The 144179-nt window shown below is 37.8% G+C and overlaps 1 protein-coding gene across 5 annotated transcripts; it reads right to left on the bottom strand.

The window, feature by feature from the left end:
• Positions 1-33887: 33887 nt before the first annotated feature.
• Positions 33888-142945, bottom strand: LOC111147230 (septin 7). 5 transcript variants are annotated; one of them, XM_022503138.1, is made up of 14 exons: positions 142192-142266; positions 109267-109271; positions 107834-107936; positions 78704-78810; positions 66872-66972; positions 65797-65931; positions 60649-60766; positions 58742-58834; positions 57528-57624; positions 55609-55660; positions 50568-50693; positions 40583-40718; positions 36747-36886; positions 33888-34988 (listed from the first exon to the last, which is right to left on the bottom strand). In XM_022503138.1, exons 1-14 carry the CDS (start codon positions 142250-142252, stop codon positions 34949-34951), a joined length of 1314 nt encoding a protein of 437 aa, XP_022358846.1. In that variant the 5' UTR covers positions 142253-142266; the 3' UTR covers positions 33888-34948. The 5 variants fall into 5 exon arrangements, with proteins under 5 accessions (XP_022358846.1, XP_022358850.1, XP_022358847.1 ...); XM_022503142.1 differs by lacking the exons at positions 109267-109271; positions 142192-142266 and adding exons at positions 140681-140682; positions 142921-142945 and having other exon boundaries at positions 34547-34988; XM_022503139.1 differs by lacking the exon at positions 109267-109271 and adding an exon at positions 140681-140682 and having other exon boundaries at positions 34547-34988.
• Between the last annotated feature and the right edge of the window lie 1234 nt (positions 142946-144179).

The raw sequence follows: 144179 nt of genomic DNA, 5'->3' as shown, positions 1-144179 counted from the left end.
GGCCTCACCTCTGAGATCTCTCACTATGGCAAAACTGAACTGCTTTCTCTCCCCAAGGCCCTTTCATGCTGTTCCTGCAGCCTGGAGTTATCCTTCATTGTCTTTGTTTCATTCTTCAAGGCTTAGTTCCAGAGACACTTCCTCCAGAAATCCTTCCCTAGAACCTAGCTGTTAGGTCCCCCATCAGAAATAATTTCCCTGACCATCTCTGGCCCAAATGATCTCATTCCTCCCAACTTCTTCTTTTTTTTTTTTTTTTTAAAGATTTTATTTATTTGAAAGAGCAAGAACATGCATGGGAATGGCAGAGGGAGAGGAAGAAGCAGACTCCCCACTAAGCAGGAAGCCTGAGGCTGGGCTTGACCCAGGACCCTGGGATCATGACTTGAGCCCAAGGCAGACACCTAACTGACTGAGCCACCCAGGCATCCCCCTCCCAACTTCTTAAGATTCCTCCAAACTCCCATAGGACTAGTGTTCTTCATGATAGAATATATAGCGGGGATGATTCAGCATTGATGGCGTGTATCCTTTGAGGGTCAAGACCATATCTTCTCCTTATTCAGCTAGATCTTAGATTACATTGGAGTTTTTCCAGCTTTCTGTTTTATATATATGTCACTTTTAAATCCCTAAAAACCTAACCCAATGGTAGCAAGAAGAGTTATGGAATGTCTCAAATTTTATCTGGGTTAATGGATGGATATCTCTCCAGCTCTGAGCACATGCTCATTTACGTATCTATTTCTAATAAAATAACTAAATCAATCTCTTAGGAGAAGAGAAGAGCACTTTTTCTCACTTCCTTCTGCCCATTCACCATCTCTGAACAGGTTTCAGGAAGTGACTTTATGCAAGATTCAACAAATATTTATTAAACATCAAACAGCATTCCCAGCCCCGGGGACCTGGCTGGTGTTCCAGAAGGGGCACTGGCAGGCGTGGAGCTCTGCTTTGACTCCTGGGTGGGAGACTGAGTACAGTCTCCACAGCAGTCTTGACAGGCCAGCTTCTAGGCTTGGTTGATTGGAAAATCCAAAAAGAACATAAAGAAACATATAGACGGCTGGATGGCCTTTTGACAGCTACCGTTCAAATGTGGTTTGCATTACTCTTTCTCCGCTCATTGGAGCACAATTTTCCCAGGAACAGTCTGAAATGCTCAGCAGCTCAAGTCCAAGAAAGGTTCTTTTCAGGCAGTCAAAGAGGGTAGGCTGCAGTCACCAGGCGAGCTGCTCCTTTGCAGGAAAGCAGACAGAATCCTGTGAGGAAAAAGTCAGGCTTCCCTGTCAAGCCTCCATAAATCTCTTTCAAATTCCAGTTTAGTTCCTTGCGAAAGAAAGCCAAACTTCTGTGCTATTTTGTCTGTTCTGGATGTAAGATGGACAATAACAATGTGTTGACATGAGAGTGCAGTCCTTTTTCACCACAATCATTGTGAGGTTGAGACCCACGATCTGCACGTAGCTCGTAAGATCTGGAGAAAGTGATGTTTCCGTTAAGGGCAGGAGTGCGGTTCAGTGGTTAAGAATGCTGTCTTTAAGTCAGAAGAGGATTTTAGTTCTGCATCTGCCATTTATTAATTGGGTATTACTTGGGTCTTAATAGGCATGCAAGTTGCGGTTTACCCATGACCTTTTCCCATTGGTCAATCAGAAGCAATAAAACTTCCTCTCCAAGTCATGCTTTGGCCGTGTGATGGATTCTACCCCTTTTGAGACTGCTACTCTTTTTGGCATACCCCTCAGATCTGTGTGTGGCTCTCCCTGATATATTCCCCCATCCCAGGAGGAGGTTTTCTGGCTTTTATTCTGGGTTCCTGTCAGGCTCCTTTACCAAACGGGGTAAGTACCTGGTCCCATTCACCTCTGTATGATAGAGATATGTTCCTCCTCTCTTCCCACCCCTAACCGGCTGAAGAGAATTTCTCTTGGCCTATTCATATTTTCCCTACCCTCTAAAAAGAGTTTAGTCTTTACTGGCCAAGTTATAAAATGTTTGTGATGTCACTGGAAACATGGGTAGAGAGAAACGGGCCCTGACCTATAGGAAGAAACTGGGCATCAGGAAGTTCAGACAGAATTTGACAACATCTGCTATCTGCTAGAAAAGAAGGAAAAGGGATTTTGAAAGGGTTTGGATTTGTTCCCCCATTAATATTCCTTAATTCTTTCTGCAGGTAAAAAATTACAATTTGGTTTTAATTAAGTTTAATTATAAACTGTGTGTTTTAAAATATGTGTCAGTACATAAATTGAGACATATAGAGCCCCTAAATGTACTGGGGTCACACCCACATCTTCAGCACCAAGTATAATACCTGACACACACTAGGGTTTTCAGTTAGTGGTTGGAATGACTGCCTGAACACAGGTGGTGGTGGCACGGGGAGAAGAAATGCTTTAATGCATTTCTTGGCTGAGCCAGCCATCCCATCATGTCAGACAGAGTGAGGCCAAAAGGAAGAGGAACTGTTGTAGAAATGTGCAAAAATTTGGAGGGACATGCTCAATTTGATAATAGAGAAGTTTAAGGGTATGTTGTCAGCCCTCAATAATCCCCAGGAGCCGTCCTTCTATTACATGACAGTGACTTCCCTGGCTACAGTTTATTTAAATGAAAATGATCAGATTTTCTCCTTTTGGAGCCTGGGATTGGAACTAATGCTTTGATCTCCACATGAGCTGGTCAGCTCAAACAAAGCAGTGAAATCTGTAGGTAGAGAGAGAAGGAAGGAATGGAGAAATGAAAGAGGGACCAATAAAGAGATCTGTGTATCCACGGCTCTCTGAAATTGCTTTCCAGTAAAAGTCAGCTTTGGGTGAAGTTTGTTTGGCACCATAAGAAAGTGAAAAGACAATCCACAGAATAGGAGAAAATATTTGCAACTTATATATCTGATAGTATTTGCAAATGATATATCTGATAAAGGACTTGTAGCTAGAATATATGAAGAACACTTACAACTCAATAATTAAAAAAAAAACTAAGTGGCTCAATTTAAGAAAAAAATGAGCAAAGGATCTGAATAGACATTTCTCCAAAGAAAATACACAAATAGCCAACAACCACATCATTAGGCATCAAGGAAACAAAAACCAAAACTACAATGAGATACCACTTCACACCCACTAGAGTGGCTAAAATAAAAAGATAATTGTTAGCAAGGACATGGAGAAATGGGGTGTCATACACTGATGGTAAGAATACAGAATGTTGCAACAACTTTGGGAAACAATCCGGCAGTAGGTTAAACATGAAGTGACCAACTGAACCAACTGAAACATATGTCCCCGTAAAAATTTGTCCATGACTGTTCACAGCAGCATTATTCATAATAACCAAAACTAGAAACAACATAGAAGTCCATCAGCTGATAAATAAATAAAATGTTGTGTATCTATACAGAAAAATTTGTTTGGAAAAAGGAACGAAGTACAGATACATGGTGCCACATGGACGAACCTTGGAAATACAGTGTTGAGCTAAAGAAGCCAGACACAAAGCATCATAAATTGTATGGTTCCATTTAAAGAAAATGTCCAGAGCAGGCAAATTCAGGAATAGAGAAGAGATTTGAGGTTGCCTAGAGCTGGGGGTGGGGGAGGGGAGAATGAGGAATGACTTTTTCAAATAAAACATTTATTGAGCATTTAAATATGCCAGGTACTATATTGGATACTTTGCCCACAGAAGCTCCCCTGTTAACATTCCTGCAGGGTCACTACCCCCATCTCACAGAGAAGTGATACCAAGGCCCACAGGAGTAAAGCCTAGGCTGGTGAATGTGAATCTGGGAGCCGACCCCAAGCCTGTCTCCATGTGTCCTGTCAGCCACACTCTGTCAAATGGCAAAAATTACCTCTCCTTTGACAGGGACTTTTGATCATTTTCCTCCTTATCTCCAGCCCACACTGACATAGTTAAAAAACATTCTGCTGGAAAGTTTACTTCTTGGTATTGTTTCAATTGAGCCATTAAAACTGGACTAATGAATCCAAGACATAGAAAACTCAGGAAAAAGCAAAATTATTCTCAAAAGGATATAAAAGATGTGAACAAAGTGAAAGACCAGCTAACTGAATAAAAATGTTGAATATGGTAAGGCTAGCAATTTCCCCCCAATTAATCCATAGCATACACTTAACGTAATTATAATAAATATTTCTGTGGAAGTTCAAAAATGTGTCTAAATCCTAAAATTTATCAGAAAAAAAACATCATTAATAAAGTCAGAATTTTTTTTTAAACTAGGATAACGACGGGATCGTGTTCTATGCAACATTAAATGTATTATAAAGCTACACAAAAGACCTTAGGAAGTAGAGGTGCAGAATTTGGTGTATAACTTCATGGAATGAAATAGATACCAGTGAAAGAAAACTCGAGTTACAGGAGAATTAAATATTTGGCAATCATGGCTTTTAATCAGTGAAGAATGAAAAGTTTGCTTAATAAATTAGGCTGGGATGACTGGCTCATTTCAGGGGGAAAATTGAACTTAGGTCCTCACTAAATAAAACCTCAAAACTTTTATACATTATATTAAATATATATATATATATATATCTATACAAAAAAAATTTAAAGGCAACTTTCAGATTGGGAGAATTTTGCAAAAAATATGACATATAATGGATAGTTTTCATTTATAATGGGCTCTTTAACAGTCAACACAGAGGGGTGCCTGGGTGGCTCACCCGGTAAGCATCTGCCTTTGGCTCAGGTCATGATCCCAGGGTCCTGGGATTGAGCCCTGTGTTGGGCTCCCCGCTCAGCGGGAAGCCTGCTTCTTCCTTTCCCACTCCCCCTGCTTGTGTTCCCTCTCTCGCTGTGTCTCTCTCTATCAAATAAATAAATCAAAATTTTAAAATAAATAAATAAATGAATATTTAAAATCAATCAATCGAAGCGGAAATACTAACATCTCCCAGTGGACAAAGAACATACATATGTAGTCTAAAAAATATTAAATATAAATATCCAATAAGCCTGTAAAAGGAAGCTCAAGCTCTACAGTAACTGAGGAAGTACACATAAAAACAATAAAAAGTATTAACTGTCAAATGATATTTTTCTTTTTTTTTTGTTATAATAGCAAATCTTGACAAAGTTTTAGGAAAATATCTTCATTGCTATTGGGGATATAAATCCATGAAAATATTCTGGAGCCAATTTAAAAATACACATAAGTCTTAAAAATATCTTTTCATTTTGATGGTACTAGGATTCTCTCCTTTAAAAATTGGAGAAAGGGGGTGCCTGGGTGGCTCAGTGGGTCGAAGCCTCTGCCTTCTGCTCAGGTCATGATCCCAGGGTCCTGGGATCGAGCCCCACATGGGGGGGGGGGTCTCTGCTCAGCGGGGAGCCTGCCACCTCCTCTGTCTCCCTGCCTGCCTCTCTGCCTACTTGTCTGTCAAATAAATAAATACTTTTTAAAAAATTGGAGAAAGGACAGAGGAAAAAAAAAAGTGACCCAATATAGGATTAGTAAAACACATCAGGGTACAACCATTCCAAAAACTGTTTTGCAGCCTTTTAAAAAATGATGTAGAACAGAACTGGCAAAATGTTTTAGTTTATAGGCTCTGAAGTAGGCTGCCCAGAGGGCTGTGTTGGGAGGGATTCTGAGGTCTTATCTGGGTTGGAGCACTGTCATAATTGATGGGTTACTTTCCATCCATGTGGTAGAACACATGATGATATGGAAAGATGTTCTATTTTTATCAAAATTAGATGAATATACACATTAACAAAGACATAAAGACCCTTTGATATGATGCAGTAAGTAAGTAAGAAAGAAGGGGACCTCAGTCCTGTGGTATTTTCCCAAATGCAGAGTGCGAATCTAGTCATGCGAAAATCGTGAGACAAACCCAAATTGAGGGACATCCTATAAAATACCTGATCAGGGGGCACCTGGGTGGCTCAGTGGGTTAAAGCCTCTGCCTTCGGCTCAGGTCATGGTCCCAGGGTCCTGGGATCGAGCCCTGCATCAGGCTCTCTGCTCAGCACCAAGCCTGCCTTCCCCTCTCTCTCTGCCGGCCTCTCTGCCTTCTTGTGATCTCTGTCAAATAAATAAAATCATAAAAAAAAAAAGAACATTAAGGGGCAAACTGGTAAAATCCAAATAAGATCTGTGGTTTTAGTTAGCGTCAGTTGGGTAAAGTGCATGTGGGAATTCTATAATATTTTTGCAAGTTTTTTAAAAATCTAAAATTACTACAAAATTAAAAACTTTCTGATGGTGGGAATGCATAAAAAATGAATGAATAGTTAATGGTCAAGTTGTTATGAGGCTATCTGGTCTAATTTTTTCTAATAATCAATAAAGCAGTCAGATTGAACAACAATAACAAAAAAACACTAGATACATCTATAGCAAAATGCCAGTGGATATTACTACAAGGTAGTGGTAGATTTTTTATTTCCAGGATTTCTAAATTTCCTTCTATGAATATGTGTATATACGTGTGTGTATAAATTTTGTTCTTTTTTTTTTTTAAGATTTTATTTGTTTGAGAGAGAGAGAGAGACAGAGCGAGCACAACTGTAGGGAGAGGCAGAGGGAGAGCAAGAAGCAGACTCGCCACTGAGCAGGGACCCCAACGTGGGCTCGATCCTAGGACTCCGGGATCATGACCTAAGTGGAAGGGAGACACTTAATAGACCGAGCCACCCAGGTGCCCCTTTATAAATTTTGTTCTAATTGTTTTAAAAAGTAACCATTATTTTTAAAATCATATGGGAGGGGTACCTGACTGGCTCAGTCGGTAGAACATGTGACTCTTGATCTCAGGGTCATGGGTTTAAGCTCCATACTGGGCCTAGAGAGTACTTAAAAATCAGATGGCATTGGGTAGGGGGGAGGGAAGTGACCTGGGCTCTGGTTTTAGATGGGAGAAAGCCTTGGGGCCAGAAGATACCATCCATTGTAATCCTGCCTGGAGCTGAAAGGAAAGGAGACCAGCCCTGGAGAGAAAGCCCAGAGCTTTCCAGGAAAAGCACGGCATTGGAATGCCAAGTGTGCTCAGGCTCGGACACCACAGGGGGACACAAAGGCCTTCAGAACTTTTGGCAGTAAGTGCACTCCCTGTGTGAGCAAGAAAAGCATCTCGGCTGGGTCAGCCACCTCTCTGCGTCCTCCCTGCAACAGCCAGGAGGCGGGGCAAGTCTTCCAGGCGCCCGTGGCCTGCTGCCAATCACAGAGACAAGACCGGCAGAGCATGCTCAGTGTGAGGCAAATGGAGGGGGGGCAGGTGGCACTGTGCCTGCTGGGGACAAGGGCCCTAGTGAAAGTCCAGGTCCCCTAAGGAAAATTAACACACGGTGCCACAGCGAGTGTAAGAAGCAGGGCAAGGCTCGGTGGGAGTTAAAATCAACCCCCTGCGAAGGGCAGATTTAGTAGGCCAAGTACAGACAGGCCTACTTCCAATGGTCTTGATGAGGTCATAGGACCAAGGGGAAGCTGTACATGACCGGTGGATCTTCTACCTGTCATCAGCCAGAGAACAGAGAGATTCGATTTTCTGGCAGTCCCCCAGAAACTCGCGGCAAGGGGCTTGGGCAAAATGCAACAGTTGAGTCTTGGTGACAGTGAAGTTGAGTCATGGCTTCCTTCATATAACTCCTTCATCCTTAAACCCAGTGTTTATTGGGCACCATTTATGTACCCGATTACATAAATGGGAGCGCCCTCTCAGGCAAGCTAAGAACAGGAGGTAGCAGACTGAAGTGGGGGGTTGGGGGAAGGTCTGGAAGAAACAGAGCTCCGAGGAGCGGGCCAGGACAAAGTGTGTGGAGCTCTCTGTTTGGAGAGGTCCCCAGGCTGACGAGCAGCTTAGTTAATAGGGGATGGCCTCGGTTTTTCCAGATTCATTAGTCTCATCCCTTAAAAGGAAAACTCTAGCAAAACACAAGGTTGTTTCCGAGTCCAAAGGAAAATTCAGATAATAACACTGAAGCTTCAGGAGCCTTCTTTAATTGTAATGGAACATGGCCTGAAGGCAAAGGTCAAATGAATTTTTTTTTTTTTTTCTGTACTGACTATTCAGGACATTTCAAGGAGCACGTCAAAGGAGTTCAGGTGTCAGAGCACCTGTAAGTTATAAGACCTGAAGTAAGCTCTCTTCCTTCCCAAGCCCCAGTTTTCTCTTCCCTGCAATGGGCTGACCATAGTGCCTCCCTCACAGGGTTGAGGAGGAGATTTAGAACAGGCCTTGTCCCGGGAAGCCTGGGTGGCTCAGTGGGCTAAAGCCTCTGCCTTCTGCTCAGGTCATGATCCCAGGGTCCTGGGATCGAGCCCCACGTCGGGCTCTCTGCTCATCAGGGAACCTGCTTCCTCCTCTTTCTCTGCCTGCCTCTCTGCCTACTTGTGATCTCTGTCAAATAAATAAATAAAATATTAGAAAAAAAAAAAGAATAGGCGTCGTTCAGCGCTCACCTGCCACTTATCAGGGCTCCACAAATGTTTGATGCTAATTTCATACTGAAGCACTAGGACATGTTGTGTTAAATTTTGTCGCATAAACTACAACTCATTTCACCAAATGAAAATAGGACCGTATTCCAGGTAGGCCTCAACTCTCACCTCAGTAAAAATATGTAAGTTATTAAACACTTTCTTGAATTTTTAAAAATTCATATTCACTCAGCATTTGCATATTTATCCAAGCTGGCAAGCAGCTCCTGAAAGCGCACAAAAACCTGGAGAAGAAACTGAATCTGAGTCCATTCTATCCACTGATTCATAATTTCCTTGTGACGTGGGACACGGACAACCTTACTTGACCCGGGATGCCTTCGCCGGTGTCCTCTGAAAACACAGCCTGAGAGCCGCTGGACTGGACAGAATATGCATAACCATTTTCTTGTCTTTTAAAGAGAACCAGTTAGGGTTCCTAATGAGGCCACGAAATCCCCCCCCTTCTTCCTGTCAACTCTTCTGAGAATACAGTAAGTCTAAGAATTCCCAGAATTTAAGTAAAACAATGCAGATGTTCAGGCTGCTGTGCTTGGCAGTGGGGCCTGGATTCTGGGGCTCAGAGGCCCCATCATTTATCTTATCAAGGGATGGGACACTCTTGAGGGTGGAAGGAGCCCTATTAATAATCATTCCAGAAGAGCAGATTAACATACAGCTTGTTCTGGGCAAACTAGGACACGTGCCCACCTCTTCCCCAGGCAGCTGAGTGCCCAGAGCTTCGGTCACAGGGACGCCCCCACCTTCTCCAGGTAGCTGTGGGTTGGAGCGGGCTGGGGGAGTCTCCGCACCCCTGAGGGCAGCTCAGAGGTGGGAAATGCCTGCGCAGGTCAGTACCTCCCCAGCCTTTACTTCAACAGAAGAAACAGACCCTTCAGAACTAGCACTGTGTTTCCCAAATGAAACCAGAGTGTGAGGTATCAGAGAAGGCCTCTAAAACCTTCCTTCCCTATGACCAAAATGACTGAATCCAGTCCGTGAGCCAGGCCTTAAATGGTGTTCCCGTGCCAGGTGTGGTGGCCAGGGCTTGGACCCAAAGGAAAATCAGGTGCAGTGTATAGCAGAGACGAAGCTCTCTGCCCCCATGTGCAGGTCAGAGTGACGGTGCCCAGAACAGAAGCAGACTAGCAACAGGACTGGGAGCACTGGGGTAGGGTGGGGAGGGGGGACTCCACCAGGGGAGGCCAAGGACATTTTGCTGAGGAGTCCACCCCCGGGCAGAAACTGAATGGCTGGGCCGGAGAGCACAAGGCAGAGAAAGAGGGAGCACCACTGGCAGAGAAGCGGGGGTGGGGGGGTGGCAGTATACAGAGGGGTGGTTTGGAGAATGTATTCAAGAGAGAAGCTGAGTTCTTGGTTCTCCAAGGTCAGGGGCACACGCCGGCTGCCCCGCCCTTGGCAACTGTGGAACCCGAACATGAACGCAGGTCCCGGGCCCTGACCCGTCCCAACCACGCACTGCCCGTCTCTTACCTCATGAGCTGTGGGTGTAGGGGGCGGCTCAGCCCAGTCTCTCCACCACAGTGGGCTGCACTTGGGGGCAGGACTTGCCGCACCATGCTCCCTGGGGAAGTCGGACCCAGGGCGGAGGTCCCACGAATCTGGAAGTAGACTCAGGGCACTTGGGTGGGTATTTCAGAATCCCAGCAACCAGGTCATGGTCTCAAAAGGAGTGTGCAGACTCTGGGCAAGTAGGTCCTCTCAGCTTTGGCAGCCTCCTGGGGCCAGAGCAATGTCCCCTAAAGCACAGAGCCCGGGGGACGGGCCGCATCTGCCCAAGACCCATTTCTGTTCTACCAGAACTTCACCCCCACCCCCAAATCCTAACTCCCCTCTCACTCACAGGGACTGTGGCCCTACAGGCCTTCTCAGTATCAGGAACACGTTTCACAAACAATCCTGCCCCACCTGAGGTCAGAGCCGCCTTGCCAGCCCTTCAGGAAAACTCCTAATTCTGGTAGCTTCCCTCAAGCGCGTGATAACCCTGAGAGCCTCACCTGGAGTTTCCATCAAGACTGTGGACGGTCACCTGGAAAAAACTCCCATCGATGCCCCTGCCCTGCCCATACCACCACCACAAGATGCTGATTCAATTGGGCCCAAGGAGCCCAAGAGCCTTAAGGAGGAACAGCTTGTCTCACAATTTCCTTAGAAGCAAGAGGCTCTCTGGAGTAACCTGCATTTTGTTTTTAGCTCCATCCTTCAGAGAACCTTCCGAAAGAGGAGTCCTGTGGGTGCTTCTGGGATTCGTTCTGTCACCACCAAGCCTGCGCCTTCTGGAGGCTCCGGGGACTCCTGCAGGCTCTGATCTAGCCCAGATTCACAGGTGTCACCTGTAGAGTCTCCTTCTCTCAGGAGCTTGAGTGTCTGAATGAGTTTTAGGTGATGGAAATGTGTGCTTTGGGGGCTGACAAGGAAAGTCTCCAAAGGACGACCTTCATGCTGGCCAAAGGCAGCACCCTGGGCACTCGGTTCTCAGAGACTGGGGGACAGGGTCACTCTCCTTTGCCACACTCACAGCTTCACTGGCTCTCTTCTGTCCCTGGTAGACACATGCTGCGAAGGAATGTGTTTGGAGACTGAAGTTGCCTGATCACCATGGTGATGAAGATGTGCTACTTGCATAGCACAGGGTGTCCTATATATTTAGCAACAGCAATTAGAAAGGCTGCAGTTGCAGCCTTGGGGGGCACGTTCCTGGCTGCCATGAGCATCTTGAAGAAGACGCAGTCCCTGGAGAAGGGCTGGATGAGAAGGTGGGAGGGCTGAAGGCCTCCCTGTGGCATGACTGGGTCATGCGCAGTCCCGACCGGGGTAGGCAGCATGGCGGAGCAAGCCTGCGTGGATGGAGGATCAGGTGTCCTGACAGGTAGGGCTTGTTAAGGTGAAGCCCAGGTGTTCCCAGGGCGTGCACATCCCCACCAGGTTCTTGTAACAAACCCAAAAGATAGGGATGCTTGTCCCTGTTTCGCAGACGGGAAGTGGGGCTCAGAGACGGTGAGTTGCCTGGTATGTGGCAGAGCTGAGAGGAGAATGGTCTTACGTTACAGTTCTAACTGCCGGGCACCTGGGTGGCTCAGTCAGTTAAGCATCTGCCTTTAGCTCAGGTCATGATCCCGGGGGCCTGCTTTTCCCTTTCCCTCCTACCGGCTTGTGCTCACTCTCTCAAATAAATAAATAAAATCTTAAAAAACAAAGTTCTAACTGCAACTCTCCAGCTCTCTATTTCTTGAATCTGCAAAATGGGTATAACAAAAGGTCTCACCTTTCTTGGTAAATTCAAAGAAAACTTCTGAGGAGACACGCGACAGAAGGTAGAGGGGGCTGGCTGTGGCTGCCGGGCCTGGAGTGGGTGGGAGACAAGAGCAGGGAGTTACTGAGGGCAGACGGCTTGGGCACCCTGGGGGTGGGAAGACCTCGCTGGCCAGAAGAAAGCAAACCTTAGGACCCTCATGAGGCACCTGGCCAGAAGAGACGGAAAGGAGAGTGAGTCTGGAAGCAAACACAGCACAGCTGGGAAACTCGTATATGGCTGCCTTTAAGAGGTGGCACTTCAGGGGCACCTGGGTGGCTCAGTGGATTAAAGCCTCTGCCTTCAGCTCAGGTCATAATCCCAGGGTCCTGGGATCGAGCCCCACATCAGGCTCTCTGCTCAGTAGGGAGCCTGCTTCCCTTCCTCTCTCTGCCTGCCTCTCTGCCTGCTTGTGATCTCTGTCTGTCAAATAAATAAATAAATAAATAATCTTAAAAAAAAAAAAAAAAAAGAGGTGGCACTTCACAGCTGTGGGAAGAAGGTGGCTTCTGCCAGGAGTGACGCTAGAATGAGGACTGGCTCTGAAAAAAGAAAACTAGCAAACCCGAACTGAGGGGTTATGCTGCCCCTACCACCGTGTTCTTTGCTCTACACACATCCGTACGTCATCTCACTGGCTTCTCACTGCACACTTACAAACACATTCTGTGGTTTTTCCCATTTCACAGAAGAGGGAACAAAGACACTGAAAATGCGACTTGCCTGAAGTCATCAGTTTGGATCCACAGTCTGTTGTCCTTAGGTTCCCAGAGCAAGGATCTTGGCCACTGTTACAGGATTAGGCTGGAACCTTATCTCCCTCCTCACAATGACATAAATACCCAAAGGAGAGAGAGTTTTAACGTAGAAAGTTAAACCATCTACATTTCAGAGGAAAACATGGGTGAATATTCTTATAATCTTTGAGTGGGAAAGAACTTGCAAATATAACGTGAAAGCTAGAAACCTAAAGGAAAAGACTGATAAATTTGACTACAAAAGTTTGAAATTCTCTGTCAATAGAAGACCAAAAACAAAGGCAAGGAATTCACCGCAACCTGAGAAAACTTACATCATATGTTACAAGTCCTAATATCCTAAATAAATAAAAAGTTCTTACAAATCAATGAGAAAGAAAATGAACAACCTAAGAGTAAAAAGGACATTAACAAGCATTTCATGGAATAGGAAGGAAACAGAGTCTACATTATGAAAATATGCACAACCTTGCTAAAAGTTCCAATTAAAACAATGACATTATTTTCATCTATAAGAATTGTAAAGAATTTTGGAATGATTAATACCTGATGTTGTTGAAGGTGTGGGTAATTATGTCCATTCACGTACCACTGATGGGCAACTCAGCAATATCCTAAAATGTGTCCATTCTTGGATCTAGAAGACTTGCTTCTAGTAATATATACTACAAAAATTTTCAGACAAGTTCATTGAGATGTGTGTGCAAGGATTTTTTTATGAAAGTGGTGTATAATAGTGAAAGTGGGGCAGTGGGAGAGGATGGGCTGGAAAGGAGACAGATACTGGGCATGCCGGGAATTCAGACATTATACTGTGGGGTGGGATGCTTGTGAGGTATTCTAAATGAGGCAGGTAAAGGAGGAAGGGAACATGATCAGATCTGGATTTTAGAAAGATCAGACCAGCTAAAGTTGGAAGCACAACCCAGAAGTGTACACCAGGAAGGTTAATTATGAGACTACTGCAACTGTCCAAGCAGAAGACGACTTTGTAAATATATGAAACACCTGAATTGGACACTTAAAAGGGCATGTGAATTATATCTGGAGGGGGGTGGGTGACAGTGAGAGAGCCTACACTAAGAGAGTAATAATGAGGATGGAAAGAAGGGTGTAGTTGCCAGAGATATTTAAACAGTGGAATCGTTTTCCAACTTTCAATTCCCAGAGCCATATTAATGAAACTAGAAACTCTCTAAGGGCTACAAATTCTATTCCATGACCCAATTTTCCATTTGTTGTCCTTGCAGCAAGATGAAAATGTTATTATCTTAGCAGTTGTAAAATGGGCAGGCCTCGGGAAAATCCTCTCCATGGGGCCTGGGACCCCTCATACTGCCTGCTACTTAATGCCTTCTTTTCTTGTTTTGAAAACAGTTGAGATTAACAGTCTCTGCTGGCTGGAGAGGGTGACAAGTACCAATAATATTTTAATTGTTTACTATATGCTAGGAACTATAAAATGCTTTACTTTTTCTTAAAGGTGAAATTCACATAGCAGACAATTAACCTTGTAAAAACATACAGTTTAGGGGTGCCTGGGTGGCTCAGTGGGTTAAAGCCTCTGCCTTCGGCTCAGGTCATGATCCCAGGGTCCTGGGATCGAGCCCCGCATCAGGCTCTCTGCTCCGTGGGGAGCCTGCTTCCACCTCTTTCTCTGCTGCTGCTCTGCCTACTTGTGATTTCTCTCTCTGTCAAATAAATAAATAAAATATTTTAAAAAATACAGTTTAGTGGCATTTAGTCCATTCACAGTGGTGTGTGACCACCACCTTTCTCCAGTTTCAAAACCTTTTCATCACCCCAGAAGAACACCCCATACCATTAAGCAGTTCCTGCCCATTGCCCCTCTCTCTGTCCTCTGGTAATTATTAATCTTTCTTGTCTCTATGGATTTGTCTATTCTTGATATATCTTACCAAAGGTAACACACAATATATGGCCTTTTGGGTCTAGCTTCTCCTACTTAGTGTAATGTTTTTGAGGTTATCCAAATTGTAGCAGGTCATCCTTTTCTTTTTTTTTTGAGATGTAAAAGATACATAACATTATAAAAGTTTCAGATGTAGGACATACTCATTCAATACATGTGTATGTTGCAAAATGATCCCTATGATTTCTTGGTAACATCCATTATCACATAGTCACCAAGCTTTTTTCTTGTAATTAGAACTTTTAAGATATACTTAAAAGTTAAGTATATCTTAAAACTTAACAAGTTCCAAACATAAAACATATATATGTGTGTATCAAGTATTATTAACTCTGGTTACCAGACCTACACTCCTTTTTTATGGCTGAATAATATTCCAGTGTGTGGAGGTACCATATTCGCTTATCCATTCATCCACTGATGGCACATATAAGTCATTTAATCTTCTTTACAATCCTGTGAGGACTTTTTTTCCTGTTGTTTTTTTTAACTGAAGTGTGGTTGACACAATGTTACATTAGTTTCAGGTGTACAATATAGCGATTCACTAAGTCTATGCTTTATGCTCTATGAGGACTTTTTTGTTTTTTACAGAACAGGAAATTGAGGCACAGAGACGTGAAATGACTTGTCCAGAGTCCTACATGTAAGGCAAGGTGGAAGAAGGACTGCAACCCGAACAGTTCAGCTCCCTTCAGTGTGGTGCTTCCCCACAGAAAAGTTCTCTGTTTAGGGTCAGAAAGTGAGACTCTAAAGACACATGTAAAAGGCTTAAAGAGAAAAAAGAAAGAAACTGTTATAAATGTTGGTTATTTGTTCACAAGGATGCTCACTGGAGAATTATTTATATTAGTGAAAAAATGAAGACTGCCCTCATATCTACTAATAAATGGCTGATTAAATTATACAGGGAGTTTATACACATAATTCATATTGTAATAATTGCTAAGTTATACTGAGTTCTTTCCATGTGTCACTCATTATTTTAAGGGCTTTATTTTGTATTAACTCATTTAATCCATGTGATGGATTACAGTGTGACCCTTAAAACAAAATTGCATAGGAATGTTTATGACTTGAGAAAATGTTCATGATCTATTGCTGAATAAAAGAAGCATATTACAAAATTATGATTATACAGTGTATGTTTATAGCTGCTTTATGCATAGTTGCTCAAACTTGGAAGCAACCAAGATTCAGGAGGATGAATGGATAGATAAACTGAAACATCAAGATAATGGGTTATATTCAGTGCCAAAAAGTCATGAGCTATCAAGTCATGAAAAGACAGGGAAGAATTTAAATGCATATTAGTAAGTAAAGGAAGCCAGTCTGAAAAGACTACATACTGTGTGATTCCAACTCAATGACCTTCTGGGAAAGGCAAAACTATGAAAACATTAAAAAGAGCAGTGATTGCCAGGGTTTGAGGGGCTGGGGGAGGAAGAAATAGGCAGAGCCCAAAGGATTTTTAGGGCAGTGAAAATATTCTGAATGATCTCATAATGATGGCTACATGTCACTACACATTTGTCCAAACTCACAGAAGGAATACCACCACCAGGGAACTGTAACGGGAGCTATGGACTTTGGGTGGTGATAGATGTGTTAGTTGTAACAAGTGTCCCCTCTTGGGAGGCTGTGAGTGTGTGGGGACGGGGTGGGGTATAGAGGAAATTTGGACTTTTCCTCAGTTTTGCTGTGAACCTCAAATTGCTTTAGAAATGTGGTCTTAATAGAAAAAGCCCGATACAGATGTAAAAAGACCATAATTAGGTCTAGAAAATGGAATTATTGTTTTTATCTTCTTTGTAATTTGACTTTGTAATTTGACTATTCCACAATAATAATCATTGATTTTTTTAAAAAATGGTTTTAGAGGCGCCTGGGTAGCTTAGTTGGTTAAGCGTCTGCCTTCAGCTCAGGTCATAATCTCAGGGTCCTGGGATGGAGCCCTGCATCGGGTTCCCTGCTCATCGGGAAGCCTGCTTCTCCCTCTTCCTCTGCCTGCCACCCACCTGTGCTCTCTCTCTCTCTCAAATAAGTAAATATAATCTTAAAAACAAAAACCTGGGTTTTTTTTACAGCAACACAGGGAGAAACTATTTTCCTTTTTTTTTTTTTTAATTTTCAGCATAACAGTATTCATTGTTTTTGCACCACACCCAGTGCTGCATGCAATCCGTGCTCTCTCTAATACCCACCACCTGGTTCCCCCAACCTCCCACCCCCCGCCCCTTCAAACCCCTCAGATTGTTTTTCAGAGTCCATAGTCTCTCATGGTTCACCTCCCCTTCCAATTTCCCCCAACTCCCTTCTAAAAATAAATACATAGGAGGTGCCTCGGGGGCTCAGTCTGTTACGTGTCTGCCTTCGGCTCAAGTCATGATCCCAAGGTCCTGGGATCCTGCCTGCATCAGGGTCCCCGCTCAGTGGGGAGTCTGCTTCTCCCTCGCCCTCTGCCCCTCCCCCTGCTTGTGCGCTCTCTCTCGTTCTCTCTCTCTAAAATAATTTTTTTAAAAATTAAAAAAAAAGAAGGGGAGGCTGAAGATACTTTAAAAATAAACAAATAAATAAAATAAATGCATACATAGTCAAGGCGTTAGACCCCGTGCGAGGGTCTGATGCCTGGAGCAGCACCAGCCCCCCAGTAGAGGTGGGCTCACTGATTAAACCAATGGGAGAGGAAGCCCAGCTGGCACCACGGCCAGGGAGTCCAGGACCCCTGGGGCTGACCACAGGAACCTTAACGTGAATTCGGATCCATCTGGAATGCAGAAGATCATTTATGCTCTGGAGTACACTTGTGAATTCATCAGCACCCAGGAGAGGCACTGATAGAAACGTCGCCCCATGGCTGGAAGAGCAGTTACGCGTGCTACGTGTGAACATATAAAACGGTCTGGCGAAAACGCATCAGCCAATGAGCCAGGATGGAAGAAGAGATTTGGGGTTGAATTGAAGGAGATAGGAACAATTGTGTTCCTCTCCTAAAATACAAACAAATGAGCAAAATCTACTTGGGTCATGGGGGGTCCCTACAAGTCTCCCCACAGTACAGGTATGCCCTTTGACCCCTGTTATTTGGAACGAAAACTACCCCCAGGAGGAGCCCTGTGTTCCAGACCGGATATGCTGATAAGCCAGGGAACAGTGATTACTTACGGGTTTGAATGGCTTTTCCCCCACCCTTCCGCTCAGGACCATCAAACAAAATGCCCGATCTGCTTCTTCCTTCCAAAGCATTCTCGGGCCATGAATTCGTTGTGTTGGACGCACAAGGCAGCCTCATGCTTCACCTCTTCCCTACATTTCTACACAAATATATTTGGCTCATTGTTTACTTAGACTTGGCAACTTCCAATCGACATCTCAAGGGAGGCATCAGGTGGCCGGGGAGTGGAACGAATGTTCGGGAAACCCTCAGGCCAGGTCCCTCGTCTGATGTCACCTGTCCCCAGGCCTGGGGTCCCAGTCCACTCTCCGTGGCCCTGGCCTCAACTAGGCCCCTGTGGCCACTCAGGGTTGGCAGAGGGAAAATGTGCCCCCAGGGTATGGATCCCACTGGAGGAGCCACACTGAAGAAGTCACTAGAAATAGTTTTATTTATGTACGTCCTAACCCCTGGAAGCCTCTTCCTGGAGGGCGTGGCATTCTTCTTGGAGAGAGCATTTATGACAGAATATATGACTATGCCTTTTTTTGCCTTGTTTCCATACATGGGAGTCGATTAAATTCAAGAATCAACCCCTTTGCACACGTGTGATGAATACAGACAAGTGACTTTAATCTACACATGTAACCCTTGCTTCTTAGAGCAATTCATGCCTTACATATATGGGAATTTTTTTAAGTAAAGACTCTTTAATCAGTCCCTAAGGTTTTTTTCGTAACAACTTTAATGAGATATAATTCACACACCTTACCATTCACTCATTTAAAATGTAAATACAATGGTTCGTATTATCTTCAGAATTGGGCCACCATCATTACAATTAATTTTAGAACATGTTCATCGTTTCAAAAAGAAACCTGTACACTTTAGTTATCATCTCTCCCCACCCATGTGTCACCCCCTTCCCCATTCATCTCCCAGTCCTAGGCAGCCACCCACCAATCTACTTCCTGACTCTACAGATTTGCCTCTTCTAGGCATTTCATAAAAATAGAATCATAAAATACGTGGGCTCTTGTGACTGGATTCATTTAACATGATGTTCTCAAGGTTTATCCATGAGCCAGCACCTTATTAGAACTCCATTTCTTTTTTATTTTGAGTTTTTTTTTTTCATTCCTTTTTTTATAACAAGTGATATTTCATTGCACAGATATAGCACATTTTGCTATCCACCAGTTGGTGGACATTTGGGTTCTTGTCACCTTTGGCTACTACAAATAATGCTGCTATGAACATTCATGGTCAAGTTTTTGTGTGCACACGTGTTTTCAATTCTCTCGGGGATATACCTAGGAGTGGGTTTGCTGGGTCAAATGGTAATCCTATGTTGAACTTTAGGACTATTTTCCAATGAATGCACCATTTTCCATTCCCATAGCAGTGTGTAAGGCTTTCACCTTTTCCATCTCCTCACCAACATTTGTTATTGTCTGATTTTTAATAATAGCCACCCTACTGGCTGTGATTTGGTATCTGGTTGTGGTTTTGATTTGCATCCCCCTGAAGGCTTGTCATGTTGAACATTTTCCCCGTGACACTGTATATCTTCTTTGGACAAGGATTACTAAGATACCTTTCCCATTTATTACATTGGGTTGCCTTTTTATTATTAAGTTGTAAGAGTTCTTTTTCTCTACATATTCTAGGTACAAGTCCCCTTACCAGATACATGATTTGCAATTATTTCCTCCCATTCTACGGGTTGTCTTTTTTCTTTCTGGATAGTGTCCTTTGAGGCAGAAAAGGTTGAAACTTTGACAGTCTAATTTATTTATTTTTTGTTATTGTTCATGCTCTGACATTGTATCTAAGAAATCATTGCCAAATACAAGGGCACGAGGATTTGTCCCTACATTTTCTTCTAAGGGATTTCTTTTAGGTCCTTGATCCATTTTGAGTTACAGGGTTGAGCTCTTGCATGTTTGTCCAGCTGTTCCAGAACCATTGTTGGAGAGGACTGTTCCTACCCCTGTGAACTGTTCGTCACTCCTGAAATTCAAGTGACTGTAAACGTGAGGACTCATTTCCGGATGCTCAGTTCTACCTCCGTGATCTCTCTGGCCATCCTTGTGCCTGTACCACTCCGCCCAAACCACCCTCTTCTTTTGTTACCACCTTCCTTGATTATTTCTGCAGGACACTTGCTATTAGCCACGAGGGAGAATCTCCCGTGGGCTGAATCTCAAGGAGCTTAGAAAGCTGTTTCTCGCACTTGCTCAGTAATGTCATCAGCAACATCTCTTTCCGGTCCCATGTGGCAATGCCTCCATCTTGGAGTTCCGGTTGTGGAGATCAACAGGGGAGACTTTCAGTGCGGACAGGAGCAGAGGACCCCTCCACCTCAGGAAGGCTGCGGGGTCCTGGGCCCCATGCTTCCTGATGCCCTTCACCCCAGGATACAGATGAGGGTCGCAGGGGCTACCTGGTTTTCTTGGGCTTTTTCAAATGTCCAAATATCCCTAAATGTCTAGTTTCCCTGGAACTCTTTAAACTGTAGGCCAGGGTCCTGAGACTATACTTCGGGCATGACTGAGGACCTGGTGTGAGAGGCAAGAAGAAACGGCCCTCATGTGCAGCGTGTCCTGGAACCGCCAGGCCCCTAGTCCCTGAACCCCGACCCTGAGCCCTGACTGTGACCTTGACCCCCCCCACCCCCAGTAGGAATGAGCCAAGGCCTGCGGGGCCAAGCCTTTCCTGCTGGACCGGGAGCCGCTGAACTCCGGGAATTGCGAAGTCTGTGATCCTGGGGCCATCTCTTCTGGCTCATGAGATCTGAGAAGCAGACCAATTACTATAGGATGGAAACCAGCCAAAGAGTAATTTCCAGTATACTCGGGTGTGGCCTGTTTGTGCTTTTGATCCTCTCCCATCAGCTGGTGTTGTGGGGCAGAAGCAATGGTAAGGATTATCGGAACGGTTGTGACATGAACCTTTCCCCAAGTCCATAAGAATGCTTCAAAAGTAGGATTTTTCATGGGTGCAAAATATTACATTGTCTGCCTATATCATAATTGACTTAACCACTTCCTCCAAAAAGACTGGGATCTCTTTGGAGGACAGATCACTAAGCTTCCAATGCATCTCTTTGGATAAAGACACATGTCACCAGCATCAATGACCAGCATGACCGTCACTGCCCATCTCTCCAACAAAGAGAGTCCACAGATAATTCCTGTCACTGAAGGGTCAGCAGCTGGGACATGGCCCCAGGGTGCAGCCTGGCCCCCAGCTGTGGTCCTTCTGGAAAAGCCACAAAGCCTGTTAGTGAAGGAGAATTCTGGCAGCACAGAGAAAGAGAATTTTTCCAGTGGGATGTGCTAGGATCCAACACTTAAAGTAGAACAATTTACTTTCAATGTCATTCTTGAAAGAAATCAGGGAGGAAGCCCCCATCAGACACAAGCCATTTGTGTTTATTGAACCTGAGAAATTGCCAGGGGGGCCCATAGGAACCCACCCAAGAGCCAGGGTCCCAAGGAGGCAACACTGGGCACTCAAAATGAACAGAAGGGCAGACTCAGCCTGGAAAGCTCTCTGTGCATCCAGCAAATTCCCTGGGGCTTCATGCATGGCCTGAAGGTTTGACAGCATCTGGGACAGAGCCTTCCTGGTTCACGCCCAGCATTTTTCCTGGCTCTCACCTCTTTGAGCGGCATCTGCAGAGAACTGCTCGAGTCATCCTTCAGGCCTCAGGACCCAGGCATCCCTGCCAGGCCAGGCGGCCCTCTCCTGACTCTCTTTCCCTGTGGATTAGGTCTGTCCCCACGCCCATCTCCTTCACCAGTATGAGACCACATCCTTGAATGCGTGAGTGTCCTTATAAACATGTTTCATGTGTTCACATGGTACATTTTCATTTATAGGAATGGTATTGGGTTCTTTTTCTTCCTTGCCCCCCAAGCCCTGTGTTGTCGCTGGATGGGTATGGTTTGTTGATCATCAGGCCTCTATCAGTTTGATGTCAAGAGAACAGAAACCGCCAAGTAAAAAAGACACCCGGGGAGTTTTGTCTGGCTCTGGCTTGCTGAGATTCCAAGTGCATGTGACCCACGTTATCTTTGTGCCTCGTTCACACGGAATTATTCACCTTGAGATGCAGATGATGGTAGATGTTTCCCCTCTGATTTATTAGGAACCACCCACTAATTCCGGGAGGTGTTTAACATCAGACATTTTAGGACTCCTCCTTTGGATCCCACATCTCTGGGTGGGAGTGGGGGCCCATCGCCCTGAAAATGTCCTCCAGGTGTCCGGATCACTGTGGCTCCCCCTGCCTGGGCAACGCGGCAGTCTCACCCCACAGCGCACATTCACTGGCCTCCTCCCTCTGTCTGGCAGGGCCCTGCCGAGGAGGACGCCATCACCCTCCCACCTGGGCCTGCCCAGGGCTCTCCACCCAGGATCCCTGCAGCCCTCTCCCCGCCCACAGGTGAGCTCACAGCTGTTCTTCCCAGTCCCTGGGGACTGAATGGCAGGATCGGCCCACTGTGCCCTTTCCGAGCCTCCAAAATGCAACACATTCATTCTGCTTCTTGGGGCATGAAGGGCGACAGCCTTAAAACTACGAAGTTTTTCCATATGTAAAGGAGGTCAAGATCTTAAGAACAGTAAAGTCTCCCCCTGCAAGGAGAAAAACACCTTTCATTGTCTCCTCACCAGCCACGAGCCCACTCTGCCCCCACCCTTCAAGGATGAACAAGGAATTACTTAAATAAAACACCCACAAAACTAAACAACCGAAATCTCTCAACCTTTCAGCTACTATCCCGCTGCGCTGATGTTTGCTGAGCACTTACTGCGCCCAAGACGCTTTGCCAGGCACTTGAGAGAAGCATTTTATCTTCCCAAGGACACTTCGAGGTACAGACAAGAGTCTCCATTCTCCACAGGAGGCGTCCGAGACAGCAGAAGGGAGCTTGCTCAGGGTGGATCCGCAGGACCAGAACGGGCCCCTGCCTGATGCATGGCTCAGAGAGCCGTGGAAATATTCTGGGCTGAAGGGACTTTGATAACCCGATGCCTTTTAGAAAACTGCATCCCATCTGCGAAGCCTTCCTCTTGTTAAAGCTAAGGACGACGCTGTATGCAAGCTAGGCCTTGCTGATCCTTCTAGCACCTTCTGTCTGCCCCTCCCAAGGGATGCGTTCCAAACCTAGCTCTGCCAAAGCTCCAGAAATTCATCCTGCCGTGTCTTGTGCTGCGTTGGCCTCACTGGCTTCCTGGGGATGAACAGGGCTGTGCTCTTTCGCAAAAGGCCGACAAAAGTTCAGCCACAAGAAAATCGGTTTCCCACTTCTTCCTCCTCTCACTTTCAGGGGCTCCTTTCTCTTTGGTGACAGAATCACGAGTGAAGGGAAGGCCCAAGGGTGGGTATCACAAACTTGTCCTGACACGTGCCGGCACACATCCGCAAGAGAGACTCCCAGATGCCTGGAGGTCTTCCACTGGAAAGGTTTGACTTTGGCTCCGGGTTCTCACTTCTTCTGAGGCCAGACTAGTTGGTTGCTCTGCCATCCGCGGCCCCTTGGCTGTGCTGACTTGCAAAAGCAGGAAGCATTACTCACCTGCGCATGTTTCCATCTACGGGAGATTCATTCCAAAGCACAGACTTGTGAATCCACTTGTCGAGGGGCAACGCAGGCACGTTTCTTCAGCATGGGAATGGCAATGACTGTGGGCCGACAGCCTCGAACACAGGGAAAGCATTTCGCAACCGCTGCCCCTTTTAGCACAGGGTTCTTTAAGCTGCGGGTCAGAAAGCAACGGCTCCCGTCTGACAGAGGAACAAACTGAACCCCTTTGGATTCTTTTTTTTTTTTTTTTTTTAGATTTTATTGATTCATTCAACAGAGAGAGAGAGAGATCACAAGTAGGCAGAGAAGCAGGCAGAGAGAGAGGGGGAAGCAGGCTCCCTGCTGTGCAGAGAGCCCGATGTGGGGCTCGATCCCAGGACCCTGAGACCACGACCCGAGCCAAAGGTAGAGGCTTAACCCACTGAGCCACCCAGGCGCCCCACCCCTTTGGATTCTTAAAATCCAAAAAGGTCAATATAGTCCGAGGAACTTAGCGCCGCCAGAGCTGCTGAAGCCAGAGGTTAGTCTGCAAAGGGGCCTGATGCTGGGGCAGCGCCTCCCTCGTGCCCTCTAGGAGTTGTGTTCCCAATTCTCTGGTGGGGGACGCGGGGGGAGATACTGGTACAGACTTGCTCCCTCTCCTTTAACCTTCTTCAGAGAAGTGGGCAGGGCACAGGTAGGGGCCTCCACCAACACACCCATTCCCATAACTGGGCCACCTGCTAGGCAATGCCAACAGACTTTTCAAGTATCCAACTCAAAGTAACCCTGTGACAGGCCCGCTGTGTGCTGTCACAACTCCAGAAGGGGCACCTGAGAGCCATCAAACCCATTTTCCAGAGAGGTCCACTCATCCATGGAGGACATGGTGAGGTCACTGGGGAATCCTAATCCCAGTGCCCGCTTCCCCCAGCCAAGCTGATACTCCCAGGAGACTCCCATTGGTGTCTGCCCCTCCCCAGCCATCAGGAAGCAGATGCCCTCTTGTCCTTGGTCAGGGCCCCAAATGGGCACCACGAGGGTGCTTGTTCTCCTCTCCATGCTGGCCTCAACCCCAGCTGCTCCCTCATTCCCTCCTTCAGTCTCGTCGCTCCTAAGCATTTCCACTGGGCAGCCGGACCGCGCCACACCACACTACACAGACAGCAAACGCCCCGGGGGCAGGCTGAAGGCTCCTTCCACCTCCTGTCTCCCTGCTCTTCCTTCGCCCGGTGTGCCCTGCGATGCAACAAATGGGGAAACCCCCATGAGAGTAAGTGAGAAGCTGGAGGGAGAAGACTGGCCTCTGTGGAGGGCCGGGCAGGGTCAGTTCAAGATGCCAGACAGGATATAAACCCTCAAAGACTAGCGCCTGGACCACCCACCCACATGGTTCAAAATAAAAGTAACTTAAAACTGCAAACCAGTACAACAAAATCCAGGACTCCAACAAATCCTGGCTTCCCATAGTAAGTCATTTGATGCCGTTTTTTTAAATTTCAAATTTCCAACTCTTGCCCTCCCCAGTGTTTGGAGACATAAGTGAAAGTTTGATGTGCCTTTTGGGCAGTGTACGCGGGGCTGGGGAGGGAGAGAGGTGAGGCAGAGTGTGGGGCCGGGGGTCCCAGAGCCTCTGAGGAAAGAACAGGCGCAGGTGGAGACCTCTACAGGAGGGGGAGAAGGAGTCTGAGCTGCAGAGGGACAGGGCATGGGAGGGGCTGCAGGGAGGTGGGGTGAAGGTCCATGGAGATGAGGTAGGAGAGAGGGTTAGTCTCCTCCCCGTTGTGTTAACCTGGGCTTTCAGCCTGGCTAGCCACGCTTTGTTCAACAACAGTCATGGTCACTCTGTCTCGGGGATCCTTGGGGCCAGAGGTGCGAAAGCCCAGAGCAGGCCCAGGCCAAGGTCAGTTCCCCCCAGGAAAGCAAAACAATGCTGACTCACCAAGTGGCACTCCCAGGGAAACGGAGGCTAGAAGAGCGCTTCTCCGCGGCTGCGGGCCTCTTGGAGGGAGGCTGCCCACACTGATCTGTGTGCTTTGCAACGTGCTCAACTCCTGCCCCTTCCACTTACATGACTCCAGGCACTGGTTCAGTCATTGTGCTGCCCCTGGCCACAGGAGGAAGAGAGGTAAACTCAGAGTTGTACAATTCAGCGACATTAATGACGCTCCCAGTGTTGTGAGGACATCACCATTATTTTCAAAAAGTTTCAACACCCCAAGCAGAGACTCTGTAGCCATCAAGCAAGAACTCCCCAGTGCCTCCATGCAGAACCTAGTAGCCTTCAGTCTGCTCGCTGCCCCTCTGCCTTTGCCTGTTCTAGATGGTTCTTCAAAGTGGAATCTTGTAACATTTGTCCTTTGGAGTCTGCCGTCTGGCTTTTTTCACTTGGCATAATGTCGCTCGAAGTTAAATCACCCGTGTTATAGCACCGTCAGCAGTGTCAGAATTTCCTCTTTCTGGGGCTGCACAGTCTTCCACGGCAGGTACAGACCACACTTTGTTTGTCCACGCATGTGTCCCCAGTGCTTGGGAAGCTTCCGCCTTTTGGTGGTTGTGAATATGCTGCTGTGAACAAGCGTGTGCAAGTATCTGCCTGAGACTTGCCTTCTCGTCTTTCGAGTACGTGCCCAGAAGTGGAAGTCTCCGAGGATATGACCCAGAGGCTGAGTCGTATAGTAATTTTATGTTTAACTTTTTGAAGAATGGCAACACCACTGACGTTTTCTTGGGTTGTAATGTTCTGTTTCAAGAGTCTCAGTGACTTTGGCGACATTCTTAAAACTCTTCCTAAATAAACAAAAGTAACAGAAGGTCCTGAATTATTTCTGAAGCAAAATAAAATCCGACTGTGCAGTGGTGTGGAATCTAGGGGAGGCCCTCACTCAGGGCCGCTCCTAGGAAAGTCCCTTTCCGGCGCCGGTCACAGCCCGCGTGGAGATGCTGCCACCTTCTGTCCCAACGGCCACCACCCGCCGTCGACGCTGGAATGGTGGCCCGTGGGAGCAAAGCAGGGGCTGTTCCCATAGATCCCAGCCCCCGCTTCACCCCAAGAGACAGAGGCCGGGAGGGACGGGGCGTGGACGCGTGCAGGGGATGGAGTCTCCAGGCTACACGCGTGGGGAGCTCGACCCCGCGCAGGCACCCACGACCGCCAGGGGGCGCAGGGGAGCCCGCCTTCGGCAAGCGCGGGGCAGGCCTGCGGGCACCCCCTGCCGCTCCTCTAATCCTCCGACCGACTTCCCACCCGCCCTCACCAACCGCCAGCCCCGCGGGAGATGGCGGCGGGTTTCCGCTCTCCCTCAGTCGCAAGCGGAGGTCTCAGCGCTGGGCTGGGGACACCTGGGGCCAAGGCCGGGCCCAGCGCCGCCTGGGGAAGGGAGCCTGAGGGTCTCCGCCATTACGGGACCCTCACACAGGAGCAAATGTTGGCCACACCCAATTTTCCCTGTGGCCCGACGCTAAGAGTGTCCCCTCATCGTGCTTCATACCTGTTTGTATCAGAGGCCACAGGTTCCTAGAGGACAGGAGCATCAGGCACCTCTGTCCCGTGCAGAGGGGGCATATGCACCACCATGTCTCCCAGCTGCCCCTCGCATAGTACTTGGAGCTCAGAGAAGGTGGATGGAATGAATCATTGAACGAATGAATCAATGAATCAATGAATTCATGAATCAATGAATGGGAAAGAATGACTTTGCCCCCACATGGTGTACAGAGAAATGAACTGGGAGCCTGGCCCCTGAACTCTGATGTCAATACTGCCACTGATTTCATGCACTCAATCCACAACGTTTACTGGTGCCGGAGGGGTCCAGGCCCTGGGACACTGGAGTGATCCCCTTTAAATTTATGTTAAGGAAAATGCAAGCACAACAGCCAGAACTGGGGGCTTTGGGCCATAATGCAGTCTATGTAAATATGAATACATAAATATATATTGGAAGATGAGGTAGCAAAAGGATATTTAAATGTTTTTCATCATATTAAAAGCTCATTCAATTTCACCAAATTTTTACTATTGTACTGTTATTATAAGGGAATTTCCTTGTTTCTTGAAAATACACACCAACGTATTTAATACAAGGGGCATGCAGCTACAAATGACTCAAATAGCTCAGAAAAAAGTGCCTTTTGCAAAAATTATAAATTTTTAAAGTTCATGAAAAAAAATCGATAAATAGGGAGGAGCTATTTGACAGTCAGTTGGGGGTACCAGTAAGAATCCAGCCTTGGTAGGGTTGGGGATGGGTTGGTGCTGGGATGTGAGCTCTGGGTGCATCCAGGACCCATGGAGTAGAGACTAGTGTAAACTGACATCCAGGACAGGCTGCCAGGTGGAAGGGAGAGAGGTGCAGTCTCATGAGGGCCAAGGTGTAGGGGCTGCCTGGGTGTGGGAAAGAAGGTTGTAGGGTAGGCAAAGCCCCAGATGGCCCAGAACTGCAGTGTGGGGTGGGGGTGAATTGAACTGATTCAAAGGCCCATATTGGCTGCAGCCTTGGCACCTTATTGACCCACAATCCCTAGGGGGAGACAAGGTTTGGAGGGAGCAGAGGTGCTCTCTGGCTCGCACAGTCCTCTCAGTGACCACATCTGTGCCAGTCGCCATATTGGGCCGTTGCAGTTCTTCTCTGAGGTTTGAAAAACTCTAAGGCAGGGGGAGAGATCTTGCTCTCTTCTCTGGTCAAGAATAGATTGTAAAGATATGAGCCTGGGATTACCGAAGGCTGTGTGTTGGGCCTATGGGGACATCTGGTCTGCGTGAGGAGGGGGCAAGGGATAACTCATTCTACATGACGCCTTCCAGAAGCCTTGACAGAGGCTTAGGAAGCTCAAAGCCACAGATTTGCCGGCTTTATTCATGTTGTTACCTAAGCCTGTAGAAACTCTTGTATATTTAGGCAAGAAGATGTATACAGAAATGCTCACTGCAGCATTATTTGTAAAAATGAAAAATCAGGGCGCCTGGGTGGCTCAGTGGGTTGAGCCTCTGCCTTCGGCTCAGGTCATGATCTCAGGGTCCTGGAATCGAGTCCCGCATTGGGCTCTCTGCTAGGCAGGGAGCCTGCTTCCTCCTCTCTCTCTCTCTGCCTGCCTCTCTGCCTACTTGTGATCTCTCTCTGTCAAATGAATAAATAAATTCTTTAAAAAAAAAAAAAAGAAAAATCATCTGTTCCCCAGAAAGTGGATGAAATGTGGTAGCAGCCTCCTCATACTCCAGCTCTTGTACAGCTGCCTATCACACTGAACAGGGCTGCAAAAATATATTGTGGAAGTGACATCGTGTGACTTCCAAGGGCAGGTGATGAAAGACACTGGGGCTTGTACCTTGCTCGCTCTTAGATCACTTGTTCTGGGGCCAAGCCAGCCACCATGTCACAAGGACACTCAAGCAGCTCCCTGAAGACGTCCATGGAGCAAGGGGCTGAGGTCTCCCAACATTGGCTTGCCTAGGATCTGAGTGAGCCCTCTTGGGAGGAGGCCCTCCAGGCCAAGTCAAGCATCTTTAATGCTGCTCTCCAGGCGGAACCACCCTGTCAATTTCTGGCCTACAAAAACTAAGATGACAAATGTTATTACAGTTTTTTTTTTAAGATTTTATTTATTTGAGAGAGAGGCAGTGAGAGAGAGCATGAGCGAGGAGAAGGTGAGAGGGAGAAGCAGACTCCCCGTGGAGCTGGGAGCCCGATGCGGGACTCGATCCCGGGACTCTGGGATCATGACCTGAGCCAAAAGCAGTCGTCCAACCAACTGAGCCACCCAGGCGTCCCAACAAATGTTATTACAGTTTAACAATAGTTGTTACTAAGGCATTTGTTGCTTCGCATGTAGCAATACCTAATACAAATGTTACATAACCATATAGTGAAATTTTAATCTGCTTTTTAAAATTTTTTATTTATTAAATATTCGAGAGACTGAGAGCAGGCGGGGCAGGGAAGGGCAGAGGGAGAGAATCTCAAGCAGACTCCCTGCTGAGTGCAGAGCTTGATGCCACTACCCTGAGATCATGACCTGAGCCGAAACCAAGAATCGCTCAACCAACTGTGCCACTCAGGAGCCCCATATTTTTTTAAACATTTTTTTCTAAGTAATCTCTACACCCAACATGGAGCTCAAACTCACAACACTGAGATCCAGAGTTACATGCTCTACCGACTAATCCAGCCAGGCACCCCTAGTCTGCTTGTTTTTTAAAAGGGTTTAAATAGGCAAATCATAGACTTCTACCGAGCTTTAAGTGAGAATCTGTGTGAACTTTATGTGTCTGGCACATAGAAGGCACTCAATAGGCTTGTCGCCGCAATCTTCTCTGGTTTCCTTTCCTTCCCTCAGATTCTCAGCTGAATTTCCCATTTGATAAACAGGTATTCTTCCTAGTTTGAATATTATCACAATATTCTCATTTGGTACGATGAGTCCATCTGTTCTCACAGTACAGGTTGGAGAAAAAGCCCATCTCCTCTTCAAGGCATTAGGTAAATATATACATATACATATATATATATATATATATATATATATATATATATAGATAGATAAAGGGGTCAACCCCATCTCAGTGCAGAGATCACAGGAGGAGAGCTTGCCTCAGTAACCTCTACTCCATCTTCTATTCCAAGCACCTAACTCTGAGTGATGGGGTCTAATTAGGCACTAATGAAGTGGAACTTAGGGAAAGAAAATGCCAACCTGAGTTCCTGGCACCTCTACCCAACAACACTAAGGTCTCAGGGAGATCTTATTTTGGTGTCTAGGTGAAAGACCCTTTTTTTTTTTTTTTTTTTAAGTAACCATGCTAAGCCATAGATTTATATAATCACATGAGAGACAAAATTGAGAGTTCTCTCCACTACTACTGGACAAAATACAGATTCCTTGACTTATGAGCAGGGGGGAAAAGTTCACATTAACACCAAGGACTGTGTGCCAGGGCACTCATCATTTCACCCACCAGTTGCCAAGCTGCTTAAATCACTGGCTTATCCAAAATACAGGGAACTTCTCTGTGCCTGCAAGTCTAGCAGAGCATGTATTTAAATATGAAAGAGACCAGTGAAATTCAAAGACACTGTAATTAAATGAGGAAAAGAAAAGTTGTAAGCCCTTGCTAGACCAAGTCAGTTCAGTACTCCACACTTTGGTGAGTACCAGCCCCTCACCCCTACCCCCATCCCAGGGGGACTCTGGAGTCCATTTCCTTGTTAATATCCAGTGTGAAATATTGTGCCTCGCAACACATCTGAAAGCTAGGAAGCTAAGCAGGCCCACTTTTAAGAGAGCGAGAACAGACATTTGTTGGCAGTGTCTAACTATCCCCACATTAACTCCCACCTATTCTTAAGTGTCAACTACTGCCATCCCAAATCCTTTGGGATTTCAGAAAGCCTGAATGGCTTTAGATTTCAGCAGGTCCAAATACCGCACCTTAAACAGTGGTTCTGTGTGGCCAAGGGTGTTTCAGCTTACCCTTTGAGAGCCTGGCACAGAACAAACTCCCCTTTTACTTGACCCTCCTTTGCTAATACAAGGCTGTTTGGCTGGGCCCAGCACTCCATGGGGCAAATGTTCAAGCCAAGAATAGTCTTCATTCTTCCTGTGAAGCTTTGAAAGACTTCTAAAGAACACAGGAAATTGTCAACCCTTATTTTCTATTGAAAATGGCTGACACTAAACTTTGAACATTCTATGGATTAATCCCAAATCATGGGACCCAGTTTGCTTGAAAAGAACCAATTTTTTTCAGCCATGTCAGAGATGAGATACTCTGATAAACCATCTCAGCATTACTTGCAAAGAATGACATATTTTATAACTCCCATTACTGGCACTGTAGAAAACCCACTTTTTACCAAAACTGCCTTAGTTCACAGTGTACTCTATTGTCAAAACATACTTCACTTAGTAACTCCAAAAGGCTTTCTGTGTCTACAAAGAAGCAGGTCTAGAGACTTATCAAAGCACCATGCAAACTTACTAAAAATGCACCATCATTTAAACTTGGGGAGAAACAATACTCTTTGTCATGGGCCCAACATCACTGCTTCTATCAACATCCAAGGATAATCTCTCAAGGTCCAGATACCTTCACATGACCAGTCTTCACTATGAACCAGCAAGGGAGATATGGGCCCTAATTTATACCTGAAGAAACAACTGTTCAGAAGGGAAGGTAATATGCCCAGTTCACAGAGATTGGATTTGAACAGATTAGTGTGTTCAGGGTTTTCTCGCACACTCCAGGTGGTTGTATGGCACAAGACTGAAGCACATAGGCCCTGATGTCATCACCATGACTGGTTCAAACCCAGCTCTGCCAGTTACCACTTTTCTCCTAGGTAAGTCACTAAATATCTCCAAGCCTGTTTCCAGTCTGTAAAAGGATAATACTGGTATCTATTAAGGGTTAAATGAAGATAACGCACAAAAACTAGTTAACTCACCATCTGGAACATAGTAAGTGTTCAATACATGAATAATTGTTACTATTACAAAGGGCAGGGAAAATATCCTGAATGAAACACAGGGACTTTTGTTTACATTTGCAAGGTTTTTATTAGAAAAGACTTTAATTTACTGGAGTGGCAGACAATTTTTCCTTTCACATCAAATAGGATACCACAGCAGTCTTCATTAGGACATCCTTGGGGAGTCAACAAAATTATTAATGATCTACACACTACCTAAATCAATGGCTTCCAAAGTGGAATGAGCTAGATAATTCACTGGGGCTTAAGAGTGCTAAACTCCCCCCCCCCACTTTAAAAGTCTGTTTCATAATGTTCACAGTAACATAGTAGTACATGCATACAATTTATTATACAATTGCAATTATGGATACATGCTGAAAAATATTTAATAAGGAAACAGGATAAAGTTTGGAAATAGTGATCTAGATTGACTTGCTATGTCAACATTCTGCTCTTGCTGCATTATCAGGCCATCTTATACACTTTCCTCTTGCTTTTCCCTCACCTACTATATACCTACCTCCACATTACTAGGTCAGTTTCTCCAAGAGGATAAAAGGCACAAAAGGTGGGGCGGGGAGGAGGGGAGGTTCTCAGAATATGCAGGTGGTAGAGTGACACCAAATTAATGAGTCTAAGAGGCAGGAGCCTATATGTATCTCTTCAGCTCTTAAGAATATGACCTAAGCTACATAGAAATAAGCCGTACATCCAATCAATTCATTTTATCAACTTCCCTGGTTACTTGTGAACTTGAGAACAAGACAAGTAGATCTCAACCCACTAGGTGGCAGTAAAGCTCTATCATTGTGGTGCCCAAACCAGTCAGTGGACTGACTTGGTCAATCCTGCATACTTAATAAAGACAGTGGTTACCAAACTGCTTCAGTCACGTAATGCCTCTAGATAATGGAGAGTAGGCATTGCTTTTCTGTTTACAAGCTGGCCTTTCCTTATGCCTTCCTGAATGTTATATGTATTATGAGTAATCATAAAGCAGTTCTCAGAAATTCATAAGCCATACAGCAGAAACAGCCCTCAATATGCTTGAGAAGCCTGGAGTCAACAATCAGAAGACCCATATCAAATTCAGGTAAAACCTTAGGTATGACACAGATAAGGATTTGTGCAATTTTTTACTAGCATAGTAGAATAAAAATGACTTACAAACTTATCACAATATACAGAATTTTTAAATGGTAACTATGAGGACCTGTTTCTAGGAGTAATACTTCACTAGTTAGGCAGGTGGTCTATACAAAGTTTTTCATTTTGCATTCTCCAAATTCAATAGGTTGTCAACTCCCTAAAACCAAATCCTTCTGGTTACAGGTGTTAACCCAATCTTTCTTAACACAGGAACAAAAACAAATGGGGTGGGGGGAACCCTACATATTTTACCTATAGTTATTCTGGAACACCTGTCTTGGATGAACCAGCAATTTATTTTTTAAAATACCATGTTAACGTTCTCCAATAGCAGAAGGCATTTTAGGATTAACAAAACTTTTCCAAGACAATTTTTAACTAGTGATAGCCATCAAATAAGAATAAATGTTTACTGTGGTATTCCTAAATTGTGCTTTTAATGCCTCATGAGATCTACTTTAAATATAGCAACCCTGGGGTGAACTTATACATAAAGTCAAGATTATGTAATATGAATAATCTATATTTTACATTTTGGATCTATGTATCTTTGAAAAGCATTAAGGATCTTTCAAGCATACTGACTTGCTTAAATCCTTCAGCGTATGAAGCCAACAAAAATAAGAATTAGCACTTCCTTCTGCTTACATCATTAATTTTAAAATGTAACAAACATAGTGAAACTTTTTATGGTAATGAACTTGGTTCTATTAATTGTACTTAAAATGCCATAAAGCATTATGTTAAAATCTGTATCATATGACCTAGTGAAATTATACCACTTTCTTTCCAGTTAAAAGTTTCAGTTTCCAGGGACATGAGAGTTTACCTAAGGTGAATGAATTGGGGTTTTTCTCAGAGGAATAACATATTAATGAGATAGTAATGAGTAGAGATACTATATATCTCATAAATTAGAAAACCAATACATAATCATTCCAAATGAAATAAACATGCAAGAGAAAAGATGAATTACAATTGTGGAGGAGGCAAATTCAAGTTGAAAAGTTTCTACCCAAATATATTCTAGTTTTGCGTATCAGCTGTAAAATATTTAAGAGCCCACACTCTATTACATCACAACATTGTTTATTATGTGAATTTTTTACAATACAAACAAAAAAAATACAGAAATGCAATATATGAATACAGCTAAATGCAGAATGGTGACTTTTTTTCTTTTCAAGAGGCCATGATTCTCATTTCTAGTAAAATAAAGAGACGGCACATAGGTAGAAATAGGTTGGTCGTTAGCTTCACAATTTTGCCTAGAAATGATCTATAAATGCATTTTTCCCCCTGCTACTTACCATAAAGTGTAAAAAGGGAATTAAAGGAAAGTTTCCTTGTTGGTTTCTACCATATGAAAGATGCTATATTCTATTTTTAGCAGGGCCAATATATGGAAAATACCTAAATAAAATGTTATTAAAAAATGAAGCAGTAATGAGATTCTGGCTAAAGAGGGCACTAAATGAGAATAACATATATTTAAAGAATCCAAAACAAACAAATAAACAAAAAAAGGTTGTTATAAAAAAGCTCTAGGTGCATTGTAAGCATATAGGATTTTTTTTTCCATGTGTATTTTTAAACAATGGAAGTGTCAAAAAATAGGGTCAACTGTGTTAGACTAAATTACATTATTGTATATGCTGTACTGAATGGAACCTTTGTATTATAATTATCATAGAGAAGCATAGTTTGCATCATATTATGGCAATTTATCCTCAATGAATACCTTCCAGAGTCCTTTTATTTTGGAATATCCTGTAAACAATCAAACCACCAGAACATGATTGTACAACAGTAAAATGTTTTCTTGCATTAAGTTGAAGACATCTGTTTAATAAAAAAACAAAAAACCAAAAACCAAAACAAAACAAAAAACAAAAAACAAAAAGAAAATGTAGGAAAGGTACTTAGAGCTGTTAGTTTCTAAGTACACAACACCCTAGACAATTCAAGGCATCTTAATCTCCATCAAGAACAAAAAAATAATAATTTTTGTCATGCTGTTAAATCCATCATTAAGGATAAAACTGGTGCAAATTGGTCAAACGGATCCAACAAACACTGATGTCCAAGCTGGCATATTGGCAACTAATACGTAACTGGTGGTCAATAGAGGGTTTAAAAGATCTTCCCTTTCTTCTTGTTCTTTTCCAAGGTTCTAAATGATTAAAGGAAAATAATCAAAATGAGTAGCCATGTTATAAACATTATAGACAATACATGATAGTATCAATGGCTAATCCAGCTACAATTGTGTTAGATTTTTCCAACACTACTTTTTTTTTTTTTTTTTTAAGATTTTATTTATTTATTTGACAGACAGAGATCACAAGTAGGCAGAGACAGAGGAGGGAAGCAGGTTCCCTGCTGAGCAGGGAGCCCTATTCGGGGCTGGATCCCAGAATCCTGAGATCATGACCTGAGCCAAAGGCAGAGGCTTTAACCCACTGAGCCACACCCAGGTGCCCCGCAACACTACTTTTTTTTTTTTTTTTTTTTTAACACTACTTTTTTATTTAAAAAATTAAAAGGGGTGGCTGGGTGGCTCAGTCAGTTAAGCGTCATTGGATTCTTGATTTCGGCTCAGGTCATGATCTCAGGGTTGTGAGACTGAGCTCCATGTCAGGCTCTGCACTGGCTGTGGAGCCTGCTTAAGATTCTCTCTCTCCCTCTGCCCTCCCCTCCCCCTGCTCTCTTTCTCAAAAGTAAATAAAGAAATAAAACTTAAAAAAATTTAAAAAATATAAGGTTTAGAAGTGAATAATGAGGACAATGCAAATCTGTAACAGACAATCGGATATTTGACCAAATTTCAGGATAAACAGTAAAAACAGGACAAAAACCCATTTTTAATGCATGAGAACAATTCTTTCCAAATGAAATAGTGCAAATTGAAAAATATCAACTAACATCAAATACAGTATCCTTTTCTTTTACTGCCATTTGAATTTTGCATTATGTTTGCTTTTACCAATAGAAGGACAATGTTACAGAACAAGTATCTAACCCTGAAAATATTTAACAGTGAGGGTAAACTGTAGAATTCTTATAGGGATACAACTTTTCAGTTTTTAATGGGACTAACAAGAAAAAGAACAAGTCAAGGTACAAATATTACTGAGTTTTGTGTAAACTAAGAACAAGTAACTGATTAGCTGTATTTGGAATTAGATATCCAAAATTTTATCTTAAGGAGTAACTTTTATCCTAAAGAAATAATTCAGTACAACTAGGGGTAAAACATACCCCTAAATGTATAAAAGATCTTTGTAGCAGTGTTTTCTATGCTTGCCAATGATTGAACACAACTATTTTGTCCAATACTTGAAGGGAGGAGATAAGAAATTGATTATGGTAAGTCAACTTAGGGAGAATGCTATGAAGCTATGAAATCATAATTATGAAGCCTGTTATGTCATGGAAAATATTTGTAATGAAAAGAAATACTGTTAAGAGTAGACAGATTGTATCCATCTATTAAAAATATTCATCCATGAAATTAACTGTGCTTGGGTGATGGGTGAGGTCTTTATTTATTTATTTAGTATTTATTTATTTGAGAGAGCTCAGGAGCCAAGGGAGTCTAAAGTGGGACTCCATCCAGGATCATGACCTGAGCAGAAGGCAGGCATTTAACTGACTGAGCCCCCCAGGGACCCTGAGTAAGGTCTTTTAAAATAAACAAGATAGGGCGCCTGGATGGCTCAGTGGGTTAAGCCTCTGCCTTTGGCTCAGATCATGATCTCAGGGTCCTGGGATCGAGCCCCGCATCGGGCTCTCTGCTCAGCAGGAAGCCTGCTTCTCCCCTTTCTCTGCCTGCCTCTCTGCCTACTTGTGATCTCTCTAATAAATAAACAAGACAATAATTCCTTAAAACATTAATATACATATTTCTTAGGAATCTGAAATTAATTACCTGGAAGAGTTTTGTTGTTCTAAAATACGTTGTTGGGCTTCCCAGTTTGCTTTCTCGTCTTCAAACTGACGACGTTTTTCCTCTAATTCTTTGTGCTGTGCTTCCAAATTCTTTTTCATTTGCTCATGGCGCCTTTGGAGCTAAATCATAGCACAATATGTAAAATGAAGCTGTTTAAGATATCAGGAGCAGAAGTATGTTTCACCCAGGCCTTCTAATGTTAATAAGCACTGAGTTCTTATGCTATGAATTCAGAATACCACCTGGAAAGTGTTGTCTAGGATTTCTCCTTCTGTAGGACTTGCCACCCTAAAGGCCAGTGACCCAAGAGAATAATTATGGGAAATGGGGAAAAAAAAGTGCTACAAGTTTATAGCTGTGTTGAGCTTTACAATGGACATATTCTATCTTATTTATCATCTCATCTTTCACCACCCATAAGCATGAAGAAACAAGGCAAGGAAAACATCACTGTCCTCACTGTACAGATGAACAAAGAGTCGAAGAATGTTAAGTCACTTGCCCAAGATCATTAGCCAGAATATTGAAAGAACCAGGATTGAACCGGTCTCCTCATTCCAAGTTCAGAAAGCTGAGACAAGTGGAAAGAAAGCAGGTAGATAAGGACTTAAAGGGCTTCAAGATCACAGTAAGCCTCCCCAATTCCTATAAAGCAGTGGTTTCTCAAATGTTAGTTTTCATACAAATCACCAAAAGTGCTTGCTCAAAATACAGAATACTGGACCTCACCCAGACATACTGAATTAGAATCTTTGAGTGTTAAGACTAGAAATCTGCATTTTCAACACACCCCAGTGGTTCCAGTGCAGGTATTTTTCCTACATTGAGAATTAATGCTGTAAAGAATGCCGGCTTAGAAGTAGAAACACTCATGCAAAGTAACCACAGAAAGAAAGAGCTTATCTAATGGTTCCTTAAATAATTTCATTTAGGCACTAGTCAACCTGTTTCTGAAGAAAATAGTTACACCAATAAAAAAAAAAAAAATCAGATTGTATCTAAATACACTTAATACCTGAAAACTATTCAACCTTCAGATGTCCAGGAATCATATTCTATTAATGATCATATTACATCAGTGAGTTAACATCCTAAATTTGGATGATAGTAAAATTCTGCATATATAATTTGTTTTCTCAATTATTTCTCAAATATTTCTCAATTATTTTGTAAACTACAAATTTTGTAAACTTCATAATTATTCTTACTGCAAAAATTTCATGCAATTCCTACAAAACCATCTAAGATAAATGCAAACAAACATGAGTCAAATTTGAGATACTATCTTCCTGATTATAGCAAACAAGTTACTAAGAAAATATAAAAAATAGGAACACAGGAAAATGCCTCTAGTTATCAAAAAAAAAAAAAATGCAAGGGAAACATAAACACATGATTCACAACAGTTACTTCAGAGAAGGAGGGAGAGAACTACTATAGGGGAGAGTTACAAAGGTTAGAATGTTAAAATGAACTAACGAGGTCTTATTTTTTAAGCTGGGTAGTCAAGTTCACAGGTATTCATCATTCCTTACCTGTGTATTTCTGTTACATATAAGTATCTTTTGTGTTAACTGCATGTAGGTAAAAAGTATAGGTTACAAGTCCTCTCAAAGGACTATCACGGATTAGAAGTCTTAACAAAATTCTGATTTTTTCAGATTTTAGAAAGGCATTATTACTTAGAAAAGTATATAAACTACATTTATAAAACACCTCCTGGGCTATCTAGGATAGCACTTATCTTAGCATCAAACACATTATTATTTTTTGCAGTAAATTTTATAATATTTACATCAAGTGGAATAAAACAATTAGTTCTATGTCTCGTTTTACAGTTTTCAGAGCTTATTAAGATTTAGGATTTGAAACTGTGGATACATGATTGTGGACTTATCTAGTGATTAAGAGCAAACTTAAAGAATTAATGGGTTCAACTTACAACAATATGCGCCACTGACATAGTTATTTTATCCTTCCTCTTATGTATAAAAAGGGAGATGGACAATAGTATCTACCTCATAGGGTTATGGTGTGGATCTAATGACACAATACATTAAGAATGCTTACTACTGTGCCTGATGCACTGTGCTACTGGATATTAACAGCTGTGCCCTAAAGAAACATTTCTAACACTAATGAACTTGAGAAAAAACTGTATTACACAAGGTTAAATAGGTCTCTTCACCTATATATTTATATACTTATATGGCTAACAGTATTAGGGGAAACTTGGCAGATCTCTTTACAGGTTCTTCGAATGCTAAGAAAGATTTCAGCCTTCAAAGAGTAAAGTTTCTCAAAACTGTTATCACCACTCACAAAAATCATAAAATTCTTGAAGGGTTTTTCAGTTAGTTTCATAATTATTTGTTTATAACATTTACTCTTGGGAGCAGTTTCTAAAATATGTCTATAGCAAATGTAAATTCAACTACTTTTAGATTTTCAACGAAATCTAAGTGTAGAGGTAATACAGACTCTCGATTATTCCTGTTTTTATTCCCCTCTGTTATAGATTTTCCAGATTATTCACTAGTTAGTAAAAGGGCAAAAACTCAAACGGACAGAATCAATAAAAGGCTGATAAGTAAAAAGACTAAACTTAATCCCTAAAATGTCATCTTATTAATAACAGATGCTAGGGATCCTATTCCTGCAATGCTTTGCAGTCTCAAACCAGAAGGAAGTATTCCATATCTTTGCTGCATTAAGTTTATGACAAATTTAACAACAGTCAAAGTGGCTATTTTTTTTTTCAAAGTAAGAGATCACAGGTAAAGCCTAGTAATTTGAGAGTAATCTAATGTGGAATATAAACATTTCCTCCAAATTACTCAATATTTACTCACTCCATGCATTTTATTTAGTGGATTAAAATACTTCTGGTTATTTAGTCAAAGAGGGTTTCAGTATTTTTGCAATAATTACAAAAGCAATGAGATCAACCATAAGAACATAAACAAAACAGATCTAAATCCCCTTTTAATATACTTAGATACAAATAATATTAATGGAGCCACATATGAACACAAGGATCTCACTGAATTTTAACATTAAAGGTCATTTTAAAAATATTTCATATTAATATCTATCAAACCAACTATTACTCGATTCTCATGTTACTGTTTTTTTCCCCCATCTTTCACTTCTTGAAGGAAGCGTGAGGAAATGTCTTCCAGGTCTTTCTGATTTATAGAAACTAAATGTATGACTCAACATCCAAGGTAGTAGATAAGCTTGCTGGGATGCTTTGTCACTACTCTACCAATGTGCTAACAATGGCAATTACTCTGACACTATATTACAAATATGCCCAACTCATTTACAACAATATCACCTTCCTTCTATTTTCTCCCCTTTGGTGGTCTATAATTTATCCTGGCAAGCGCTTAGTTCAGTTAAAGTTCTTTCTTTCATTTTCTCATTCATATGCAAATAACTGATTTATTATTATAATTCTCATACAAGCTTTTATTCTTACAACCACCCAAAACCCTTGATCTTTACTCTTTTTACCTTGAATACAGGAAATAGTTTATAATTTCATTTCTCATAATTTGCTCATTAAAACTGATAATTCATTGTAAGTATTCTATCTTCCTAACAATATTTATGGCCAAACACTTACATATTGAAATATATGTTATTATAAACAAAGCACTTCCTTTTATTTCTCCATCTTATTACGTTAGGTCATTATATTAAATTTGGGAAAATATGTGTAGAAAGGTTTTATTATCTATACTAATAAAGATATTATTATTTTAAAAAGAAATAATGTGTCTACAAGATGAAAATGTTAGCCTAATTACCTCAGCTTCTGAATCCTTCAGTTTTTGAACTTTTTCTTTGACCTTCATCTCAAACACCTGCTCCATCTCCATCTCCATCTTTTTCATCTTAGCTACATGCTCCCTTCTTTCTTCTTCCATTTGTGCAAGAGGGCTCCTGTTGTGAACATTAAGGATAAACATCAGAAGTCAAAATACTAATTCAATACAAAACTCTGAAACAGTGATGAAAACAAATAATATGCTGAATTCCACTACTAAATTCTGATTTTTGAAAGTAAGTTTTAAAATAACTTTTCAATTATTCTAACACCATCTTAAATGACACAGAACACAGATTTGAAGTTTTATATATAAATGCATTAAAAATTCTTTAGAAGCTTTACAATTTACAAATACTTATAATCTAGAATTTCCTTCCATAAAGTTTTATATTTAAACCTGGATCTCTAACAAATAATTACTATGAAAATAGATATAAAAAACAAACTGTTGGGATGCCTGGGTGGCTCAGTGGGTTAAAGCCTCTGCTTTCGGCTCAGGTCGTGATCCCAGGGTCCTGGGATCTAGCCCCGCATCAGGCTCTCTGCTCAGCAGGAAGCCTGCTTCACTTCCTCTCTCTCTGCCTGCTTCTCTGCCTACCTGTGATCTCTGTCAAATAAATAAATAAAATCTTCAAAAAAAAAAAAAAAAAAAAAAAAACTATTAGCAGAATGTTTCTCCTAACCTAGTGCATATCAAATCTAGAGATGACATAAAATAAACTTTAGAAGGAAAATGGAAAGGAACCATTTCCAAATTAAACTCACAAAATGGAAAATGAGAAGAAAATCATTTAATTTTGCACTTTAAACAAAATTTTAATATGAAAATCTTAATATGAAAAAAGGAACCAAGCTAATGAAGTTAATACATGTAGACTATTTTTAGCTCTATAAATTTCTAAGTGTTATAATCTCTTTTGTAACAACTACTGACATCACAATTATAAGTTAATTAACACTAATTCAAACTTATTTTTATTTATTTTATTTTTTCAGTGTTCCAAGATTCATTATCAAACTTATTTTAGTAACTGAATTACCATGTTGGAAATACTACCTACCAATCAATCCCTAGAAAGTTTTTCATTTAGGTATGCAGAATTTCCAGGCCATTTACGGTAATTTCACTGCTCATGAAATTCATTCCACCTAACTCAAATATTTCATTGTCCTTTTTGTTTTATTTTAAAAAGATATTTGGTGATAAAACACATACACAGATGATATATAAGAGAGAGAATCAGAAGCAAATAAATATGCTGATAATTATTTCTGAAATGCCAGAAAACAGACATAAACATAGTTAAATGAAGTATTTCACTCTACTGACATTAAATTTCACAGGCTCAAATCTCTGCAAAATTTTGTTTCTGTTTTTTTATTTTATTTTATTTTATTTATTTATTTGATAGAGAGAGACACAGCAAGAGAGGGAACAAAAGCAGGGGGAGTGGGAGAGGGAGAAGCAGGCTTCCCACTTAGTAGGGAGCCCAATGTGGGGCTCTATCCCAGGACCCGGGGATCATGACCTCAGCTGAAGGCAGACACTTAACAACAGAGCCAACCAGGTGCCCTGAAATCTCTGTACAATTTCGATCAAAATTTTCATGTTGAAAAATATTCCAAACTAGTTTTATTTTAAGGCTAGTATACTTAAAGAAACAAAAGTGAATGCCAAAGTATCAGTAATTCACTATAGTCCCACGGAGGAAAGAAACCTGTGCTCCCTAAGGATCTTTGAAAACTATTCAACACCTAAGACAACTTAAAAGAGACATGCCCTCTTCTGACTTTGTTGATAAACATATTCATTTTGCCTTCACATCAACAGGCTTTGACCACTGATGGGACCACTGAATTGCACATTTTAAATTGGTGAATTTTATCTCAGTAAAGCACTTTAAGAAATTAAATCATGGCTTACAAACGGAAACAAAATCAGGCCTTGGATTTCACCTATAACTTCTAAGGTTAGTCACTTTAATCCTGAGGTGACATACTTTGATTATGGTAGACTTCTCTCCTAATGAGGCTGAGTATTCTTTTTTCCTTTATTGTAGCTAAGTATTTTTACAGCACGCTTCTTCTGTATCAAGGAGGAGGACTAGAGAGCCAGATGGGATATATTAAATAAGAGCAACAGGACAGAACATTGGCTACTGATTTTTCTTAGCAAAAAGGGAGGACAAAGACATTAAGTACTACTGTGATCAAGATCTGTATTTGCAATTAGTGTAAATTTGAATAAAATGTTAACTAAAGGATATTTCTTCACCAAAAGTCAACTTACAAACCTGCAGTATATTTTAACAATTAAGCAATTAATCAGAGGTTCTGAAAATGAAACTAAACCAAATATTAACTTAAAACAAAAATCTGCATTCAAAAAGTGAGGTCAACTAAAATAAACTTTTAAATATAAACATCATTATTTCATTAAAAGTTAGGGGCCTTCCTCATAACATAGTTCTCATCTTTATGGCAGATGTTTTTAATATAGGGGCTTCCGATCTCTTTGGCAGAACTCTGAATGAATCCCCTGAAATGACATACCAAATCTGTGTGTCCATGCAAGCATTTTTCTGGTGAGAAGGTCCAAAGCTTTTGTTAGACTTTGAAAGAGTCTTTTATAAACCTTACTTCTCCCACCCCTCAAAACATTTTAAACTCTAGAAAAGAAATAATCTAATAACTATTTTTTCAGTTGACAGTGTTGAGTATGTATGTTTAAGCAAGAGAGATTATCCAATAATATTGTTGCAATTTGAAAACGTAGCTTGAAACTGTAAATATATTAAAGAGAATTTCAGAGTGATCTTAAAATTTTATATTCTTACTTATAATACTCTATAAAATGTTTATTTAATTTTATCCTTGGAAGGAGGAGGCAATCATTTAAATATAAAGAATTTATCATATAACTTGCACATGAAAAGGGCACCAACTAACCAAAAGTAAACACTGTCATCTTGATTTTTATTTAAAGAACTCCAAGAAAATAGAAGACTCCAGACAATAGGCTATGTTTTGAAATTTGCTTTTAAATTCAAAATTTAAATATTAAAAATCTCTACATCATAAACCTGCGTAAGTCTTTGGGAAACAAAGACTTACATGCCTTCAACTGTATCATATCTAAGAGAACAAAAAAGAGAGACTTAGAACACTTACAGTAAACCACACTAAAAGCAATAATTAAAAGCAAATTCAGAGATTTTACAATTGAGTAATTAAGGTCTGTGCCCTAAAAAATTGTTTATGGCAAAATTTATTTATTTATTTATTTATTTATTAAAGATTTTATTTATTCATCTGACAGACAGAGATCACAAGTAGGCAGAGAGAGAGGAGGAAGCAGGCCCCCTGCTGAGCAGAGAGCCTGATGAGGGTCTCGATCCCAGGACCCTGGGATCATGACCTAAGCCGAAGGCAGAGGCTTTGACCCACTGAGTATGGCAAAATTTATTAAAGCTAATTAATTTCTTTCCCAAAATTCTATTAGTAATTACTATACCAAATCATTATGAAAATAAAATGCTGTGCAATTATCTTCTGACAGCCTGCTCAGATTTCTAGACCTATTTAAATATGTGTACTTTCAAAAAAGTTTTGCAGAATTTCATATTGAGATACTTTAAGTTGTTCAGCCTTGTCAAACTATTTGACTCCTGACCAAATGAAATGATATTCCAGTGTTTAAAAAAGATAGTCATATATATATATATATATATGTTTAAAATGGATTTTTTGAAGCCTCTCACCAGTAAACATCTTTCAAATCCCTTTAATTTTTAAATTAGCCCCTCACTTCTAGTCATCTTTATTAAAGTGTTATTTAAAAAACTGTAATACAAATTTACGCTTACAATGTAGAAAACACAAAGAAGGGTCATTTTTTTCATCACATTAAACATTTTTTTCCAAATAAAACTTTTTACTAGACGGCTGCAAAAAGCATTTAATTATATTATAGCCTAACTGCTTTTTAATGGAAACTTCTTTACACACATAGATAGGCTAAAGCTTATACACTTAAATTTCTCTGAGAAATTTAAAACAACTCTGCCAAAGAAATGAAAAGGCCTGGTAAAAGAATAAAAGGAAACAAAAAGGTGTAACATAACCTGCATATCTCGCTAAATCCACAAAGATTTAACATAACTCCTTCTAGGGATCACTTTAAAGGGTTATAGTTCCTGAAAGCCACCAGATGACTCACCCTTTCATGTGACAAATAGCAAAATCACAATAAGGACCACACAAGGCTGACCTAGTAAGGTTCTAACAGAGGTTGTATTATACAACCCACATTTTAAGTATAACAGAAGACAACCACATTTCACTTAGATTATGTGTGGTCTTTCCTGAAGAACACATTAAACAAACACATTCACATACTTTTTCTCCAATGGTTAGTAAGGCCACTATGTACACAGACATGTAGCAACTTTCATACAAAAATTTTCAAAGGAATTTCACTTAGATTTCAAAGAGCAATAAAAATTTCCGAAATTTTGAGAAAAAATACCAACACTTCATTTTGCCAAGTGAAAGCATTAGAGCCAAACATAAAACAATACTCATTATATTTTCATGAAAGGACACTTTAACAAACAGTAAAAGATACAATTGAATAAATATAATTTTTTGAAAAAACTTCGGAAAATTTCAGAAAATTGTCTTTATTTCTCTTTCAATGAAAACTGTATTTTACCAAAAGAGTGCAGAGAATCAGCTTTTGGAAACCTGTATTTTCAGTCATTTCTAGGAATCTGTTATCCACAAAAGTTTCCCCAAGCTTACAAATGGAGAAAACTATACAAAAAAGAAAAATAACATATGGGAAAGAGGTAACAGGGTATGCCCAACTTGGAACAAGACACCAACTGTCATGACTGGTGCCAATGATAGACAACAGTTCATAAAAGAGTCGCCAATCAAATGTGATTTTAAGTAAAAAATACAAAAGAAGACCACGGAAGGAAGAACTTGAAGAAGCAGGTTTATCAATACCAATACTAAATAAATAAATAAATAATAGTAAGTTAACCTTCCCCTTATTGGAGGGTCACCTTCCTTTAAGAGATCTACCATCTGGATATTGCTAATTCTTCTTCCTTTTCCTTTACAACCCCTTGTTGAATCTTCTTTGACCTGGAACTTCACCTCCCTTTCTTTACTTCCAATTGCCTACCACCCTCCATACTCTCTAGTCAGGGATACACAAGATACAAGATACACACTCCCTGAAGATTTAACAAGTATTTAAATTGGTGACTTGATATTTTCTTTGCCAGATACAGACAATACCTGAATAGCTGCTAGAAAAATGCCATCTTCCAGATTTGGCCTTGAGGCAAATTAGTATTTGATGAGATAAACTCAGCTACTTTCCAGATTTTTACCAAATCTGCTCCTTGGTTTCTTTCCAGCTTTACTGAGATATAACTGATATATAATACTGTATAAATTTAAGATGTACAATGTGATGTCTAAATCTTATTTTAGCATCCTTCCACAATAAAATCATTCTAGGACCACTAACCTAACAGAAAGGTACATTTTCAGATATACAAACCAAATATCTTTACCCACTATTCAGTTTATTCTACAGTCCATCCAAAACTGCCTCAAAAAATTAAATTTAAGATTCATTAATGGAGTGACTGGGTGGCTCAGTTGGTTAAGTGTCTGCCTTCAGCTCAGGCCATGATCTCAGAGTGCTGGGATCAACTCCTGCAATCAGGCTCCCTGCTCTGTGGGGAGTCTGCTTCTCCCTTTTCCCCTGCCATTCGTTCTCTCAATCTCTCTAATAAATAAATAAAATCTTTTAAAAAAATAAAAAGATTCATTGACCTAGTTTACTACCTAGTGCTTAATTGTGATTAACACTTTGTAGAGTATAAACAGCCATACAAAGATTAATAAAACTAAATTGTTAAAGGATTTGTATATGTATAAATATTAGATGAGGGCAATTTAAAAAACAGGTCCACTAGCAATCAGTAGATAAATGACCTTATGATCAATTTTATTTCTTCCTCAAATTGCCTGCAGATGCTATTTAGAGACCACACAAAGTGATAAAATGACCACCTTTCTTTTTTAAGGACCAGAGATTGTCTAGGTCAGTGGTCTTCAAACTGAGGTCTCTATTTATACCAAGTATTCCAAGAGTTACTTAAGCCTGTGCAATTTTAAGAGACTCAATTTCCAGATCCTCAACTTCCATACAAAGTCTTGCCTAAAGTGATCTGCCTGAAAATTTCCAAGTTACAGAAAGCCCATTTCTCACTTTACAGAAGGAAGACCTACTCCCTCCTAACCAGCCCTTATCTGAGATGCACTGTGCCAGGTGTATCTGAAGGTGTGAAAACCTCCAGGTGACAGGAGAGCAATCTGCTTCAGTGATTAATCAAAGTACTATAATATAATCCCACAGTGTGTCTGTATCTCCCAATATTAAACATGCTTCTATTAAGGGCTACCTGTGATATAAGAAATGCAGTATTTGGGTCCATGCAGGGATGTTCTGAGCTCAGATTCATAGTAGAGGGAGGTGGCTGGACAAGTGGCAATTTTTGTTTAATGACCCTGCCTCTTCCATTCCAAACCCCCCAACAACCTCAACCTGTCCCTGTCAAAATTATCAAAGGACACATTGCTATGGAGGGAAGAGTCCCTTGAGAGCAATACAACTAGAATATCACTAAGAAGCCTAAACTCACATTTATTTTTATCACATATTTAAATAATTGCCATTCTTTTCAGTTACTCAGGGATGAATCCTAAGCTTGTAGCACTTTAACATCAGCTAAAGCACCTTAAGTTGTTGATACTGATTTAAACAACAAAAAATTCAGCTGAAATGCTTTATGAAATTGCTAACATTTTCAAGATAATATAAGATACAATCAACAGATAAAACTTCCAAGTGACTTCTTCCAGATTCAGCGAGTTATTCAATAAAGTAGTAAAAAGCTAATGTAATAAATCATATCAATATCTATTCTAATCATGCCATTCTCCATTTGGTTCAATCTTTAAAGATAATTTTCTACTTACTATTAACACAAAATAATATACTAACTCCTAGAGCAATTTGCTTTTTAGCAGTATAAACATTTTCATCATTTTCATAGACAAAGTCTGAACATGATTCATCTCATTAAGAAACACATTTCCAATAGTATTCTATTTTTTACATTTCTACCTGGGTTATATAGTTTAACTCAAGTAAACCACACTGGAATTCTATTTATTCAAAAGAATTTTTTTTTTAAAGATTTTATTTATTTACTTGACAGAGGGAGAGAGATCACAAGTAGGCAGAGAGGCAGGCAGAGAGAGAGGAGGAAGCAGGCTCCCTACCGAGCAGAGAGCCTGACGTGGGGCTCGATCCCAGGACCCTGGGATCATGATCTGAGCAGAAGGCAGAGGCTTATTAACCCACTGAGCCACCCAGGCGCCCTATTCAAAAGAATTTTCAACAACACTGTATGGTTTACTATTTTTCTCTGAATCCAATAGCAGAAATACCGCAATAGCACTATTTTAAAAGCCTTATATTTGAAATATGGAAACAAATAATTATTTGTAGGACATGAAAAAATGTGTAGAAGGAAAAAAATCAAACATTAACTGCACACATTTAATGAATAATAGGAACTGACAGTACACATTTCCTTTTCACATATAAAAATTACTGGTGGCTTTAACCACTCATGTTTTTCTTCTAAACAGTTAAAAAGTCTGTAAGCTAGTGAAATGCATTTAAAATGGATTAGGAAATTATGAACAATATTTACTATGATGGATCCTTATGTTTTTGTGCTAAATAAAGTTGTCTGATATAAATTTTGCTAAAAAGAAACAGATAAAAGTCCTTTACTCATGCACTGAGCTTACTTCAAATAGAATCTTGTATTTTAAATATAAACACATTGTTGAAATATTAACCAAATAAGTTTTTAAAACAGCAGTAACAAATTCGTAAAAGTAAGCATTTTGCAAAGCATACACTGACGAATCACCTGTATCAAAACCAAAAACTGTTACAGGGTGCTTATTAAAAATGCAAGCTCTCAGGTCCATCCCACATCTACTAAATCAGAATCTCTTGCAGATCATTGAAACCAGAAAACTTAGGAATTGATCAGTAAAGTTCCTCAAATATAAGCATGTTAATAACATATGGAGAAATTCAAAGTTAAGTAACAGTATGAGAAGAAATCTAATTCAAAGAGTCTATGACTCCAATATCATTAGAAAAATATAGAAGGAAATAAACATAGAATTAGATCTAAGATCAGTTTTAAAAGAGAACTGTTTGTGACTGCCAGTCACTCTTAATGCTTTGTTTGCTTTCTTCTGGAATCTGAGCCATTGTGGAGACATAACTGAAAAAGAAAAAAGGAACACTCTTCTTTTCCATTATAAGGAATGCTGACCACTATAAAACACGATACTATACTGCTACTTTACAAAACTTGCCCTCTTCATTATTTGTACAGAGGATCCTTCAGGATTATCCTCTAATAGTAGATAACATCTGGCTACAAACGTACACACATTGTTAAAATGGTCTGCATAACACTTATGATCTTTAACAGTCCCTAATAAAGGAAAAATGGAGCACAGGTACTGTTACCAAGAATTATACAGGCCTACTCACAGCCCTCCTCACACATCTCATTTTCCTACCCCACCATAAACCACCATAGCTTGATATATATACTAGCTTAGGAGGGTAAAGCTACACACTTGTCAGTCACTCACCCTACCTTAACAACCAAGAGAAGAAATCTAAACTCAAGCTAATTTACTCCCTAGAAATACAGAATAGGAATGGAAAAGGTAACCAAGACTACAGTCACCTAAATATTGCTTTTGTTTGGTCCTGTCCCTTGTTTCTATACAATGTTACTGAAAACTCTGCTACTAAAATGGTTTATTCAAAACAGACATAATAAAAGGTAAAAGCTCTGTATTTAGTCTCCTTAAAGAGTGTATAGAATGTTCATCTTAAAAGTAAAATGGGTTAAGAGATCTAGGTTGTAACCGTTCTCTTCCCTTAAAAAAAAAAAAAAAAAGTGTACTTGCACCCCTACATTTATACCAGCATTATCTACAACAGCCAAGATATTGAAGCAGCCCAAGTGTCCATCCATAGATGGACATCCATGTCCATTGTAATACATACAAATGAATGGATAAAAAATATATTTAGGGGTATATTATTCAGTCATAAAAGAATGGAATTTTGCCATTTGCAACAGTAGAGATGGAGCTAGAGGATATAATGCTAAGCAAAGTCAGTCAGTCAGAGAAAGACAAATACCTCATGATGTCACTCATATGCAGAACTTAAGAAACAAAACAAATGAGCAAAGGGAAAAAGACAATAAAAGAGAGATTGAGAGAGATAAACCAAGCAACAAACTCTAAACTACAGAGAACAAACTGATGGTTTACCAGAGGAGAGGTGAGTGGGGGGTTGGGTGAAATAGGTGATGGGGATTAAGGAGTGCACTTTTCATGATAACACCGGGTGATGCATGCGATTGTTGAATCACTGTATTGGACATCTGACATGAATATAACACTGTATGTTAACTAATTGGAAATAAAATAAAAACTTTAAAAATGTATTTGCAAAAGGAGCCATTTGATTTCTAATTGGGGATCTATTAAATGTGTGGTGTACAAACATGATGGCAAATGACCAGAAGAGAATTCATGGCTCTTTCACCTAAGGAACAAGGTAATAAAACACTTCCTGTGGCAAACAGTAAAATATAAAACTGCCAAAACAAAGCTTAACAATAATAAATTTCAGCTATTGTGCATAAAGAATATTGTCCCAATTTCCTATTGAGTAGCCAAGAAGAATTTGATGAAGATGAAACAATATGATTACTACATAAATGATACCTTTTCTGGAGGACATAATGTATACTTACTTGGTAAGCTGCCCTTTATTCTTGTTATTATCAACTCCATTATAAGTCACAGCTGCCAGTTTTCTGCTCCGGTAGTTCTCATAGTGGACATTATTAGTGACATCTTTCAAGTCCTGCATGTGTGTTCTGTCATAAATAAATAACATATGAACAGTTTGCTTCTATGAAAAAAGCTCTGATTTAATTCAAAACTTTATCAAAACAAAACTTCTAGACTTAAAACAAGCAAAAGACTATTCTTAAGGAAGAGAATTCCTGTCTTCATTTACGCTCAAGTCAGAGCAAGATACAACATGCTAAACTTGAAACCAATGGATAGTCAGGTTCCAAATGAGATTTTAAGAGTTCTAAATCTTCTCAAAGCAGTTACTAAAGGATGGCATTTCCTCAGAAAAGTATTTATAGTATATAGTATATATTTTATTTTACTAGAGAAAGGAGATTAGCTCTTGCCGAAACTCTTAAAACCTATAAGAAACTGGTTGTCTTTATTATTAGTTGAGTTTTTAACTAAGGTAACACATAGGAACACTTTAGATTACATAACAAGTTGAATTCAAACTGAGGAAAATAATTTAAAGTAAATCTGTTTCTTTAAACTGTTCAGTGAAATGAATTTTACTCATGTATTTCTATCACATATAAAATCAACACATATATGAAATAAATAACATAAAACATGAGACAATTTCCTCATTCCCTGAAGATTCTAGAAGCTAAAGACACTCTGAGCTGCTCTATGATATCCTTTACCAAATCAGGGAAAGGACACACCTGGAGGGGCAGTACTCTGTATTGTCTGATTCTCCCTTTTCTCATATCATCCATGCCTGCCTCCACCATCCTCCACCTCCCTTACAGAAAACAAACAAAAAAGTGTACTGTTTCTTTTTGTTTGCTTGTTTGTTTTAAAGTAGGCTTCACACTCAATGTGGAGCCCAGCACAGGGCTTGAACTCATGACCCTGAGATTTAGACCTGAGCTGAGATGGAGTCAGACGGACACTTACCTGACTGAGCCACCCAGGCGCCCTGAAGTGTGCTGTGTTTTTACTCTCTCTGATATCCAGAAAACATTTACTATTACTTTCCCTTTGTGAACAGAATGTGATTTTCAATTACTCTAATTTATCTCCTATTAATAGACAATTTCAAGCAGTTCTCTGATAGTTGACTCATCCGATGGAGTACTTTAAGTCCGGGGTTTCCAACAAGTCTCATGTTCATTTATGCTCTGTTCCTTGATGAATTTATCTTCTCCATGGCCACTATTTCTTTCCACTTCAGTCAAGTCAGGCAGCTCCTTATTCCTAGCATATCCACCTGGCTGAGACTGAATAGCTCATGCTAATTTGTCACTGACTCTTCAAACTTAAGAGTGCCATTACTTTGAAAGCTCTCTTTCCAGCCTTGAAATCAAGTCACTCTAATCCGTGACAATTTTCTCCTTGGTTGTCAGCCATTTTTTGGGTTAGGGTCATAAAACCTCTTAAGTTTTACTGTAAGCTCCCTTTTATAAGAAGCATTTTTGCCATCACTTCTTGTATTCTTGATACAGATAGCACATAATAGGCCCTTAAGGGGCACCGGGGTGGTTCAGTTGGTTAAGCATCTACCATTATCAGCTGAAGTCATGATCCCAGGATCCTGGGATTGAGCCCCTCATCAGGCTCTCTGCTCAGTGTGCTTCTCCCTCTCCCTTTGCCTGATGCTCTGCCTACTTATGCCCTGTCAAATAAATAAATTTAAAAAAGAAAAAATCTTAAAAAAAAAAAATGGGTCCTTAACCAGTAATGAAGTATTAAAGCTGAGGTAAGATAAATATTTGATTTTCTGGAATAAATTACTGTTACCACCTTCTCTAAGTAGAGAATAAAAACAATAACTGTATAAGTATAAATTAAGTATTTTGTAATTTTACATATAGATTACCTCAACAATGAATCACTGAAAAATCACTAAAGGACCTGAGGTGGAGCATTTAATAGCTGAAATATAAGATGCATGAAATAAAAATAAGGTGGACTTACTCATTGTTTAAGCAACTTTTGTTAATGCCATCTAACATTTCAGACAATGAAAGATTTTTTTCCTTTCACTAAAATACCCTTTAGAATTACCTACTTCTAATTATTTTGCTCTATTTCCACTTATTTAACATGCTTCACTTTATTTTTTTAAGATTTGACTAAGTCCTCCACTCTTTTTTTTTTTCTTTTTTTAAGATTTTATTTATTTATTTGACAGAGATCACAAGTAGGCAGAGAGAGGGGGAAGCAGGCTCCCTGTCGAGCAGAGAGCCCAATGCGGGGCTCAATCCCAGGACCCTGAGATCATAACCTGAGCCGAAGGAAGAGGCCTAACCCACTGACCCATCCAGGCACCCCTCAGTCCTCCATTCTTAAAATCAGTAATTACCAATAGTTTTCTCCAGTTTCAGGAACTTATTTGTCTTTTCCACGTCCCCCTGCTGATATCATAGCCCTCTCTCTTCTCTCCTTTTGTTTTCTTTCTCTATTTGATTTCTACACTGTCCATCACCACACCTTGAAAATATCTGTATCAAGTTTTCTTCATTTCCATTGTCTTCTTTGGTTTGTCTACAACAGCTGGTTCTCTTAATGAGCAAAATGACACTTCTCTGAACTTGGGTCTTTCACAGAAGCAACCACTATTCCTAACTGTAATCTGTAAGATTTCAATTACTTAGAATTTATAGACATCTGGAATACTGGTGTTGCTATTTCCTTCCTTTCAGGATTTATTAAATATGTACTAGGTGCTTTTAAAGACATGAGCTACATTAAATATATATCTTTCTTACCTCGACTCCAAACTTACAAGAAAAAGTGATAAAATATTCTTAACCTTTTCATTTTCTTTTAAGGCTTTATTTATTTATCTGTGAGAGAGTGAGAGACAGAAAGTGGGAGACAGGGAAAAGGGAGAGGGAGCCCTCCCCTGAGCACAGAGCCCAATGTGGGGCTAACTCCCAAGATCCTGGGATCATGACCTGAGCCAAAGGCAGATGCCCAACTGAGACACCTAGGTGCCCCAAGCTTTTCCTTTTCAGACTATAATACTCTTCAAGAATGTTTTACACACTTAAATGTAAGAACTATAAATGAAAACTTGTGAGAAGAAGCAAAGTAAAACCACCTAGCGTAAGTGAACATTTATGCTTTAGGAAAGAAAAACAAATGTGCTGCAGCAAATTGAACAAATAAATTTCTTATTAAGTAAAATCATCTAAACATCTACCTTAAGTAGTTGAAAGCAAAGTCTTCATCCTACTCATTAATAAAAATATTAAACAGGATCACTCCCAATCTCACAATCATCACTGAATAACTGTATTTATCCTAATCTATGTTGACATCTTTTCTATGAATCCTTTATGACTCAATCCATGAAATATACCACTTACTCTGAATTCTTTTAATACATCTAAGTATTCATTTCATAGCACATATCTGTTTTCTATTATGTAACTTCAGAATTTTTTGTATTTTCATACATGCACAACTGTCTTGCAGCTTTCCTATGCTTAATCTTCCGCAAGCATGGCCCATTTGCTCTGTACTCCGTTTATACTAGTGAGTCCTACTCACAAGCTGCCAGGCTATGCACCTTCAAATGTTCAAAGTCTCGCTTCTGGGTCAGTAACTAGCCTTCCCTTCTACAGTATTTTAGCTATGCAGGCAATTATTGGTTGCAGCATATTTAAAAAACACGCAAGACAAAGTTATAGAATACCACTGTATCAAGGACTGGGCAAGCTACATGGGGGATTTAAAATTGAGGAAAAGAACAGTATGAGAGAGAATGCACTGACAAGTAATATTCATAAAACATCCCCTACATATATATTGTTGTACGCAATTATGAGTTCTTTTGAAGTCACATCTTAAGAATGGAAGAGAAAGGGAACAGTTCATAATAGAAAATGAAATGCTATATTCTCAAAGCTGAGACAGATGACGTCCCTTTCGTCTGCATCCGTTCTCTCACTGTGTGAGGCCTGGCAACCCCAATTGCTGAATCAAGCCTATCATCTACTTCCTACCAAAAATACCTGGTTATAAGCTTCTTTAAGAAAGACTAATAACAGGGCAATCTCTTTGATTTCACAATTTACTCTGATATTTAGTATACCTCTTGAGGTAGCAGTTTGACTCACTTAAATTCACCCCCTCACTTGTAAGAATAACCTTACTGTTCCATAACTTCCAAATATCATCAATAGGCATGTTAATACTTCCACACAGATAAAGATACTCCTGTGTATTGGGAAACTGGAGGCTGAAGGGAATATGTGGTGGAGGCCTGGAGAAGCAAGCAAGATGGGGGTGGAGGGCAATGGGGGAAGGGCTATGAGGTGGCAAGAGGAAGGAATTTATCTCAACACGAAAACACTAAAGTTCATTTTGATGCCCTTTCTGTTTCTTGCCCACTAATGTCTCTGGTTTCCTCTTTGCTGTTTCTTTTTTAATTCAAGTCCCAGTCCTCTAATCAGGATTAGCTTAATGTCCTAGTCTCACATCTCACAAGCTTTCCTTCTCTTTCATCAGCTGCACAAGGTATAATTTAGGAGTAATGTTTTTTCACCTAGGAGAAAGATCAGTTTTGGTCACTGTGTTCCAGAAACAAAATTGCCCCTCTTGCCAGCTCCAAGGCTGTGTACCTTTTAACATTCAAAGTCTAGCTTTTGACTCAAAACCTAGCCTTCCCTTCCACAGTTTTCCTAAATTTTTCACATGAAAGAGCAAAAGCTTCTTCCTTTCCTTATCTTTTACTATTAACAATAAACAGACCCATTTTCCCATACATCTCTAGCAATAACACACCTTATTTTGTATTTTTGCTGACAACTTTAAAACCTTTGCAAAATAATTCAAGTTATCTCCAAGCAATGTTTACTTAGTGTTAGAATGAAGGTATCAATTTCAAGTAGCTATATTTATAGAAGTCAAAAAGTAAATCTAATTCTAACTTTATTTTCAGAAAGAAAAACACTTGTTTTCATCATTGCTCAAACTTACCTTATCAACATATTTCTTAGAATTGTAAAATCACAATGTTCACCATTTTCAACTATATAAAAAAACAAAACACATACATTAGTTCTACTAAGCCAAGTCTTTTCAAAGGAAATTTCTCAGAATATTGTAGGAGTAACAATGAGAGAATATGCAAAATTTCATTAACTTTTCATTAGATCAAAACTTTTCATTATAGTTTAAACACTATAACATAGTACTTAACTGAAGGGCATGCCAAACAAGGGTACTATAATATTATTTATTGTAGTGTAATCCTCAATGATAAAATATACAAACCTAATAAATGAGCTCATCAGAAACAATCTTGAAATTCTGAAAGGGGAGACTGTATATTCACTTGTAAGAGAATGTATTTATTCCACAATAAAATATATCTTTTTAAAGATTTTTTTATTTATTTGACAGAGACGACAAGAGAGGGAGTGAGCATAAGCAGGGGGAGCAGCAGAGGGAGAGGGAGAAGGCGGCTCTCCACTAAGCAGGTAGCCCAGTGTGGGGCTCGTTCCCAGGACCTGGGATCATGACCTGTGCCAAAGGCAGACGTTTAACCACTGAGCCACCCAGGTGCTCCAAAAAATGTATTTTAAAAGCTTAGTGGGCGCCTGAGTGGCTCAGTGGGTTAAAGCCTCTGCCTTCAGCTCAGGTCATGATCTCAGGGTCCTGGGATTGAGCCCCACATTGGGCTCTCTGCTCAGCGGGGAGCCTGCTTCCTCCTCTCTCTCTCTCTGCCTGCCTCTCTGCCTACTTGTGATCTCTGTCTGTCAAATAAACAAACAAAATCTTAAATTAATCAATTAATTAATTAAAGCTTAGTGTTATGGTGAGGGAGAATCACTTTAGAAAAGCCTCCTTAAGGTGGCCAAAATAAAGCCATGAGTCAAGAACTTTAAGGTTCTTTATTTTTAAAAAATGAATCACTGGTATGAACATTCTGGTGGGGGTGGGGTGGGGCTACTAAAACTAAACAAACAAAGCAATTCCATCGGCCCCTATTTTCAAGGAATATAAAGGTTCTAAAGGCTCAGCTCAGCAACTGAAGGTTACCAGAGGATGACAGAGAGCTGGGAATGAGTACAGTCACTCACTGATAGGGAAAACTGCTGATAAGGAATATAACTTGGAACAATCTGCTAAAAATTACAGAATTTTTCAAACTAATAACAACAAGTAGATAAAACAATTATGACTCAATCTTGGTTCCAAGTTACTGTAACACATAAGATTAAATATTAGGTCACACCAATACAATAAACACAAATTTGGGGAAAAGTGTCTATTGCCAAGAAGATTTCTAAGGTTTGGTGCTATGAACTAAGATTTTACTGGTATTTAAAACGCCTTAAAAATTAGTAGCGTATCTCTTAACACTGAATTTTTTTTTACTATAAAGATGTGATGCCAAGAAAAGATGACTTTTATCCCAAAGAAAGGATATCATGAATGTTGTGATTTGGTTTAAAATGAAAGTTGTTCTCATTCTTTAGGGTCCCAGACCCATCTGAGACTCAGATAAAAATGACAGTCCTTTTCTCCAAAAATTATTTTCAATTTCAGAAGATTTATTAGATCCCTTGGCAGCAACCTTTGGGCCCCAGGTAAAGAGTTTCTGCATTGTAAGTATGTTTTCAAACAAGAAAACACGAGTATATTTAATGATGGGACAGAGCATACTGACAAGTGACTTGGAAAGTATTACAATTGGGATTTAACACATACTTACTTGCCTGACTTAGTAGAACACAAACTGTGAGAAACTGGAATGTACTTATGCGCATATGAGGCTAAATGAAAAGGAATTCAGAACTATCTGGAAATCCAGAATATATCAATGTGAAATACAAACTTTTGATCACTTTTGTGAGATCTTACAGAAAGCCATTCACTGAAGAAAACCTTACCTTCAGCAACACCCCAAGGATACTGCCTTCCTCTGACCCTTTTGCCATTAACTTCAATGATAGTATTACTACCTACCACAGCGAGAGGTAAACGGTCCTATAAAACAAAGTTCAAATATATCTCTGTAGTCCTCACAAATTCAAGAATAAAGAAGTTAACATGACTCAACACATTACCAAAAAAAAAATTACCCTGACAGTTTCTGTATTTACTTTTATAGGCCATTCACAATTACTATTTATTATTAAAATTGTCATCACATGGTATTCTCATCAATGTAAACAATGAATAAAATTGTATTTTCTTTGAAATTTTAAGAAGACTAAGGCATATGCACTCACTCCTTTTATCAAAGTAGCTATTTAAAAAATCATCTCCAAAAGAAACTGTCCCATATTGAAAAGTTAGAAAGGGTAAAAAACACATTGGCAAGTTAGAGGGAAAACATGAGGCTTGTGACTAGCCTGCCTATCTGATCACAAACCAACCCTAACAGTCCTGGAAGCAGGGATTATATGTACTACAACTTTATCTATGGAACTCTAGCTCTGGCGGAGTGGATTTGTGTACATCCAGACTAACTCAGAGTACGATCTTTCAAAATTCTTGTAGCTTCCAGAAATATTTAAGAATATATAAAATATGTAACTATTTTATAAAACCATAGAAATTCTTCATTGGTCAGATATATGTATTTCATTATTCCAAGATAATTATTTGCTTAGATAATGCCATTAATGAACACATCATTTTTAGGTTCAAAGTACTTAGGAATGACTATAAATTAAAAAACGGAAAATTATGTTGGTACCAGTTTTGGCTTTTTTTGATACACAGACAAAAGAAAACATTTTTGTCTGGCTCTTAAAGATTGTGCATAGTAGTACTTAGGAACAAATCCTTTCCCTTCTCATTACCCATTTTTTTAAGGAGGAAAATTACATAATATAAAACCAGTTAACTGAAAATCAAAGACAGAGATTATAAAACAGAGATTATGCTATTCATCTCTCTATTCTACACCTCTTATTACATATAACAGCCAATCAACAAAGTTAATTGAAAAGTTGAATTCAATAGTGAATAATCTCCCTAATTCATTTTGTAAGCCAACTACTTAAAACAACTGATTTTTTTTTTTATCTTTTCTGTGGATATTTCAGTGGTTTTAAGGCCCTAAAACATTTTAGTGTATATATGGGAATAAACCTACCTTTATCTTTTTAACAAGCTTATTTTCTTCTTCATCATCTGTCTCTGGAAATTCATATATTTTAATTTTATGTTCTTGGATTTCTTTCATTATCTAAAATGAAAGAGTAAGTTATTAGCAAAAGAACACCACACATACTTAGTAGATTAGCTTTATTTGTATTATATTCTCCTTAAATTCCTGATTCCTCAGCTCCAATTCCTTTACTATTTTTCAGTGATGCAAAACTGTAATCTAAAAGCAAAGAACTATGCTAATCTTTTTTTTTAGCTATGAAGCTGATATATAAATACTATTTCCAAAATCTGATTATTTCAGAAGTATTGAAGTTATATGGTTATAATACCAAAAGAGTTCTAAAAATGATGTAAGATTCCAGAAACAGCTTTCTCCAGTTGATTTCTACTATAATGGTTTTACATTATTTATAATGATTGACCTTCTTTCTCTAAAGAGAACTCTCACCAACTGTTTTATTCAACTCAATCAACATAGCTTCAACTCACCTAAATTTTTAGTAAAATCTGGCAAATGTAAGTGAAACTAAGTACAGCACCAGCTCCAGAAGAAAAATCGGCATGCTGATCAGAAAATATCCTTGCATGTCCATTTGTGTACACACACACACACACACACACACACACACACACACACACATACACGTCAAGGAGTAACAGATATAAGATCAGGCAAGAACACAAAGAGAAAAAACATGTCCTGGAAATTAAGAAGCTCCAGAGCTAATAAGGAAAATGCAGGGGGGGAAAAAAGGCTACTAATTAGTAACATCAGAAATGAACTACTTCAGACTAATTCCAAATCGCTCCAAATTCTAAAGAGAACAGAGACACCCAAATAATGTTCAATTACCTACCCTATTCAAACTCACAATAAACCAACGGCCAATATACCCAGAACTAGGTCCTTGCCTATAAGGGTATTTCAGCACAACCATCACTGCAGGGGGTCCCTGCAGCATTAAGGGGCCCTAAACAAAGTAGGTAAAGGTGAAACTGCCACAGAGAAAAACAGGACCACATATCTTTTACAATTGGGATATGTATCTATATAGAGAAAAACATAATAAATGATGAAGCGTCAAATACATGACTAGGAGGAAAAAAAGCAACACTAGTGGCTTGATCTAAGAGCAGTGGTTCTTAGCCAGAGGCTGTATATTAAAAATGCCAATTCCTCACTTTAATCTACAAAACTTATTGGTAAGGATACAGTCCCAAACTGATTTTCTCTCTCTTTATATATTTTTTTTCTAGAGAGAGTGAGCTGGGTGGCGGGGGGGGGGGGGGGGGGGGGGGGGGGGGGAATCCTAAGCAGGTTCCACGACCAATGCAGAGCCTGACCCAGAACACCATCTTATGACCCTGAGATCATGGCCTGGGTCACAATCAAGAGTTGGGCACTCAACCAGCTGATACCCAGGTGCCCCCAATAACTCATTCTAAAAAACTTCTCCAGATAATTTTCATACGCACCCTGGGATCAAGCTCCTTGTGCTCCCCGCTTAATGTGGAGTCTGCTTGACCCTCTGCTCCTCCCTCTGCCCCTTCCCCCACCCCCACATATGCACAAGCACACATCTCTCTCTCTCTCTCAAATTAAATATAATTCTAAAGGGTGTGGAGAGGATTGGTGGAGGAGGTTGTAACAGTAACATCTAAGAGTCTTATTTAAATTGACAAAGGATAACGGCACTATTGGTAACGGATAAGAGCTCTGAGGAGAAAACTAAGGCAGATTATTTTCAAGAGTTATTTTTAATACAGTACAAATGACCATACAGTAAAGTAGCAAGAGAAATACATTGTAACACATTAAACTGAAAATACAAAAGCTGCAAATTACATGAGTGGTATAAGAAACCCAAGAATTCAAGTTCCTTTTCTCACCTGTTTTTTAAACTGTTGGCACTCCTCTGGAGTAAGTGTGTCTGCTTTGGCAATAAGTGGAATGATATTCACTTTTTCATGCAAACGCTTCATAAACTCAATATCCAATGGTTTAAGTCTGAAATATACAATATTTAATACAATTGATTAATTTGGGGGAATAGATCATTCACAACCCCAGTGCTAAATTAAACACACTGGAACTACTTTAATTATCAAAACCACTCTCTGAAGATGTACTGGGTCAGCAACAGTTAGGTAGAACAGGACCTCAACAAGCATTGGAATGTTTAAGAAGGCTTTGACTCCAGCCCCTGAACACCCTGATCATAGGGTTTGGGCCCTAAAGAGGAATTAGAAAAACCAGAAAATCTCCTAACAGGCTTTCCTAGAATAGCCTCTATACTTACTACTCAAAATTTGGGAAATCTCTGTTTTGTCTTTAAATAAAAAATAAGAGTCCTCTTTGAGCCCCACATTCTGTTCTTACTGCCAACTTTATGTCTCAGATAAAAGGCTCAAAAGAGACTGTTCTTCACTATCAATTTCACCCATTACAATCTGGCTGCTGCCTTCACTTTATTGTTACACTTTCAAGAAGGTCACCAAATAATGTCATGCTGCTAATATAATAACATCAACAACTCACAGATATTGTGGTGTTTACCATTACTTCTTATATTTACTCATTATGCAGCATTTGACATTACTCTCTCATAAGCTGCTCTTCCCTTAGGGTACGTCTAAGGATCTTCTCTGTAAGTTAGTCCCTTAAGAGTTACCTTCCTCAGAGTGCTCTAGACTAGGCCGTCTTTTCTCTCTACTCTAATTTTGTATGCTTATCATTGACCACAATGACTTCTATCATCCTCTATGAGTCTCAAATCTTCCTTCACATCCTGCCCAGATCTCATTCTTATGTTGGAGAGTCATGTTTACCCAGTGCAAATATTACTTGGACATCCAATTTTAGCTCCTCAAAATCAAAAGCTCATCTGAACCCCAAATTTTCCTTCCTCTTCTGTGCTATTTTTGAGGATGGTACTATAATCCACCCAATTACTCAAGGCTGAAACTCAGGGTTCCTTCCTCCACTGATTCTCACTCCCAAAGATTTCCCAAAACCTGCTGAACAAATAAATGTATTACTTTGGTTCAGGCCACTGAGACCTTTGATACGGACAATTACTAGAATGCACCCAGTTTCCCTCCAAACCGTACACACTGCAGTCAGAAAGGTCTTTCTAAAATCCAAATCTGAATGAGTCATTTTCCTGACTGAAAACCTTACCAAAGGCCAGATTCCTTGGCTAGTGTGGCCTACAAGGCCTGTGAAGACATAGCCTTTCTGGCTGTCTTCATCTGTTAGCATCCTTTACCATCTTCTGCTACCTCTCATGATTCCCTGAAAGCACCATACTTTGACAGGTCATGGGCTACTGCCTCTACCTAAAACATGCTCCATTCCCATTCCCCTTCTACTTGGCTTGCCTAATTCCTATTGGTCCTTTAGAACTTCGTTTAAATTCTCATTTCCTCTGGGAATCTTTCCCCAACCTAACACTAGGCATCTTCTAAGAGGTCACAACACTTAATTTGCCATATATTGTGTATTTGTTTTCCCTATCTTCTCACTGGCAGATCCTTAAGAGCAAAGTCTTTGTCTCATTCATCTATATCTCCAACAGCTATTATAGTGTTGACACCTCAAATACTTGTTCCCAAATACTTGTTGACTAAAAAAGTAAGCTGCTGTGATTTTTCTTATGTTCTTGAATAACTCTAAATGAAAACCAAAGAAATTCTTCACATCTAGAATGTAGTATAGGCTAAAAATTAATATTCCACAAAAATAAGTGAAGATGATGGGAGTATTTTGCATAGAAATACCATTCTAAACTGGTATTCTTTAATTTACAAACCTTGAAAACAACTGGAATAAAGATCTATTCTCATGACGAATTTTACTAATATAAAATAAAGAGTTCTTTTAGAGTACTATAGTTAAATAAACACATTGTGTATGTGGATATATCTGTATATACTCACACATACATATATGTAAGTAAATGGGAGGTCGGGGACCCAGAGACTAAAGAGGTATTCCTTTTTACTAACAAATAATAAATAATACTATATCTCTTAGTGGTAGTGATGCTGACTGGCAGAAAGATAGGGATATGGAGTAGGAAGGCAGGTATGGAGAAGATACCTACCTCCTATTCTAATTCTCCTTATCCTGAATCCTTTGAAATGTGTTATTGGCATTCAGAGAATAAGGAACACCACGAAAAGAGACTGTCACTGGAATAACACTGTATTATCTATAAACAGCACCCTTACTTCATAAGTGCTAGGTGAAAGAACCTACCCAACTTTGAAAAATTTAGGTTTTGCTTTTTTTCATCAGTCATTACATACAACATTAAATATAAAAGCCATGACCCGGTCAATTTCAGATTTGTAAATTTTTATAGTTCACTTTCCAGATTATACTCACAATAAATTTAAGTTACCCCCAATACCACCTCATTAAACCAGTAACAGAAAAGAACTCAGTCTAATATTTTTAGACATCTTAAGATCATTTAATATAAAATACTAACATTAAAATCAAAGTTAACAAGGTTTTACACTTAAAAGTAAAACAGGACTTGCTGAATATTTGTTATCTCAACTTTGAAAGAGAAAGACACTAAAAAACAACCATGACAAAGTAATGGGTAAAGTCAACTTCTTAAATATGAAACAAGGCCGAAGAACATTTAAATCAGTTTAAAAATTAAACTTTAGGGGGAAAAAAGGGTAAAACCTTTATAAAAGCCCCAATAAAACCCTTCTGCCCTTTTAAATTAGAATACAAATTTCAGAAGCTTACAAAATGTCAACAGCAGAAAACATTTAGTTCACATGTAGATTACATTCTGGTTGAAATTTTTCCTCTGTCCATTTATAGTTTTATTTCAGGTCATCTTTTCCAAGAAATTTAGTTTTAAACAATGGAAAGTCCTTTATAGAATTTCTAGAAGATAAACCCACATTAGAGGGAAAAGACTATTTAACCTCAAAGCCTACAGCAAAATAAAATGACTACAGGGCAAATGACAAATATTTATAATAAATACACATACACATATTTCTAAGGAAAAAAATCTTCTATACAAAACTCACTGAATGGCACTGATTTTTTTAAATGGCAATCAATATTCAAAAGGGTAAGTATACCATTTTAAAACTCAAGTTCCAAGTCAGTTTTTAATTTTAATAACTATTACCAAGCACTGAACAGAAAATGAAGCAACAATTCCTGAAGTCATAAATCAGTCCTGTGTTTACGGATGACACTGGGTGGGTTGAGGTGGGGGACACTGAAAATACAATATTGAACCAATTTGTAATTACTCCAACAGGACCCCTCATAAAAGGGAATCTAGGGACTACCCAGATAAGATAGAAAGGCCCTGATTCAACTATTATTAGACTGCTTAGAATTTCAGTCTATAGTGAACAGGAGATCAGGAACTCTCTACATAAATTCAATGTTTTATTCTTTCACTTAATCCACAGTAACACATACCAACGGGCAAAACTTTGTTCCATGCCTCAAAGTAGTTAAGATGAGAAACTATTCAAAAGCATGTTTTCAGAAAATAAAAATTTTGAACCCCTGTCTCTCATTACAAATAAGAAATGGCCCAAAGCTACCACACACCGTTTGAATCATTAAAAAAAAAATTTTTTTTAAATCTTATTTCCCATGCAATTTTAAGAAATATACTTTCCCCTAGGGATGGAAGGAATGTGATTTCATGAGAATTACTAAATACTGGAGAGAGTCCAAAAGATCTAAAATAATAAAACTGGATAAAAACCGTCAAATTTCTATTGACTAAAGTGCAGTTAAGATTTTATTCCGTTGGCTTCCAAGAAAAGCCCTAACAAGTTAACCTAAAATGATTAAAAAAAAAAAAAAAAAAGTATATAAATTCAGGAAGAAGCTAGCAGGTACTCATAAAAGGCTATGTACAGTGTCTTGTTTTTGAGTTGGTTTTTTTGAGCCTTTTAAGTAGATGAGTCAATCTTGCACATTAAACATGTAAACTTCTTAGAGCACTACAGAAGAATATTAGAAATAAAAGAAGAAATATTTGCACCACCATAATCTGACAGTGCAAAAATGGTAAACTATATAATTAAGACTTTTTGCTCAACCATAATAATGATGATGGGCATTAGTTTATCTAGGAGAATGGTAGAGAAAGCAGCAGAAAACAGAAGAGAAAGGTACTGTTAGGAAGGAACTGGTTTATACTACAGTAATCTAAGGTGGCGTGATGCTATTTAGTCTGATGTTATATAATATTCTGGTTCCTTTTGGTGGAGAGATCACAGCTCTACTCATCAGGTAGCTGAATTATGCGGAGTCATCTACCCAAAGAAAAAGACTGAAGAAGAGTAAATACAAACATCTGCAGTTGACAGTGACACATGTACCTACTCAAATGACAGAGGAAATACAAACAATAAAAAAAGGAATAGAGACTGGCCATATTAACAAAAAAAAAATAATCAGTTCATATGAATGTCTAGATACTTACATTTAAACTCCTAGTAAGTAGATGGTTAGCACAGATAATATGAAACTTAAATAATATGATTGTGATAGCTAAGGTGAAACAGAGCCAAAGAAATTTAGTGAAGAAATAAACGGCACATAAGAACTCAGGTACTTAACTTTTCTGGTAATCTTCTCTATCAGACTCACAGTAAAAACATCTCTGGAGTTTCTTAGAATATGTCTAAGCTGTTATAGCTGTTTCTCATTATTTGGTAGTTCAATTTGTGGCAAGAGGTCAAAAGGAAGCTAAACTAGCCACACTGAGACATTAAACCATGATGGAAACACTTTCTATATTATAGTGAAGCAGGTAAAAAAGTCTTATGTATAAACTAAGAAGTAAAATTACTATTAGCTTATCTAGGACTTAAAAAGTGTTTTTTATAATTTTTTCATTTTTATAAAGAATTTGGGATTTCACCACTCGTGTAGTTAAATGTGCTCCACAGAGATCTAGATTACTAAAATATGTACCCGAAGTTCAATAATAATAAGCAACAGCAAGTTACCAGAAGTATCAAGGTACTGACCCATGTCCTGAAGGAGCAATGAAATATAAACAACACTGCACCCTGTTATCAGGCATCTGACGTCTGTTCACTCGAGATTCTGCATTTAGGTAGTCCTCAAATTTACTATCAATGTAGTCAATAACAGGCTGCCAGCTAGAGAAACCAGACAAATCGAAAAATTAAGTTTCAATTTACATATGAATGTACAATTGATGACTGTTAAAGTGGAGTAATCATTATTTTTAAATAGGCAAAACCAATCGAACCACTGGAAAATATCTCAAATTATTCTACATATACTGATTATGAAACAAATATTAATCACATTGAAAAAATCTTGATTCATTATTTCTAAACTTTCCAAATCAAAGAAAATTAATTATATAGAGTCAAAGCTCAACAAAATTATATTATCTGCATTGGTAAGTACAGAGTTTCAGATTTCAAATGGAAAGATTAAATAATACAAAAACCTCATGATGAACTTATTTCGGTGTTGTTGTTGTTGTTGTTTTTATGTTATGTTAGTCACCATACAGAACATCATTAGTTTTTGATGTAGTAGTCCATGATTATTTAGGTGTTTTAAAAGCTGACACAGAAATTTACTTCAAAAACAATGTGGTACTCAAAGAAAAATTTAAATATTGTTTAGAAGATACTAAGGTATTATTTCCAAATAGAATGTCATGAATGTTTTCTAAACTTACGACTTGGAAAAGCTGAATATTTAAAATCAGGTTTAAATTAGGATGTGACAGAAAATAATATATACAGTAAGTGGATAAAATTATAGTAGAAAATGAAAAGTTTTAGCTTCCTTATAATAATGAGAATTCTTGTTTCTATGTTGTTTTGGATTTTGCCTCCAAAATAATTCTTTGATAGATATTATCTCTATTTTATAGAAATCAGTTCAGAAAAAATAAGCAACATTTTCAAGTAAGTGGCCAAGTTAGTATAAGAACTCAAGTCATAGCCTTAAAAGTTCAATAACTTTTGTTAAAATGAGAAGTTTAAAAATCTTAAGCAGAAAAACTCTAACCACCCATACCCCAAACGCAGTGTAAGCAGTGATGATAATCCTTCTTACCAATTACTATTATCCACTGCATCTCCAAATCCTGGGGTATCAACTATTGTGAGCAGCAACTGAACACCACCTTCTTTGATTAAAACTTTGGATTGTTCCACCTGTAAGAGTCATTGGTACAGGTATTAATACCACACATTACACCCGTGGTTTCCTACAAAGTAAGAGGCAGCGGATGAGCATTAATCAAAACCAACTGGAAATTTTTACAAACAAAAACCCACCCCCATATTCTCTTTAGAATCAATTACTATGGATATTAGAAGTCCTGGGTACTTGAAAGAAAGGCATATATAAACAGCGGGTTTATGGTTTATAACTGACATAAAGAAGAAAAACAGGAACTGAGAAAATAGTAATAGTCACTAAAGCCATATAATACTCATATAATATAAACGCATATCTAATAATATAAACAATGTGCTTGAATGATTTGGTAACTCATAGAAATCAAATGCAATTAACCAAACAAGTACAACTAATGTACCATTTACAATAAATGTTTTCCTGGATTACCTCCACCTAGTTTGGTTCAAATCAATTACTCAAGTTAACTTACTACCATTCCCAAATCTTTTTCAGCATAGCCATAATTATTTACACTTGTGTTTATGATATAGTTAAGATCCAATTCTTTTCTCAAATATTATACTACACATTTGACAGAGGCAATCAGCAAAAGTGCAGGCACTGAAAAAAAAAAATCCTACTAACTCTGACTAAAATCTTTAGTTCTCTTTACAATTTGTGAAAATATTCTATTTGAGAAAGGGTATTGGACTTAAACAATGCCAAGAGCAATCTAAAGATTTTCGGTAACCCTGAGCTATGTATGTCAGAACATACAACTCATTCATTTTGGGCATATGCTCCTGCTAAAGTAAACACTGATTCAAAGAGAAAAAGGGAATAATTGCCCCAGAAAAACACAAGCTTTCATTCAATGTACATTTATATCAAGGGCTAACTAAGACTAGAGGCTCTTCATATACTGACCGGTTAATTTAAGAGCAAAGAATTAGACACAAATGTTTAGTGTTAATTGCCAAAAGATGGTATGACTTAAGTACCATAAGACTTAAGGGAAAAATATCATCATGTGAAAAGCAACTTCAACTATTTATGTTTTGGAAAGGAAAAGTGACTAATTTCTAGGTTGAGTGTACCTTTTGGTATTACAAATATATTTTGGTATTACAAATATGATGTAATTTCCATTTTCCTTGGGCATTTTTTACAGAGGCTAGGTGATGCATAAAGAGACTGAGGAATTAAGACTGCTGAGCAAGAAAGTCTGCAGCAACACTGTCCAACATAATGTTGAACAGTTTCTGAGATGATGCAAATGTTTTGTATCTGCACTATCCAATACAGTAGATGCTTGCCATGCGGCTACTTAGCCCTTGAAATGTAACCAGAGCAACTAATAAGCTGAACTAACTATTTAATTTGAATCAACTTAAATTTAAATAGACACATATGGCCTGGTGACACTGAATTGGACAGTATAGGTCTATGTCAGCCAACAGTTGTTAAAAAAAAATATAAAAAAAATCTTGTTAAAATTGAAAACACTGCCTAAGATTTGGACGTGTATGCCCATGGAAGGGCTTCTAATCTTTTAGACAAATAAAAGGCAAAGGTCTTATCTTTTAGACCAGTGGTCTTTATACTGTTTTAGTCCTAGTGTGAAATACCAGTGGAAATTTTGCACATTCCAAATATATTTATTTATATCTACCAAATATACATAATTGGCAATCTGTTAATAAGTATTAACACAGTATTAATTCTCTGTAGGTTAAAAAAATAAACATCAATAAATAGGGTTCTTAATATTTTCTGGCCATTTTCAGTATCAACAATAGATGTGTATTACTTAGAAGACCACTGTTTCACACCACATAGCTAAGATAATACAGCTAGTCTGATACCCGTTTACTCTCACAACATGAGAAAGGTAAAATGAGGAAATAATCAGACTTACCAGTGTTAGATTTTCAAAACTTTTTTTAAAAAAGTGATATTATGCCACGTGATTTACAAAGTTCGTATTTTATATATATGGTTGTCCTCTAGTCAAAGGACAATCGAATTATTTGTCATTATCTATCAATTTAAAAAATGGACAATTTCCAACATCTCAATATACCTTGAATTTGCTTCCATCTCCTTCCATAAAAACAGCTTATTCATTTATGGTAACTGGCACTGAAGCAGAAATATCCAAAGTAATCATACCATCCCTTTCCTAATAATTCTTTTAAATGACAAAGCACTGTATATTAGAAACTGATGCAAAATATAATTGTTCTACATGACTCATCTCCCAATTTTACTCCAAACCATTTCTGGTTCTCTTATTAGTAAGTAAAGCCCATTTCTATCTTCAATAATAGGTTGTATACTAATCACACACCATACCAGCTTAAATTTTAAGATCCTTGTTTCCTTGTTTTTATAATCAGTTTAACTTAATTGTTTACTGATATAAAAAAAATTAAGATCTGTATTTTAAATACTTCAAAGAGTCTGTTTATAAAAGGTCTTTTCAGGTCTATGAATTTCTATGTATCCATATATGGTAAAACAGAAAGAAGAAGGCAACATATGGAAGATATCCAGAAAACTTAACTGTAAACTAGTGCCATTCACAGGATCCAACTGTATCCTATCATCTGGTTTTGCAAGTATCCTCATGGGATCCATGGAAAACAAATTAGTTCAAGTCCAGGAATTTCAAACTCTTCTTAAGAAATCTATTCCAAATGGCTACTTTCCCATGCACTTTACTTAAGCAGGTCACATCAGCATATTTTATGGCATCACTCAAAATCCTCTAAGATTAAATGCATAATTTAATACTGAAGGAATGAATCAACGGTATTTTCAATTATGTGTTTCTCTCTGAAAAATAAAACTAAAGCCCATTACATTGTTTATGTATAATTAATTTACAGAGGCCTCATTTGGACTCCTACTTTCCAGAAATCCAAGGCACTCTTTTTTCTAATATTGTTCCAATTTTCAATCTGAGAAAAAAAAAAAATTAAACATTCAGTGTTTCCATAACTTCATTTCTTTCATTTTCAAAAGACCGTTAAAAGTTTTATAACATAATGTTATAAAAGAGCTATTTGTTAAGTAGAAAGTGTTACTTAATTAACTATATTAAATTTCATAGAGAGGGTTAAAATTTTCTGCCAGGAGCTTACCTCTCTACCCAAACTTGTTCAGGAGGTGGCATTACAGCCAAAGTTCTGCAGGGACTTGGGACAACAGAGACTTAAATAGCCTGAGATATTTCACTTAGCTCAAACACAAAAACTATCTACTTTGATTATTTAATGCCTGATAAATAAATTAGATAGATATTTAAGATAAAGATAAGATATATAAGATAAATACTTAAATACTTCATTATGTTCCACAAGAAACTAAGAGGCAATGACCAAAAGTACAATACTTATGCCTAAAGATTATTTCCTTCTCATCAAGCCCCTGACCTAGTTTATTAAGAAAGCAGATCCAGGGATGCCTGGATGGCTCAGCCAGTTCAGAGTCTGCCTTCGGCTCCGGTCAGGATCCCAAGGTCTTGGGATCAAGTTCCACATCCAGCTCCTTGCTCAGCAAGGAGCCTGCTTCTCCTTCTGCCCTTCCCCCTGCTCATGCTCTCTCTCTGACAAGTAAATAAATAAAACCTTAAAAAAAGAAAAAAAGAAAGTTGTTCCAGAGATTTGAATTCTAGGGGCACCTCAGGTCATGATCTTAGGGTCATGAGATGGGAGCCCCACACTGTGGTTTGTGCTCAGCGTGGAGCCTGCTTGAGATCCCTTCTCTCCCTCTCCCTCTCCCTCTTCCCCTGCCCCCCACCCAGCTCTTGCTCTCTCTCTCAAATAAATCTCTAAGCACGCACATGTGTGCACACACGCACATACACACACACACTAAATCACTACCCCTAACTTCCCCTGACTCCTTACACTGAGATCTTAAGCAACTCGTCCCTTTCATTTTCATTAGTGAGCCCCCTCCTAAACCCTTTATTTCCTTCTCCTTTTCAAGCTCAGATATCTTTCTGATCGACAAAATTCATGAACTTCGATTTGACAGGAATTTCCCTGCTATCCAATAATCCTTCTATGTGCTCCTTAGTCTCATGCCACTCTCATTTCTCAGTATGGGTCTTCTCTACCCTATTTCTGTCCATCCTCAGCAAAGTACCTCATCTCTACATGAAGATAAGAGCATCCCCAATTTGTCTGAAGCAACAGTCTTTCCTTCTGTTCAGTGGAATAGATCCCTTTCTTCCTAAGGCTAATTTCTTAATCTATACCAGGAATCTGATTATTCCATATTGGAGTCATATTAACAAGTGTTTAGACTATTTATCCTTTATTTTCAACCTCTTGTCTCTTCAGGGATTAATTCCCCATAGGATATAAACATTCTTAGGTCTTTTTTGGAAACAAAAACCAAATGACTGCCTCAGTACCCTACACTCAACCTCTAGGTATTCACTTTCATCCCTTCCTTCATAGCCATCCCATCATCCGTGCCTCATTTACTATTCACTTCCCAACCAGTGCCATATTGCCCTTCATTCCTACTACACTAAAATCTGCCAAGGTAATCTATAGCACCTTACAGCAGCACATTCTCACTAAATCATATTTGTTTGCTATATCCTTCATGTGACTAGCTTAAGAACTTTGATTATGGGGGCACCTGGGTGGCTCAGTGGGTTAAAGCCTCTGCCTTCGGCTCAGGTCATGATCCCAGGGTCCTGGGATTGAGCCCCACATCGGGCTCTCTGCTCAGCAGGGAGCCTGCTTCCTCCTTTCTCTCTCTTTGCCTGCCTCTCTGCCTACTTGTGATCTCTGTCTGTCAAATAAATAAATAAAATCTTAAAAAAAAAAAAAGAACTTTGATTATGTCTATCATCACTGTAGCCCCAAAACCTGGCACAAGATAAGCATTCAGGGGTGCCTGGGTGGCTCAGTGGGTTAAAGTCTCTGCTTTCGGCTCAGATCATGATCCCAGGATTCTGGGATCGAGTCCCACATCGCTTCCCCCTCTGTCTCTCTGCCCACCTCTCTGCCTACTTGTGATCTCTGTCAAATAAATAAATAAAAATTTAAAAAAATAAGCATTTAAATGTCTGTTCTATGAATAGCTCAAAAAACTATCAATATTGGACCAATATCAACAAGAGAGCTTCCTAACTGGGCTTTACAAAAAGGTCTCAAGGATTCTATAAAACGTTATCTTAGGGATAGGATTCTTTGCTTTCACCTTTCCTCACCTCCAAAATTTCTATACCCATTTAATCTGTAATAGTGATTTGAAGGACTTCATAAACCAAGAAAAAAAGTTTTAAAGGGGACCAATATAAGGTTGCAAACTAAGAACTTTAAAAAAAAGAAAAAGGGGAGCCTGGGTGGCTCAGTGGGTTAAAGCCTCTGCTTTCAGGTCAGGTCATGATCCCAGGGTCCTGGGATGGAGTCCCACATTGGGCTCTCTGCTCAGCAGGGAGCCTGCTTCCCTTCCCCTCTCTCTGCCTGCCTCTCTGCCTACTTGTGATCTCTGTCTGTCAAATAAATAAAATCTTTAAAAATAAATAAATAAATAAATAAATAAAAAAAAGGGAAAAAAAAGAAAAAAACTAACACTCTTGGGGTGCCTGCGTGGCTCAGCTGGTTGAGTGTGTGACTCTTGATTTCAGCTCAGGTCATGATTTCGGGGTCCTGAGATCAAGCCCCACACTGGGCTCTGTGCTCAGCAGGGAGTCTGCTGGAGATTCTTTCTCTCCCTCTTCCTTTGTCTCTCCCCCACTCCCATTCTCACACACTCTCTCTCTAATATCTTAAAAAAAAAAAAATCTAACACTCTGATTTCACAGAAGAAACTGAAGCAATTTAGTCTCAGAATAAAGGACAGTCTTTCCCTTGGAGACAGTTGGCAACCTTTCACAGACTTGAAATAGGATTCAAAAATTTTCAAATATAACAAAATTATAAAATTTGCTACTATATACACAACACTGTATATAATATTTTTCTTAAAACTTTGTTAATCTGAAGATCTGTTTTTGAGAGTGGAACAAATATTCAATGCTTTCTATCACTTCATTTTAATGAGTCTATTAAAAAATACATGAATAAAAACAGAAGTTAAAGGTACTATTTCATTCAATGTGAAATATTCTGAAAGAATGAAGGATAAACAGTACCCTCTCTAACTTCTTCCCAGAGAGACAGGATAAAACCAGTTTGCATCAGGCTAGAAACACTGCAAAGCAGTAGTTCTCAAAATGTATCCTGACTGGCAGATGCACAGTCTGTGAACTTGGTAGAAACATGAATTCTTTGGGCCCTGCTTCAAACCCATTAAACAGCAAACTCTGAGGGGAGGTGGACTCAGCAATCTGTTTTAGCAGGCCTTCCAAGTGACTGATGTACACTCACGTGTGAGAACCACTAGTACCAAGAACTCTAGGACTAGAGTGTTGGCTCACATTTTGAGTCCTGAGGCCCAAGACAGGACACTGGGAATTAATCACAAAGGATTTCTATTTAATACTGAAAATTCCATTCAAATCAGAACCACTGATATATGAGAAGTTCAGAACCATCTCTCTATTCAGTGTAGACACCTTTTCTTTCCTTCCAAGACTGCAAATGTGGAAGAATTTCTTATGATACCAGTCTTCTATAAATAAATAATGCTCAGGGAGGAGATTATGAGATCACAGTCTTTATTAAAATCTCACTCCCTACCTTGCTACATCACAGCATTTTTCTTTTCTTTACTTTTTTTTTTTCTTTTTTTTTTTTTTTTTGACAGTTGGAAGTGTTCCAGAAAGCCTTCAGGTGAGAAACTGCAGACATATGCCTTTTGAAACTCAGGATTTTATGTTTCTCCTGGTCTGCTATGTCTGGGCTGAGATGTAATACTTCTGACCACCCTCCACAAAGAACTTATGAGCTTCCAAGAGGAGATTATCTGCTAGATTACTGAGCTTGGTGAAGAGCCAGTCAACTGTGAAAGAAAACTACCCTCTATTCTCTAAATAAATGGAATGACTCAGAACATGTTATGTTCTCTCCTGGATAAGTGAGGAAGAGAGTACAAAGGATCTTCAACTTGTTTCCAGTATATGAAGGAATACCATCCAGAGTACTTCTCTGGGATTCTAGTCATTATCAACCCAGTTCTCAGATGTTATAGGTCTTAACTTTTGGTAAAAAGAGGAGATTTAAGAGTGATACACAGGCCTTTGTCATAAAAATCTTAGTACAGATACTGTCAAGCCCTAATTACTCCTTTGTTTTCAAAAAAGGGAGACTTGGGAAGATATTCACAATAGAAAAGAACACTATTGAAATGTTACCTTAAAAGAAGGTTAAGTGAGTTAGACAGGATTATTTGGGAGACAAGTAAATGTAAAAACAATCCTGAGAGCCTCTTCCATATTCCTTAACAGATGCTAGCCTAAGAGAAAGTATCTTCAGTGTCTGAAATGTAAGGGACAATTATCTAGACAAAGAACTTTTCCAAATCAAAGAGAAAAAGACAGAAAACATTAAAATGATCAAAACACTTCAATGAAATCTGAATAGTTAATGAGTATAAAAGACATGTTCAACCTAAGAATCAAAGAAAATTAACTGAAACAATAAAATACCTTTTACTTAATGTGTCACAGACGTACAACAGAAACAAGTGTTCAGATCCACCAAAAGAATGTATAAAAATATTCATATTGTTAAAAATTGAAAGCCTAAATGCTTATCTACAACAGAATATAATTTATGATATAATCATATACTGGAATATTATACAACAATGAAAAAGGACTATAACTATACAGTACAAATACCACAGATATAATCTTCAGTGAAAGAAATCAGACACAAAAGAGTATATATCTAAATGAAGTTCAAGAAAGACAAAATTAATCTATTGAGACAGAAGTCAGAAAGCTATTTATATCTGGAGTTGGGTGTAATACTGACTGAGGGGAGGCAAAAGGAAACTTGCCAGGGTGCTAGAAATGTACATTATCTTAATCTGGGTGGTAATTACCTAAATATATGAACATGTATACAAAAGTTCATCAAGCTTTATGCTAAAATCTGTGCCCTTTTAGTATAAAGCTAATATTCATTTAAAAATTATATTAAGAAAATTTTGCTCAAAAAAAAATAGAAATAGATCAATAAAACTTTTTAAAAAGCTGACTCTGGTCTTAATCTGAGACTATGAAAGAAGACTCTCACTGCTTTGTTAAAAAAAGATTGAGATGGTGGCCAAGGATCATGTCAGAGAGGTGAATTAGGAGGTTATTCTAATAATCTAGGCAGAGAGATGATGGAACCCTACATATGAGAGGTATAAGAAAGAATTCTGGATATACTGTGAAAGTAGAGATAACAGGATTTGTTGATGGCTACATGTGGATTGAAAGAGAAAAAAGGAGTTAAGGATGGCTCCAAGTTTTTTGGTCTGAGCAACTGGTTTAGGGTAGACAGTACCATATACTCTATCAGTATTTTTAATAAATTTGTTTGGCAAATTTATTTTTGGCATAATGACTTTTAGGGGACATATTTTTGTTGAATTGACCTAGAACCAATTCTTAATATGAATCTTATTCCTTGTAAATACTTATCTTTTGGTATTCATATTTCTTTTCTGAAAGGCAAAATTATAAAAGCATGCACACTGTATAAAATTGAGAAGACAGGAAAATATTCAGTCTCACAATATGGAGAATCGTTGATGACAATATGATAATGAATTCTATTTAATATCCTTTTTACAATATGTAGACCATGACAGGATACACACAGTTGTAACTACATTACAAGCAATCTCTCATTATTTGAGCAAATATTTTGCTACAGAGTATAAAAGACTCGATTTCTTTATGTCAAATTCCTGAAATTGCAAGCACTGGTACTTTCATGTGTTCAGACACTGGTTTAAAAAAAAAAAAAAACCACTGCATGGATGAACCAAGAAAGCTTGAGTATTGTTCTTTTGTCTTCATTAAGCAAAGTAAAATAAAACATGGTAAGGTACAAAATCTTCATGAGTTAACTGGCTTCCATCATCCACCCAGCAGTAGTTAATTGGAATTTCAAGCTTAGTATTTAAAGGGAAGTCCTTACCCTTGAGTCCAGACTGCAAATTTAAATCTAACAAGCAACAGCAAACATCATGTATGTACTATTTGAGATTTAAAAAGCAAAACAAACAAACAAACAAACAAAAAATCCCTTCCTGAAACTATCCCTTACTAGCTAGAGTCAGATGATCGGCCCCTTACTGCTTACAGAGGCATTTAAAAAAAAAAAAAGATTTTATTTATTCATTCATTTGATAGAGAGAGAGAGTGAGAGAGACACAGCAAGAGGGAACACAAGTAGCCGGAGTGGAAGAGGGAGAAGCAGGCTTCCTGCCAAGCAGGGAGCCCAAAGCCGATGTAGAGCTCGATCCCAGGACCCTGGGATCATGACTTGACCAGAGGCAGACGCTTAACGACTGAGCCATTCAGGCGCCCCCATAGAGGCATTTTTTATGTTATTTTAACAATTTTCACATGACTTCACTGATCAAATCATTTTGTCTTCATTTTGTCTAAACTGCCTAGTTGGGAAACTCTCTCTATATAAGATTTTTAAAGGAAAAGGTTTAAAAAAAGAAAGAAAACCAAAAAGCTGTTGGATGAAACATTATTAAATAGGGAGATTGTAGTAAAGGAAAGCTAATCCACCTATTAAGAACTGGTTAACCTATGAAACTAGCATGTATTAAATATTAACAGTATAGAGACAGCATAATTTGACAGAATACACACCAAACCAGACTGCTTAGATTTGTATCCAGTTCTGTCACTTTTTTTTTTTAAAGATTATTTATTTATTTATTTATTTATTCATTCATTTGAGAGAGAGAGAGAGAGAGCACAAGACGTGAGAGGGTTAGAGGGAGAAGCAGACTCCCCACTGAGCAGGGAGCCCCATATGGGAGTCGATTCCAGGACCCCGGGATCATGACCTGAGCTGAAGACAGTTGCTTAACCAACTGAGCCACCCAGGTGCCCCAGTTCTGTCACTCTTAACTATGTGATCTCAGGGATATGACCATGTCCCTACCTCAGTTTCCACCTATGTAAAATGGCGGTAATAATACCACTTACCTCATAAAGTTGTTGTTAAGAATTAAATAAGTTAATGCACATGAACTGCTTAGAATAGTACCTGGAAGATACTAATGACTTACTAATGCAAGCCTGGCATTAACACCATATGCCAGAGCTACAAAGAGGACTCAGCAGTAATTACCAAGAACACTACTGGCAAGTACATGACCACTAAGATCTAATGTATTTTAGAATAAATATTCTTTTTTTTTTTTTTTAAAGATTTTATTTATTTATTTGAAAGACAGAGCATGAGTGGGATGAAGGGCCAAGGGAGAAGCAGACTTCCCACTGAGCAGGGAGTCCAATGCAGGGCTTTATCCTGGGACTCCGGGATCATGACCTGAGCTGAAGGTAGATGCTTAACCAACTGGGTCACCCAGGTGCCCTTAGACTAAATATTCTTGAACTTAGGATCTGTACTGTGCCGTTTCTTTAATATTTCTACATACATAGTTTACTTATCTTGAATTTAAATACCTAAATTAAAAAATTAGAATTTCCTCTTCTTGTTTAGGGTTAAAATATACAACACTAGGGGCGCCTGGGTGGCTCAGTGGGTTAAAGCCTCTGCCTTTGGCTCAGGTCATGATCTCAGGGTCCTGGGATTGAGCCCCGCATCAGGCTCTCTGCTCAGCAGGGAGCCTCCTTCCCCCTCTCTCTCTGCCTGCTCCTCTGCCTACTTGTGATCTCTGCCAAATAAATAAATAAAATCTTTTAAAATATATATATACAGGGCGCCTGGGTGGGTCAGTGGGTTAAGCCACTGCCTTCAGCTCGGGTCATGATCTCGGGGTCCTGGGATCGAGTCCCGCGTCAGGCTCTCTGCTCGGCAGGGAGCCTGCTTCCCTTCCTCTCTCTCTGTCATATGAAGTGTGATCTAACGGTCAGCAGCATCAATATCACCTAAAATTTTTAGAAATGCAGAATTTCAACCCATCTCAGACTAAATTAACCTAAAACAGGAACTAAATTTAACAAGTTGATCTAAACACACATTAAAGGCTGAGAACTACTTAATTAGACTACACATAGCTTGGGAGCCTTAAAATTTCAATTGCCATTCATCTATCACATAGGACTATGCCACTGAGTAATACAAAACACTGTATTTAAGTAATAATGGCTTTTCTGCAAATCAAGCTTTTTCTACACTACCCATTAGCACATTCTCCAATAGTGGAAATACATCTATACTACCCAAATACAGCCATACTACCCTTGTATGGGTAGTATGTCTAAGGAGCACTTGAAATATGACTGGTGTAACTGAGAAACCAAACTTTAAATTTTATTTGCTTTCAACTTACTCAAATTTAATAGCTAAATATGGCAAGTAGCTACCAAGTTGGACAGCCTAACTCTAGGGGTATTATTTAGTACTTCACAGTATAATCTATAGGAGGGTCCTAGGGACAAATTTAGTAGAAGGTTCTAGCCAAGCATAATTCCTCTAAATTCACCTTCTCTTTCTAATCATCAATCAGGTTTACCATTTTACATTGGATGAGGCCAAATATAAAACCTACCTCTAGGGAAGCATAATAAAAGTTATAGCATGTATTTTGTGTGTGTTAACATTACCCCAGATTATCATCAATGAACAATACAAATGTACATACCTGTACTGTCTTTTTTATTCTATGGGATGGACCTGGATACTCTGGAGAATACAAATCTGTGAGGAATAATGAGTTGATTAATGTTGACTTCCCGAGTCCAGATTCACCTAAAAGAAAAGGGGGAGGAAAATTTGTTAAAGTTGGCCACTTTATCAACCTTAAATATTCAACCATTACTGTAACAAAACTTGCTTTATATAAGTAATTCTTGATGGAACAAAGAAGTGACATTAGAAAACCTACTATAAAGACTCCCTGTTAGAATAAGTTCTTTGTCCTCATTTTCTTATAAAATTAGAGTCATGCTTTCAAGGAATCTTTTTAGCTTTGTAATCCTACAATTTGTGCCCTTTAAAAGTAATGCATCTAGGGGCGCCTGGGTGGCTCAGTGGGTTAAAGCTTCTGCCTTCAGCTCAGGTCATGATCCCAGAGTCCTGGGATCGAGTCCCACGTCGGGTTCTCTGCTCAGCAGGGAGCCTGCTTCCCCCTCTCTCTCTGCCTGCCTCTCTGCCTACTTGTGATCTCTGTCTGTCAAATAAATAAATAAAATCTTAAAAAAAAAAAAGTAATGCATCTAATATAATAGTCTCCATTTTTAATAGTAATGTATTCCTAGAGACCAAAGTTTGTTATGAAAGAAGCACCCAAGTTTGGATTATATAATTGCTACTTCAGTGAAATAAAACATAAAAAAAAATTAGGTATAGACATTTATTATAGGCAGTAATTAATGAATGACCCCCCAAAAAAGAAATCATACTATAAAAAGCAGAAATCTGCTGATAAAAGAAAAATTAATCAAAATGCATCTCAGTATAAAACTGAATCACAAAAAAAGTACTTCCAATTTATTCACCCATGTATCCATCACCTTAATTATAAAGGGTATCTTTCCATAAACCAAATCCCAAAAAAATCATAGGTAATTACTTTTTAGAGTGCTCCTGACTGAGGTAAGATGTAGGAATGGAAGAAGGCAAAACACAATTTCTGCTCAGATTCACATACTCTTCTTTAACTTTATATGTCAAGTTTAATACAACATATAATATATAAATTATATATAAATATAATTTTTACCAAAATATAAATAGCTTCGAGATATACATAATACAAGGCTAAATAAATTAAAAATCAAACTGCAATTATCAATTAACATAGCACAATTAAAGAATCTAGTTATTGTTAATAGTTCGGCTGGTTTAAAAGACACCTATAGGGGTGCCTGGGTGGCTCAGTGGGTTAAAGCTTCTGCCTTTGGCTCAGGTCATGATCCCAGGGTCCTGGGATCGAGCCCCGCATCGGGCTCTCTGCACGGCAGGGAGCCTGCTTCCTCCTCTCTCTCTCTGCCTGCCTCTCTGCCTACCTGTGATCTCTATCTGTCAAATAAATAAATAATCTTAAAAAAAAAAAAAGACACCTATAGCCTAAATAACTGATATCACAATATTAGCATTACTATTTCTGTCCAGGTTAAGTTCTTTCTTTTTATACTGGCTCCCAAGAAAGTTAAGATCTATACTAGGTTGTCAGGGCTTACCCCTTTGAATGAGGGGATGTCATTTTTTTCTGAACGTAAAAATTCCAGAAATTTCTAAGACCAAGGAAAATACAGATTTTTGATACCTACTTCTTTCTCAACTCTTATATACTGAATAAAGGAGTAAAGACTAGAATAAAACCCAAGCCTGTGGGGGATAATCAGAAATATCTAGGCCTTACAGACGCCACTGTCCTATTGCCACCCACAATCTAGCCACAGTCAACCCCACCATGTTTTTCAACATTGCTATGGGCTGCATCTCCTCCAGGCTGTTTGCAAACGAAGTTCCAAAGACATTAGACAATGAATCTTGGAACACAGCATTAAGAACTAATAATGTACTGTCTGGTGACTAATATAATAAAAATAAGAAGAGGAAGAATTACACACACATACACATACACAAACACAACAAGAACTTTCATGGCCTGAGCACTGGAGAGAAAGGACTTGGTTCTAAAGGTTCCTGCTTTCGCAGATTATTTCAGGGTTTATGTGCCAGGGTGGTGACTTCACATGCCATATGGCACTGGCAGGAAGTCCATCTATAGGGAGAAATCTGATGATGAGAATTTCATCCTAAAGCACAGGATCTAGTGTCTTGTCCACGGCAAATGCTGGAACCAACACAAACACTTCCCAGTTTTTCATCCACACTGCCAACACCAAGTGGCTGAATGGTTAGCACGTAGTCTTTGACAAGGTGAAAAAGGGTATGAATACTGTGGAAGCCATAGAGCGCTTTGGGTCCAGGAATGGCAAGATGAGTGAGAAGATCACCATTGCTGACTTGGACAACTCTAATAAATTTGACTTGTGTTTTATTTAAAACAAAAAAAGAGAAGAAAAATATCTATAATATTTTCATTTAGAAGCATAAATGAAAAATTTGCATACCTGTAAAAATATTTTGGGCTGTCCAGTGTAAAAGTATACTAAATTCAAAAATTAATACTGCACTGACTAAAAGTATGTTTAGAGACCTTATTTTAATTAACTTTAAAAACAATTTTTTTTTGGTGGTACAGGGTAGAAGAACAAGAGAAAGCAGGGTAAAATGAAAGGCATGACATGACAAAGGGGGAAAAAAGCCTGAAAGGCAACACATCAAAATGTTAATAGTGGTTACTACAGAGTAGAATTGGAGATAAGATTTTTTTTTTCTTAGCTTTCCACATTTCTGTGTGCTCTAAATTTCCTTCACTGACTTAATTTTTTATAATTTTAAAAGCATTCTTGAGTGACATCAGCAAATGACAGACTTAAGAAGTTCCAAGCCCTCACAGAAACATCAAAAACAACTAGAGACTGGCTGCATTAACTTTATACTGGACCTCTGGAAAAAGTCAAAGCTTTACAGCAACCAAACAAATGCCTAGTCAAGAAAATACCGTGAACAACAAAGTTCAGGTCATTTTCATTTTCTCTTGCTCTATTCTCTATATGGGTATGTCTGGGACTCAAGGGATTTAGCAGCCCAGTTCCACATTCTTCCCTCAAACCAGACGGAATAGAGCTGACTTTTCTTAAAACATTCTAACCTCTCTAGGGTCTGCCAGAAGGACTGGTCTGTCTTGTCTAATTGGGATTTTAGGTGGAGGAAGCACTGGACACCATGGTAAAAGCTGAAGGTGGACTATAAATCCATGGATGCCTGGAGCAGAAAATTATGGGTGGGTATAATAAAGTATATACCTGATCCTAGAGAACTCAGGCTCATGCTTTTCCTATTAAAGATTAAGACTATTTGCTTTTTGTTTTTGAGCAATTCTCATTTTGGGAACAATGGTTAAGACTTTCTTTAACATTAAACAGCATGTATCTTATACTATTTTAAATGTCAAAATACTGTCTGCTTTTTTATACTCACTAAAAAAATCAGAAAACACCTAACTATACTTTCACTTATGATTTTTCCCCCAGTGAATTTTTTTCTCTATCTTCATTTAAACTCCCGTCATTCACTACTTGAAGTAATAGCTTGCATACTCTGAACTAAAACTTAGGTCTGGTCAATTTTTAACATGTCAGGCAGGAGATATCTAAATTAGTTAACTTCCATCCATTCCTAGACAACTCACATTAAAACTGAAGCTTTAAGATTCAATTCATATGTGAAGCCCCTGAATGTTGGTTATAACAACAAAAGATAGCTTATTTTGCTTACAATCAAGGTGAACATTTCAGGAAACTTCACCAACTGTCTCAGAGGTTTAAAAAATGTCAGAGTAAATTATTGGTGAGCGTATGGACAAAAGTAGGTAACCTTCAATTTAAAAGAAAATAAATATCCTATCTGACCACTTATTCTGTACATTTTATATTTTTAGACTGATCAAGAATGTAAACCATAACTACAGTAACTGGGTGATCTCTGTAGAAGTAAACACAACAAATAATTGAGTATCATTTGGCCAAGAAAAAGAATTTCAGAATCCAGTTTAACTTTGCTCAATTTCTCTACCTCTCATCTTCCACATTTATGCATGTAGTTGTTTCTAAGTTATTTAGACTTATTCTGAACTGTTCTCAGCAAAGTACAATTTTTTTCATGAACTGCTCAATTTCTTTAATTCAGAGATACACATTTCCTTCATCAACGTTTCTAAAAATGAACATCTCTCACAGTCGAAATGTGTATTTACTATACTATTTTTTCAGCATCTTTTCATTTTTTAATCATTTTATTTTTTCATAAATGTATTCTTTAATCCCCATCCCCTATATCCTCCATCCCGCCACCCACCTCCCCTCTTGTACCATCAGTTTGTTCTCTATAGCTAACAGTCTATTTCTTGATTTGTCTTTTTTCCCCTTTGCTGATTTGTTAAATCCCACATGTGAGTGAGATCATATGATATGTCTTTCTCTGACTGACTCACTTCACTTAGCATTATACTTTCTAGCTCTAGCCATGTTGTTGCAAATGGCAGGGCTTCATTCCTTTTAATGGCTGAATAACATTCCATTATATGTAAACATATAATTGTATAATAATATATAATGGAATATTAGAATATAAAGAATGGTGTATGTGTACACACAAACACACACACAAACACACACACACACACTTCATCCATTCTTCTCTATCCATTCATCTATTGATGGATATACTTGGGCTACTTTCATAGTTAATAATGCCACTATAAACATAAGGGTACATGTACATGTATCCTTTTGAATTACTGATTTTGTATTTTTTGGGTAAACACCCAATGTGTGATTACTGAATCATAGAGTAATTCTAATTTTAACTTTCTGAAGAACCTCCATACTGTTTTCGCAGTGGCAGCACCACTCTGCAGTGCATGAGGATTCCTCTTTCTCCACATCTTCACCAACAGTTGTTTCTTGTGTTTTTGACTTTAACCATTCTGATAGGTGTGAAGTGGTGATATCTCATTGTGGTTTTGACTTGTATTTCCCTGATGATGAGTAATGAGCATCTTTTCATGTGCCTATTAGCCATCTGGGTATCTTTTTTTTTTTTTGAGAAATGTCTGTTTATGTCTTCTGAACATTTTTAATTAAATTGTTTTTTTGGTATTGAGTCCTATCAGTTCTTTAAATATTTTAGATACTAACCTTTATCAAATATGTCATTTACCAATATCTTCTCCCATTCAGGTTTGCCATTTAGGTTTTTTTTTTTTTTTTGCCATTTAGTTTTATTGATTGTTTCCTTTGCTGTTCAGAAACTTTTTATTTTGATGTAGTCCCAATAGTTTATTTTTGCTTTTGCTTCCCTTGCCTCAGGAGACATACCTAGGAAAATGTTGCTATGACCAATGTCACAGATTCTTGCCTGTGCTCTCTTCAAGAATTTGTATGGCTTCAGGTCTCACATTTAAGTCTTTAATCCATTTTGAGTTATATTTGTGTATGGAGAAAGGAAGTGATCCAGTTTCACTCTTTTGCATGTTGCTGCCCAGTTTCCCCAACATCATTTGTTGAAGAGACTTTTTCTCATTGTATATTCATTCCTCCTTTTTGAAGATTGACTGACCATATAATTGTGGGCTTATCACTGGGCTTTCTGTTCTATTCGACTGGACTATGTGTCTATTTTTATGCCAGTACCATATGGTTTTAATTACTACCATTTTGTAATATAACTTGAAATCTGGACTTGTGATACCTCCAGTTTTGTTTTTTCTTTTTCCAGACTGATGTCACGTCACTATTTGAGGTTTTTTGTGGTTCCACACAAATTTATGGATTTTTTTGTTCTAGTTCTATGAAAAATGCTATTGGTATTTTGATAGGGATTGCATTAAATTTATAGACTGCTTTGGGCAGTACAGACATTTTAATCATATTTATTCTTCCAACCCATGAGCATGAAATGTCTTTCCACTTCTTTGTATTATCTTGAATTTCTTTCATCAGTGTTTTCTAGTTTCCAGATACATGTCTTAACAACTCTTTGGTTAAGTTTTTTCCTAGATATTTTATTATTTTTCCTGCTATTATAAATGGGACTGTTTTAATTTCACTTTCAGTTGTTTCATTATTAGTGTATAGCAATGCAAAAGATTTCTGTACATTGATTTTGTATCCTGTGACATAAGTGAATTCATTTATCAGTTCTAGTTTTGAGGGTCTGATCAAATCTGATTTGAGGGTCAAATCAAATCTGATTATGTATCTCATAGACCGTATCCTGGAATCAAGGAAATAAGAAGATCAAAATACTTCTTCTGTCAAACTCAAACTTAATTAAAGAGCCCAATCAAAGGAAGGAGACCTTAATATTTTTCCCTAAAGTTTAGAATTTGACATTTAATTTTTAGAATGAGTTACTCTGTACTAAGATGATTTCTATTTCTTTCTAATTCATAGGACTGCAATGGAACAGGAGATTTTAACCATAAAGAAGGTAACTAAGACCATCTCCCACCAACTCTAACTCATGAGGTAAAGGAACAAAGTTCCCCCAAAGAAAGTTACAAACTGTAGGAGAAAAGGTTCTTCAAGATCCCAGTTTCATTCAGGGAAAGGAGGTAGAAGGAATGTACTAAGAAGCAGTTAAGAATTTACTATGAGGTAACTGTGTTGAACATACAACGGGAGATCTAGATAAAGCAGTAGAAGGGTTGGTGGGGTAGCTGAGAAAGGGATGAGAATCTACAAGGGAATATATAAGAGAACCCAACACTGTGACGAAGGAAGACTAAATGTTAGTTATGGAGGCTTTAATCCCTACAACTTCTTAAAGAAAGGAGGGATGCTTTCATTGGTGACCTAGAAAGGAACCTCAAAGTTGTGATTTGGACCCAGGCTTTCTTTCCCTTATACCAATATTTTCTATCTTCAAATCTTTCTAAAACCAAATGTGTATTTTCCTCATTATAACCAAAAAGCATAATGCAATATAGATAAAATTACAGAGAAATAAAATTCTAGCAAGTTAATTTTTAGTCATCTAAAAACAAGGTAAGTTATCATTTTGGTCCCACATATTTAAACATCCTTATCATGATTAAGATCACGATCAATTCACAAGTAGGGTCCCGTGGAGACAAGAAATCCAAAACCATTTCACTAATAATTTCTTCTTGCAATAATTTTTCTTTTACTTGCCCTGATAAAGACTTTAAGATCATACTGAAAACCGAAAACCGTGTCAAATTCTTCTTTTGATGATTTTATTTATTTGAGAGAGAAAGAGTGCACAAGACTAAGAGAGAGTGCAGCAGAGGGAGAAGGAGAAGCAGACTCCCCGCTTAACAGTGAGACAGTGAGAGCCCAGGACCTAGAGCCCAGGAACCTGAGATCATGACCCAAGCCAAAGGCAGACGGTTAACCGACTGAGCCACCTAGATGCCCCTACAGTGCCAAATTCTGCCTACAAAATATCCTCAAAAAGCAATGTGAAATATTACATAGTGCTTTGCAGGAAATATAATTCTGTAAATACTTTTTAATCATCTACTATGTACCAGGCACAAGGGATTAAAAGGGCAAAATAAGACAGAGTAGGGGAGACAAACAAGTAAGCACATGCTATGAGCTCTGTATTTAGCTATATTTAAGATGCTAGAAAATACAGAAGAGTAACTTCTAAATCAGATGGGAGTTAAAGATTTCCAGAAAGAGGTGATAACCAAAAAAGACCTTGAAAGATAAATAAAAACTGGCAAAATAAAGAAAGGTACAGAAAAGAACTCATTAGATAGAAAACAGAAGCCTGAATCAGTGCAATTTATTCAGATAAAATACTATGTATGAGTTTCAGCCTCACAGCTACTAAATCAGTCTCCAGGGCCAAAGCTTGGGAATCACTAGTGATTCTGCTCTGTAGCCAATGGTAGAGAACCACTGGCAAGCATACTAAGATAGGAAGGCTTTAAAACAAAATAAAACCAAAAAATGAATTTTTTTTTTTTTATTTATTTGACAGACAGAGATCACAAGCAGGTAGAGAGGCAGGCAGAGAGACAGGAGGGGAAGCAGGCTACCCGACAAGCAGAGAGCCCGATGTGGGGCTCGATCCCAGGACCCTGGGACCACGACCCAAGCCGAAGGCAGAGGCTTTAACCCACTGAGCCACCCAGGCGCCCCCAAAAAATGAATTTAAACATATTTAGGGTTTAATGGGGGGGGGGGGAGACAGAAAAACCTTTAAAAAAAAAAAAAAGGATTTTATTTATTTATTTGTCAGAGAGAGTGACAGAGAGCACAAGCAGGGAAGCATGAAGCAGAGGGAGAAGCAGGCTCCCCACCAAGCAAGGAGCCCGACATGGAACTTGATCCTAGGACCTTGGGATCATGACCTGAGCCGAAGGCAGATGCTTAACCGACTGAGCAACCCAGGTGTCCTGAGACAGAAAACTCTTAAAATGACTTACAGAATTTTGTTTTGTACAACTAGCAGAAGCAATTGTACAGTGGTAATTAGTACAGCATTTAACTTTAGACTTTCTGGATGAGCATCTTACCTTTATAGCATGATTACAGCAAGCAACATACTTGAACTTTAATGTTTCTTCACATATCAAATTAAACATAATACATGAACTGATAAACTAAATAATACATGTGAAACCTAAGCACAGTGCCTGGTGCACAGTAAATACTCAATAAAAAGTACTTTCTCTGTGAAAATATTTAATGGATTAATAATACACGAAAAGGTAAGAAGAAACAGGATGAATTAAGATAAAAACATTTTAAATTTAACAACCCTTTCAAATTAAAAGTCAAAGATTTTACATCAATACAGAATTAAATTCACTTAACTTTAAGCTGTACTTTATCAGTTTTAAAAGCCAACTTTTAAAAGATGGATATAAATCTTAGAATAGGCATGGATGGACTAAGAAAAATAGATGCAAATTTATGTACACGTATACACAATTTGTTCCTATATACAATGCACTGTAGTAGAGGCTTATGTTATGAAGATTTTTTTTTTTTAAGATTTTATTTATTTATTTGAGAGAGAGTGAGAGAGAGCATGAGCGAGGAGAAGGTCAGAGAGAGAAGCAGACTCCCCGCGGAGCCGGGAGTCCGATGCAGGACTCGATCCCGGGACTCCAGGATCATGACCTGAGCCGAAGGCAGTTGTCAAACCAACTGAGCCACCCAGGCATCCCTGTTATGAAGATTTAAAAACAAGTAATTCATTCTTACCCCTCCACCATACACACCCCCATACAAATCTATACACATACCCAGACACACGTCCTCTGTCTGGGTGGGAGAAAGCTACAATTTACCATTTCATTCTAATAAGGTATAAGGAAGATAAGCATAAGGCACTATAGCACATAGAAGAGGCAAGAAACACAAGACTGTTATGGATCAATGAAAAGTTTCCCAGTAAAACAAAAGCTACATTTTGAAGGGTTAGTAGGACTTAGGCAGTACTCCCAATATTCCCAAGATGGAAGAAAATTTGACCTAAAAACCTAGATGACTTCAACTTTCCTAAATATGGCACCTTGCTTCACCTACCCTAACCTAACATACATACAGTTCTTAGCTGCACACCACCATACCAACTGTCTGTGTTGTGAATGGTTGCTGCCACAAGGGCCCTGAGCAGAATATCCAAATAGGGAAAGTTGGTATCTATACTTGGTGTAATTCCTTCTCATGCTAACCTAGTCGCTCAAAGCCACCACAGTAGTATTTTCCCTAAAGCGAGGAGGATTTGAATTTAAGACAGTTTTGAATCTGGCTCCAGAGTCCAAGTCATGTCGTAGCTTCCTGAATGGTTCTCTAAGGGTAGTGCACTACTCTTTCTCCTTCCTTGTTCCTGCTGGCTGAAATGTAACCATGATGCTCGGAGCTGAATTAACTACCTTAGACCATGAAATATATTGGGGAGAGAACATGCCTAGTGAAGCAACAAACAAGGAAGTACCTGGGGAACACTAAGAACTTAAAGCAAAGATATCACTTCAATCCAAAATTATTCAACTCTGGATTCTGAAATAGAGGAAGAATAAATTTCTATCCTGTCATACACTGTTATTTTAAGATTCCATTATTTATAGTAAAATTTAAACTAAATAATATTAACAAGCAAGACAAGCAAATGCAAGTACAAAAAACTAAAAGTCTCATTTCAGTAAGACAAAAAATTAAAAACAAACTACACAGGATTTAAAAAATACATTTTAAGAATATTAAGGCAATAAACATGTCATCGAAATACAAATTATTGTATATTAATTAATCTAAGGAGAGAACCAGAAACTCAGTGTTAAGTTTTTGCTGTGTGTCCTCAGATTCTACTAATTCTCTCATTTATAAACTTTACCTTGGTTTATTTTAAAGTCTCATATGATAGAAGAATAAAAATAGCAACAAAACTTAAAAATGCACAAGACATCAACTTAGAAACAATGAGTTAACAGACCATCCACAGTAAAAGACTAATAGGCCTCTCAGATACAGACAAACCAAGTGGTTAAAAAATGGAAATGCTCTGAATTAATATGCTTTATTGTCAGAATACACTGTATTATTTAAGAAAAATGTTAAGAATAACACAATTCAGAATTCTATATCCTAACTTAAGAAAACAAAATAATCCAATAAAATATAAACAGAATGCCTATCTGCAACATTTTATATTTCTTTATCACTAACATTATATTTCTTTACATGAATAAAAACATGTAGTATTTTATATTCCTTTATAACTAATATTTTAAGATCTGTTAAATGAAATGCACTATAAATGTTCAGGAACAAAGTCACTGTCTGTCCCTCATTTTACTGGACCTTAAGAGAAATAACTGGATTTAATATTTTTTCTGTCCTTGTTAAAACAAAATATTATAATATTTAAAGATGTTAAATACTTGAAGAAAATTCTAAAATAAGAGTAACTGAGTTTGTTATATTGCCCCCTTACTTTAACATTAGATACAAGTTAAAATAACCCATGTCCTCTTTGAAGCCTAGCCCATGAAAGCCATGCATATTCCATCATCATTCAAAATTATTACATTTCAAGTCTAAGAATAAAACATTCATGAAACGTTTGTTCACAAGATTTTGAAGAAAGTCACATCAATAATTATTTGTAACAGTTAAGGTAAGGTTCCCTTGGGATTATAAAGGCTCTCAGAGGTCCTACAATTAAAGAGACTGTTTTACCCAGCAGCTCCTCAACTTTGCAACCTTAGACTGTTACCCCCAACCCCCTAAAATATCTTACCACGTTTTATCCATATCCAGATTTTTAGGGAATAGAATTGCATCTGCTACTTTATAGGTGGTCATTAAAGAAATGAATGGGGAATGCAAAGATGTTGTCCTACAAGGCAGAATTTGACCAAGACCATGAATGAGATATCCAAGAGTAACACAGTTTCAGAGAACTAAGGATCTCAACAGCCTAGAAAAGAGGTCATATTTCAATGAGGTTTTGAAGGCTGAAGGAGCATTCCAACTATCTGGAATATAGATATAAAAGACCACTTTAAACCACCTTGCAGCAACAGCATGGGAAAGAAAGCAAAGGATTAAAAAACAACAACAACAACAACAATATTTAACTCCTTTCAGGAGGCCTGTGTTGGAATTTAAACAAGAGGAAAGCCTGGTGCTTGAGAGATCCTGCAGACCACCTCGTAGAGCTTTTCTAACTTGTCCACTGCTTGCCTACTCTTGTTTATCTGGAGGTTTGAAATCAGTTTTATACAAATTCAAATACGAGTTGACCACAATACATAGTGACCTTGATCAAAATAATAAAATAAGCTAATTAAATTATTTTATTTTTTTTTAAGATTTTATTTCTTTATTCATGAGAGACAGAAAGAAAGACAGGTGGAGGAAGAAGGAGAAGCAGGCTCTCCACAGAGCAGGGAGCCTGACATGGGACTCAATCCCAGGACCCCAGGATCACAATCTGAGCCAAAGACAGACACTTAACCGACTGAGCCACCCAGGCACCTACTTAAGCTATTTGAATAAAATTTATTAGCACTGTACCTGACATTAAAAAATCATCTCCATGTTATGTATTATTAAGATCCAGGTGTTACTTTCAGCTGAAGTAGAGATGAGACAGTATCAAACTGTATGCAGTTCTTAACCAGAATGCACCAGTGTTATTTAAGGAGGTATTTCAAAACACATGACTATACTCTACCCCAGAACTAAAGCCCAGAATATCCCATCAAGTATTTCCATATATGTTTTGGAGATGCCTCCCAAAATGACTCAAAAGGTAGATGAAATTAAAAACTCCAGTGAGGCGCCTGGGTGGCTCAGTGGGTTAAGCGTCTGTCTTCGGCTCGGGTCGTGATCTTAGGGTCCTGGGATCAAGCCCCCGTTGGGCTCTCTGCTCAGCAGGGAGCCTGCTTCCCTATCTCTCTCTGTCTGCCTCTCTGCCTACTTGTGATCTCTCTCTCTCTCTCAAATAAATAAAAAGAAAATTAAAAAAAAAAAAAAAACCTCTAGTGAGTAAATGATGACAGGGCAAAATGCCAGATTCACCATCATTTAAAGATGGTCAGTAAAAGGGATGCTGAGAAACCAGATAAATCAGAAAGCAGCATCGCAAAAATGAGAAAGAATTGCAATGAAAAAGTAGTCATACCAAATAAGAGGTTAAAAAAAAAATGGCCCAAGGATAATGAGAAGTCCTCTTACTGATCTTTAAGAAGAGCAGTTTTGGACTAAGAAACCAAATGGTGAGGAGTAATGGACAGGAAATTAAAAAGTACAGATTTATTCTTACTTTTTATCTGATTTAAAAATAAAGAGAGGTTGCTATTCTTTGTTTTGCTTTTTAGTATGCTTATCTCTCTGAAGATTTAATCTATCGAGAATAGTCTAGACTACACTAGACACTGGTATTTCTTCCAAGAAATTCCATTAACATGTGATCTGGGATTTGCTTTAAGACTATTTTATCTCCTCAAAATGTATTAGGACTGATCACAAGCTAATACTAAAATGCAAGCTGAACAGGTTCCCCATGACCTGGCTCTGCAATTATCTAAACAAGATTTACTTATTTTAATTACAGTAACCGAGTGCCAGCACTAAGAGCTAAGTAATAATTCTGTTATGTAGCCAGTAGCAAACATTCCAACCAGCCATTCAATAATTACCTCATCCAATGAGTCAAAAAACTTTCACTTGATATGTGTCATGGAGGCCTTAAGGAGGATGTTTATGACAGTTCTTGCTATATTCAGAGATAAAAGTATCATTTACACAGCTCAGTTTAAGCAATTAACTGCCTGTTTCTTTATCATCATGTTACAAAAACAAAACAAAACAAAACAAAACAAAAACAAAAACAAAACAAAACAAAACAACTAAATGTCTATTTGGAAATTCTTTTCATGATTATTTCCAAAATGGATTACCACAACTTTTTGGTTAAAATGCACTCACTGTCTTTACTTAGGCTACAGTCTGCAACTTCTCCTAGATTGTACATCAAGCTTCTGTCAGTTCTTCAGCTAAACTGAAAAAGAGCTGAAATTGACAGATACTGTTTACAAGCTCTCCCCTCATATTCCTCCAAATTCTTCACATTATTGCCCAAGATCATTCAATAAACATTCCTTCTTAAAAAATCAAGTATTCTTGTGAATACTATTAGTCCTTCATATCTTGGTGGGGAAAAAAATCAGACTTTTCCTCTAATTTCTAGTTGTGGTCAGCATTTACTAAGGAAATAAGTGCTTTAATTTGGAGGGAAATCAGGATAGTTTTGAAACATGTTGATCAGAGGAAAATAAAGATTTTGTGGCAATAGCAGAGTGGAGGGCTCTATGAATAGAGGGCGGCTTAAAGCCAATGTTTACACTAGAGGGTAAGTAAAGGCAAAGATATCAGGAAAGGAAATAGAATATACCAAGGAAAGAATTTTACTTAGAGATCTAGTGGACAGAAGAGGTGAAGCAACAAGATGATTTATGCTTGGGCTGGGAGCATATTCTATAAAGTGGTTCTAAAGAAGTGGCTTTCAAAGCCAAAGTGGGCAGGCTTTAATCACCTGAACTACATGCCTGACCTATTCTTTCAAGTTCTATAACTCTCATATACCAAAACTTACACACTAAGGACCAATGGTGGGTTTTATGAATTATACTGGTGACTGTGTTAATCTGTCTTACCAATATTTCTTAAAACAAAACAAAACAACATGAGTATGCATACAAAGAAATTGTTGTTAGTGATATGAATGTTTAATAAAAAGCTAAACCAAAAAAACCCAAAAAACAAAAAACAAGCAAACAAGCAAACAAAAACAACAGAAAAAGCTAGACTAAAAATTTCACATCAGTAATCAAGGGCCTACAAGTTGAAATTCAGAACTTTTGTCTAATACTAATTTAGCAACATCATTTTGCTTTATTTGACATTTTAAAAAGATTTCTACTCTATTTTGGCAAGGATAAGCTGAAACATCCTGGCACATCTATGGTAACTGTTTAAGTTGGTATAACATTTTTAGTTCCCATCCCTGACTGTGTCATCCACTTTCAGAGATCAAATGCACAAGGGAAAAATGCTGCAAATAATAGTTGGGGTAGGAGGACAATCTTTTGGGTACCACAATGGGCACAGGCTAAGTATGATACACTCATAAAAATAAAATTAATCTGCCACTGAGAATTAGTTTTTATTTTTTTATCCTCCCAAAATCTTTATTTTTTTTATGTTTCAAGTTTTATTTAAACTCGTATTAGTTAACGTATAGTGTAATATTAGTTTCAGGAGTAGAATTTACTAATACATCACTTACATATAACATGCAGTGCTACATAGCTGCTTTAAGTATTAAAGAGGGCACTTGTGATGAGACTTTGCTTTTAAAAACCTGTTTGACATGGAAAAATGCTTGTCTTGCATTAGGTGAAGAAAGTGCATAAAAAGGAATATGGTACTACTGCTCTGCCTAAGAAACACAGAATATATATCAAAATTAGTGATTTACTCTTTCTTTTTAAAACATTCTATCTACTCCTCTGTATTACATTTCCAATGGACAACTATTTTGTAACAAGTAATAGATTTATAGGAAGACTACTTTAAAACTACGTATCTTAATATCTTTGTTATATCTAAAAACATGAGTTATCAAAAAATACAACTACATTTCAAAGAAATGTATGATTTAATTCCTTTCTCTGGACATTAAAGTAGACTAAGAGCAGTGCTCTTTAAACTTCAGAATGGGGAGTAAGGGACAGTTCTTGTCAAAACGCAGACTCCCAAATTCCCAGGAATGAGCATCTTGAATAAGAAGTCCAGATTCATTTTTTTTAAGATTTTATTTATTCATATGACAGAAAGAGAGAGCATGCACAAACATGAACAGGAGGAGGGCCAGAGAGAGAGGGAGAGGATCTCAAGCTGAATCCCTGCTGAGCACAGAGCCCTAGGCGAGGCTCCATCCCACCACCCTGAGATCAGGACCTGAACCCAAATCAAGAGTCTGATGCTCAACTGACTGAGCCACCAAAGAGCCCTAGGAAGCCCAGATGATTTTGATTAAAGGAGCCAGGGTAACAAACTGAGATCAAAATGTAGTTCATCTAATTTCTTCATTTATTTGGCCTTTTAGACGACTAAAATTTTATAATGTCTCTTCCTTAATCAAAATTATCTATAATGATGGTTTGAACCAGAAATACTACTTTTAATTGCTGAATGACACGAAATCTTATGGAAACATGATTCAACAACAAAAGCAAAGACCAAACTATATGAGAAAAATTAATTTTGAGATTCAAAATTAAAATCTTTTTTGAGGAGATGGAGTGGGTAGGGGCAAAGGAAGACGCCATGCCCAGCGGTGAAGCCCAATACAGGGCTCAATCTTACCACCCTGAGATCATGGCCTAAGCAGAAATCAACAGATGCTTAACCAACTGAGCCAGCCAGGCACCCCTCAAAATTAAAATCTTAATGTCACCCTAAAAACAATCCCGAAGATTCATTCTTAATATCACTGATATTACGTACCTGACCCACTCAAGGAAAAATAAGATAGTCAAAAGGTTTACAAAGGACAGCATTAATTCTGTAGCAACTATAAAGCAAGTGTACCCCTTAAGACTAATTAGTAATGTCACATAAGTAACTCGAACAAAACCCAAACTTCATTTTTATTGAAATGCACAGAACAGGCATGCACAAAAATCATATTTTATTAATAAGAATGCAAGCTACCTTGCTTAAAATGGGAAATAAGAGCAAATTCTCAACCATCTTTCAAATTAGCTAAGTCTGACTCTCACCAGAAAAGAGCTCTGCTGCTATACTGAATTGAAAAGTAAAAGGACAACATGTATACCCTGAGTGTCTATATCAAAGGAGTTCAGCCAAAGCAAAAGTTCAAAGTAAGAATTAATCAAGTATTTAGCCTCTTAGCTGCCATACCGTTCTCAACCATCCCTGACCTTTCTTTTCTCCTCATCACAGATATTTGGATCTTAAAACTAAATTAAGACATAAAAATGTGCTAATAAATATATGTTTAAAATTGATATTTTAAGTAAAAATATTTTAAAGTAAAAATTTGATTTTAATATTTTACTTATTAACAGATTTAATAGATACATTATATATACAAAGTACATTCATATATACAATTATCTCAAGCACTCTGTGAAAAAGGAGTAATTACACATAGTAGACAGTATTATTGTCCAACTGTCTCCACTCTACCATCATCCTAAATCCTCAGATTCTCAGGGGGTATGTCTCTCTCTCTTTTTTAATCTTAGCCCTATGCCTAACTTAGAAACCTAACTAGGTAAATGTCCGTTTACCTAGACAGAAAATGTCTGATAAATGTATGATAAGAAACTGAGATTCAAAGTGACCTGGCCAAGGTCAAAAAGCTCATTTGTGGCAGAAATTAGAATTTAAAACTAGGCTAAGTACATATTCCTTTTTAATACAGTAGTTGCTGTATTAAGTATTAGAAAGTAGATTTATGCTAAATATAGAAACCTGATTTTTATTATATGCTAAAAACATAAATAAACGCATAACTGTTAACTAGCTCTTTTACAAAATTGTCAAAATGAATTAGTCATTTGAAATTTAAGCACAACAGAGAGTTACCGGTTTCAGAACTCTATCCCATCTGACAAATAAGATATCCCCATTAAGCGCAAATAATAACTCCCCTGACTCTTTACATGGCACTTTAAATGTGTACTACTAAAGCATTTACTAAATTAAATTGTAATTAGTAGCATGCATTTCCCTGGAAATTCCTTTGAGTGTTGAAGTGGTCATTTTCATTTTTATATTATCCTATTAATCCATAATTCCTAGTACTTTATTGCTTATCAGTTTTATCAGGTGACTTACTAATCATTCAATTAAAATCTATTCTTAGAACCGTGACAAGATACTATGGAAATCTCACCATTATGTTTTACGTAATGATTACCACTTGTAACATAATAAACAATTCATGGTCTCCTATCATAAAAGCTTTAGTTAAGAATGAACCACAAAACATCCTTCATATTTGATTCCTTGACATACACTATCATCTGCTTACTCGAGGGTTCTATGTGCAAGAACAGAAGTCCCCAAGTCTAAAGTTTTCTTCCTTCTAAATATTAAGCTATTTGTCTCAATTGTTAATAAATTTGGAGGCCAACCAAAAGTTCTCAAGCTAAAAGTTCCAAGGTTTTTTCCCCATTAGTCATTTTTATGGCAGTCCCAAATTATAATTTTACTACCTTTCTTTTCAGCATCTAAAAAAAGTCAAATTATTTCTTCTACTCATAGGCCAGTTAATTCTATAATTCAATATAAGTTTTTAAAGCCTTCAAAATTATTTCAGCTATTTCTCTTCCACTTTCCTCCCTGAAAATTCAGTCCAAAAATCATTATCTGGGTCTGAGAAAGGAAGGAGACCATGTTGGAAGGAGAGCTACAGTGGCCTAAGAGCAGTGTGTTAGAGACTGCAAAACGAAGATGGCTTCGAAAGGTGTCCTGGGAGAAGACCTGAACCTAAACAGGATGAGGAGGGCACCTATGTGAGAAGACTAGTGTGGTATGGGGTGTCATAGCACTTGAGAGGAGTGAGCAGGGTCACTGCATCAGAGATGAGAGGGGAGGAGCCTGGGGAATATAGCTGATTAGTTATCTACAGGCATAACTGATCAAGTAAGTAAACATATTAGGGTAATGGTTTCTTATCTCAGAAAACACTACTAAAGAAAAGATGAAAAGTAGGACCCCAGAGGTAATGAACTGAAATTGGAAATATCAGTGTGAACTTAACAGTTTTCAATACAAACGTAGAGAGAGATAGATACAGATTAATATAAATGTAAATGAACATTCCTGTGTCCATATGTAACCATATATGTATGTATAGAAATATACATTTGTTATTTTCTGATTTTGATAGTGTATTATGGTTACATAAGAGAATACACCAAGGTAGGGAAACACACAAGTATCATGCAACTCAAATGTTTGCAGGGGGAAGGAAAGAAAGTTATATAATGTATTTGTAACTTTTGTGCTTAGAACTGTTTCAAAATTAATTAAAACATTTCAGCACAAGAATCACTATAAATCAATGCCATGGGCTTCTAACTACATAAAATACTTTGTACCTATAGTTCCCAATTGTTTAGATAAATAACAACTCCTCTGGAGAATCTATATATCATAAACTATCCTGAAAAAAAAAAAAAAACATAGTAAAAATCTCAAGTTTTATTTCAGGAAATTTAGTCAGTGAACTCATTTTGCTTGCCCCCATTTCCCCTAAAAAATGTGATTTGGAATCTTCAGTAACTTCGCTACTGCCTTAAATTATCACTCCTACATAGTAAAATATATATTTAAAAAACTCAAATGTAAATGCATGAAAATTATATACTTAAATATGTTTCTGTTTATTCAAACAGAAAATTTAAATAAAATCAACAAGGTTGGCTTTCCCAACTTTAACCACCTTTGTAAGGTCTTTCATGGCAGGCAAGTTATCTTTCCAACCTTTAAAATAATTCTGAAGCTCAATGGTGAAACAAGTATGGTTTATTAGCATAAAATTATCTTTCCAACAAAATCTTCCTGCTGCGTACTAAAGCATGAAATGATAGAGAACTTCCTGCTTTGGAACAGAGTAAACCTGGTTACTAACACAGAAACCACTCAATTTCTAATTGTTCTAAAATGCTCTGGAAAGAAAAATGTACTAAGAGTATGAAGGGGAAATTCTGACCTCCTGTGGTGCTGAGCTGTCTCTAGTTATAGCTCCAAAGAAGAGACATTAATACCATTTCATATTTAAAACGATTTCAGAGACAAGTGACAAAATTACCTGGGAAAAGGATGGACCCACCTGACCAAATCTAACAGTACCTGATCTCCATGCCCTAGATTATGTATGATTTCAAAATTGCCCCTTAAGGATCAAGAAATAGCACCCTGCCATTCCAAGAGAAAAACCACACACTAAAAGACTCTCTCCTGTGTGAAAAATCTGTAAAGAAGTTTGCACTGACAAGGGCTTCCTTCATTACCTTGTCTTCAAAGTCCTAAGCACCTTTCTTTGCATATAGTGCCCAGTCTTTTTAAAATTTAATATTGATAGGGGTTCCCGGGTGGCCTGAGCTGGACATATGACTCTTGATTTCAGCTCAAGTCGTAATCTCAGGGTTGTGGCGTCCAGTCCCATGTAGGGCTCCAAATTCAGGACGAGTCTGCTTCTCTCCCTCTCCCATTGCTCCCCCTTCAAATAAACCTTTTAAAAAATTTAATATTGATAGACTATGTAATCTCTTTTCTGTCCCAAAGTCCAGTAATTAAAATAAACAAATGTTTCATAACTTTTATTTCAGTCCATCTATCTAATGAATCTTGAATATATTCAATATCAAGAAAACAATTTCCCTAAGGCTGGAAAACATCAGCATTCTCACCGGTCTTCTCTAATTCAGCCCCATTTACTATATGATTTATTTTAGTGCTCTCAGAAAGGCTGTTAAAAGGGTGGCCATGGGGATGCCTGGGTGGCTCAGTTGGTTGGACGACTGCCTTCGGCTCAGGTCGTGATCCCGGAATCCCGGGATCGAGTCCCGCATCGGGCTCCCGGCTCTGCGGGGAGTCTGCTTCTCTCTCTAACCTTCTCCTCGCTCATGATCTCTCTCACTGTCTCTCTCTCAAATAAATAAATAGAATCTTTAAAAAAAAAAAAAAAAAAGGGTGGCCATGTTTTTAATCATAAGTGTACTCTTATCCCCAACCCTCCACCCACCTCCCTATTTTCAATAGACTATGATCTATTTTCAAAGACTGTATTAGGATAGAACATGTAAAAGAAGTCAAAATAGATTAAGAATTATAATTCAAGGATTAACCTACATATATTTTAAAAATCACACTGAATGACTTTTTTTTAAGCCTACTAAATGAAACAGGGATATTATCCAGAGTACATTTCTTATGTATGTCTATTCAGGCAGTATCCCGTTACAAGATTGAAAAACTCCCAGTCTATAAAACTGCTTTGTGTTTTTCTAAATTATACTTTTCCACAATTAAAATGCTGAAAGTAAATCAGATAAAGAATTAAATGTATAAAATGTGGATATTCTGACTACTAAAAATATCATGTACTATTTTCCCAGCAAATAGTACTGTATGATTGAAGACAGTGGTCGGCTTTTTAGCCATAGTCTTATTTCTCCAACTCCCACATTATGCTGTTTGTATATTTCTTATGCCAGTTATCATTTAATGTTGTAGTTAACTTGCATACTTTTGTCCTCCTTTACTATTCCCTTACAGTGTCTTCAACTACATTTACATTCTTCCCTTCAGGATCCAGGGAATAAATAGCCCCACCTTCAATTATACTATACATCTCAAATTAGGCAGAAAATATTTTCTCTTTTTTAAAAGTATATAGTTTGTAGAACAAACTTTTAAGAAAACAATTTGCCAATATGTACCAAGAGCCACAGAAATGTTGAAACAATTTGCTACAGTAATCCTACTTCAGGGACTATCAACAAATCAATAAAGATACTGCCCTCTGCTTCCCAACACACATACACAAACCCTGTCTGTTTAAGAATCTTCACTGCTATGTTATTTGTAACAGGGTAGGGGTAAAAACAAAGTTAATGTCCATTAGTGGAGAAATAAGATACAAAAATTACGGTATATTCAGTCATAGATTAGAATATTATGCAGCCATTAAACATCATAGTTAAAATGTTGACCAAATTTTCCATTCCATGAATTTTTACTGTAGCATTACTATGAGATCAAAGAGAACAAATCATTCAAATATCAAATGAAAATGCAATGGTTAAAATTTGAGATAGCCACAGGTGGAAATATTATGCAACTGTCAAAAGTAAAATATTGAGGATAACTACAGCAAAATATTAATAATTATCTCATCATTTTTACTTCTTTCTAATATTTCCTAATTTTCATGTGTTTCAGGTATTGTTACAGAAAAGTCTTCTTTTCAGAGAGGCAGATCTGCTCTGATAACTCTAAACAGATCCCACCATGTTTATGTTCTTCCTAGAAAATAATATAATCTGTAATTATTTTACATATTATTTGCCTATCTCCCTAAATTAACATAAACTCTAGTCATCTTCCTAAACAAATCACGACATAATTACTGAAATTTATAACTCTAATAATGCGGTATTTATATAAGGAAGAACTACTGAATGAAATAAACCAAAAGTTGGAAAGAGACCAACCACGCACATATTATCTTTTAAAAATCAAGCTTCTAATAAATGGTTTGGGGAGAACTACTTAACCATTTGAAAAATAAAACAAACCAAATTCCCGTCTCACATCTCGCATCAAAACAAACAAACAAACAAACAAACAAAAAACCGGGGCACTTGGGTGGCTCAGTGGGTTAAAGCCTCTGCCTTTGGCTCAGGTCAGGATCCCAAGGTCCTGGGATCGAGCCCCGCATCGGGCTCTCTGCTCTGCAGGGAGCCTGCTTCCCTTCCTCTCTCTCTACCTGCCTCTCTGCCTACTTGTGATCTCTGTCTGTCAAATAAATAAATAAAATCTTTAAAAAAAACAACCCATATGGATTTAAGATTATAGAATAAAAAGTTAAACCTTTAGTCTATATACTTAAATAAAATACAGTGGAATTCCCAGTAACCTCGAACCAAACAGGAAGACATCAAGAACAAAAGCCATAAGAAAAAAGATCGCATGGACAACATAAAATCAAGTTAAAACACAACACAGAAAAAATTCTGGCAAAAAATGCCAATACCTAATAACAAATACTACTACTATTATTAATAATAATATGAATAGTAATAATAATAAATACCCTGGAGTCCTGTATCTTATTAAAGAAAAAAAATGAACAGAGCTTTTTAAATTAAACTAGAACACGCTACTTACAAAAGAATCAATACTAAAAATAAATACTAGAAAAAAATAATAAGTTAACCAGCAACAATAAAATACAGATGAAAATAAGATACCAATTTTTAGGCATTAGATTGGCAAAAAAAAAAAAAAAAAAAAAAAAAAAAAAGACTATAATACCCATCATTGAGAGTATGCACAGAAAAGAATATTGTCAACACTAGGTAAGTGGGCAAAATGGTATACAAACTATTTTAGGGCAATTTGGCATTATCTACTAAAATGCTTAAGGGTGCTTGAGTGGCTCAGTCTGTTAAGCGTCTGCCTTTGGCTCAGGCCATGATCCCAGCATCCTGGGATCCCAAGTCTCATGTTGGGCTCCCTGCTCGGCAGGGACTACTCCCCTGCTTGCGCTCGCGCGCTCTCTCTCTCTTTAATAAATAAATAAAATCTAAAACAACAATAATAAATAAAATAAAATAAAATAAAACCCTTAAACACAGGAATTCAAACTTCCAAAGCTTTATCTTAAGGAATTGATTAAAAATACAAGGACAGACAGAACTATAATCGTGTTTATATATAATTATCCTGACTGGGGTGCCTGGGTGGCTCAGCCGTTAAACGTCTGACTTACGCTCAGGTCATGATCCCAGGGTCCTGGGATCAAGCCTGCATGAGTCTCCCTGCTCTCTCCCACTCCCCCTGCTTGTCACTGTATGTCTCTGTTAAATAAATAAGTAAAAATCTTTTAAAAAATTTATCCTGATGTTGAACAACATGGCAAATTATGGAATACCCAACCTATACAAGCCATTAAAGTCTATGACACAAGCATAGCTAGTTTATCAAAGTATACCTAACATCAAAAGATGATCACAATTTACTGCTTATTTTAGAGAGCAATCATGGAACATCACAGATAGATAACTCAGTGACAGGTTTTGGTAATATTTATTTTCATTTTGCTTTTCTGCATTTCCTAATTTTTATGAATGAAACACATTATCTTTATTACAAAAGCACATCTTAAAATACACAGATGAAAAACCTAGAACGAATTTTAAAATTAAAATAGTGGATATGTGGACATATGTGATTTCTTTTTTCCCAAAACTTCCTCTGCTTTAAGTTACTTCTTGTAAGTAAGATAAAATTCACATACCATAAATTTCACCACTTTAAAGTGTACAATTCAGTGGTTCTTCTATATTCACAACATTGCACAATCACTGATTACTTTTATTACCAAAAGTAAAATAAAAATAGAGCTCAAGGAAGAAATTTTTGAAATATTACTCAAAGCATTTCCAGTCTCCAACATATCTTAAATCCAAAATTACACATAATATCACAGAATGCCGAACAACCTAAAAACAAAATGAGTCAATATTACCTTTCATTTTCTTCAAATAACTCTGGATGTTATTACAATTCAAACACCAACATGAAGGTCAGAGAAAATGACAATTATGACTGACAATGTATATCCTATTACCAACTACACACCTCCTAAACTTTAGCTTATAAGTCATATACAAAAAACACATTATGATAAACTTGAATCCCCAAAATGGCCAAAGCAGTGTAAGTTCCTTCCCATTGACAAAACAGAAATGTCAATCCTGCTACTTAAGACATTTGGTATAGGTCAAATATATCATGACAAACACTAAATAAAGAAAACCTCTACCATAAAAATTGTGTGAAGTTCAAAATTGCAGAAATGACAGAACTGTGGATTTTAGCCTCTAAGAATTAAAAGTACAAATTTCCAGTTATAAGTCATGGGAATGAAAAGTATAGCATAGGAAATACAGTCGATAATACTGTCATAACTTTGTATGGTAACAGATGATAAGGTCATTTATCACAGTAACGCACAGAACTGTCAATTCACTGTATTGTATACCTGAAACTAATAATACTGTAGGGTCAATTATACTTCAATTTTTTTAAAAAATTCAAAATAATAGATTTAATATCACTTGTTTTAAAAAATATTTTCTGGTAAGATAAAGCAATCCATAGTCTGAGTTCTAAAATCCTGGAAAATTCTAGTAAAATTAGGATTTTATAATTAACAATTTTACTTCTCAGCATAGTCGAGTCTAATTAAGAAGCACACAAGAGACAGTCAAATTTCAAGCCCTTAAAAAAAAAAAATTTCAAGCCCTAATCTGTTTGACAATCTGCTGAATTAGAGACCTAAGTGTCTTCATTATTTGATATGCTTGACCCTGAGTTTTAAACTAAATTTTCAAATAAAGATTCAAAATCAAGAATTCCAATCTATTTATCCTGATGGCAATCAAGTTCTTCAAAATCTAGGCTAGCCTACCTTTCTAGCCTAATTTTCAACTATTATAATGTCATATCTTATGGGTAAAATCAATGTTCAGGGCAAATTTAATCTTGAAAACCCCTATATCATGCATAAACCACAATTACATACAAAACTGACAACCTGTTTTTCTTCCTACACCAACACAGATACTTGTGTCTGAAAATATATAAAGTAACTAGTTTATATTAGTGCACCATATTGTCACTACACTAACATTCAGCAAGGTAAAATATTCACAATATGAAAGTATGTGGGAGCTGAAAATGACTGGGGAAATAGAAAATTCACCTCTCCCACTTCATGCCTGCCCTAGGCCACACAACTCATTCCAGTGCAACGGCAGAAAAAAACTGCTCACACAAGTATTTAAATTCTCTAATTCTCAATCATTCCTGCCCCGCTATTCCCTCTCTTTTCTCTGTCTCTTTCTTTTTTTTTAGGAAAAACATAACATCCAGATGAAATCATATAAGTTCAAGGCATACTGGGCACACTTTATCCAATACCCTCAAATGAGCCTCTGCATAGTACTTAAGAACACACCAGACTGAGAAGTAGACTGAGTTTGGTTTTACCATTTGCTTAGCAATGTGACCAGGGGCAAGTAACCTAATCTCTCTATGCCTCAGTTTCTCCCTCTCTAAAATGGGGATAGTAATACCGACTTCATAGGATTGTTGTTAAGGTTTGTATGAGTTAGGTACACACTCAGAACACTGCCTGACACATAAAAGGTTATGCAGGTATTGGCTATTTCTTCCCAAGTGGACCATCCACTAAATGTCTATCCCAATTCTTATCTTTTAAAAATCTGTCCTAATACCTCTCCTCCTCAAATAAGGCAGAAATAAGCTCTAACCAGGGACAAGTTCTCCAAACCCTTCAACTTCTATGACCCTTAATTTTTGTATGACTCCATTGATTCATATATACTTCCTAGAAATGTTACTTACCTTTTTATGTGTACTTTATGTTGTCTAAATTATAAATTCCTTTAAGATATGGGAATATACACTATGCCTCCCTGATACAAAGAAGGCACTTAAATACGTACTCAATAAATTCTGCTTTTTTGAGGCAAGGTTACTGGATAAAGGTTTTCCAACAAAAGAGTTTCATAAAGAAATCAAATGTTAATATAGATTTTCAGTTTGTATCAATATATAAGTCTTAAATCAAGAATTCTTATAAAAACTGAAACTATTCCGAGTTTATATCTCAAAACTGAGGACTTACAGAATGGCTAAAACTAACAACACAAGAAACAACAGGTGCTGCTAAGGATGCGGAGAAGGGGGAACCCTCTTGCACTGTTGGTGGGAATGCAAACTGGTGCAGCCACTCTGGAGAAGTCTGGAGATTCCTCAAAACGTTAAAAATAGAACTACCCTATGACCCAGCAACTGCACTACTAGGTATTTATCCAAATGATACAAAAATACAGATTTGAAGGGCTACATGCACTTTGATGTTTACAGAAGCATTATCAACAATAGCCAAACTATGGAGATAGCCCAAATGTCCATCCACTGATGAATGGATAAAGAAGATGTAAGATATGTGTGTATGTACATATATGTGTGACACACACACACACAAATGGAATATTACTCAGCAATCAAAAGAATGCAATCTTGCCATTTGCAATGATGTGGACAGAGCTAGAGTATATTATGCTAAGTAAAATAAGTCAGAGAAAGATGAATACCACAGGATCTCACCTATATGTGGAATTTAAGAAAGAAAACAGATGTATGTATGGGAAGGGGGCAAAGAAAAAAAGAGAGAGGAAAACAAGCCATAGGAGACTCTTAATGATGGAGAACAAACTGAGGGTTGATGGGGGATGGCCTGATTGGTGATGGGTATGAAGGAAGGCACTTGTGATGAGCACTGGGTGTTGTATGTGACGGTCATTTAATTCTCAGAAACCATTATTGCACTGTATGTTAACTAAGTAAAATTTAAATTAAAAAAAAAAATGAGGAATTAGCTTATAAGGAAGAACCGCAGTTAAAAATAATAAAGCAAGGTTAGCTTTAGCTTTCTGTGATTTGCAAACAATACTGTTACATTTGGCTTAAAGTCAGAAAAACCAACCAAGTATTAGACACGTACTTAAAAGGTGACTATGTGTTAGACACTCCTCAACTATGTAGATGAAAAGATTCACTCCTTGCATTCAACAAGTCTATACAGAGACAGCTAACTAAACAATAACATTCAAGGTGAAGTGGGTCAGGATATTAACACCCATTCTCCTTTAATCTCAGCTGAAGTCATATTGAGAAAAAGAAAAGATAAAAGCTGTATTTCACAAACTAATAAGATACTTTCAGAGACTGCCTATTTCCTCTAAAATCATTTCAGCTGACTTGAATTTTTTTTCACCTGGAAAAATGTTCAAGATTTTTAAACCAAATATCTGGCCTTGATCCCGAGATATTATTCTACTAAGTATATGTTCAAGAAGTCATTCTTCAAACTAAAATTTTAATATTGAAAAATTTTTTTAAATTGTTATAGTTCTCCTAACAGACCTAGAAATTTTTCTTACAAATTACAAAAAGATCTTTTATTTGTTTACAGTCTGTCATTTAAGATCATAAATGTTATAAGTAAAGGTAAGATTAAGTATTTCTTTACATATAATGATCATGTTAACTGCCCTATAAAAGGAAAGGTATGTTCTGCATGTTTTATCCAACCATCTATCTAGACTGACCTCTGCTTCACAGTAGCAATTTGCCAGCTGGGTATACTATGCTTCTACTCAACCAGAAACAGGCAAGTTAACCAACTCTACCAAACATCAAGTTTGCAGACTTTGTACCATGCTTTAACTACTTTAGCTATCACAACACAGATATTTCCAAACAGCCACAAAGTGACCGTCTGGTAAAATATTCCAGTCGATTGATAAAGTATTCTCACCTCCAATGAAGGAGTTATTTCAGAGCTAATTCAATGAATCTAATATTTAATAGCCAAATAAAAACAACAGGAGTTGAACATAATTAGCAAAAATTAATGAAGAGTACAAAAAAGACAAAGTATTAACTCAATTTTCTTTGTCAAGGACAGTGTATCCATTATCCTGCCTTTCACCTTCTTAAAACGTATAGAGAAATACAAAGTTTCATCATCCTTAGGATTAACTTTCAAAAGAGCCTACAGCACCTGGTATTCCCAGGCAGTCTCCCATCCAAGTACTAACCAGGCCCGACCCTGCTTAGCTTCCAAGATCAGAAGAGATCGGGCATGTTCAGGGTGGTATGGCTGTAGAAAGGAGTCAGCTTCTATGAAGTGAAATTATTATACATTTAAGATTACTAATCTGGGGCACCTGGGTGGCTCAGTCATTAAGCATCTGCCTTCAGCTCAGGTCATAATCCCAGAGTCCTGGGGTCAAACCCTGCATCAGGCTCCCCGTTCAGCAGAAAGCCTGCTTCTTCCTCTCCCACTCCCCTGCTTGTGCTCCCTCTTTTGCTCTAATTAAAAAAAAAAAAAAAAAGATTACTAATCTTATATATGATATACTGTTTCTGCAAATATAACAATGATGGTACCAACATACAGTCAAAATAACCTTTGACAATCTCTTAAAATGGGCTTCAGGCAGAATATGGTGCCCAGAGGATAAAACACTTAAGAAAAATGTAACTGAATTAGAGAAGAAAGCTGTATTTCACTCACTACAGAGCTTATACTCACCGAATGAATTTCCAGGGTAATCACTTGCATGATTATGAACCTCTACCCCACCCTTCTTTCTCAAATTCAGAGCACGTATGTTTAAGTACTCATGTAATATGACTCCTCTATAGTATATAAGCCAGAGAATAAAATTATCCTGTAATAATTAACCACAAGACACTATTTCCTTTTGTAGCATTACCAATTGAGGAGAATTTCTTTACAGTGTTCTATTCCTCTACCACCGCGGCTTTTCAACTTTTAGTTTTTAAAATTGTGTCACCTTAAAAAAAAAAAAAAAAAAAAAGGCTAAAAAATACATAAATCCTATCATGCCACCAGTTTAAATTTTAAAATGTACTCACATAAGAGGCACATGGGTGGCACAGTAGGTTAAACATCTGACTTTGGCTCAGGTCATGATCTCAGGGTTCTGGGATGGATTCCTGTGTGCGGCTCCCTGTTCAGTGAGAAGTCTACTTGTCTCCCTGCCCCTCCCCCTGCTCATGCGCTAGCACTCTCTCTCTCTCTCTCTCAAATAAATAAATAGAATCTTTTAAAAAAATGTATTCACATAATAAGATATAACACGATTCCTACAGTCATTTAGGCTACTATCTTCTTAAATTCATTCAGAGCTGATTAATAACTTAAAACTCAGATCAAAATCCAATTTTATTATGAAAACATATCTTACCAACAACCATAAGAGTGAATTCAAACCCTCTCTTCACTGATTTTCTGTATACTTGATTTGGGAGATTTGCAAATCCCACATAGCCTTCAAGGTTCTTCTGTTGCTGAGAAAAGCAAAAAGGGCCAAGTTATTCATGTATCAACAAAACTCTTCTGTCACGTATTTCAAATTCCTGTCAATAACCTATTTTAGAAAACTATACAAACTATTATCCATGGCAAATCAAACTGATTTTATAGTGTTACCAATAAAAGTATTAACTACAGCAAAAGACAAAGTGAATTAGGAGTATGAGTTGATTTGACAATATATGGTCAATTATAAAACCCAAGGGCAAAAAATAAAAAACAAAGAAACCTTCCTCAGAGCAAAGATTTCAACTTACAATTAGTCAATAACAAGATTCTGACCAATCAGCTAAAAAAAAAAAAAAATTTCTTTTTTTTAAATAAAGTGTTTTTCAGGATAAAAATATTCAAATACCCTTATAGTAGGAACTCTCTTAATTATCCCTTTACTCATACTAATCACCACAGGTATGAATTTCTTGAAATTTGTCTTCTTATTCATGAAATGAAATCAAATGTTGAGTTTAAAACAATTTTCTCATAAATTCTTAGAAGTTCTTATGGCCAAGTCAATCAGTAAACAGTATCTTTCAAGCTATTAATACCAGGTCCAATTATCACTTCAGCATTTCAAATGATCCTGTTGCCTCCCTCATTGGGGACATCAGATTTATCCAGATTTTAAAGAAAACCAGAATTCAGTTTTCTGCATGGTTTTTGATTCTTTGATGATCTCAACAATAGTTTCATGAGTAATTCAAAGAAACCTACTTTTAAATTGGTGTAGTAATTAAATCTGACTTTTAACTTACCCAGTGCTGAGATAAACTGTCCATAGTTTAGACCATCTGAGTGAGTAGTCTTACCGGTTAATTTTACTTAGAGGTAGGTCTTAGTCATCATTAAAATACAATGGCAAAATATTCCTAAGAGGTACATATTTCTCTTAAAAGTATATGACACATTTAATATCTCATTTAAAAAAAGAAATACTCATGAAATCAAAGCATTAATTCAACACACTTGGATTTAAACAGCAATCTGCATTCCTCACTAGCATCACATGTAACAAAATCCATCCACCAACTTTCAGCATTTTTTTTGATTCATATGAACTAATCTTTAAGCCAAATGTTGATAGAATAACCAAGCCAATTAAATGGAAAAGCTAATTTTAAAGACTAACTAGGATACTAATCAGAGTATAGTATTTTAAAATCAAATATATGAAAGCCTACTATGCATAAAGCTAAAAATATATATTAAATGTAAGGCTTCCTTAGCTCCTATTTCATTGAACTGTACGTTAAATTTAAGTTAATTTAGACTGAAAACATCTCTGTATAAATTATCTCATATACTCACAGCTACTTTGTAAAGAACACATTTCCATCATTCCAGTGTTCCAGATTCCAACAGAACAGATCCATAGAGGAACAGTAAATGAGGAATTCCAAGAATTGTGTATGACACATTCAGTCCAAACAGGAAAGGCAAATCCATTGGAACATAGCAAAAAATAGAGGGGAAAAAAGGAAAGTTACTTACATGTAACTCAACAAATTAGAAATAATTATAAATAAGGTGAGGACAGGCTTTATACATGCCAAATACTTTTTTTGTGGGACATAAGGCCTAAGGAATTTTAATTAATGTTCAGTAGCTCTCCTGAAGACCTCTTAACTTTTTATAAAAGCCAATTACTACTATGCCTTGTACTTAAATTTTTAAAAGGAATGGTAGAAAAGCTGTTATGGGAGTGCCTGGGTGGCTCAATTGGTTAAGCAACTGCCTTCGGCTCAGATCATGATCCTGGAGTCCTGGGATTGAGTTCCACATCGGGCTCCATCAGGCTCCCTGCTCGGCAAGGAGTCTGCTTCTCCTTCTGACCCTCCCCCTTCTCATGCTCTCTCTCTCTTTCTCATTCTCTCTCAAATAAATAAAAATCTTAAAAAAAAAAAAAAAAGCTGTTATGTATGATGTTTCAGCAAGGTATATAAGAACAGGGTTTAAATCTCAAGGAAAAAAATGTAACTTTCATACAATTTTGCTTTGTCAATCTCTGAATTAAGACAGTCTATATAAGATAAATGCAAATGTTTTAGTTAGAAACCTTTATACAGTACTATATTTCAAGTTCTATTGATTAAAGTTCAGAATTGGAAGAAACACAGACTTGTGGATACAGGAAAGGGAAGGAAGCTAAAGATAGCAAGCTACAAATGGGAAGATGAAGTTAATGTGAGCTGTGAAAACTGAAAGCAACTAACGAAGCATAGAGAAGAAAGTAGATTAACTTTGGACAAAAAGTCTGTGAAAACTGTATATTTTTATTTTATATTGACACAAATCTACGAGTTATATCACAACCTGGAACACATGATGATATTCAAATGTCAACTTCACAGAGGCCTGCACTGACCACCCTATCTAAAATTACAACTCCATTCTCCTCTGTACTTTGCTGCAGCTTTATGTTTTTCTACTTAGCACTTTTTTTTAATGATCTAACATACATTTTACTCACCATATTTATTGCACTCTCCACCCTATTCCACCTCCAACTACAATGTGAGCTCCTTCAAGGTGGAGATTAAATAAACTACATAAAATGTGGCATCAAAAAAAGAAGCCGCCATCTGGGAGAGTTGAAAAAAGTTTCAGAGAGAGTATTTTAGGTTGCATATTCAAGGAACGCTCCAGACAAAAGGCATAAGAAAAATGCCAGAGAGTATGTCCCTGTGTCTTATTCATTGCTTTATCCTCAAGTCCTAGAACAGTCTTTGACATATAGTACAATATTGGGAATGGATTAAGAAAAGGGAGGAAAGATTTCTAGGCAAAGGGCTGGGACCTAAAGTAGAGATGAACTTAGTACTTTTAGGCCAAAAAGAGGTTACATGAATTACAATGAAGAAAACGGTGGATCAGGCAGAAAAGTGATGAAAACGAGGTCAAGAAGGCAGGCAGAGGCCAGATCATGTGGGACCCAGCCAAAGTAAGAAATTTGGATGTTATTTTAGGCATGATGGGAAGCCACTAGAGGGTTGCACAAAGGCAAGTGACCTGACCTGATTTGTGCTTTAAAGATAGCTCTCAGGGCTAAGAGAAGAAGTGGAAATAAGAAAACTGGTAAGAAGTCTACTGCAATAGTCCAAGAAAGAAAGGGTATACTGAATTTAGACGGTGTGGTTACAAGAAGAGATAAGAAGGATTCAGAATATGTTTTGAAGGTAAAACTGCCAGGACATTGCTGACGCACTTAGATGTGACTGGTGAAGGAGAAATAGACCAAGATAATGCCTAGGTTTTTGGCTTAAACAACTCAATGGAGTGATATTTCTAAGGAAAAACAGGAACAATAAGGGGAATTAAAAATTAGGCAGTGAGGGCCCAAACTGTTTGAATGTGTGATGTTTGATGTGTGCATTATACATTCAAAAAGGCCAGTAGGCAGTTAAATACGTAAGTCCAGAAACTGCAGGGCTGGTTGGTGCTGAAAACATAGATTTAGGAATCATAAGCACATAAATAGTATTAGAAGAGGGTTGGATTCTCGAGGAGAAACTAGAGATTGGGGGGGTAGCCAGAGACCTGGAGCACTCCAACACTGAGATGACAGACAGGGGGTGAGAAAGATCAGTCAGCAAGAAGGAACACCAGGAATGACTCAAGGTCACTCAACTGTGTTAAATGCCACTGAAAGGTCAAATGAAATACCAAAGACATAACCATAAAACATAATCAAAAAGACATAAACATAAAACTAAGGAGGTTACTGGTTTGGATAAGAGCAGTTTCAGTAACATAGTGAGGAAGAAGAATGAGTAGGATGAGGATAAACAATTCTTTGCACATAAATATAACATTTTAAATAATTCTATGTTTTAAATTAAAAATTTTTAAAGATTTTATTTATTTATTTGACAGAGAGAGAGATCACAAGTAGGCAGAGGCAGGCAGAGAGAGGGGGGAAGCAGGCTCACTGCTGAGCAGAGAGCCCGATGCGGGGCACAATCCCAGGACTCTGAGATCACGACCTGAGCTGAAGGCAGAGGCTTAACCCACTGAGCCACCCAGGCACCCCAAAATTAAATTATTTTAAAATTTAACACATTACTTATCAGCCCTCTATAATTATTTCCCAGAGGGAGAAAACCATGTCCTACTCATCTCTATATTCCTAGCAAAATGCCAATACATGAGAGAGATTTTAAAAAGCTAAATGGCTAAATATATATTTTTAAGAAAATTCCTTCTAAGGAAAAAATTGTGTCCAAAGACACCCCCCTCCCAAAAGTCTTTGGGATTATACTAATAATATAACATTGGTTGACTAAAACATATAGACTTTTCACATTTCATAAGAATCATTCCTTATCCCAAATTCTAAAATCAACCATAGTCTGTAATTCAGAAGACTTAACCACCCACTGATTCTTTTCCTGGGCAAATAAAATGTTCACAGTACCAGTGTGAAATATAATCTCTGAATAAGAAACATTATTTATAGATATGAGTGATATAACTGTGACACTTATAAGCATGTGAATAAAGATAAAAGTATATTCTCATGCAGGCTTCTACCAAAATACCTTAAGATCTTAAAAGTATTACTGGATTTGAAACATGAGTTACATAAGAAGAAACAGTTATCAAATCATCTTTTCTAAAGGCATGCATTTACAAAATTCTTTTAGTTACTATGCCAAATTTCTATGTTAAAATTCTTATTTAAGAAAATCAAATCACAACAATTTACTGCTTGTTACTTCACTACCTGCAGAAATATCAACTTAAATACAATATCCGGTAATTTTAGTGTTTAACTTATTTAACCTTATTTCTAGAAATCAATTACATTTGAAGAACAAGATGCTTCAAATAGGTTCTAACTGATAGATTATTGGAACCCCTAAGAACACTTCACCTTCTCTAGCCACTTGTTACGATTCCAAAGAATAAAGTTATGAAAATCTTGGCATCTGAAATCCATTATCGTTTTTAAAGGTCTGAATATTAATATGTTTTAATAAATTTTCCAAAAAAGAAAAGCAGTAATTTATTTTGAAAATGCGAAATATATACATTTCCATAACAACAACAAAATTGAGCAAGGGGAATTATAACAGAAAGGAAGCCTGACAAAAATCAGATTTTGAGGAAAATTAAAACATATCCAAGCTAAGATGTACTACAAACCTTCAACTTCCCTCATCTCTACAAAATGAGACATTCAACCCCAAATTACCTTAGTAATACCAGAATTCTGTTTCTCCCCTTAATAATTGCAATTAAAAAAAATCATGCTACAAAGATCCAAGGTTTTTATCTATAACTTTAAATTTCAAAGACAAACATTTGGTCTTTTCTTAATTAACTTCAAGTTCAATTTGTGCCCTTTGGAATTAAAAGATACATTGTACATTGTTTTACACATGGACAAAAATAATTAAGTTTCTTCTAAAATTTAAGCAACTCTAAATACTTTTATCTACTCCTTAGTATTCTTAAAAGCCTTACATCATATATATATATATATATATATATATATATATATATATATATATAACTGTCCAGCATTCTTAGTCTTACATAACCCAATGGAAAAATTAAAGAATGCCACCATGTAAATGATTTAAATATTTTAAATATAACTGGTATAAAATTACCTAGATTTCAGATTTAATACAACAAGAACACTAAAATGTTACAAGATTTGCATGGGTATGTCCTAAATGTCGGCTTTAATGTCCCCTCACCCTGATCTTTTTGAAAAGTTCATGTCTTAGTTTGCCTGCCCCAGCTCTTCCCTTTTCACTGAGATGAGCAATTATGTACTGATGAAACCAACTTTTATTTTCTCTATTTTGGATTCCTAGTTAATGTGCTTAAAGTATTTTAATATTTAATTCTATGAATACGTGTAAGAATAAGATAACATTTAAAACATTTTTTCTTTACTCCGAACTTGGAATCTAATCTCTACTTATATAGAATTACTCCCATTCAATCAACATAGTTACTGGACCTTCACAATGTATGTACTAGCAATTAAGTACACAAAAGTTGATAAAAACAAGTTCCCTGCTTATGAAACTAAGAACCTAAGGTCAAGTAAATTAAAAGGCAATCATAACAACACAGGGATAAAATACTGTGATCTAGGCAAACATGAAGGATGGCTATAGAACAAAAAAGACAGTGGGGGTCGGGGAGAGCTTGGTCCTATTTTGAGGTCAGATGCTTCAGCTCCTGAAGGACTAGCCCACCTTAGTCTGATGAGAAATGTGCGCAGGTGCTGGAAAATATGGGTCTCAAGCAAACTAGCTGGTAACTGCAAAGGCTCGAAAGCAAAAGGAGAGCATGATTCTGTATGGGAACTACAAATTGAATACATCTCAGTTTCAAGGTCTGGGAGCTATAGCATAGGAAACTTGAACAAAAGCCAGATCATGAAGATTACTGTCAGTCACACTAAGGAACTTAGCTTAGACTTCATCTTGAAAGCTTATGGAGAACATTAAAGGACTTGAAGCATAAGAATACGCAATCACATTAATTCACATGCAGAACTGTATTCTTATTTTAGAAAATTACCACTAACAAGAATATTGAAGATGAACTATAAGAGTTCTCAGAATGACAACAATTTAAATTTCAAAGACAAACATTTGGTCTTTTCTTAATTAACTTCAAGTTCAATTTGTGCCCTTTGGAATTAAAATATACATACATTGTACATTGTACAAAGTACAATACAATCCCAAAAGCTGGTGCAGTAACCCAGGGAAAAAATCAGGACTTGAACCAAGAAAGAAGTGAGGATGAAGAGAAATAGAAGCTAAAATTCTACTGTCGATATTAAGGTAGCCACTAGCTACACATGGCTATCAAAAAGTTGAAATTTAGGGGCGCCTGAGTGGCTCAGTGGGTTGAAGCCTCTGCCTTCAGCTCAGGTCATGATCTCAGGGTCATGGGATCGAGCCCCACATCAGGCTCTCTGCTCAGCAGGGAGCCTTATTCCTCCTCTCTCTCTCTGCCTGCCTCTCTGCCTACTTGTGATCTCTGTCAAATAAATAAATAAAATCTTAAAAAAAAAAAAAAAAAGTTGAAATTTAGCTACCCTGAAATGAGATGTGCCTTAAGTGCAAAATACATGTCAGATCTTGAAAACTTAGTATGAAAAAAACTATGAAAACTATCTTAATTTTTTTTATTTTTTATCTTTTTTTAAAAAAGATTTTATTTATTTATTTGACACAGAGAGAAAGACCACAGGTAGGCAGAGAGGTCAGGCAGAGACAGAGGGGGAAACAGGCTCCCTGATGAGCTGAGAGCCTGATATAGGGCTTGATCCCAGGACCCTGAGATCATGACCTGAGCCCAGCGCAAGGCAGAGGATTAACCCACTGAGCCACCCAGGCGTCCAAAAATTATCTTAATTTTTAAAGTGACTGCATGCTGAAATAAAATTTTAGTCATATTGGGTGACATATGAACTAAAGTTAACTGTACCTGTTTCTTTTTACTTTTTAAATGTGGCTATTAGAAAATCTTAAATTACATATATTACTTACAGTAATTTCTAATAGACAGTGCTAGTTAGAAATTAATGAGATGTATTTACAGGTCTCTATAACTAACCTGCGAAGTGGTAAGGCTGAGATTTCTAAATTTAGGTTTTAACAATTGGGTTACAGTGGTACCAATCATTAAAAGCAGGAATCACTTGAGTTTAAGGTATTAAGTGGACTTTAGGGAGACAACTGTCTAGTACACAGCTTGCATATATAAAAGTTAGAAGTTCTAGAAATGTCTAGGTGAAACAGAACATTTTAAGCCAACAACACTTAAATGGTATGAAGACCATGCATATGAATCCAAATACAGCACACGAAGTGGAACCAGGCCAGAAACAATACTAACATCCCACCACCTACACAAATCTAGAAAAAGATGAGAGATAAAAAGAATGAGGAAAAAAAGTAGTTCCTAGAAGCAGTTCAAGGAGGTCAAATGTAGTGGCCTTCTTCAAGAAGTGGTCAACTGTACCAAATGCTCTGGAGTGGTCACTATAAAGATACAGAAGAATCTACTTATCATTATCAGGGACCTTTGTCAGAACAGGGGAAAGAAAGAAGAAAAATGCATACTGGAAGTAAATAAACAGTGAGTAAGTGCCGGGAATGAGTATAAACAATTCCTTCAGAATGCTTGTCGGTGAAGAACAATAAGGTAGAACCTGGGGAGTAACAATGGGTCAAGAGAGAGTTGAAAACAAAAGAGTTTCAGAAAGAGAGAGAGTTGCACCCATTTAAATGCTAACAGAAAAGATCAAGTAGACAAATGGCTGAAAAAAGGTAAATTAGGATACAGTGTTCTAAAGTGAGGGATGAGGTTTTCTCTAAGGGCAAGAGACAAAATCATGTACTCATTTTAAGGAGAGGAGAGGGAACAGTAAGAGGTAAAACATTTGAATGAACAACCACAAGAATAGCAGGAAAGACTGGGAGTCCATAGGAGACAGCCAAGCAACTCTATATGCAGATTAAAGCTGAAGACCACACATCTGTGTGAATATATCCCAGAAGCCATAGGATCTTTTTGTCCAGTAGCAATCTGCAACATAAGTACAAGCCAATAGACTGTAAGAGTCATTTGAAACTGTTATTTTGCAGAAAGTGTGCAAAAAAGGTCAAGGGATCATGGGATCATGGGATCATGGGAGCAGACAAGTATAGTTGAAGTGATTCAATGAACAAAAATGAAGAGGGTCAAGGATATAAGGTAGGAAACAAGGAAATGAGGTATCTAAAAGAATGTGAACTTGTGGTTAAAATGGGCCATATAATTAAGATTTTAGAGGTGGAACAGAAGTTCCAGATCATAATCACATGGGACCATGAAAGATTTTTTATTTATTTGACAGAGAGACACAGTGAGAGAGGAAACACAAGCAGGGGAGTGGAAGAGGGAGAAGTAGGCTTCCCACAGAGCAGGGAGACTGATGCAGGGCTTGATCCCAGGACCCTGGGATCATGACCTGAGTCAAAGGCAGACACTTAACTCACTGATCCACCCAGGTGCCCCTACGTGGGACCATTAAAATGATGGCCCAAGCACAACCCAGAAATTGGGAGGCTAAATTATTAAGTCAGTTGTACATATGGGCACTAAAAATGCCCCAGAATGATGACAGAACTTGGGGAGGAAAGGAAAACTGAGTGTTTGGTGTCATCTTGAATGAATAAATAGAAATTGGCAAATTTAAAAAGGGTGAGAACATGCTGCGGTTAAACAGCATAAGCTTTAAAGAAGCAGGGCTTTTTTTAAAGAAAGAACTCTCTAGAGTCTAGATCAGCACTGCCCAATAAATATATACAATAAATCACACATGTAATTTTAAGTATTCCACTAAACACATTAAAAAACCAGAAAAAATAATTTAACTTTAATATGTCTTATTTAACCAATGTATACAGAATACTATTTCAACATGCAATCAATATAAAAATTACTACGATTCATTTCACATATTCATTGCTCTGCATCCTTTTCTTTTATAGCAATATCTGAAATACAGCACACTTCATTTAGAACTAGTCACATTTCAAGTGCTCAGGAGCCATGTGATTGGTGGTTCCCATTCTAGATATAGATATAGAACATTTCAAGAATATAAAACTTTCCTTTGTGCCAAAAGATCTCCTGGAACACAAAATGAAATGAATAGTAATACCCAGTACTGGGTGAGGAAGCTGGCAAATAATCACTCTCCTACATGACTGGTGAAATATAAATTTTAACCATTTCCCTGAAGAGCAATCTGGTCTTGCAGACCAAAAAGTGAGTTTTCATGCTTCCAGACTCAACACATTCCACTTCTACACATTTATAATTTTGAGAATATATTTAAGATTTAGTTATAAGAACATCTAACAAAACACAGTAACAGTGAAAGACTGTAAAAACCAAGTTCCAAAAACAAGCGAAAGAAACAATGTGTCATACTATTCCTGTTTGTAAAAATACCATGCATTATAAGCTTGAGAAGAATAAGCATGACAGATAACATTATATCAAGTGGAAAAACTGTTACTAGACAGTTGACACAGTATTATGTACCTTTAAACATTGTCTTGTGTGCACAATGCAAGACAATTCAAAGGATACAGACTAGAGTGACAATTAAGAAAATGACAAGGCAAAGATATCAGAAAATTCTATCCTTTAAAAGCAATAAGAAGGGGCATCTGGGTGGCTCAGTCTGTTAAGTGGCTGCCTTCGGTTCAGGTCATGATCCCAGGGTCTTGGGATTGAGCCCTGAATCAGGCTCCCTGCTCAGTGGGGAGTCTGCTTCTCCCTCTCCCACTCCCCGCTTGTGTTCCCTCTCTCACTCTCTCTCTCTCTTTCTCTCTCTGTGTGTCAAATAAATAAGTAAAATCTTTAAAAATAAATAAATAAAAGCAATAAGAAAACTCAAAGTCAACTTCTTCCGAACTCTAGAAATTAACAAAAGGTTTGTAGCGATCCACAGAGCGCTTACTCAAAATAAGGGGGCTGAATCTAGGTACCTTGCCTATTCTCCTCTCCCCTCTCAGCTCCACAGTAGTCTTGAAAACCAACAGCACACAATTATGGCAAAAATCACCATCTTCACAGCAAGTGGGAGAAGGCAGAATAGGCTCTTTTAAAGCCCCATTCCCAGAGAACTATCATTATTTGGCCTGTCTGGTGTTTGGTATGGAGTCTAGAAGACTCCATAAATAACAACAAAGATAACCAGAGATTTCAGTGACAACACAATGGCGAAGAAAGCAGAATTTACAGAAAGTCACCAAACAACAAAGAGCATTAAGAAACCCTGGGAGGAGATCTGACCAGAGTTGCCATGTTGTATTATTTAAAAGGTCCAGTTTTCAAGCATTATGAAACATGCAAAAACACAAAACATAACATCCCATATATGGCGGGGGGGAGGGGATCAATAGAGACTATCTCCTAAGAACACCCAGATATTAAGCAAAGGCATATTTATCTTAAATATGGTCAAAGAACTAAGAGAAACCATGTCTAAAAAACTGAAGGGACGTATGAGAATAACATTCACCAGAGACTATCAATAAGGACACATTAAGTATTAAAAAGAACTAAATAAAAATTCTCAAGTTGGAAAGTACAACTGAAATGAAACTTCAGTAGAGGCTCAACAATATATCTGAACTAGCAGAAGAAGCAACAAATCTGAAGACAAATCAAAAATCACATTAACCAGTCTAAAGGAAAAATACAAAAAAGAATAAAGAAAAAAATGAACAAAACCAGAGACTATGGAAGGAAAATAATCAACCATACCAACATATACATAATCCCTCAAGCTGAAGGAAAAATGGAGGGAAGGAAAGAGAAAGAAAGGAAAAGCAGGGAAGAAGGGGCAAAAACTATGTTTGAAGAAATAATGGGAAAAAATTACAAAATTTGAAGAAAAACATTTTTCTACACATCAAAAGCTCAGCAAACTCCACAAACAGGATAAAATCAAAGAGATCCACAACTAGAAATATCAAAATCAAACTGTCAAAAACCAGCGGCAAAGAATCATGAGAGAGTCAAGTGACCATTACAGAGGACTCTCCATAAGTATGACTGAAATCCCATCAGAAACTAGAGACCAGAAAGTAGAGGGATGACATAGTCAAGATTTTAAAACATAAAAACTGTCAGCGAAGAGTTCAGTATCTACTAAAAGGTATCTTTTAAAAATAAAGGAGAACTTAACACATTCTCCAATAAACAAAAACTGAGAGAACTCAAAATCAGATCTGCCCTACGAAAAATACTATAAAGAATCCTTCAAACTGAAATGGGAGGATCTTACATAGTACCTCTAAGAAATGCGTATCACCGGTAAATGTAACAAGTAAATATAAAAGATAGCATAATTTGTTTGCAACTCTTCTCTTTTTTACCTATTTAGGGAACAACTTCATGAAGCAATAATTATAAAATTGCCTTCATGGGTCTATAATGTACAAAGATGTAATTTGTATGACACTAATAGCACAAAGGAAGTAAGAGGACATGAAACTATATAAAAGCAGAATTACTGTACTCTACTGAAACTAAATAGGTAATAAGCCAGATTATAATGCTATAAAATCAGATATTAACTGTAATCCCAAGGGCAATGCCCCTGCTAGACACACACACACTCTCAAAAGAATATAGCAAAAAAAAGGGGGGGGGGTTAAGATGGTACATTAAAAACATCAATTTAACAAGAAAAAAATAATTCAGAAAGAGAAAAAAAGGAAAAAATAAACAGAACCAGAGATGCTGATAAGATATAAGATATTTAGAAAACAAATAGCAAAATGACAGGTGAAAATCTTACCTTTCAGTACTCACAGAGGATTAAATATTCAATAAAGGCAAATATTGGCTGAATAAAGACCATGATTCAATTATATGGTACCCACAAGAAACACCTTTTATTTTTTTTTTTAAGATTTTATTTATTTATCAGAGAGAGAGAAGGAGAGAGAGCGAGCACAGGCAGACAGAATGGCAGGCAGAGGCAGAGGGAGAAGCAGGCTCCCTGCCAAGCAAGGAGCCCGATGTGGGACTCGATCCCAGGACGCTGGGATCATGACCTGAGCCGAAGGCAGCTGCCTAACCAACTGAGCCACCCAGGCGTCCCAAGAAACACCTTTTAGAATCACAGACACAACTACCTTGAAGTAAAACGATTTCTTTTTTTTTTTTTTTAATATTTTATTTATTTATTTGACAGAGAGATCACAAGCAGGCAGAGAGGCGGGCAGAGAGAGAGGAGGAAGCAGGCTCCCTGCTGAGCAGAGAGCCCGATGCGGGGCTCGATCCCAGGACTCTGAGATCATGACCTGAGCCGAAGGCAGCGGCTTAACCCACTGAGCCACCCAGGCGCCCCTAAAACGATTTCAAAAATGAAAAGAGAGCTGGAGTGGCTACAACACAAACATTAAGACAAAATTCTTACCACTGACAAGGATACTTAATACTGATTAAAATATCAATTTATCAAGAAGCATAACAATTATAAACATATATGCCTCTAAAAACAAAGCCCCAAAATACACAAAGCAAAGACTGACAGAATGAAAGGGAGAAATAAGACAATTCAACAATAATAGCCTGACCTCAATACCTCACTTTCAAAAATGGGTTAAACAACTACAAAGAAGATAAATAAGGAAACAGAAAACCTGAACATAGCAACTAGACTTAACATATGTAGAACATTGCATCTGAAATCAGCAAAATGACATTCTTCTCAAGTGCACATGAAATGTTCTCCAGGAGAGACCATACATTAGACATCTTAGTCACAACTTTAAAGGGCTAAGATCAGCTACTGTGGATATTAATCATCTACAAAAGAATGAAATTATAAATAACAAAAGGAAACTTGAGGGGCACTTGGGTGGCTCAGTGGGTTGAGCCTCTACCATCCACAGGCATCATCGCACTCTCTGCAGAGCAGGAAGCCTGCTTTCCCCCCCTCCCTTCTGCCTGCCTCTCTGCCTACTTGTGATCTCTCTTTCTCTGTCAAATAAATAAATAAAATCTTAAAAAAAAAAAGGGAAACTTGAAAATTTGACATCTGTGGAAGTTAAACATTGCACTCTGACCAATGGGAAAAGAAGAAATCACAAAGGAGACTATAAAATTTGAGATTAATAATAATACTAAATTTAAAAAAGCACAACATATCAAAACTTACTGAATGCAGCTAATTCAGGGCTTAGAGGAAAAGTTATAGCTATAAATACCTATGCTAAAGAGAGAAGATCTCAAATCAACTACCAAACCCTTATCTCAAGAAACTAAAAAAAAGAGCAAACTAGATGCAAACCAAACAAAAATAAAGACTAGAGCAGAAGTAAAATATATTTCAAACATAATACAGAAAATGAACCAAACCATAAGTTGGCTCATTGAAAAGAAGTAAATGTGACAAACCTTAGCAAAGACTAATCAAGAAAAAAAACGAAAACTGTCAATAATGAAATTTAGAATGAAAGAGGGCAACTCACTACTAACTTTACAGAAACAAAAAAGATTATAAAGAAACTTTTGAATAAGTGTATGCCAACAAAGTGGATAACCTCGAGATATGCAAAAATTCCTACAAAGACATAAACTACCCTAAACTGGCTCAAGAAGAAAAAATCTTAAGTCCTATAAGAAACAAAGAAATTACAGGGGTGCCTGGGTGGCGCAGTCAGTTAGGCGTCTGCCATCAGCTCAGGTCATGATCCCAGAGTCCCAAGATCAAGACCTGCATCAGGCTCCCTGCTCAGCAGGGAGTCTGCTTCTCCTTCTGCCCCTTACTCCTCTCTCTCTCTCTCTCTCTCTCTCTCTCTCAAATAAAATCTTTTTAAAAATAAAAATAAAAATAAATAAATTACATTAGTAACCAAAAACCTTCCCCCAAAGAAAGCCAAGTCCAAATGTTTCCACTAGTGAATTCTATCAAATGTTTAAAGACTGCCCAATCCTTTACAAAGTAATCCAAGAAACAGAAGAGGACAGAAGAGGTAAAACATTGCCCCGTTTTACCCTGATACCAAATCAGACAAACACATCAAAAAACAACAGACAAATGCCCTTTACATACATGCAAAAACCATCAACAAAATACTGGCAAAACAAAACCAGCAATAAAAAAAAAAAAGCATACACCATGACCAGTGGAATTCATCTACTGATTGGTTCTACATATGAAAATTAACCAATGTAATATACCGTATTAACTAACCAACAACAACAAAAACACATGATCAGGTGCCTTGGTGGCTCAGCTGATCAAGTGACTGCCTTCCGCTCATGTCATCAAACTGGAACACCAGGATCGAGTCCCACATCAGGCTCCCTGCTCAGCAGAGAGTCTGCTTCTCCCTCTGACCCTCCCTCCATCATTTATTTAAATAAATAAAATCTTAAAAAAAGGAAAAAAACACATGATCATCTCCAACAGACACAGAAAAAGCACTTGACCAAAAATCCAACACTCTTTCAAGATAAACACACTTAACAAACAAGGCATAAAAAGGGAACTTCCTCAAGCTCATAAAGTGTATCTAAGAAAAACCCAGAGCTAACATCATACTGAGTGGTGAAAGACTAAATGCTTTCACTGTTCAGGAACAAGACAATGATGTCTAGTGCCACTTCTACTCAACACTGTTCTCAAGGTTCAAGCCAAGGTACTCAGCAAGAAAAAGATATAAAAGGCAACCAAACCGGAAAGAAGTAAAACTATCTCTATTCACAGATAACATGATCTTATAAATAAAATACCTTAGTGAATCCACTAAAACACACACCCACACACCACAAACTAATAGTTGTAGGAAACAAGATCAACAAAAACTTACTATATTTCTATATGCGAGCAAAAAGCAACAGAAAATGAAACTAAAAAAAAAAATCATTTGTAATACCATAAAAAAATACTTAATAAATCTAATAAAAGAGCAAATACTGTACACTGAATACTATGAAACACTGGTCAAAAAAACTAAAGATTAAGTAAATGAAAGCTATTCTGCATTCATAGATTAGAAGACAATTTTGTTCAGATGGCAAAACTCCCCAAATTGATACACAAAGCCATGTGTATCAAGGTCCCAGTTGGTTTCTTTGCAAAAACTAACAATAATCTCTAAATCATGTGGAAATTCAAGAGACAAATACCCAAACAATCTTGAAACCATACAAAGCTAGAGGAGTCACACTTCCTAGTCTCAAAACACATTTACAAAGTTATAGTCCTCAAACAGTGTAGTACAACCATGAGGAGAGATGTACAAATCAATGGTGGAAATACACCCTTACATTTTATGGTCAACTATTCTACAAGGTTGCCAAGACAACTTAATAGAAAAGTTTTTTTCAATAAAAGATGCTAGAACTACTGGATATTTATATACAAAAGAAAGAAAATGGGTACCCACCTCACAGAATGTACAAAAGTAAATTCAAAATGGATTAAAGACCTAAATATTTATAAGATCTAGATCTATAAAACTCTTAGAAGGAAACAATGGTAAATCTTCATGATCTTGAATTAGGAATGGCTTCTTGAATATGACACCAAAAATAACAGCAATAAAAAAGGTAAACTGGACTTCATCAAAATTTAAAAAGTGCTTCATAGAATACTGTCAAGAAAGTGAAGACAACCCAAGGAATGGCAGAAAATATTTGTAAATCATCTATCCAGTCTATTCTGGACTTACATCCAGAACATGTAAGGAATTCTTACAACTAAATAAAAAGGCAAATAACCTGATTAAAAATTGAGTAAAGCACTCAAACAGACATTCTTCCAAAGAAGATTTATAGAAGTTGCCAGTAAACACACAAGAAGATGCTTAACATCATTAGTCATTAGAGAAATATAAAATAAAACCACAATGACAGCACCTCATAGCTACTAAGATAATTTAAAAAGACAAACAATGTCAAGAGTAGACAGATGTGAAGAAACCGAAACCCTCATACATTGCTGGTGGGAATGTAATATACCGCAGCTACTTTGGCAAAGAGTCTGATAGTTCTTCAGAAAATTAACATACAGTTATCCTTTGATCCAGCAATTCCACTCCTAGGTATACATCCAAGAAAACCAAAAGCATAAGTCCACACAAAAACTTGTACTTAAATGTGTACAACAGCATTTTTCACAATAGCCAAAAAGTAGAAAGAACCCAAATAGCCACCAACGGGTGAATGGATAAACAAAATGTAGTGTTATCAAAATAATGAAATATTGTTCAACAATAAAAAGGAACAAAGTACTAATATATACTATAACATAGATGCATCTTGAAAAGCGAAAGAAGCTAGTCATAAAATATCAACTACTGTATGATTCCATTTATATGAAATGCTCACAACAGGCAAATCTATAGAGATGAAAAACAGATTAGTGGTTGCCAAGACCTACGAAGCAGAGGGAGCAGAGCAACAGTAGACAGGGTTTCCTTCTGAGCTGATGAAAATATCCTAAAACTAAAAACTGGGATGGCTCTATGAATATAATAAAAACAACAGAACTGTACAATTTAAAGGGGCAAATTCTATGGCACATGCGAATTACATCTCAAAAAGCTTTTATAAAAGCAGGTATGTAGTATCTACAATACATTACCTTTCACATATAGCTTGTATATTTCCTTTCTTAGACATACATCATTTGTGTAAAAAGACAGGAAGACACTAAACCAGAAACTATTGACATTGGTTACCCAGAAAGATGGGTGGAAAAGTGACAAGAAGAGGGATGGAGAATAGAGTAAGAGATCAAAGGTGGGATGGATACTTCTGAACATACTGTTTTATAGCGCTGACTGTTGACACCATAGTAATGTTTCACATATCCCAATAAAAAATAACCCAAATCAGCCAAGATGTGAAAAGAGTTCAAAAGGGACTTGAAACAGTTAACAAATGAAACAAACTGTATTTCAAGTGAATAACATAACTCCACTGAACATGGTAAGGAAGAAAGACCACAATTAACTTTGGAAAACAGTATTTTGACTGGATAGTTTAAAAACAAAAAAAAAGTATACGCAAATACTACTCTAGTAAGTATATCTGTAACAGCAATCCTAAAACTACAGTTATATATATACCAGAATTAGCAAATATGTAATAAATTGTGGATGAGAGCCAGGTTGTTCACTGCTGGAGAAGGGAATCACAAGTACAGGGAAAAAAGAGGCTAGACTGAACCTAGTGTTAGTGCAGGGTTTCTGGAACCTGAAGACGAAAGTATCAGATTCGCTTAGAACTATAAAAGAATTGGTTTATCAGTATGAATTCATGGTTTTTAGTATACATATACATACAAATATGGATGTATAAATATATATAAATATACCATTTCCTAGATCTATCTGCTCCAAACACCTAGAAGCAATGACACCCTAATAGTGATGAATACTTCCAGTCCTCAAATCTTGGTTTCTAAATACTATTCTCAAATAAAAGAAACTTGGTACTCTTTGGAAAAATGATTGATTCCAGGACTTAGGCAGGAAAAATACAAGATGAACCAGAAAGTAAGAAAGTGCTCCCAAAAACTGATAAGGCATGTTGAAAGGATGAATGGGAGCCAAATTGAAAGAGCCCCCAATGGTCACATCCAGGACAATGAGCAACACAACTGATAAAGTTAATTTTATATGCCCATACCAATATAAATAAATAACTGAATAAATGAACATGAGACACAATAGCTCTTTCTTACAAAAGAATTCTTTTTTTTTTTTAAGATTTTATTTATTTATTTGACAGAGAGAGATCACAAGTAGGCAGAGAAGCAGACAGAGAGAAAGGGGGAAGCAGGCTCCTCACTGAGCAGAGAGCCCGATGCGGGATTCGATCCCAGGACCCTGGGACCATGACCCAAGCAGAAGGAAGAGGCTTTAACCCACTGAGCCATGGAGGCGCCCCTTACAAAAGAATTCTAATTTAAAAATGTAGATAACAGAAACCGAAAATCATATTAAAGCTAATAGCACAGTAGTAACTGTGACAGGCAAAAATTGACAATGGACAAAAAGTACAATGAGAAATACATTATTTGAATAGTTCAACAAAGGACTAGTCTCTAAAATATGCAACTCAGTAAGACAAACAGCCCAACTTAAAAATGGATAAGACTTCCAAAAACCTATGGATTGCAAATAAGCACATGACCCTCAAAATTATGAGTCAGTAGGAAAATGCAAATTATAATGACAATGAAGTATTTCCAATTTTACTAGAGTGACCAAAATTAATAAGAGTGACCATCCCAAGTGTTGCTGAGTATTTAAAGCAACTGTTCTTATGTACTACTGATAGGAACGTAAAATGTTACAACTAAGTTGGTAAACAGTTTGGCAATTTCTTTAAAAGTTAAGCACAGATCTACCAATGACTTAGCCTAAAAGAATTTACCCAAAAGAATTGTAATCATGGGGGCGCCTGGGTGGCTCAGTGGGTTAAACCTCTGCCTTCGGCTCAGGTCATGATCTCAGGGTCCTGGAATCGAGTCCCGCACCAGGTTCTCTGCTCGGCAGGGAGCCTCCTTCCTCTCTCTCTCTCTCTCTCTTTCTGCCTCTCTGCCTACTTGTGATCTCTGTCAAATAAATAAATAAAATCTTTAAAAAAAAAAAAAAGAATTGTAATCATGTGCCACCATCATTACAGCTTTTTTAAAAATTACAAAGAAAAAAAGCCAAAAAGAAAATATATCCAAATTTCAACATAGGTTGTATTTTGCTAATGGGACTTAGAAGTAACTTGGTTTTATACTACCTTCTATTTTCCAAGTTATTACTGAAGAACTTAAAGCATTTCCATTAAAACAAAAAACTAAAGGATCACATAGATAGAAAAGGAAGTAATGTTGACCACAAGACAGTATGCATTTTTACTTTTTATAGGTAAGTCAAATGTTTTTTTTTATTTTCCATTTCTGACAAGTTTATTAGAATGCAAAGGAAGAAATTATAGGAAATAATTCTTGCAAGATTTCAATCATGATGTGAACTTGAGCAAGGCAGAGAAACAAAGTCTGGAATACTAATAAAATAAGGTGGATTAATAGCTGATTAGAAGTATGTCAACTCAGCATAATTATACACCACAAGGATCCATCCTTAATTAAGCCCAGATAACATTATTCTACCCCTGGATGAAAACATAATGCTAACAACTGTCAAACCTGCACATGATAAAAACTGAAAAAGATACCAAATACTTTATATGACACACTCAAAATCCAAATGAAGTTTAATATGGCAATATGTGTATACAAACCATGTCCTTTTTCACCACCCTGAACTGAAATCTGAAGACAAAGCCTCAGATTAGTTCAGAACTATAAAATGGGACTGCAAAAATAAGAAGTCAGTGGTGGAACACTTTTCACCTCTCAATCAACAAGCTCCTCTTAAAAAAAAAAAAAAAAAAAAAAAAAAAAGGAAAAAACAAAACAAAAAAAAAAACCACACAAAAAAAAAAAAAAAAAAAAAAAAAAAGTGCTGAAGAAGCAAGATAAAACAGCAACTCAGGAGGGAAAACGTAGAAAATCTTAGTTGACATGCTCCATAAGTCAGTAAGAAATTAAAAGTCACCCTAAAAGGTAGTTTAACTCATTAACAGTTTATACAGCAAGTACAAGACAAAGATAGATTTATTCTGATCTATAATTTTAAGATCAAAAGATATTCACTTCCTGGTGTCAGCAGGGATATGTACCAAATGGAGACAGTTCAGAGGGGGGTAACAACAATGGTCGGAGGGATATAACCCCCTGTCATAAAGAAAATGTAAAGACTAAAAGTCTCTACAAAAGACTCAGAGAAAGTTGTGTTCAGACTATTAAGTAGTAATATTAAAAAGAGAAGTTAGACTTATTTTTTTAGTCTCAAGGAGTAAATGAGAACATCTGAATACAAATATAAAAGACAGACTTCAGATATATATACAAACAGGAAAAAAACAATTAATGGTCTCAACTATTCAAAGATGAAATGTGCTTCCTCAGAAGGCAGTGAGTTTCTAACACAGGCTAAATAAGCTCCATCCATTAGAAATACAACACAAGCCACATATGCAATTTTAAATTTTCCAGTAGCCACATTTAAAAAAAGAAAAGGAAACAAGTAAAATTAATTGTAATAATATATTTTCTTTAACTCAGTATACTCAAAACACATTTCAACATACAATCAATACAAAAATAAGACACTTTATATTCTTTTTTTCAAAGTAAGTCTTTTCAAAATCCTCTGTGTATTTTACACTTATATCAAATCTCAATTCAGACTAGACACATTTTAAGTGCTCAGCAGCCATGTATTTCATGGTTACAAAATTGGACAGGGCAGCGTTAGACAGCCACTTGACAGGTATGCTGCAGAGCAAATTAGAGCACTTTCTGCATAATTAGATTAAGCAACTTGATACATCTTCCAATCCTAAGATCTTGTAAAAATATCAAAAGAATAACAGAAGTATCAAGAACATAATCAAAATTTTCATAGGATTAACTTTATTCCATTTTAATTAGTCACTACTGTGCTTTGTACACTCATGACAGACGTACACACACACATACACACACAAACTCTGTATTTTACTAGAATTCACTCTGAACACAACACAGCAATTTCATTAAAGAATTCAAATTATTTCAGTATCTCTCTCCCAAACTAGCTTCTTAAAAGACATCAAAGACATTTCTCCTCAGAATATCAAATGCCGTGACTCACAAAATGTTTAACTAATATTCATCCTAGTATTGCCTACCTAATGAAAAGAAATCAATAAAAATATTATCCATTTTATAAAAATTTTTCTATAGCTTATCTACATTACAAACCATATAGGAAAATAGAAAATCAATTCATCTTATGGATTCTATTGTGTTAATATGTTGAAGCTCTAACAAGGATGTGACTATATTTGAAGATAAGGCATTTAAAGAAGTAATTGAGGTTAAAGGAGGAGGTCCTTACAGCAGAGCCTCAATCACATCCAACCGTCGCCCTTAAAAAAAAGAGGAAGAGACACGTAAGGCATCTCACTCTCTCTCCATGAACAAAGGAAATGCCATGTGTGAGGACACACTAAGAAGGCAGCTGTCTACAAGCCAGGAAGAACTTTCACAAGAAACCAAACCTGATCACACCCTGACCTTGGACTTCAAGCCTCCAGAACTGTGAGAAAATAAAAGTCTGTTGTTTGAGTCACCCAATCTGTGATACTCACCCAATCTGTGGTATGACAGCCCCAGCAGAGTAATATAGTTTCTAAGAAAGTACTTTCTAAAAATTGTATTGCAGGGGTGCCTAGGTGGCTCAGTTAGTTGACCATCAGACTCCTGATTTCAGCTCAGGTCATGATCTCAGGTTCTTGGAATCAAGCCCTGAGGCTGCTGGCTCCATGCTCGGTGGAGAGTCTGCTTGAGATTCTCTCTCTCCCTTTCCCCTTCCCCAACTGTGCTCTCTCAAATAAACCTTTAAAAAAATTGTACTGCAAACCAAATTATACTACTGTTGAAATTATTCATAAATTATGATAAATATATCTGTATTTTTAAAAATTTACTCTAAAACCAAAGATTTTAAGTCTGCTTTAGTGAGCTACTGAAGTAACCAAATAATATGATATCTCAAAACTACAAATTCTAACTTTAACCCATAACCAAAGCCTTCAACTTACATTTCATTATAAAAAGAATTCTATTCAAGATCAGTACTATATATGCAATAAAGCTAGAGAGCAGTAGGGAGCTCAACATGCCACACATGATAATACTGCAAATATTACCCCAACAACAAAATAATATTAAACATGAATAATAACGGATAATACATAAAAAGTTGACTGTGCTATTACTACTAAAAGCGTTATCTTCTAGGAGTTCAAGAAAAGGGAAGGATCATCAAAGACTCAGATAACTGGGAAAAAATTCCCTGAATGAGTAGTTTTTAGCTGGCCCTTCTTTAATGGATGGATGGGACTTCAAGGTAGCTAAGAACAGCATAAGGAGAGGCAAAAATACGAAGAGTAGGACTCAACCTGGGTAGAAGAAAAAAGTCCAACCAAGGAAATCTCAAAATGACTGCCTATATTTTTAATGACAGAACACATAAGAGAGTAATAAAGCATTATAAATACAGCAAGAAATCTGAATTCCAATACCTGCTGTAACTTAGAAATACACTCTGGTGGGTAAATTAATCTTTCTGAGCCTTAGACCAGGATAAATCTTTGCGAGATTGTTGCGAGGTATATATGAAATATTTGGCACTTCACATACAATGAGTATAATAAATGATAGTCATTGAAGTGGTTGTACAATAGATGACAGCTATTATTAAGGACTCTAGACTTTTATCTTACAGATAAGTGATTCCCAAACTCAGCTGTAATCTGAAACATCTGGGGAGCTTGATAAAAACAGATACCTGGGCCACAGCCTAGAAGTAGGGGATAAGAATCATGCTTTTAATTTGTTACATGGAATCCACTAATGACTAACTATACTTAGAACACCCATCCTTCAATTAAAAAACAATAGACTCTCCCAGCCCTACCCAAACACTTTAAACAAAGATTTCAATTAAAGGTTTTTCCATCAAGCATAAACCTGTTTTCTTAACTCACTTAGTCCTGGCCAGCACTACTGTTGATGGTGCATTTACCTCATATAACATGTTGTATTTGCATGTTTGTGGTATTGTTTCTGCATTTCCTCCACACTGACCAAATATTTAATTTTCAAGAAGTTAGGGGCTGCAACCTTTCAACAAGTCTAAAATTATTCCAAAATTCAAAAAAAAAAATTACATCTGTGTAATTATGATTTTAACAGCACAGCACCATGGTCAAACAAAAATTTAAGTATTTTTGATGGGTCCACTTGCCAGTTAAGTCATTCCAGTTATCTTTCTAACTCACAGCTGAATTAAGCATCTCATAAAGTAACTCCTAGTTGTACTGGATTATATCAACTTTAATATTCTAACACAAATCCCAAAACAGGACTGACTACAGTTCTATCTAGGATCACTAATTTCATCCCTTCTTGCGAAGTTCTCATGTCTCCAAACTTACACTAGACAAATACTTACTCAATTTGCCCTTCTCCCCAACAAGAAAACTAACAGACTACAAGGCGTCCTTTGAGACGTTAAGGTCTTTGCAAATTATACAGTGACTATATAAAGAACTTTTGCAGTTCTTTTCTATTTGCACATTATTTTAAATACCTATGGAACAGGAATCACTTCCACATAAATTTCTTTCCTTTTCACTCAGCATATCAATTCTACAGAATATAGCTGGGAACCAGAAATGGAAATCTAACTTAATGCTTAACAGATAGCAGACCTTCAATAAAGCAATGAACCAAGAAATAAAAACTGAGCAACTAAAACACAGAGATTTTTAACAGTAAACTAGATAGCTACAGACTTCAAGGAAAGAAGGTAGGTACATCCATGAGAGAAATATGTGAAAAGCTATACATTGTTAAAAAAACAAAAACTACTCACATACTGCATTATTTAATAGCGTCCTAACTCAGAGCATAAAATCAAATGTTCCTGAAGGTGACATTCACAAGTTCAGTATATTCCACTGAAAGCGGGGGAAGCTAATCAGTTTATACATAACAAATACCTCTCTCCAATAACGTTAGAAATGTAAATGAAAACAAGTTTAAGGGACTGAACTAACAAGGAAAATAACAGGAAGGCAGAAGAGGTCTATTTAAAGATATTCTTAGGGCACCTGGGTGCCTCAGTGGGTTAAAGCCTCTGCCTTCAGCTCAGGTCATGGTCCCAGGGTCCTGGGATCCAGCCCCACAGGGGGCTCTCTGCTCAGCGGGGAGCCTGCTTCCCTTCCTCTCTCTCTGCCTGCCTCTCTGCCTACTTGTGATCTCTGTCTGTCAAATCAATTAATAAAAATCTTTAAAGATATTCTTTAAAGTAATGCTTACAATTCTAAAATACTGAAACTACAAAATGTCTCAAAATAACAAAATAGCTGCACAAATCAGGATATCAACATTGGAACACTATATACATATTAAAATAACCTGCATATATTAATATACCAAAATACTGTATCAAATAATATACCAAAAACTATATTAAATATTAAGTGAATAATATCCTGGTTTTGTATAAAATTTAAGAGTTTACAGAGTACTTTTATTCATATTACCTCATAATATATAATTCACACCAGAGGTTATCAACTCTGGTTGCTGATCAAAATTATCTAAAATACTTAAAATGCAAATTTCTGAGCCCCACCTCATACCTAGTGAACTAAGCTTCCAAAGGTGTTAAGCACTGGAAGTGTTTTCAATGTCTGACCAGGGTTAAGAACCACCAATCACTAACATACCACTAATTAAAATCATGAAAAAAATATATATAATTAAGAAAGAACAAAAATTAACCATCAGCAACTGAAATAATTTAATGGCTTTTTCCCTCCTGGTTAATTTGTTCAAATTCATCATAAAAATCAACTAAGCCATCTCTATTAAAACTTCTTAAAATTAAAAATGGTTCATTCATTACTAAAAAAAATTTCTTTGTATAGATCACCTCACATCCCAGAATGCTACATGTAACAAATTTTTACAATGCTACATGTATTACCCTGGTTACTTTAATAATAGCATAAACAGAAAGCACTAAGATGAAATTACTATGAAGATTCTGCCTCCTCTTACACAAATAATGATCTCACACAAAGTATTTACAGTATTCTCTGAAATTAACAATACATACCAGAATCTTCCCCATAAAGAAAAAAACTCTAATTACAATCTGTATAGAACAATTTAAACATTAAGGATACAAAATGTTACTCATGTAAAGAAACACTAGTGTGCCCCTTAATGTGAAAGAGCTAATGCTAAGAAATATATCAGTAGAAAGTTTAAATAAGTAAACGTGTTAGTAGTACTTAAGAAATTGGTGACCTCAGTCTGTCTAACTTTGAAGGACACTGAAGTTTCACACAAATCATTTTATTCCAATTTCCTTCAACTCTGCTCACCAAACCACAAATACCAAGTCTTAAAAAAAATAGTATCAAAAGGAGCGCCTGGGTGGCTCAGTTGGTTAATCATCCAACTATTCCACTCAGGTCATGATATCAGGGTTTTAAGATCCAGTCCTGCAATAGTTCTCCACAGGCAGTGGAGCCTGTTTAAGATTCTCTCTCTCCCTTTACCTCTGTCCCTCTCCCCAACTCCTAAAAAACAAAAGGAAAAAAAAAAGTACCAACAAATTTACTAACCAGACTACAGTATAGCTGTTGATCAATATGGTGGATTTCGTTAGTAAATATAAAAACTCAAAGCACAAATGAATAAATTCACAATAATCTTACAATTTTTGTTTCCCATTCTAAAGGTCTCTCCTAGTATTAAGACTACCAGACATGCATACTTAGATGTTCTCCAGTCCTCTCAATTTCATGTTCTAAATTACCTCTTTCGATATATGATACTACTAATCACCATTTACTCAGGTTCAGACACTGGATTCATTACTCCCCACCAACATCCCCTCACAACCATCCCCTACACTTCATGTCCTTTGACACTATCCTAGTTGTCCTTCATCTTTTTTTTTTTTTAATTTTTTTAAAGGACTTTATTTATGCATTTGAGAGCAAGTAAGTATGCAACGGGAAGGGGTTGGGCAGAGAGAGCAGCAGATTCCCCACTGAGCAGGGAGTCTGACATGGGGCTTGATCCCAGGATCCTGGGATCATGACCCAAGCCAAAGACAGATGCTTAACCGACTGAGCCACCCAGGCGCCCTTGTCCTTCATATTTTTGTCCTAGGACTGCTATGTTAACCTCCCTCAATTAGCTGGCCCCACCTTGGTGTTCTAGCTATTCCCACTCGAATTACCATCATGATGTTCATGGTTACCACTCTTCTTTTAAAATCCTTCAATAATGATTTTTTTTTTTAAATACTCAATACAGGACACCAGATCTCTACTTACGAGTCTAGTTCCATAAATTACCATGAGTTCTCAGCCTACAATAAGTATCCTTCCTCCTCCTCTGCCTAATCACTCCTATTTACCTTTAAAGATTTACCTTTTCCAATTTAGAAAAGGTATCCTGCTCTATATTTTCACTGTATGCTCTACATACCTTTAAATCATATCACAAATGATTTACTAAGTAAATGCCAGGTAGGGAAAAGTGAACAAAACACAGTCCTTGACTTTAAGAAACTTAAAAATAAAGGCAGAAAAGTAAATACTCAATTGCCATATAGTCTGTAACTTTTTTTTTTTTAAGGTTTATTCATTTCTTTTAGAGAAAGAGAGAGAAGGAGCACAAGTGGGAGGGGCAGGGAGAGGGAAAGAGAACCTCAAGTAGACTTGGAGATCAGCACAGAGCCCGACACGGGGACTAATCCCATGACTCTGAGACCACGACCCAAGTGGAAACCAAGAGTCAGATGTTCAACTAAGCCACCCAGGCGCCCCATGGTTACTTTTTTTTTAAAGCTACCATCTGCTCAATATATGAGGCTAAGAACTTGCCACATTATCATCTAATTCTCATTTAATTATCTAATAACTTTGTGATTCCCACTTTACAGAGGAGAAGGCAAAATTCTGTTATATGCCCAAGATTCAGTTAAGATTTAGACATGCGAATCCAGGTCTAACTCCAGAACCTAAGCTCTTAATCACCTTCTATTTCGACTGTCACAGCACTTAACTCAGTATCGCCAGAGCCCATCACAAAGCACAAGGCACAAGACATGTTTGCTAAATGAATTAACTTGAGTGGTGAAGTCCTAAGCTAGTAATGACTTAACATCAATACTACAACTTTATCTGATAATGTCTTGTGTCAAAGGGTTCAGGAGCTCTGATTTACCAACACATGTGAAATAATCAATGTCCCAAGTTACTCATATAGTTTATAACAGCAAAATACTGAAAATGAATATCTTATCAGAAAGGGACATGTTAAATCATAACCCACCTATAATGGGACTATACAGCTATATAAAAGAGTAAGAATGCTCTTCATGTACTGACATGGAATAACCTAAGATACACTAAGTGGGAAAAATTAAAAGGTGAGGAAGAATGTGTCTGATGTTACCATGGGTGGGGAAAGGAGGAATGTATGTTTTTTTGCTTGTATATGTAAAAATCACCTCCAGAAGAAACATAAAAGAAACTGTTAAATAGGTTGCCTGAGGAGGAAATTGGGTTACTTGAGGATAGGAATAGAAAGATTTCACTACATATCTCTTTTTAACCTTCTGAATTCTGAACCAAGTGATTGTGTTACCTATTTGACAAATATAAACACCCCTGGAGAGCGTCTGGGTGGCTCAGTGGGTTAAGCCTCTGCTTTCAGCTCAGTCATGATCTCAGGGTTCTGGGATCAAACCCCACATCCGGCTCTCTGCTCAGCAGGGAGCCTGCTTCCCCCTCTCTTTGCCTGCTGCTCTGCCTACTTGTAATCTCTGTCAAATAAATAAATAAAATCTTAAAAAAAAAACCCCACATAATAAAAAGCACTTTCAGAAATGAAAACACAAACACTAAAACATCCATAAGGCCATGGGCCATAGCTTTCTTGATTGCTACTATTTTGCAGTGTCTGACACTTTGTTAGCAGTGGAATATTTGTTACATTTACAAAAATCTCAAATTGCCACTGCAGGAATATTTCAAATATATTTTACAAAGTAAAACTGGAAAAAAATATTTTAATTATTCTGAAAAACAATCAGGGCCTTATCCCAAGCCTACTGCTTATGAAACTCTGGAAGACTACTACAATCCGTATGTTTTTAAAAGTAGCAAGATGATCATTTTACTATTGTTTCATGTTTTCTTTACATTTCAAATCTTTCACAATAAAGAAGTTAGGGGGGAAAGACTTTAAAGAGCTACCCAGAAAAACCACTTTAAATGAGTCGACTGCCTGTGAATCACATCTTACTCAATGAAGCTGTTTCTTTTTAAAAAAAATTTTTAAAACTCACCGATGGACATTAGAAATCAGGCCAGCAGAGCGATAACGGCACAGGGGCACAAGAAACTCTAGGGTGGGGGCGCCTGGGTGGCTCAGTCTGTTAAGGATCTACCTTAGGCTCAGGTCATGATCTCAGGGTCCTGGATCAAGCTCCGCATTGCTTAGCTGGGAGTCTGCTTCTCCCTCTTCCTCTGCCTCTTCCCCACCCCCAATGCTTACTCTCTATCACTCACTCTCTCTCAAAATAAATAAATAAAACCTTAAAAAAAAAAAAAAAAAAGAAAGAAATGCTAGGGTAATGGAAATGTTATTTATCTTTTTTAAAAAAATTATTTATTTATTTATTTATTTGAGAGAGCAAGAGCACGTTGAGGGGACGGGGAGAGGCAGACAATCTCAAGCAGACTCCTTGCTGAGTACAGAGCCCTATGCAGGGCAATCTCACAACCCCGAGATCATGACCAGAGCCAAAACCAAGAGTCAAACACTTAAGGATTAAAGCACCCAGGCACCCCAAAAATGTTCTTTATCTTGATTGGAATAAAAGCTACAAGGTGTATATATTTGTCAAAATCCAATGAACTGAACACTTAAACTCTGTGCATTTTATTGTATGAAAGCTATACCTCAAAAAAGTTACTTAATTTGGAAAGCATTTTAAAAAGTACAGATTCCTGGGCCCCTCTCAGAGACTGTGAATCACTGCACATGTGGTGAGAACTAATCTTCATTTTTAACAAGAGGCTGTGGTTGATCCTGATGCATGAGGTTTATCAATTATACTATGGAAAATACTGACCTAGCATAATGTTATGCATCCAGTTAACTAATGATCACATTCACAAAAATTCATGAATTAAATGATAAACTTACATACGTACATACATACACACACACACACACATGCTACCTAGATGATTCTGATTACCAATTTTGAGAAATATGGTGAGAGCTCTAAGAGGAAGAATTATGGACTAGATGGTTAAGAAAGACTTCCTTCTTCTGTTTCCTATGATTCTTCAAAGGCTTCTCCATCACCTGGCACAGTGGTTCTCAATCTGGGGTGATTCTCTCCCCTCCCCCTCACCCCATGACATTTGGCAAGGTCTGCAAACATATTTTTTTTGTCACAACTGGGAGAGTGCTATTGGCATCTAGTGGGTAGAGGCCAGGGATGTTGATAAACATTGTACAATGCAAAGGACAGCCCCCCAAACAATTATAGAACTCCAAACTACGATAGTGTCAAATTTGAAAAATTCTGACCTGGAGCCTCCCCTCTCAAATGAAGCTACCAAAAGTACTCAGTTGTGACCCCAAAGGTAAACAGAACAGAATTTACATGTCACCTCTTCAGGAGAATCAATTTTTTCTTCCAGACTGGTGGGGAAGAAGGAGGGAGAAAGCCTGTTTACACTGCATATAAGGCAAACAAATAAAATGTAAATGTAACATGAATAAGATTTTTTTTAATTCAAAATAATGTGAACAGAAACAACTTTGGGGTTATTTATTTACTCTCCTACTTATTTACTCTCCCCAACCTCAGGGGATACTTATTAATTCTCCTCAGCCTTTTGAAGGTACTTTTGAAGTTAAGAGACACTTGCCCCAATAAAATACATAAACTTTGGAACGACAGGCAAAACCTCATCTTTAGCTACCTTCACTTAGATTTTTTAGGGCTACTTCTTACTGCAGCATAGTCTAACCCAGTGCTATTTAAAATGTGGTATGTGGACCAGTGAGCCAGTCTGAACTGTTTATCGGATTACACCACAGAAGTATAGAAACTAAGAGCACAGAAATGAAAATTTTTATAGCAAAATAAATTTGTCTGTTGGGATTGAAAAAACATTCGGACTGTATTTCCCCTTCTTTAAATTCATCTTCATTTTTTAAAAAATTTGCAGTAGTTTTTGCAATAGTATCAGTCAACAATGGATTAGAAACTTTAAAAGAAACAGGAAAGAAAAGGTCCTTTGTCAGTTTGAAAAGCAGTATCCTAACTGCATCCTAACTGATACATCTAGTAAGCAATGCCAGGATTTAAACTCATGTCTGCTTGACACCAAAGCCCATATTCTTAATCATTATACTACATTTGTCTGTTATCACTTTGAACTCAAATCCCTATATGTAATACTACCTCTGGAGAACTGAACTGCACCAGCACAAATCAAAAGGACCTTCTGTATGTCTGGCCTAAAGCCTTCAACACTGAAAGCAAACCAAGCTGCCTCCTTGGCCCCCCTCCCTCAGGCTCATGCCCAAAACTTGGCTCTCTTGATTTCTGATGATGTAAATGGACAAGACAAAAAATAATAATTAAATTTTTAAAATGATAATTTTATTATATATTATAAATTATATATGTATACATATACATATGTGTGTGTGTGTGTGTGTGTGTGTGTGTGTGTGTGTGTGTGTGTATGTATATTACCCCTCAAAGTCTAGAGTAGAGGCCCTAAACAATACTATCTTCTTTTGGGACCCATTCTGGTTTCTCTGGGTCTTGGAAATGATGACCTCCTCTCAAGGAGTAAGTTCCAGATCTCTCTAACCACATTTCATGTATGGAGTACAGAATAAATAAATCCAAGATAAGAAAAAGTCATATGGACTTAACAGCATTTAAAGTCTTCACTTCTCACACCTGGGTGGGTCAGCTGGTTAAGTGTCTACTTTTAGCTCAGATTGTGATCCCAGGGTCCTGGAATCAAGCCCCATGACAGGTTCCCTGCTCAGCGGGGAGTCTGCTTCTCCCTCTGCTCCCTCATGCTCATGCTCTCTGTTGCACTCTCTCTCTCTCAAATAAATAAATAAATAAAATCTTAATATCCTCCTTTTCAGACCAAGATCTCCACACTATACCATAATGTTTAAAGACCTCTGACTTGACCCATCCATGCTGCACATCCCCCATGTGTTTTCCTAGTTTTGACCACAATTCTTAATAAAAATGTTATAACCCAACCCAATACACAATACATACAAAACAAAATTTAACCCTGCCTAAAATTCATGCTACGTGCAATGTACTGCTATCTTCTCTTTCCTTCCTACTTTTTTAAAAATTATTACATGTCCATGAAATTGGTTTCAAAACCCACTAACAGACCTCAACCTGCAGTCTGCAAAACATTGCTGTAGAGACCAATAGTCTACATTTAACACTATGGTCTCATCTGGCAAGCGTAACCCATAATCATGCTACCTTACAATTCTACTCCAAACACACATTTTTTTCCTACATCCATTTCATGGCACAATAAATTTAGTGTCATTTACAGTCCAGATTTAGTTACAAGGAAAAACACACACATTTTTAAAAAGTTAGTTTTGCCTCAAAATTCAGTAAAATACATACATGTTAAAGTTAAAATTTTTCACCCTCTCATAAAAAATTGCAGAGAGCTTATTAGCTCAGAATGTAAGACATGGTTCTCAGCTGGTAATTTAGTCATAGAACAGTACCCTACTGGCAATTCCTAGAATAGAATCTATAGTGAGTATGTGTATCATCAACAAGAAGTCTGAGGCCAACCTACTCTCCACTATCTTCCTCTGAATGGTCTATGTCACCTGACCACCCCCATTACTGAGACCTTGAAAACCACAGATCTAACTTCCTCCTACCCAAGTTTTATGTGTGCAGTGTGTCTGTGTTGTTGACATTAACCCTCTACAATTGTTCTAACATGTCAGGAGTCTTACCTTGTGTTAGACTAGCTCAGAAGTTCTAGCATACACTTATTTAAGATTATTTCTGTGGGAAAATGCGCAAATGCAAGCAACCAATTTTACAACGAACTTCTGAAACAATCTATTGATAACACTACCTTTCATGTAGCTGATGTACTGAAAACCTTCTCCAAATCAAAACCAGAAACCAAAAATTCTTAACCAAATTACAAAAATATCCTTTCTGTAAATTAAAATCTATTTGACATAAACACAAAATAAATTTCTATTATCAATTATGATCTTCCATTCTGCAAGCCTAAGAGGGTTTGTGATATTTTTAATAACTCTATGAGGAGAACTTGGCTCCACCATGTTGTCCCATCACAGAATGACACACTACTACCATACAAACCATCTATGTGGCTTCCACATTTATTTCATAGCTCCACTCAATCCTATCTCCTCTAGCCCCACCCACTGAACAGCTGGGTGGGATGAAAGACAGTTTCCTGCCTTCCCCCAGGCCCTTCACTTGCTATTTGGAGGAATAGGGATCCGGGCAGCAGTAACTAGCTTAGTAATTTTTATCCTGCTAAGACATCATCTTTCAGTCTATCAGGATTCCATAAATTTCATCTGTATCTGTACACTTAGTGCCCAAAAAGTTTCTTCCTCAACTTGCTTTTATATACTTGGGGAGTGGGAGACGACGACGACTGACTATACTCCTCACGTAAATACATAAAACAAGTAAAATACTTCTCAATCTAGATTATATGTTCATTTAAATTCTCAAGGGCACTCAGCAAGGTATTCTTCCATTCCATCAAAATAACAAAGCTAAAATAAATCTTAAAGTTTAACTTTAACCACAAACTCACCAGTTATTTCAGTAACTTAGCTAACACCTGGACGTTAAATATTCTTTCCCTCCACTGTATTAAAAAAAAAAAAAAAAAGATCTGAAACAGTGCACTCTGAAAATGTAACTTAGCAAATGGAAATGCGTTAGAAAAATCTCAGTGGCTTATTTCCTACTATACACACAGTATGAAATGGAACTCAGGAGTGGAAAATGTGAATGAAATGGCCTTGTTCTTTTTCCAATACGTGGGGGAGGAAAGGAAATGAAAAGGCTTCAGAAGAGAATAACTGAAAATACTGAAATATTTTCAAAAAATTAATTTCCTTAAACATCACCAATATTTCCAACTCGTCCCTTTTCCAGCGACCCTTCCCACCCTTTCCATTCCTCGGGAGGGGTGGGGGCGCCCTTCCCAGGCGTTCTCTTTCCTCTTTTTCCTAAAAATTAAGCACAAACCAGCTCCTTAGCCTCCGCACTCAAGCCTCGCCCGCCATCCACCGGCCTTCGGGGCCGCGCCTGGGGTAAGGAAACCCCGAGAGGCGGGGAGGCGGAGCAAAGGGGCGACGCGGCTGCCGGAGCTTCTGCAGCCGCCACCGCCTCCACCGCAGCTTCAGCCTAGTGCATCCTTCTTCCTCCCTCCCCGCCGCCACCCTCGCGGGCCGGCCCACACAGCACCCTCAGCCAGGCGCGCACACACGTCCCCACCCTCCTCGCCAGGCCCACTCCCCACGAGGGGAACTCCGCGGCGGGTGCAGCGGCCACCGACCGGAGGAAACAGGGCCGCGGAAGCCGGGCCGGGCGGAGACGACTCCGCTCTGGCCGCTTCGGCGGGGCGGGCGAGGCCGTTGCTCACGTCTCCCCGCTCCCCCGGCCCGTCCGCCGCGGCACAGGAAATAACGCCGCCTCAGCTCTCCTCACATTCAATTCAAACTGTCACCGCCGCTTTCTCCCCTCCCCCCGGGCCCGCCGCCACCGCGCCCCGGGCCCGCCGCCGGCCCACCCCACCTCCTTCGGCCGCAGCTCCCCACATCGTCTGAGGGCGTTCCCCCAGCTCGATCTGGCGGCCGCAGAGCCCCCTCAAGTCCGGAGCCGCCGACCTGAGTCGCAGCGGCCCAAAGCTGAGACTCACCCATGGTGCTGCTGTTGACGCTCCTCTCCTCAGCAGCAGCGGATCTCGCACTGACCGACATCCCCTCCCCCCTCCGCGACCAGCCCGGGCGCAGCGCAGCCCGCCGATTCTCCAAAGCCGCCTACGCCGGTTTCGCGGCGTAGCCGCCCGGCGTCGCTGCCCCGCTTACGCAGGCGACAGCAGGCGGACTCTCGCCCGACTCCCGCTCCCTCCTCCGCCCCCGCCCCTTCAGACGAGGCTTCCGGGCCTAGCGGACGGCAGCTTCGATCTCGCGAGATTACTCCCTCCCTGCCCCGACGCCTCTCTCCATTTCGAACATGACTTCACTGGCATCAGCGCTCTTTTGCTACTCAGGCTTAGCCGCCATGTTTATATTGGCGGGATTTGGCTGTTCCAGGGTCATGGATAGTCAGGCCTCTATATGTGTTTCTTTAACACTGCCTCTAAGGTTAAGTCACATTACGTTTGTCGGTGAAAAGCCTGGGGAAGACGGGAGGGAGTGGCCGGTGGGCTATGAGGGTGGGGTTTTGCCCAAATTAAAGATGGCCTCTGTCAGTGCCGCCCCGCGCAATTTCACGTCAGGTTTTGGAGCTGCAGAAGCCGCCGGGTTGGCCTTAGCGCCTGGTTACGGATTTGGCGTAAAGCAAAGAGGCCCGGTTAGCAGAGGCCAGACTGGGAAGGTGCGCTCTGGGTGGGGTCGCGTTCAAGCCTCTGTTCCCAGCTACTGACCTGGCGGCATTGTGGGTGAAAGTGGAGAGACACTTTGAGCAGGTGTCTATGCCTCCATCCATCCTCGTGTCCTCAGCTTCCAAGACTCTTGAGGTGGAAAGTGAGATTAGGTCCTGGTTGCCCCGACATTCGCCTGGCGCTGTCACTTTTTGGTAGGCTGGCACAGCCAAGAGGTCGCCTGCTGCAGCTTCCACTGCGGACTCTTCACGGTCACACTCGTGTTAACTCACCTTGTTGGTTCTCGGTTCCCTCCTGGTGGAGCTATACTCTAGTTGAGAAAATGAATGAACACACGTGAAACTATTGGGTAACAGTGAAAGAATAATTAAAGACTGAAGTGTGGTGTCATACTGTAGTAATGAATGTCGCTTGATCCTTGAGTATCCCCCCAAAACGCTCGGTAGTCAAAGTCCTCGCTCTGCTCAGAACAACCCATGGTCTGTTATACCTTTCTTGAGAACTAATGCCTGTCTTTGCTGTATAGTTCATGCACGTTATTACCTTTCTTGTTAAACTGCATGTTAAGGAATTAAATACATTCAATATAGAATATTACATAATATATGTAATATATAAATAATTATCGTGAGTCCGTGCAAGAATATTCATAGCAGCATTACTTATATTAGTGAAATAGCTTAAATATCCACTTACAGGAGAATGGATGACTAAGTTACACTACTGGACTAACTGACATACATGGAACACTAAACGGAAATTAATGAACTAAATCTACTAGTATTGATTTAGATAACGTTCATTAACATAATGTTGAGCAAAAAAAAACCCTGCAAATTGCAAAAAGATGTACATGGTATATCATAAATAAAGATTTTAAAACAAAATCTGAGATCAGATTGGGAAAATCATGTAAGGAAGTGATAGATAAATTCAGAATAGTGATTCCTTCCTGAGAAGAAGAGAAGGGAATGTAATACTTGGGTATTAAATTGTAATTATTTTCTGTAGTCTATTGTATACTTGAAGTGTTTCCAAGTATTTTTTTTTTTTTTATGAAGGAAATTTTATCTAAGGAAACAGCTTATTTTGAGTCTTGGTAGCTATTGTTTCCTTAGTCTCTACTTGTACTGCATTGCTCATAACATCTTTTAACAACTCATCTGTCCAACCAGTCATTGTGTTAACTTTCCAAAACTTCAAAAGGGCATTTTACTTTAGGAAATTTCATTAAACTCCCACCTTGAAGAGGCAGTATAGGCAGGAATTTAAACATGTGACCTCTGAAGTCAAACTGTCTG

This window comes from Enhydra lutris, unplaced genomic scaffold, assembly GCF_002288905.1.
Source record: "Enhydra lutris kenyoni isolate GAN:26980312 unplaced genomic scaffold, ASM228890v2 scaffoldscaffold16, whole genome shotgun sequence".
Taxonomy (NCBI): Eukaryota; Metazoa; Chordata; class Mammalia; order Carnivora; family Mustelidae; genus Enhydra; species Enhydra lutris.
This window is presented reverse-complemented; position numbering and strand designations above follow the sequence as displayed.

What these genes read in the sequence shown, in the direction of transcription:
- LOC111147230 (XM_022503138.1), bottom strand. Translation starts at nt 142,252, where the DNA reads ATGTCGGTCAGTGCGAGATCCGCTGCTGCTGAGGAGAGGAGCGTCAAC. An exon ending in CTAAGAAATATGTTGATAAG is followed by an intron (nt 50,694 to 55,608) that starts GTAAGTTTGAGC and finishes TATTTATGACAG; the next exon opens with AACACACATGCAGGACTTGA. An exon ending in TGAAGGATTCAGAAGCTGAG is followed by an intron (nt 36,887 to 40,582) that starts GTAATTAGGCTA and finishes GCTATGATTTAG; the next exon opens with CTCCAAAGGCGCCATGAGCA.